A 121,896-nucleotide genomic window follows, 5' to 3' on the forward strand; every position below is an offset into this window, starting at 1 on the left:
TTCCTTCACGGTTTTCAGAGGAATGCTAGCACAGCACACTTGTCAAAGCCAGTTGCTGCCGCCTTATCAATGCTGCTATTGTACGGCTGACAGATAACAGCGAGCGTAGCCTGATGCTTGGCCGTCTTCACCGAGCTAACACTCTTAACGCAGCTAAGGTCACGCTTTTGAAGGTGTAGATCGGCAGATCTCTCCTGGAGCGGTGCACCGTAGCGGGGCGGGTGCCCGCGCTGCCGCCGCTCGCCGGCGCTGCGCTCCCCTCCCGCACACACGTGCTGCGCCGGGGCCGCCGGTGCGCGGCGAGCGGACAGCGTCTGCTGCGCTGCCTGCGGGTGGAGGTGCCTCCGGCTCTCATTAGATCCGGGGAAAACTGCGTGGTCGGCAGGGGGAAGGAATCCCGGCAGAGCACTCCCAAGGTCTTGATGCTTGAGCAGCGTGCAGCCTGGCTGGCGCTCAGCTGGGAGGCAAAGCAGGCTGTTTCGAAAGTGCATTTGAGATGTCTGTAAAGTTTGAAGACTCCTTTATAGAGACCTGGCTGGGCTTCTGGTGGTCGGTATAGACATGGCTTGGCTTACACATGGGCTTAAAGTTAAGAGAAAATCAGGAAAGTAGGGAAAGGCAGGGTGCAATATAATGCTTGCTCTTGCAGCTGCAGCAGAGCAGATGGATGTAATTCATTTGCAGATCTGTTTGTGAAAGTTTTACAAGTCATTGAAAACTAAGTAGCATCACTAGAATGGATCATTAAAGTCTCGCTACATTTATAGATTCTAAACTAGCGACCTGAAGTGTTAATTAAAAGTAAGCAAAAATGTTTAGGAAGGAAGGGGGGGGGGGGGGGGCAGAAATGTAGTTAGAAATTAGTTATGGAGGTACTCTGCTATCATTTTCATTTAATTCGACTGTTAAGTTCATTGATGTCTGGAGCGGGGGAAGCCCAGCAAATTAGCTAAGAATTCAGAAATGTTATCACTAATTACAGTATGTTAGCTTACCAGAGAATTAAGATGTTCTCGTTTTTCTCTAAATGATCTAGATGGAGAAACTAGCGGATGGGTTATTTTCCTTTTTTTTTTTTTTTTAAATTGAAGATTTACTGTATATATATACTGTCTTCCTGTGCAGAGTAACAACGTGATTTGTTTCTTTCGCACTATAACAGATCTTCACACTAACTCTCACATACCTGTGGTGCTTATGAATTATTGGCCTCCTACTTGTGAAAGAAATCTAACACTGTCCTCACCACTTACAGGTGAGATATTCTATAAATAATACTGTATATAATGTGTTCTGAAATAAAATCTGTTTAGTAGGCTGAGCAAGGGGATTTATAGCTGGTGCTTTGTGATTTTGGCATTCAACTGTGTAACGATGCCCATAAAACCATGTTTCAAGTTGCACATATATTTTTGCCTCAAACCAACTTTTTTGTTAACTTTTTGTTTTTGAGCAGGCTATTTGGCCCCTTTACAGGTTGTTCTCAGCTTGTATTTTCAAACACACTCTTCAGTAAGAACGTGTCCTCAGAAGTGACCCACAGCAATTTCAGACAGAGAATTAGCTAAATCCCTAATAGGACTGCATGACCAGACCAGGACATATGTGAATAAATGTGAATAAATTTTGATTTTTCTCTCAGTCCAGTCTTTCTCACTGTAAATAGTGATGTAAATTTTTACAAGCCTAAAAATGAAAAACAAACCCAAAGAAAAACCTCACTATGACCCTGTGATAAAGCCTTGTACACCTTGTGTGTTGGATTTCTCCTCCTCACTCTTCCCAGTCTGTCCTGTGAGAAGTCCAATAAGCCAGCTTTGGTGCACAGAGGTTTAGTCTTCCAGCAAAGCTAAGGTGCAGCAATGTGAGCTGCACAGCCTGCTGCTGTCACAGCTTAACTGAAACGCAGCCCTCTCTGTGGGTATCATCAGATCACAGATCAGACGATCTATAAGAAACTGTATTTTTCAAGAAAGTGCCTAGCTAACTACACATGCCCACTTTGTTATTGTTTTACTAGAAGAAACCCGAGTTTCTCTAGCACTGCCAGAAAATCTTGCCGAGAAACTAGGAACAGCAAATCATGTTTTTCCTTCCTTTATAATGATGGGGCTGTTTAAAAGACAATGCCCACGGGGCAGTCCGGCTTCTTGTCAAAACGTAATCTACTGTTCCAGATGGTAAACATTCAAAGACATATTTATGGTGACTTCTACATACCTTCCTTTGACATTGGCTTTTTTTTTCCCTGAGAGCACTTGTACTGGGTACACACATGAAGTTCCCATTAGCATCCTAGCAGCTGTAAAAGTGTTCAGAACTCACAAAGATGTTCCTCACAGTGAGATAAAAATAATCTGAGGAAAAGATCTGAGACCAGTACAAACCTCAGTAGATCCACAATACGCTCAAGGTAAAAAATTCCAGAGGTAAAAAAAAGTTCCATAAACTGCTGCATGAAAGCTGTAAGACATTTTTGTTGAGGCTAATTCATCTTTGCTTGATATGGAATGCTGAACATACCAGGCATGTCTGTACTATCAACTGTGTTTGTGATGTGAGGGAATCTGCAATGCACAAAAGCTGGTGGGTTTCTTTTTCCCCCAGCTAGTAAAGACTAGGTAGGATACTGATTGTCTTCATAGAGTTGTTTTCAAAGTGTCACCTTTTTTTTTTTCCTCACTGCTCCGAGCAGTGAGACAGAGCCCAAGAAAATCTTTTCCAGCCAGAATGTGTTCTGCCCTGAATTGTCTTAATTATGTGTCAGTTTATTGCTTGTCAGGGGCTTCCTCTTCTTAGCACTTTATAATCGAGGTGGGTGAGCTTGTTCCATCATAATCTGCAACTTCAATTTCTGCTGCTTGGCATGTCTCCTTGGCCTTTCATTGATTTTTGTCTCCGTTTCAGAGGAAAAAAAAAATTAATTATGATTGGTGTAATTTCACATTGAAAAAAAACCCTTGGTGAATTTCCAAATGGCATGTAAATACATCTTCAAAAAGTAGGCTAAATGAGAGGTCATTAGGGAAAAAAATGCATGTAAGAATCCAGAATTATCCTAGAGACAGCAAGTATCAGTGTGGAAATTATTGTAACAGCTCTCATTCCAGTCAGGAACTGATAAAAACAGTTTATTAAAAATGTTGTGATGCTGGGGACAGTGTTTCCAAATGTGGAAGCCATTATAAAACCCACACTCAGTGGAAGTTAGACAGCTATGGAAAAAAACATTTTGAAAGAATTGCAAATTCTGTTCTGGCTAGATCACTTTATCGCAGACTGCTTTGACAGTTTGCAGTTTATTATCTAGCTTTGTTTAACTTACATACTACACTCAATGTTCTATGTTTGTTCACACAGGATCAGGAGTTCGAGCCTTGTGTAATGGCAGGGCTCATTCTTACCCAGGCGAGGCTGGACACTTGTTGCAGATGTCATGGGAGTCGTGGGTTCCATGATTTCCTTAGCTTTAGAAAGGGCTTTGGGGGATTTGTGTTTGAGTGGGAAGGCGGACTGATGCAGTAACAATTGAGAAAGCTCCTTTCTGAGTGCCTTGAGAGCTGCAGTGTTCAACAGAGAACGAGGGTCCCGTGACAACTCTGCGGTGACACTGAAAGAATCCAATTAGTGGCCACTCCTGCTGTTGATACTAGATCTCTCCTAAAAAATTTCCATCTTTACCACCCTCATTGTAATCCCATCCACGATACTGATAATGGGATCAAGAGTGTGTTTTCAGAATGCCTGTTTAAATTTTAACTGCTGTCTTAGGAGCTTTTGAGGTTATTAAATTAGAAGGCGCTGAATAGCACAGCTAACAAGAGAGCTACGTGATGCACGTATCACCCACCGGCTGTCTTTCTCATACTAGGCTTTCCTAATACCTCCATCACAGGTAGAGCTGCTGTAAGGGGGCTACAGAGTAGGGGGGCTGTATGTACCTAGTGAATAGTCCATTGAGTTGTGGCTGTTGCTGTACTGCAATTACCTGTAGACCTTGTCCCTGCACAGTTACACGTGTGGAAAGCAGCAGGAGAAGGGAGTGGGAGGTGATACGATCCCCTTTGCTGTGCCCCAGTAGTGGCAGCAAGTCAGCCTGCTTCTCCCTTCAGCAAGTCCTAAATCATCACTCTGCCTTCCCAACTGGACCAGCAACATAATATTCCCCCTCGCCCCCCTCTTTTTTTTTTTGTCTTTCACTTTTCTTGCTCCAACACTAATTCACCATTTCCATATGATCAGAGCGCAGTAACTCTACTGTTGTTCTTCCCAAGTAGGGCGTGTTCAACACTGTCATGTGCTTGCAGAGGACACTCTAAAGTGGAGAGACTCAAGGCCTTCACCAGTGTCACCTCAGAATGCAACACAGTAATAAATGAATTGCCAAACCAGACACTTGTTAGCTGAATTATTTTAGCATATTTCAGTTATGTCAGTAGACTCCTTTTGAGACCGCCTGCAAGATCTTTGCTTTCCTATTGCTTGTTCATGCTCCAAAGTTATTGTTAACTGGTGAGAGTAAATCCTTTTTAATTTTTGTTGTCTTAAGACTTTTATTTTCAGAGAAAAGTAATACTTGTTTCATCTTCTTGTTTATGCATTGCACACAGCAGATTTGGTATCAGAGATTTCCCAGAACTTCGCACTTTCAGAATCTGCTTAAAAGGTTTGGTAAGCCTGTGTTACTGGGTGTGCTCTATTAGTCCTGGAGATCCTAGCCTTTGCAGCCTTAACCATCACTGGTGATTTGGTTACAGTGAAACATTTTTGTAGTAGATGACCTTTCCACCTAAGATTTTATCATGACTTTCATAAAATTTTGTTTTGAGTTATTTTATAGCAAAAATTAACTTACAGTTGACTATAATTAGACACTGTAATTTTTGTAGTTCCCTGCAAAGTTGCTAACGTTGCTGGAACTCCAAACAAAATTTCTCTTTTTCACCAATTTTATCACAGGCTAGACTGACCATACCACCATCATATTCTGGAAGACTGCTGGATGTGGTACCATGCTATAGAAATCCAGACTGTTTTGTAGATCAATGCTAGATTATCCACAGAATATTTCATAGAGTTTCTAAATGGAAGCAAAACACTGAAAGTCAATAATTCTATGTTCTAAAAATCAAAAAAATCTCTCCCGATACTGTCTGAGTGTAATTATGGCTTTGCATGTTGCCATTTCTCTATGATGTGACTAACACATCTTAGCAAGAAGAGGAGCTGCTCCGCAGCAGCTGTATTTTTGTGGTGCTTCACAGGAGGTGAACTCTGCTTGGAAAGCCCACAGAGAAGATAGGGAAGGCTTTGGCACTCAAATTCTGGAGAACAAATGTAACAGGGAGCTGAACATAGGGCTTGTTTTTCTCAAAAGCATCCATAAAAACAGAATAGTGGTCTGTTCCAGTATTGTAATTGCAATGTGCCAAGATGTTCATTATTCTAGCATGTGCACTGTTTTGTCTGTTTTCACTTAAAAACAGAAATATGTGTTACCAAGCCCATAAATGTCTGCAGAGCTGCCAAGTCTCCTGACTTTTATCAGTAGTCTCATGATATTTAGCCTCCTTCATAAAGCTTCAAGTGTTAGAGGCAAGATATAACGTGACAAGTTCAGATCTTTCCTTTCTGTTTTTTTAAACCTAATCCTCCTGGCTGCTGAGGAAGCTGCATTGCATGAAGCTCCAGAAACATGAAGGAAACTAACGGAAATCCCAAATCTCACTATGTAAATGTATGCAGACTTTGTGAATAATGTGGGTTTGTGCATGTTATGCCTGGCAATTAAAAAAAAAAACAACTTTTTTTCCGGAGGTTTACTGTAATCAACTCCCCCGTGAATTTCTGATTGTTTGTCTGATAACTCCCATTTTGTTAAAGAGGTTTTATTGCAATGGAGGCTGAGGCTCCTTGACTCCTTTCAGCTGGTGGAATAGCTTGCTGCCCTGGAGAAACCCACCTTTGATCCTCCCATCCTCTTTCTCGAGCAGTGTGTTCCCATCTCCTCCCTCGTGCCAGGTTTGGCTCTTGGCTCACCTCCTGGCAGGCTGACTGAGCGCACTGGAGCAGCAGGAAGCTGCATTTGCTGCCGGCCTAGTGAATTGGTTCAGCTCAGCAAGTGGACAGAAGCTCCACATGGTGCAAGGGAAGTGGTTGGAGCTGGTGGCTTGGGGTGAGGGGGAAAAATGTGGCCACCCCTTTAGGGGGATGTGAGCTGTAAGATCACCCAGCTACCTGCTGACACTTCACTCTGTGAACCAGGGCACTGTATGTGTCTACAGGAGAAGGTGTGGTAACAGATACGTGCGACTCTGCTGGCAGTGCCATGAGCAGAGGGCTAAATGTGTTCGCTTTTAATGAAAACGTACCTGTTTTTATGGAGAGGATTGCTGCAGTGTCACTCAGAATGTGGAAAGGCCCCGCTTACTGTTTCTGACTTTTTAAATAGACACATAAGAGAGGAGCTAATAGGAAGTGTGAGGAAAAAAGAGGAAAGAAACACAAGTGCCTGCTGAGCTTTGCTTTAGAAAAGGTGAATGAGATTCTGAGGGTGGGATCAAGTCTGCATAGCCAAGGCACTTGAGGTGCCCCTGGGTCTTAAATACTTATACAGCAGTTACCTAAAGGCATATTCTCTCTCTGATCAATGAAGAGAGTCCCTCTGAAGGCCTCTAGGCATTGCAGTTAGGCAGGCAGGACTTCCTCTTGGAAACCTTTAAAGGCACCTGCCTCTTTCAGTTGTACATGTAGGGATGGAGCTTACCCGCTTGCTTTACGAGGATTGCTAAGGAGCTTAAGGTGGAGGGACTTGATACAATCTTGAGTGTCTTGGTTGGCCCACAGATGAGCGACGCCATGGATAAACACTGTCTATATTTGAACAGCTGTAATGTAATTCCTACACAGCTCTTTGAAGTGTCTCCTATACTTTCCACAGAAGAAAGCATGAAGCAGGTCTTTCACTTGAACAGCAGGAGCTGCGATTCACTTGAAGAGACTAGGATGGTCATTTTAGATTAAATGTGATTGAGGTACTGACTGTAGAAATGGAACACTGTACTAATTCAGTGTTATCCGTTTCAGTGCTGGGTAATGCCAACAAGAAAAATGCATAGCCTTTTCTTTCTAAATCATTTAAGTTACAGGAAAATGTTTTAAAAATCACGCACTGTTGTTACTTGAAGAAATGTCTTGAAGGCCTGTGGGGGAGATAAAGCTTAGGGGGATCAGAGATGTTGTTGGTGCCTGCAAGGACTAAAGGTGTAGTGAAGAATAATGGATGATCTTACAGGGGTATGATGTTGGAAAAAGAATGGAAGAAAGACAGAATTGTAAAAGATTCAGTACCCGTGTTTCTGGATTTAGCTATGCTAAATCTTTTGAGGATTATCTCCCACTGACTTGGCTGCCTCAGGGTGTGCCAGTCACAAATTAGAGAACAGTAGTGCAATAATAAACTGAACATGCTGTAAATAATCATCACAGGATACCTTTTAACTGTCACTTTTTCCACGGACTGAAAAAATGCTAACAATAGTAGATTTTAGAATAATATTTGGGATTTGGTAACTTGATAGCAATAAAGAAGTACGCATTAAGCCAACCTTTTTAGTAATTTTTAGCAAAGATTCCCTTGGTGTCATTCCTCACTATTTTATTGAAAAGAATACCTGTAATAACTGAATTCCTGAATGTATGCCTAGTAAAGCACATGTGAATTTACCTTGTTGTGATCTATTTTACATCTAGAGCCAATTTATGAACTGAGACTGTAACACTATCTGCTTGGCCACTATTGTGTAGGATTTAGGGAAACCATTACCACAGTTAGACCAATTAAAATGTTCTGAAGTTAACCCAAGTTTATCTGCCAGGCATTCCTGTAGTTTCTTTTATCTCTATATCAGTAGAAGGTCGGCATTTCTTATCTCACTGTAAGCTTCAGTCCATTGCTGGTGTATAGGCTCACAGAGGAAGGCTTCCTGTGCACTACTGCTCTGCAATTCAGTTCCTAAGTGCAAAAGACTGCTAAGTTAGTTTTTTGGTTCCCTTTTGCTTGGTATGGATAATTCCTCTAAAGCATGGATCCTCTGAAGTGAGGAAGGGTAAAATGAAGAGTCTTTGAGGTACACATAGTCAGGGATCACCAGCTTCCTCAAAAAAATAACAAATAGTTCAACATAGGAAGATGAGCAGCCACAAGAGTGTTGAAACAGTTACATTCCCTTTTTAGGTCTTTTCCATCCAATGCAGCTCACATCCAATTTTCCCTTTCACTAAATTGCTCCACAAACTTTTCTTCCCCACAAATTTTGCACCTTTTTGCACCTCAGCGATTTCTGAAGGGTTTGAGACGCAGTACAACCATATGTTAAGAAATAGGTCTGTGTTACAGATGTTTGTTTTGATCTTGGGTGCCATGGGTACCTTTAACATAAAAAAGAAGTCTATCAGATCATGTGAACCCTTTAGAGCGGAGAATATGTGCCAGCATGGGCTGGAAAAGCCAGGTAAGAAATGGGCATGGTTAGCTAGAACTGAGGTCCATGCTGTCTTGGATAAGTGATGTTGTGCAACCCACGTTGTCCATTTTGAGGAACCCTGTCTGCCTTGTATGTAAGCTGGGAGGATTCGCTGTTCTTTCTGGCTGCTGGACAGCACAAGTAGTGTGAGAAGACCATGCGTGCTTTGTGTATTCCTCCCTTCATATGCCATGTAAGAATCCTTGACTGTTGTCAGAAACCCACAGGGTTATTAGAGAGAAACATGTGCTGAGGAGCTTGAACACATCACCGTGTTGAGTGAGTTCTGCGGTCATAGTCGGGAGTATACCTACCACACTGCTGACTTTCTGTTGGTTCTCCCTTTGGGTACTGGTTCAACGTTGCTTTGAATAAAGCTGTTTTCTACATACTCTGCACTGTTTACTGAGGTCATTGACACAAGCATCAGCAGCTCCAGCTGGGATGAATGATGTTACTGCTGTGACCTGTCTGCTTCACTCCTCTGCTACAGATTACTAATGGAGCGCATGCACACACCTCAGGAGCTCCAGTGCAAAGTCCAGTGTGAGCAAGTTTTTAATTTACGACAAGAATATTTGCCAGATAATGAGAAACAGTGATTCAGTCATTCCACATTTGCTGCACTAATACAGCTCTGTACTGAAGCCTGAACTGTGACACCAGTGCTACCGTGACATTGGGAAAGAGACAGACATGTGGAGCACCAGTGTGTTGAATCTGGTAGCTGCTTGAACTGTTCACTGTTTTTTCAGTCTCCAGCCACCTAGAGCTGCTGGAACTGCCACTTTTCCCTGCATGCAGTAGAAGAATATGCTGTGCTTTTCAGTTTGGAATTGATCTCAGTAATGCATGTATTTATGGGTCTGGGTTTTTTTTAAGTCATACCTTACTGTCAAACAACTCATCTTTAGAAAATTGTTGCAGTTAGTTTGGATGAGAGCCTAACACAAGGCAGAGCAGGTCTCCAAGAATGCCTCACCCCTTTTTTCCAGACAACTTGCTGAGTCACATCTGGTATGAAATGAGGAGCCTATGTCTCAGCCCTTATCTTCAAAGCTCTGCGTGGGCCACTCTCATTGTTTGAAGAAGCTCTTTGCCCGGCTCCATCATGAATCATCAACATCTACTATTAATAGGAACAATGTTACTAAACAATGGAGGATGAAAATTCAGGGGGGCAATAAACTGCCATGTGACACTATAGATACAGGCATCACAAATGATTCTGAGTGAATGAGCAACTTCTAAACCAGAATAGGAGTCTGAATCATGGCTGATTGATCTCCTGAAGGAATGTAGACCAGATCTGGTGAGTGGAGGATGGAAAGAAAACATTCTCTCCCTCTCTCACTGGTGTTTCAGTGTGCTTCTTGCACATATCTATTGATCCTTCCACATATCAGTCTGCTCAAAGGTATACTTATCTTTTCTTCCAGGAGAAATCCTCAGTGCAGTATTGCGCAATCAAATATTTCTAGGGCATTTGCCATGTATCATATTCTATTGTCCAATACCTGTAGTTGCTGTAATGGACATGGGGAGATGGTAGTGTCAAAGAGGAGCTAATCTGTTTTCTCAGCGGTTTGGAAATTACATACCTGGAGACCTTAGTTTCAGTCTTACTTTTTTGTAGTGCTGGAATAAAATTCTTTCTTCTTTAGAGGCCTCATGTAAAACAAAAATCTGCTACTTTGGTAAAGCCGCATATGCCCTGGGAACTGTTCAGCTTAAAGTACATGTACATGGCAGTACAAAGGATGAAAGATTACCTTGGGCACCACATATTATATAATTTGCAAAGGCTAAAGATATTATTTCTCTTTTGCTGTTTCTTAAGTGTCCTTCATATTTCCCCCCATTTTATATGCGCAGACTCTTTTCCATTTATTCTTATATCTTTTGATTCTCCCACTTTAAGGTCTTGTGTTCAATGCTGCCAGGAAACTGCTTTAAATGAAAGTGTGGGTCATGTGGAATAGTTTTAATGAAAGCCAAAAGAACATGAGCTTAATATTTTTCATAGGAAGTTTTGTTCTGTTCTGTCCTGTGCCCTGCTTAAACACATTGGCCTTTTTTGACCTTTTTCTTCATGAAGGTTAGGTGGAAATATCTTGGCTGCAGCCTTTCCAGCTTAACCAGAAAGACTTTCCATAATTCATGTTTACTTTCCCTGCTAGGGGCATTCATCTTTCCTGAATCAAAGTTGTTAAACTGGATTTTCAGAGAGAAATTAATAGCTTGTGGCAATGATGATGAAGTGTTAAGCCTTCCTCTCTCATGTTTCCAGCTCTATTTTGCTAGTGATGATTTTGCCGGTCCTCTTGCTAGAGATTAACAAATCTCAGGAGGAAATTTCAGTTTGGTTAATGGGTTCCTCCCAAGCATCTTCTTTATTAGCATTAAGAACAAATGTAAAGAATTGCTTCATTTGCAATTTATGAATACTGAGTGCATTGCTTCTACAAAAACCTGGAAATGTTGCCATGTTTTCCATTTCTGTCTGGGCATCTTTTGCGCCTACTGTAACATACACAGAGTGAGACAGAATGCTCTTGGCTACTGACGGGGCTATTCCTGGTCCTTGGTGTGCTCACTCCAAAATACTTTGGCAGTCTCCCTGTAAAAGAGTTTCAGAGAGATCCAGATCTATGTCTTCAGGACACTGCTGCTTTTAATGGAAAGGCTGTCATGTTCTTCAGTTGCCACACTCTTGAGAGAAGAGCTAGGTCTTGCCCTCAGTCCCAGTAGTAATCACTGCAGAATTTTGCATTTTGGGATGTCTCCATTTGTTATGCCACAGCGAATTGTGCTCCATGAAGCTTTGTTATGAGAGTCACCACAATGTGCAGAGACAGTGTGAGAGCTCACTCTGTAGTGCAGGGAAAGAACCAGCCATTCCTTAACCTCAAATTTCATTTTGGTTTAGTTCTCAATTTAATTGAGCCACTTCTTGCCCCCACAAAACACAATCGTATGATTAGCACTATGTTCTTCCATAAATAATCTGAATGGGGATGTTCAAGTAAATTCTTTATCCCTCTGTCAAGAGTAAGGGAAATCACCCTTTCCTGTGAAGAGAAGACACTCTCAGCCAGGCTCCTCCCAAACATACTGAACATTTCATATACTCACAGAATGATCACTGGAAAATTCAGGTTGGAAGGGACCTTGGGTCATCTCAGGTCCTGTGCAAATTAGGCTCAGCTATGAGATCAGATCCAGTTGCTCAGGGCTTTATCCGGCTGAATCTTGAAAACCCCAGAAGATGGAGAGTGCACAATGTCTTGGGCAACCTGTTCTGCTACTTGACTTTATCACAGGGAAGAAGCTTGCTTTTATTTATATCCAGTTTGACTCTCTTTTGTTTCAGTTTATGCCCATTATCTCTTGCACTCCTGCCATGCACTGCTGTCTCCTGACAGAGCGTGGCTCTGTCTCCTTTATAACCTCATTTCAGGTACTGGACAGCTGCTGTGAGGTCGCCCCAAAGCCAGCTCATCTCCAGGCGGAACAACCCCAGGTTCTCGCTGCAGGGCAAGTGCTCCATCCCTCAACTATCTTGAAGGCCCTCCACTGAACTTGTTCCAGTTTATCATTGCTGTTCTTGTACTGTGGGCCCCAAAATGGGCACAGTACTCTAGGTGCCATCTAATGAGCTCTGAGCAAAGGCAGTTAATCGCTTCTCTCAATCTATTTGATATGTGGCTGTTAATACAGCCCAGGATGCTGTTGGCCTGCTGTGCTCCCTGGGCACACTGCAGGCTCAGGTTCAGCTTGCTGTCTAACATGACCCCCAGGTCCTCAGGAGAACTGTTCCCCAGCCAGCCCATCCCCAGCCTGTACCATTGCATGGGGCTCTTGCTTCCCAGATGTAGGACTTCACATCTGTCCTTGCTGAATTCCATAAGGTTCCTGATAACCCATTGCTCCAGCCCACCTAGGTCGCTCTGAATGGCAACCCTGTCTCCAGGAGATCCACTGCTCCCCCTAATTTGGTGTCATCCTCAAACTTGATGACAGCTTCTTATTTTGCTTAAAACACTTGCCCTCAAGTTGTTGTTTTCATTATTTTACTTTAAATTAAGTTTTATTCTTGATTTTTGTCCTCAGTTTTTAGTGTGTCTGAGTAAACTGGATATTTATAACAGGCAGTCTCCATTCCAGCTTGTAATTTGTTCCTGATATATGCAGTTGTTCTAAACTCACTTAAATAGCTCTTCCAGTCACAGGCAGCTGCAGAACAAATATTTCTGCAAAATATATTCACACGGGATGGTCCTCTTCCTGTTTTTGGCCAGGTCTGTTACAACAGACATCTTTAAGAAGATCTCCTTCAAAGAATTTCTTTCAAATTCTACAGGTTTCTGAGCAGCCCAACTAAAGACAGTGTTGAAGACTACTATTTAAAACATATAAGGTAAAACCATGCAAGACTTTTATTTTGAGTTTAGGCTTTATTTTCAGTTATGGATTTTTATTGCCTTTTTCAGAAGTCTGAGAAGACTCTAAGTGAACTTTGTGAGTCCTGAAATAGATCCATTTCAATCAACTGCGGCCTGCAGTCTGGAGCCCTGAAACAGCCTTTAAAATTTTGCATCTCTTATCATCAGTGATTTTTTTTTCTTCTGAGTTCCTTGGCAGTACTGGCAATGCTGCCTTCCCTCATCTTCATGTTGCTTGAAGTTCGTCCTATAACTTCATTGTCAATTCTCAGTAGCGGTGGTTCTCATATGTCTCTGTAACTTTAGAACTGCTAATTAAAACAACCTAATTTTAGTCCAACATGCATATCTTATTGATGTGCGTATTGTCCTTATAAAGTTATTTTAAAATTCTGTTTGTTGCCAGATAAGGAGTTAACCAGCAGAGCTGAAATTTATAAACTTAAAACATACAAAGCCCAAAGCCACCCTAGTTTAGTGATTATTCTGGGTAATTTCATTTCCCAATCAGCCTGTCTGATTTCTACCTGAGTTTGCTCATATCTGCCCTCTTAAAAAGCTCCCTGCTGTCTGAGCTTAAGAACTTTGTGAATGGCACTCAACATTCAATTCATTCCATGCCAAGCATTTTATTAGGAACATGTCACTTCTACCAACCTCTGGTAGTATTCTGGGAAACATAATTTTGGGGCTAAATATCTGAATCACTTTTTTAGTGAGAAGGTTGTTTGGCATGTAAGAGGGGAGATCAACTGTTGACTCGTACATTATGCAAGTAATGTGACTACCTGCACCATTCAGCCAGTTCTTGACAGTTTAGAGTGGAATACGTATTTCCTGAAGCTCAGTCCACATCTGACCTATCTTTATCAGAATTTCACAGTGTGAGGGAATAAGGAGAGAGGAACTTTCATGGATTTTTATAGGGTTGGAACAAAGGGGAAAACTTGTTTCTGATACTTGTTTATAAGGTTTAGCATAGAAAATACTCAAAATAACCTAAAATTCAGTAACATTTACTTAAAACCTGGTTACTGTCCTGCTATTTTTGACCTTTTCACTGAATTGAGTTGCTAACAAACATAGTCTGATTCAGTTTTTATCCACCTGTCTTCACCCAGCCATCATCTTGTAGTTTCTCATAGGTAACCAATATGTGATAGAGGTCATCACCACAAACCTGTAAACGTCTCTGAAACTAAGGGCTTGTCTACAATGATATTTATTCACTTTTAAAATCAGTGCAAGCCAGCTTGTATAAATGCATTGAAACCAGCTCGGCATTGCTTAAATAAATGTAACATTGGACCCACACCAGCTTTGCAGCTGTAAGGTAAAGGTACTCCCATAGAACAGACGTGTGTGTGACCACCCTCCTCTGGAGAATGTCTCTAACTTCTTTGTCAGTACTCTTTCAACCACAAGAGCTTTGATTGGTTGAGCACCTCCTAGAACCTCCTCAAGAGAATGAGTTGTCTATTCCTGAGCAGGATAGTTTAGACACCCAAGCTCTGAGAAGGCAGAGGTTTCTTTCTTGGTTGCTAGCTAGGTCTACTCTTTGCTCAGCAGGGTGATGGGTCTGAAATGCCTCTTAGACTCCTCACTTGCAGCTTGGAGCCTCAACATGGATCTTTATTCTGCACTGATCTGTGTTCTCTGATGCCTCGGAGTGATTTCAGAATCACTCCTCCCACCTGTTGCTCCATTAATCTCCTGGAGATTAGAGGTCCCATTGCAAATAAAGCTGAATGTGCTCCACTGCATGTCCTCAACTAGTCCAATCCATAGCTCTGCACCTGGATGTAAATTGAAGTAGCCATTTTTAAATGGTAGTTAATATGCCAGGCTATAAACAAGAAGCACTGGGGAGCTCTCCCATTGGAACAGACCTCCCATTCTGCTGTCTCTGTTAGAGGGTCAGTTACCTTGGCCAGAGATGGGGGTATAGAAAATGGAACAGCTGGAAGAATTAACTTCCTAATTGAACAGAGTATGAATTTCCAAAATCATGCATCAGGGCCTTGAGTTTTACTGGTGTCTTGATACTGTGCTATCCTGTATACTGTGATATTAAGGCAAAACTGCTGATACCAATTGTCCAGCTTTTACGCTGCAGGAAAAGTTAACAATATACAATAAAAAAGCTGAATGAAAGAAAGTAGACCCAAGTGTTTTAAGATATAAAATAGCTTTTATAACTAAGAGCTTTCAGTCCTTAATATTACTGGAGAAACTCAAAAGATATATGTTTAAAAAAAGTCTCCTTGGAAGAGGAGACTTAATATAGCTGAAGCTTGACTCTAATCTAATTTAGATTTTGTGAGTAGGACATGGGAAAAAAATTGTGTTAGTAAGAACTAGTTCCACCATCATGTTTTAATAAGGGAAGTGAATGTTTGTTCTCTGTGTGTGTGTGTGTGTGCATGGGAGGCGCACAACAGAAGTAAATCCTTGTATCCCTAGTGTTAGAATATTTAACTTAGTTTTCCCTCTTTTGGACATATTTTACTTCAGGTATTGCCCATTATTTCAGTTGATGGAAAGGACAACCATTAGTACAACAAATTACACAGATATGAGAAAAGCAGTGCAAACCATAGATCTCAGCCAATCCACAAGTAGTTTTGCCTCCATCTTTGATCCAGCTATGTAGATATGGTAATATAATATTTCAACAAAAGAGGATTTTTTTTCCCTGAGAAACAAAATTTACTAGCATCCTGTATTATGTAATATATTGAGGATGCAAAATGTCTCTGGTTAGGCTGACAAGTCACCTTTTTGACTGATAAAAATATGTTCCAACTGATTACTAAAGCAATGTTGCTTAAGGATAATGGTGTAATAGATACAAATTCATCCCATAATTCTTTTAACCTCAGTAAATATATTGCAAATGTTTAGTGTCTATTGTGGTAACATAAAGCAGAAGTCTTAATTAATCTAAACAAAACAAATACATAGGAGAGTTTTTAAGTGTGTTTCCAATTCCAGAAAAATTTCTCATAGATTTGCCTTATTATTTTTTTTTTCCACATCTTGAATCAGACATGAGCAAATGCGTTTGTATGTGTGTGTTTTCCCCAAAGCACTGAGAAGAATGCTGTGTGAGAATTATCTTTTCCATTCACAGTCATGCTGCTATTTGGTCACATTTCAATCCACTGGAAGAAACAAAGAAGGTAGGGGGAACTGAAAGCACAGCAGAACTGCTTAAATGAGTTTAAACTTCAATGGTGCTGCAACCCTTAACAGAAGGCAGACCTCAGTTGTCTATGGAATGGTTCCACATTTCTGAAAAAAAAAAAAAAATTAAAAAAGCAATGACATTAGCAAGATAACACAAAAGATTTATTACTTATAATTATTTTCATTTCTTTTTGAAGTAAACTTGTGTGTTCTCAAAATCAGAAGGCAAAGTTTCCAGGAAGTACTCTTCCTTGCCTCCTTCCTTGCCTTCATGTGTTTCACTTTCCTAAATTGCTCCTTAAATATTTAAATTAAGGTCATCTTGCTTTTTGATTCATTGATTGTAGTGACATTGTTCTTTATGTTCAGAAGGCGATAAGGAGTAGTCAGGTTTCAAGTCACAGTGACTTTGTTATTTTAAGTGCTGAAATACAGGAAAAGTCTGCTTTATTAAACCCTTGAGTTATTTTTCTGTCTGAAGCAACATTGTCTCTAGTTTGTGTTTCTCACTAAACAAAAGGATGTATTTGGCTGCTGAAAAAACAAATCTGCCAGAACAGTAAGGTAAAGGGAGATGCTGATATTTTATCAACTAAGCAAGCACACAAATAAATGGGGGCTCATTAACCCTCATCAAGTCACATCTAACAAATTTTCTGGTCCACCTCCCCCTTCATGTATTTTGAGTACCAGTTAACATTTTAAGTCTATTTTGGGGCTGCTAGAATCTCCCACATACCTAAGCTGAGACAGATAGCCTTTTAAATGCAAATTATTTGTTTTCTTCTCCTGCAATTGCATAGCAGAAAAGCAGGAATACCTTACACTCTGAGAAGTTATAACAGTTTGTGTAAAAGTTGTTTTTGAAGAATAAGTACCTGTCGGGTTCAGTCTATTTCAAGAAGATTCTGCCACCTTTTTGCTGTTTCTAAGATCAGTCATATTTGCTTCCACTTTCCTCAGTGATTAATTCTACTGGAATAATGATAATGGGACTATCCCTGAGCCTATACATCTATTCAGTATTGGGACACTTACCAAATCAAACCTTTTGCTTAAATCAAAGTAGGAATAATTGCAAGTTAAATGTAAAGTGACTTGCTATGTCAGAGCTGAATTGAATCTTTTATCTTATTTTAGAATATTTATTATATTTTTATTGCCTACTACTTTGGCTTTATTGCATTTTTACTTCACTTAATGGTCAAATTTTTAGTTTGGCTTTCTACTTGTAATTTAGAAAGCAGAATTTGCCCTTTGTTTTTTTTGAAGTGTAAGAGTTGTGTCCAGTTTTGTCATTAGCTAGCTAACTAGGCACTTGGAAGCAGACTTGAATGCTATAGCCAGTGCCTTTTTACAATGTAGCAAAATAGATTCATGCGTCTGGCTAACACATTTTTTCCAAATGGAGGATCAAATACTATGGCAATTTTTTAGTCATATCCATCAAAATCATGATGAAAAATGAAATGAGCAGTCTGTTGTCTCAGGAAAAAAGATGTATATAGATTTGTTTTATTTAATTTAAGGGTTTTGCTCATGACTGTTAAAAACAGTATTTCACACTTCAAAAAGACGACACCAAGAAGTTTTCTTCTGCACTGTTTCACTCAGAATTGGGGGGCAGGGGTCATTTTATGACTGGTGCTGAATTGCCCCTTGCATGTCCAGTATACTGATGATGGAAGTTCTTTTAGTGAAGAATCTTTAGCAGTAAGTGTAGCTAAAGCCCTTTAGAAATTAGTCTACTGAGATAATCCCACTGAGTTACGAATATCTAGAAGCATATGAGACCAGTTTTAACCATCGCAGTTTTGCAAACAGAAATAGATGTTGTATTGATCTGCATATTGTTTTTTTAAACAATAGATGTTTCCATTGCTATGGCAATACTTCTGCATGAGTGTTGAAGTCAGTAATGTTCATAAGTTGCTGGCATTTGGTGCCTCTTTACTACTGTGTCTTCTGAATCTATTATGAGCAAGGCTAGATGGCATGATAACAGTGCCAGGCAATGGGAGAGCTCTGTGTATGCTGGAGCTCCCTTATGTGTCAATGATGGAGCTGCATTTCTGAGGAATATTAGGATATACCCTTACTCAGAAATACTTCGCACAGTGCCTACTGAAGGCAATGAGCAATAAAAGGCCAGAGGAGAATCAAACACTTACATAAATTGTCGTTGCTCGGACTGCTCTGCAATCATTCCTATAGATGATTCAGCAAAAAAGCAACTGGAATGGGATGATTTTGTCCATTTATTGGCATTTGTGAAGTCAGCCACCAAAATGTTTCCCAAGTCATTCTGTTTTCAGTGCGTTACAACTGCAATCATCTTGCACTTGTAACTTGTGTATAGACTATTTAAACCCTGGAAATGCAAAAGTACTTTATGCACACAGAAATCACTGGGTTCTCCACTGGAATAAAGTTGTTTCTGGGTCAAATGGGAAGTTGTGCATAAGGACATTCTTTACACAGCATTGGTCTGAGGAAGTAATGAACATGTCTCTGGCTGAGTTTGTAGAAAGATGTGGGTCTAGTATTTTCCTGTTTTCTGAAAGGCCTCCCTTCTGGCATGAAACTGAGCACATAAATTCAGACCTGACTCAGAGATGGAGTGAATCACACACAACAGTCCCCACAGTCCCTCGGGTCTTCCTTGGAGGCTTTGTGACTGGGTTTCTTTTGTGAGCTTAGATCATTGCAGCTCCAGGGCATGGTAACAGTCATGTATTACCACTTGTGGAATGATTCAGAGAACTCTTTATCACCAGTATGTCCCCGGTATGGAAAATGTCCTGCACATAGTAAACCCTCCTATGTTTTATTGGTTATCTGTATTATATAGGAAGGATTTCTCTCACTGTCACACATACACCTACACTCCCCAAAATTCCCAAACAATACGCCATGCAGCAGTATCTAAATACCTGCTGTTCAAAGGCAGAACTGTAAATACTAATCTTGCATTACAGCACGCTGTAAGCCTTTCTCATCGTGGGACGCTGTTAAGTCTCCATCTGTACCACAGGTTGGAAATGTGTTGTGGCGAGGTTCCTAACTAAGGCTGTATTCAGAATTTAGATAGTAAATGGTGCACAGAAACCTGAGGAAGAAAAGTAAAAGAAAGAAGAAAAATGAAAATGCTGCTGCAATTTCTTTAAACACAGCAACATTTAAAGAAAATAATGGGTCCTTTTTCCATAGAATAAAATTATGGCATAACATCCTCTCTAATGTTAAGTCATAATGAACTCATTTGTGCACCTACTGGGAAGTATTATATTTTCATATGCTCATGAATGTGGAAAACAGGCATCTGAAAACTTTGACAATGGTAGCTACCATCTCTGTGTATCTTTTTCTGCTCTGTAATGGACTAGTTCAATGCCCACTAAAGTAAATGGAAAGATTCCTGTTGATTCCAGTGCTATTGGATTCATTCTTCTGTATGACATCCAATGGCTCATTTCATCATCACTCTGCTCCATCATCCGATATTTTTACCCTTTCATATGTGTAGATAAAGAGGTTCCTAAAGCAAATGTTTCACTTCTGTTGGTACTGTTAGGTGATTCTTGATTTCACCTTATCACAAGTACTTGAAACTAGCATCTTAGTGCAGTGGTGAGCAAGACAGAAGAGGTAAAAAAATCATGGCTCTCTTGTGATGAAAAGAGATATTTTAAACAGGGAAAAAAAGAGCTTTCATTGTACACATGCAGTCATCTTATTGATTGTGAACAGGGATGATTTGAGGATTGTTTTTTAAGCATCTGTTTAATTTGCTGTTCTAACCATTGTTTTCTTCATTAGCTTATTTTCATCTTGATAATTTGTTTTCTTTATTTTCTTTGCTATTACATTCTTGGCCATTAGAGAACACTTTCCTTCCAAAAGTTCTTTGCCCAATTTGTTTCCCATAACAACAACAATAATAGAAAAAAAACCCTCTTTTTTGTAGCAAGTTAAGGGCCAAAATCCACCCTTTGGTACTTATGTGCAGTTACCCTTTTAGTGGGATTTGCACTCACATAACTAAGGCTAAAAAGCTGGCCTGTGCATCACAGCCCACCCCTCCACATAACTACAAGTACCTGTAACAAAACATAGTAAGACTTCATTTATGTTTCAAAATTGAGGGAATAATTTGATTAATCATCTTCTAGTGTTTGCATACCTATCCCTCCTTCACATCCTCTCATGCTGTGGCTGATAGCTAATCTTGCATTGCATCATGTGCTTGAGACTTGGTCTAGTTAATACAGTAAGTGGAAAAAACATGTCAGTTGTGACTTCTTGGCCTTTCATTATATCACAGATTTTGCTGGAGGAAAAAAAATTGCTGTAACACTACTGTACATTCAACCAGCTCCTGTGGGAAGGGGCCTGGTGCACTCACCCATCCCTAGTGCTGGTCACCTAGGAGTTACTGCACTCAGAAGGTCGGCAGGGCATTGCTGGCTCTTGTGATGTGGAGGGCTTATGTGACCATTGGGACAGATAAGTTGTGTTGAGTGTGATTGACTGTGAGAGTGCTTTTTTTAATTCCTAGCCTCTTGGTCCAAGCAATATACATGCCCAAGAGTGCTGAGCATATCCAGAGAGAAAGGAAAGTCTTCATTAGTTGCCCATAACTTTTAGTGACATTAATGGTGAGCAAAAAGGTTCAATGGTAGCTAGTGAGAATCACAAAGAAACCCTTCAGTCTGATTATTGTAGCTATTACAGCATTGCTAAAAAATTGGAATCTGATCAACAAAAAATAAATTATTAAAAGCTGGAGAGACCAATCTCTCAAAGAAAGAGAGCCAAAAATGTGTATTAGGTAATACAATCATAACATTATTTTTCACGTCTCAATTTATTTGATACCTATGTATTTTTGTTGTACATTAAGAGTGGTCAATCTAGATTCTGGGCTTAAATTTTCAAGGTGAAATCCCAGAAGACCTATTGGTTTTCACAGCCACTACCAACTTGAAAACCTAACAGCACATTGGTTTGTTTTTTGATTTATTAGGAAGTAGGCTTAACTGACTTACTGGCCAGAATCTAAATAAGTCTTGCTGGATTTCTGCTTTGCACCTGCAGAAGCAGCTTTAGAGAGCTACTGCCCTCTGTAGATACTGTGCACTATTGGTATAACCTTCTTAAGAAAAGAATGTAAGAAGAAAGAGAATTGTGATAAATAAAGAAAATTACAGTAGCAATGTACTTTGCTGTAACCCTTCCCTGCTGAAATTAGAGGCAATGATCCCAGTGAGGCTTATGGGACAGCTCAAAAAACTATTACTCTATGTAGTATCTGTCTTATTGTGCTGGGATATATTCCTAAAAAATGTATAGATAAATGCAAGTGATTTGTTGGGTTTTTTTCTTTAAAAATATTATTAAATTTATTGCTTAGAAATTGTTGTAACTTTCTATTGGTTTGTTTATTACAGGAAAAAAAAGGCTGAACTGAGGAAGAGTGGAAAAATAATGAAAATATTTCTTTCTTGCATAAGAAAAAGGTAAGATTTAGAGTACTGAAATATTGCAAGTACTTACTTATAGCATAATAATAACTATGAGGTAACTTGTTAAGTTCCCAAATACTAGCAGCTTTTTATTTAAACTTATTCAAATCTTCACAGTCTTTGCTGCCTAAAAGCCAGTGATTTAAAATTCACAATCCTTTCTGATAAACTGAGACAATAAGTCCACTGCCAGGCACTGTATATGCCACTGTATTGACCTGATCTGCATTAGAGAAGCAAAGGTTACATTTCACTTTGTAGCAGCATATTAGGGGTGTATGTATTTCAGGTTCTTTGATTTACACTATTTCCATTTCAGGTTTGTTGAAGGGAGCGTTCATTCTTTCTTTTTTTTTTTTTTTTCCCCCCTCCCACTCCATTCCCTGGAAGCTATAAATGCCCCAATTTTTCCTGGGATTTTTTTTTTTTTTTGGTCCCAGGTACCCAGCTGTGCATGAAATAATGCTCCCCATGTGTGTTCATTGTTCCCGTTGCTGGTGTCTGCAAGTCACCAGAGTTTTCCTAATAAGGTTGGGTTTGACCTTTCAGAAGTTCTCAAATGAAGAATCTAACTGCATTCATTCCTCAGAACAGATAGACTTCCTTGCCACTGCCCTTATAAAACAGCTGTAAGGAACAGTAAAGCATGCCTGTTCCAAAACCTAAGTCAAACCCCAGAGCTGTTCAAGAGTGCGTAAGCATTAGGCAGCCAGGCTTTGGCTGGCCCTTCCAGAAGGGTGGTGCACCAGATGGAGAACGATCCCGAAGAAGGGGAGCAGACAGACTGACAGAGAAAGAGACTTCACAACAGAGGAAACTAAAGCCTGGAGAAAGGCCTTTTTGACTGCCAGGTTGGGTTACTTAGGAGAACCCTGTCTGGTGGTTTTAGTGCCCCCGTGTCCAAGGTGAGGGTTTCATGATGCATGTGGTGACTGCTGGGGTGGTGGCCCCAGTTCTGCCCCTTTCTTGTGACAGCACCGGCAGCGGTGTGACAACATGGGGAGCCTGATGACAGAGCTGACCCATCTGAAAACTAACCTGCTTGCTGGTATGCTTTTGGCTGGCAGGATTAAGACTCGGTCAGATTGGTTCTTTCACCCGGCTCCCCTCAAGGCCGGGAGTGTGCATGCTGGCACACGCTGGAGAGACGTGCCGCCAGGGCAGGAGGGGAAGATGATGTCTCTTCTGTCAGAAGCTTGTGACTAGTCGAGGCTAAGGGAATGTGAAACTGCAGCTCATGTCAACAAAATATTTCCTGTGTTCGTGAAAATAAAAGAAACAGAGCCCTCTTTCTGTCAGTGAAACTTTTTCCTGACTCTAGTCACCTGTGAGATCTTGTATCTTAATAGTAGCTCAGATCAGAAGAAGAGAAAGTAGATATGAACCGACTGGTTCTTGTCGAAGGAAGAAGATGAATCAGACATTTAGATTAGTATAGTAGATACTGGTAGTCACATTTCAGTTGTCTAAAGACAAAATGGACTCATTTGTGCTAATTTATACATTATTTTAATATTACCTCATTTTAGAAAAGAACAAATAAATGAATGAACAATTACAAAAGCCAAGACAAGTATCTCCAAAACTGAAAATTCTATTAAAATATTACAAATATTCTCAGAAAATATCCTGCCAAGTTACAGAACTTAGTGATGGATATCTAGCTATTTGAAACATCCACTAGACTCTGAGGCTGGAGATGTAAAAATTTTGTTAGCCAAACAGTTAAGACTACGCTTAACTTGAAGATATACATTTCTGTTAAATTTGATAGAGCTTTCCCACTGGGAATACAAAAGGAAAGCACTTTAATTTGACTTTGACAGCTACATAAAATATAGCTTATCATTTCTGTACAGTTATTTTAGAATAGTAGAAATTATTCTTTTTTTTTTTTTTCCTCATGTAGAAGAATATCTGCCATAAGTTTTCTTGGCACTGAAAAAGCAGGTACACATTTATAGGTGCTTTAATAATGAACAAAACACAAGGAAGTCAGGATCTTTGAAAATTAATGTATGGTCTGTAATGTTTTAATTATTTTAACTTATGGCAGCTTGCTGATTTGTAAGCAAGGTAATTAGACATGGATAAACTTGGATCTGCAGGATGATTCAGCAAAGTAAATAGGAATGAATAAGTTTAGTTCTGCGAACAAATTCTAAATCCAGTATGAAAAGAGCTTGTGTTACAACTAAAATGCATGATTCCTAGCAGCTATAAGTATTAATGTGTTTTTCCCTTTTTTCAGGTTTTGCCTATAATAAATTCACTGTGCAAGACATACAGACTTCTGTCCAATGCTATGAAAATTAACCAAGGCACATTAACTGCAGGAAATCTTCAAAGGTACAAAAATAAAATGCTTATTCAGTAATTAATTAAACCAAACAAGCCATCAGCATGTGCTATATAGCCTAAGTATTATGTCAGGTCAATAATTAAGCTGCAGTAAATCTTCTGGAGGTTCTATCCTGCCAAAGTTTAAAGGCTCAAGACTAACCCAAGGACCCTTAACATTTTAGTGAGCCAGTAAATGATTACACAGATAGCTTCTCAAACCAAAGTTTGCTACTATTAACTTTCTATTTTTTAAGACATCCAGAAATTGTATGTTTTGTGGTTGTGGGGTAATATCCTGTGGACAAAATGTATGCCTTTCTTGAGCCTAGGAAAAGGAATATTTTATAGGCTGGAGTTATGTCAAGATAAAAGTGCACTTTTCCTGCAAGGAAAGATATACATTAAGAAAAAAGTAATGGTTTGGAATTTTCCCTTGTTTATGTGAACATGACGATTATGAAAACTTGAAGCTAATCTCACTGTATGCAGCTGGTCATGGTAAGAAAAGCTGTATGCAAGCTGTCTTATGTGACTCTGCCAAAACAATTCCAAAAGATCTGCACTAGTTATGTGCTTTCAAAGCCTGGCTGACTTTTAGGTGGAATTGGGAGGTCACAGCAAGTTGTGTGGTGACCTTGTGATGTGGGAATTATGGCACTGGGCTGAGTATCAAATCATATGTCTCAGCAAATAAAAATATAAAGCCACATGACAGAGCACAGAGCAGGAAGCTTGAAATGCTCTGAGATTCATTTTTTCCCTCACCTATATTATATTCTGTCACCTCATTTACATAAAATATTTCTGGTTAAACAATTTGCAAATGCATGTGGTTTAATAGCAGGTTTATATGTGGCAGAGGTAAATTTGGATTTAAAACTAAGACATTACTAGCAATGAAAGACAGCTGGTATACATCAAGTTTATTTCACATGCGACTCTGTATGGAATTTTGTTTGGAACCAGTTACAATTTGACATGTTAGCTCATAGATTATTTTAGTTATAGAATATTTAAATTACCAGATCTTCAGATAACGTTTCATAACAATTAGAATGACCATAAGATTATTCAATCTGCTTTATTTTCCCTCCAGATGTGTGGCTATATATTGGTCCCATATAAAGCACATATTATTTGCTTGCATACAGTATATCAGGATATCCAGGATGTCCTATACCATCAGTCTAGTGATTAACTCCAGTTCCATCTTAATGTTCTCTCTCAACTTTATCTAAATTTTTCCTAGGTTTATCTATAGGTTTATCTATATTTTTCCTAGGTTGCTCTTAAAGAGGTTAACTAGAGTAGGGCCAAGAAAATACATGCCTTAGATTTCCACAGAAGTGGAAGTTATGAAATAACATGATTCATATGAATGATCTTGCTTTTTTTGAAGAGAATGTATTGGATTATTATTTGCAGTACCTTCCAGTTCTATTCAATGAAATGACAAGTGATCATTTTGGTGATGTTTCTAGTCTACCAAAGGCAGGAAGCACAAATAATCTTATGAAGGACTTTATATTGGAAGATTTCCAAGCAATTTTTGCAGATCCAAAGGTTAATATTTTTTTAAAAAAGCCTGGACATTGTTTATCTAACCTGAAACTTTAGAGTTTCACTCTTCATTGACTACATCATCTGCTGTTGTAGAGAGATTTCTCAAGAAAGATTTATAAACATACTTTTTCTCTACAGATTTAGGTTCATGGTATCTCATACAATGAAACTATAACTGTGAAGTATGCATAAATGTAATTCATATTTGTCAGTATTGGGAATGCCTTCAGAATATTTATTATAAAATAAAGTGTTAACACTTGCACCATGGATAAAATAGTTGGAAAGTTTGAAGAAAAATGAAAAGGTGGCTTTTTGACCTGAAGCTTAAAAATCATGTCTCTTACGTATATAATCTATTAATGACACCCTCAGTGCAAAGGCTTTCCTGGCACATTACCCGCTGACATTCCAAAAGCCAACTTCAGTTAATTAAGTTGAATACAACTTAACCCTTGGGGTCAGGTTTTTTTAGAAATGTAGTTTCATTGCCACACACACACACATGTATCACAGTCCCAGTTCCAAACAGGCTTTTGGATCCCAGTATATTTTTGGGAATTGTAAGAGCTTGAAAAAACTGATTTCACTTCATCTGAAATGAGCATGATCTTGAAATAAGAACCAGAGAGGCTTGCATTATGGCATTTCGTTCTAGGTTACAGGGCTTAGGAGAGTGAATCTGCACGAAGGATCTATAGGTCAAGAGTACTGGGCTGACCAGTGGTGTCTCTAAGCAAGAAACTTGTGTAGATGGTCAGATGGGTCTCACAGAATAACTTGGAAAATCCCAGCAGGCAGGAGATTGTTTGGAGAGGCTGGGAAGCTGAAGAACAGAGACATACAGTGAGTGCAAGTAACATTTTTTTACAGTTCACTACATCACCCTGCATTTTATTGTATGCACAATGAGGGCACAGTCACTGGTCTATCAGCAGAAGGTATTGCTGAATGTCCTGCTAGAAGGCGTACAGCAGAACTACGATCTTTTTGTAGGGTTCCTCTTTCTGTGCCGTGATATTTCATTGTTGTTATGTGTCTACGCAGGATGCAGCCGAATCATGCTGAATCTGTAATCCCTAGCCAGGATCTTAAGCATTTTCATCTCCTCATCTAGAGGCTTTTTCTTTCTCTCCTGCTAAAAGGTCACAAGGAAATACCTACCAAAAATAGGGAAGTCCCATGGGAAAAATCTCTAACACAGAGGTACATGTCTGTGTTGCATACACATACACGTTCTGATACGCACCTGCCCAAAGATTATCTGCTAAGAAGCATGTGCTAAACTATTTGCTTCTGCATCCCTCCCAAGTGATCTCTGCCATCAGTGACCTTAGTTCTATCTCATTAGTATATTCCACTTTTGGAAACAAAACTGATTCATTCTCAACTCTTTTTTCCTCTCATGCTGTCAAGTTTCTCAGTTTCGAAAAGAGGATTACATGGAAGGGGATTATTAGCTAAAAGATAAGGGGGTTTCCCCCTAAATGCATTAGGGTAAATGGCTTTTAACTACAACAGATATAGCTGATAAAATGAGATATTCCAAGGACACACAACTTTGCCCCTTCATTTCCTTTCCATTTTGTGACTTTCCTGCCCACAGTACATTTCTGATCTGACCTGGTAAACGAGTGCCCTTTCCATTTGTTTTTCTTTTCCATCACCCTCTCTCACATAAACCTTTTCCATGTTTTTCTATATACATTGCTGATTAAGATCCAGAGGGAGTTTTTTACAGCCTGTCAATACAGTAGGAAGTCTGTGATCTTGGAGTTTTCCCTTCAGAAGCTGTGAAAGTGAAGATTCTGGGATTCACTTTTAGTATATCCATAACCTACCACATGTCACTTATACGAAGCACCAGGCACTTGTTTGCCTTTGTGGCTGCTCATCCCTATTAAATTAGTTCACACCAGTAGAGCTCCAAAGAGGAAGTATGAGGTTTTTCTCATTCGTTTCCTCCTGTTACTTAGTGGAAGGGGTTCTCAGCTGCTGATTAGGTTGCTTCATTGGTTTTCTTACCAGTGTGTTTCTCTGCACTGCATGCCTTAATGAGGAACAGGCGGTCAGCAGTTTGGTGGGCAGTATGCTGAGAGTATGCTCAGGAAAAGAGAGACAGGCAAGAGAAAAATAGATGCAAAAAACTTCCTCCCCAGCCTCCACCAAACTGAAGGCAGGAACTTCTGTATAAGTGTACTCTTAAGATTTCAAGATCAAGCTTTCAAAATGCCAGTCTCTGGAAGTATTTATGAACATTTTCCCACATCTAGGTGGTGTTTTTTTCCTGTAAGAGCCAAGTCACTTCCTTCCTATCCAGGATCACTCATATTACCATGCCTTAGTGGAGAATTGGTACTATGCAAGGGCATCAAAATAAGACACGCATAGTCTGATAAAAATACTTCTAATATTTCAGGAAGGCATGCTTTTAAAGTGGATTTAGTAAAAGAATTGTATGTGTCATTATTTCCTCTACCCCTTCCAAATATTTCCATTCAGATGGATGTTTAAGAAGAATGGAGATTTTTTTCAGCCACACACTTCTACTGCCAGTAACTTGATCCAGAAGTATCTCACTGGTTTTTTTTGCAAAAATGCAAAATGTCTTTATTAGGAAGTAGACCTATAGCATCATTAAGATTGTAATGATATAGTCAGGGAATGGAAAAAAAAGAATACTAGGAAGAAAACTCTTTTCTGGCTTTATATATTAAGACCAGAATAACAAAAGAAAACAGCTAAAGCGAAACCATACAATCAGAACTGCTTAATGTGACATCAGTGGTGAGACATAGTAATATTAAAACTGTAAATGCTTTTTGAGTGAAGAATATGGATAAGATTAACATTTCTTCACGGAGGACTTTTTTGGTCATCCAGAAAAAAATGACATATCTGCAACTGCTTAAATTTAGTTGCAGTGAGAAAACTACTTGGACATATGTTTATGTATGTATATGTGCTATTGACATAGCAATGAAGCAGCTTACTGTCTCAGGGCCAAGAAACCCTAATGGGAAAACTGTCCTGCATTTGTTGTTGCCTTGCAGATTTAAAGATCTAAGACAACATTTCTTTGCTCATTGTTGCCTCAAGTTGTAATCATTTTCCCTACCGCCTCCTCAATCTGTTCCCAGAAGGAAGAAGAAAATGGCCTATTACCTGTGTCACATGAAGGCCTGGTAGGTTTTGGTCTTGACAAGCAACCAGATTATGTACTAGTGAAGTGCAGGCTGTCACCTAAAGAAATGTTTAGAGTGAGGGTATTACTTCTGGGGAAGAATTCAACCGTGTTTTACACTTTATTCCTCATGTGGAAGAAAAATGCACGGGTTTCCAGCTGGTTTTGCAGTTCTTAATATACAGGAGTGTGTACAGATGAGAGGTGAGGTATACATGAGAAATTCCCTAAGTCATCGCCCCCTTCTCAGCTCCTTTGGTGCTACACTGCAGTGAGAAAGCTGGTGCACTAGTTAGTTGATTAACCTGGTATTTAGAGGAATTTAGTCTCACCTCCTTGCTCCAGTCAAGACTTCCTGTACAACAGCCCGACAGTCAGTGCTGCAGGGAAAATATTGGTTCACCATCTCACAGGAGAGCTGCGGAAACAGTTATATTTAAGATTACGGAGTGCCTGGATAATGCAGTAATGGGATGCTCATAAATGCCATAGAGAACTCCCAGGCTTCACGGCTCAGCAGCTGTGTATCGCACAGTGGGCATGTTTATCTCTAGGAACTGATCCTGGAAGCTACAGGCCACGCCGGTTCCCACTGAAGGCGTTCTCAGACCCCTCGGTGATCAGGTCCAGAGCTTCTATGGGATTTTGAAATCCTGAGAGATGTAAATTAAGATGACTAAGGCAATAAAATATAACCACTGATTAACAAAGCAGGTCTTTATAGCCATTAATTCTATATTTATAAATAGCTGGAGACATGACTGAGTGACGATGTTCAACCATGCAACTAATTGAAAGCAAATAAGATACGATGACACAGTAATTGTAACTGAAATGAAAACATTCTTCACCAGCATTTTTAGATTGTTATACACACATTAACTTTTTCTTTTAGGTAGGAGGCCTTCCCCACAACTTTTCATAATTTAAATAGTACCAAATTAAACCATCATGTACACTGTGCGTTCCTGAATATTTAAAACTATCCATAGCTATTGAAATCATCAAGAATACCATAAATACAGCAAAAGAATACAGTTTTTCTATGGAAACTTGGACTTTGCATTTAGGTTGTGATTTAGATAAATTTGTAAATATCCCAACTAGCGGACATGATGCCATGGAAGTGGTGAACTGTGTTTGCAGGGCCTCATGCTTAGGTTACACTTAATATTCTAGAAGGATTATATTCTGTGATGCTTAGAACAAACATAGTGGATGGCCTTTACAACTCAAGGTACTCAGATGGATCATGATTAACTTTTAACCTTATGAAAGAAGTATTTTGAGAATATTTTGGGGTGGTAGTGGTGATTTTTATCTTTTCCTCATGATTTTCCTTCTAGTCGCTACCAAGCACTGTTGTACCACCTTCTGAATGCATGGTCTGATTCTCGGGTGCACTGAAATTTTCTACTGAGTCTCTGCTGAGAGGCTTTTCTCCCAGTCTGAATATTGTATCACACACATGGCATGGGCTGGGATAAAAACAAAGAGAGGTGATACAGAGGTGAAGGTGAAGCATCATGCTGAAATACAACAGCAACAAAGATCTAACTATTACCTTGAAGGGTATTCCAGTTAATACTGGAATAGTTGGCACAGGGGTGCTTATAGGTGTTTGCTGGGAAAAAAGGCGATGAGAGAGAGCTGAGTGGATCTGTCTCATTCCAGGAAAATTTCAAAGGTAGAGCTGTTCTGTTTGGGCTTCCAGACTTCTGAAAAATTTGTGGTGATTTTTACCAATGTGCAGCTCTGTTGTAAGACCAGTATCATGAGGTCCACCTGTCTTCTGTGGTTCATGATGGTTGCAGTGAATGTGTTAAAGTTATACAGCTTCTGCTGTCTAGCAAGCAATTTTACAAACATAACTTCTATCTTATAAATCAGTAGTACTAAAGGTATATAGGCTACATTAGACATACTCCTTTAGCAAAGATTTGCTGGCTACAAACTTTAGATGCCCTATATAGTGTTACTGATTAGATTATCACCATTATAACATCTGAACAAGCCATTTACCTCAGGAGGACTTGCCCCACTGTATCTGACAGGAATGTAATTAACTATTGAGTTAATACACAAGGTGACATAAAAGACTGTTTACTTTTTTAACATTATTGGCCAGAAAGAGATAAAAGGGAAAAAAAGACTAAACTTTTCTTCTTTTTTTGCTGTTGGATTAGTTCTTAAGTTTGTTATTTACTAAGAAATATTGCTGAATAAGAAGGTGTCACTTTGCAAGCTGAATTTTCAGTGCAGGACAACAGTTTATGTGCATTTTTGATCAGTACATTAAATACAACAGAATACTTCCATAGATAAGAGTTTTAAAATACAAACTTAAAATGTGTGTGCCTTCTATCTAAATAACAATAGAAAAGATTTTGGGCTCTTATGTTTCGCTGACATTTTTTTTCCTTTTGCAGACTTATGTATTTTCTATAAGTATAAATAAAGAAATACATTTTCAAGTAGCACTGTTACTTCACTATATGAAGAAAATAAGAGGGTTCCTTTCACCCATCATTGAAATGCAGCCATTTCAGGGATGGGGAATTTTATCAGTGCTAGCAAACTGAACAAGAGTTTAGGAAGGAGTAGAATGATATGTGCTGTTAAAACTGCAGAGAAAAAGTAAGCAGGATAGAATGCAGCTACTTAATTAAAATATTTCGTATACGTCTTAGTGGTGTTTATTTTAAATAATGGGTATTTTCTTTAGCTGTGTGAACTCAAATGCTGTTTCTATAAAGGGAGATATTTGACCTGCTTCAAGTTATAAAATAAGATTTGTGATTCTCCTAAGTCCACATGCCCTAGATTAATGTTATTGTCAAACTGATTCTACGTTAAGCTCATTTAATGTACCTCTGGGCTATAAGATGTTACTTTGCCAGCAGCAAAGGTCACATGTTTTCAGGTATCGACAGTGCAAGTAATGACAAGTTGTTTCTGTGTTTGAGTGGATCAGGGTCTTTTTAGCATTCATTCAATGAATTTGGCAAACTGTAGCCTCTGCCCAAGAGGGCTCTGCCTTTGAGCATACAGCAGAGGAAATTATTAAACCTCCAGCTCTGAAATCTATAGCTTCATTTAGTTCAGACCTCCCGAAGGAATTTTTATCCCTTTAGCTAAATAGCAAACAATTTTGAAACTGACTTTACCTAGGTAGCAAATTTCTTCTAGATCATATAAAGAAATGGAAAGAATAATTCATATATTTATTGGGTTTTTAAGCACATTTTTTGTTTGAAAATATTTAGGTACGGTAGGTCAAACTAGCCTTACAACTGCAGTTATAAAAAACAGTGGTGAAACTTCACAAGCATTGGTCCTAAGGAAGGAAGACTGATCAAATAGCTGAAATTCAGGAGCAGAGCTAAAGTTCCTGGCTCCTTCCCAGGTTGTTGAGTGACATAAACAAGTTGTGTGACAATACCAAGATTTACACAATGTTGTGAGTCATCTCAAACAGGTAATCAGAAAATGCATTAAGCAGCTCAGATGGGAGCCTGACATTTCCCAAACATTCATAGACTATACATGGCTTCTCCTGTACATTTTAGCAGCAAAAAACACATGGAAAAAAGTTTTGTTCTTTAAGGCAAAAGGCAACAAAGGGAGTTAATGTTATGATGCACTGGGAACAGAATTTTCTATGTATTATCATACTTCTACAATCTGTGTGGTAGATTTTTTTCTCCTAGACTGGGACCTCAGCAAGGGGAAATGGAAACAGCTTATATGGGGTGGCAAAGGGATGGGTACCCTAGATATTTTTCTTGCACAAACGCAGAAACCTAGGTCAGGGCTACAGTCAGGCTTCTCTGGGAAGCAGATACTTGGAGCCTGAAATCATGTCCTCAGTCTCAGTGCTTGCTCCTAGACTGTTTATATATTATCCCAAAATTGTCATTTGTTAAAGAGCAGAAAGGTCTTAAGAATGCCAGCACTCTGTCCTCACATCAAGTGACCTAACCTGCAGAACCAAGGCCCCCTCTTCCTCCTCCTCCTCAGCATATGGATCTTGCCTGGAGCAGCTTTCCCAGGAGAGGTAGACTGAACCTTTTGCCACCATTACCTGCTGACTGTGGAACTCCCCTGGGACTGGAGCCGGACCTCCAGACAGAGCTCCAGATGTCACCAGGAGGAGAAGGGCTTGAATCTCAGACTTCCAGTTTCCTGGTGGATCCTCAACATCCTGTGAATTTTCCATGGCCGATGTGTGCCTCACAAATTGGGCTCCTTTGGAGATTTATGCCTGTTTTGCATCTCCCAAACAGCTTTAGCTAAAAGGCAGGATCTTATGCAATTAGTGCAACAAAGACAGGGTGACAACTGAGCAGACCCAGAAGCCTAGCATTAGGTCTCCAAGGAACTTTAGGTATCTTAAGCTGTGCAGCACGATAGGTATGGATTATTTTAATTGCTCTTCTGAAGTTAAGCTCCTAAGTTTCTCTGAAAGGGCACTGACGTGATTTGTTGCATGCTTGCTGAAAAGCACATTGGTTCATGCTATAGTGACACAAGTATTTTTAGAGATTGTTCATTTGTTCACATATATATCACAGTTCCCAGAGTTGTCCATACAGGGGTTTAACTGAACTTGATTAGCTTAATCAGCACAGACTTGTGCATGGACATGCCTTTCTCACATCCGTTCCATTTGTTTCACTGCCTCTCTTCTCCCTTTCCTCTTGTCAGATTTTTCCTTGTCAAAGTTTCCCTAACTTTAAACACTTCCCCGAACCTTTTCCTTTTTATTCTCTACCCAGTTGCCTTTCTATCTTTGTAGAAAACTGTGGAAGATGTAAAAATGCCAGACGGAGGATGAGACTAAATATGATCTGAAAATGCAATATCTTTTCCCCCAGAGCTCTTTGCAGCAAAATTTGGGATCTGGACAGCTTCCTTAGCATGCTTAGCACAGCTGAGCAGAGGAAGGAGAACAGGGAAGTGTGCAGTATGGTGGTATATTAGGATTCAGGAGAAAGTAAAAAGACATTAGAGAGCAAAATTGTGCCAGGCTTTCCCTCACAGTAGCACTCGGTACAGCTTCCCTAAAGCATAAGGAAAAGCAGTAAGCGAATACTTTTAGTGTTGCAAGTGAAGTATTATGTCAGTGTCACTCTTCCAAAGGCAACAGTATTATATTGGCTTATATTGTTAAAATTCAGGATTACAATTGATGCTTCTGAACACAAGTTTATTTTTTTCCTCCCAACTGCAGATTATAGGACAGTAATATGATTTTTCTATCCTTATGAGGAAATAAGTGTACTGAGTTTTAAATGCATGTATAAGAAAGGAAAATAATGCATATGTGTGTGTGTGTGTGCCTGTAGGTAGATATGTATTCAAAAAATGGGTAGATGTGGCACTTTGGGATGTGGTTTAGTGGGCATGTTGGTGTGGTGGTGATGGGTTGAAGGTTGGACTGACAATCTTAGAGATCCTTTCCAACCTTAATGATTCCTAGTTTTTACTTTCATTAAAAAATAATCCAGCCACCAAGCCAGGAAACATGAAATTACTACTCTACCCTTAGTTGGTTTAGTGGTGGACTTGGTAGTGTTAGGTTAATGGTTGGACTGGGTGATCTTAAAGGTCTTTTCCAACCTAAACGATTCTGTGATTCTATGATTCTATAGCCTTGTTTTGTTGTGGTGATCATTGACTCCCCAGACACAAGCTGGGAAATCATGAAAATTTAAGAAACCCTCCCCAGTGTGACTCTTTCATCCTCTTCTTCTTTCTCTGTACCTTTGGGAGTTGTACAGTTGTACCTGTAAGTACAACTTGAAGGAGCATCTCCAGGGAGATTTTAGTCCATGTGTGTGCAGTAAGTTGATTATATCCTAAAACTCTTTCAAATTTGTGCTTTTCAATATATTTTCAGTAAAAGGGGCTAGGCAATAACTCAGAAATGACACCAACTACCTGAACTACTGGGTGGGATTCAGACACCTAGATGTAGGTGTTAGCATGTGAATATTTGGTCTCCCATTATAGGCAAGAGCATTTGAGTCAATATAGCCAGTAGGGCTTGGAGAGCTGCATCTGGACAGACAAGTAGTTTCCAGGTTCTCCTAACTGTACAGGCTAGATTCCCCTCTGACTGTCATGGGAGCTTAGACACCTACCTCATGTAGTGACACGGACATTTTGAGAATTAAATCTAGGTGTCAACAACATGAAGGTGAATCCCACCCAGTGTAATTCTTTAAGTAGATGCAGATGTATATGTGAAGTAAAGACAGTGATTGGATTAAAACTCCTGTGATTTTAACATGAATAAATTCCAACCTATTCTGTTATGTGGCCCTCAGGGATAATTAAAATCCAGTGTGTGGCTAACTTTTATGTGCACATACATATCACAAATGGGATATATATGCCTGTATTCATGAGGCAAGCAACTCTAGAGTATCTTTCTCATGATTAAGATATTCAGGGTGCTCAGTAAGCATTTAGTAATGCTAACTCCCATTAAGCATTACATAAGTCAATTACACTTATTCATTTCCAATGAAAATATTAAAACCAGAAGTTAGAGAGCTAGTCCTGTAGAACCTGAACAATTCCAAATAATGATTAGTACCATGAAGTAAGAGCACTTACCACCTTCAGAATTTGTTTAGCAATAATCAGGGTGGAGTCCTCAGGGGCATGTTCATACCTCCGGAGATGCTCAGCCTAAGACCTAAAAAGCACTGACCAGTCACCAAAACAGACCTGAAGTGATTCATAGGTTTTTGTGCTCAATCCTGTGCATGAAGGTGAATCTGACTGTAAGTAATAAAATTCCTTCCTTTAAATAATAAGATTCAGTCTTGTTTTTCTGTGCAAAACAAGTTGCTGACAGTCTAGAAATAAAGAAGGCTTTGAATTTCTTTTAGACTCAGAGCTCCTAAATTCTTCTGTCTCAGCACTGCCTCACTAGATATGTTGGTTTTGCACCCATTCAGAAGCAGGATGCAGTCAGCACTTGATTGTCCATGTGTTGCAGATTATTCATGCCACAGATATTAGTTGAAGCTCAGAGCCGCATGAATGTGGCTGCACTGCTTCCAGGAGCATCTCAACTCCATAATCGGTACAGCTGCTTTTGCATTACACAGAGCTGGAGTTAATAAGCCCATATGAATCTTATCTGGCTCCATAGTAAGCCAGTTCCCTGGGAAACACAGAGGCTCTTGATGGTGTCAACCTGTATCCAGCTGGGCTTTATTAATTTGGGCTCAATGCTGCTCTGCCAAGCCCATTGTGGAGCTGGCATTGATGGCAATCCTGAGGCTGGCAGGTGACAAAGGGTGGGGGAAGTGAAGCAGTTGCATCTGCACCATGGTCCATTTTTCTAGAAAAGGAGTTTACGGTTTATTAGTGGAGGCACAGTGCCACAAGATTTCAGACAGTTTGTTCAGTTTTGGTTTGGTTTTTTTGTTTTTTTTTTTTTTAACTAACGTGTCTTTCTAAAGTGCCAGGAGGAGTTGCATGGACCTGTGTTCAGTCAGAGCAGTCCATGTGTTCCAAAACCCACTCTGGATATCTATAGATTGAGGATTTTTTAGTGCTTACTTAGGTTTAGTAGGATAGATGTTTTTAAGTTGTCAATAAGAGATTGATTTTAAGGTTGTGTATTCATCTCGAAACTGTACTTCACATCAGGAGACTCTATGCATCAATTAGACTGACACTGGCACTATGACCTGGGCAGCTCTTGAAAGCCTGTGGCATGAAATAGTGTTCCAGCACTGATTCTTTCAGTTTCTCCAAACTTTTAACATTCATACACATGTACTTTCTTCATATGACAGTAAGACTAATCTTGAAAGCCTAGCCTCAGATTTATTAAAACTTAGTGCTTTATGATGTCTGTGAAAGTTGCTGCAGTTGAAGCATGCTGTTGCCATACCTGATGGAGGCACTTCCAAATGAAGTTGTTCTTAGCTGCCCTTGATTTTGCCTTGCCAAAAGCAGAGAATTCTGGACAATAAACTTCTGGGATATTCCCCCAGCTTCTTTATGATTGTATATTAATTTCTTCATTTTTACTTTTCTTTTCAAAAATCCTATTTCAAGTAGTGGAGGTTCTGAAACTATAATGTTAGCTTGTGTATAAATGAAAACCAGAAACCTCAAACATGCTGTTAGACAATGGAAAACTAAGATCCATGGACAAGACTGAAACATAATTAGAGAAAATGTAACAAGAAAAACATCTTAATTGTTCTGAAACAAAGGTTTCTATGGGCTGCAAATATTTTTAATTTCTATAGCAACTTATCATCAAGAACTTTCTAAAAAATATTAACTAATTAAGCCTCACAATTTGAAAGGTAAGTAAGAGTTATATTGGGATTGTTCTGTTTATCATTAGAATACAATCTGATACATTTGTGATGTTTGACAGCATATACCCCTGTTGACCCAGATGGTAACAATCACATACAGAAAGTATTTCTAGAGTGTAACTGTAGACAAGATTATGACCAAATCTTCCTAGACATTTAATGTAAACAGTGGCAAAATTAAGCCACTACCTAAAGTGAGAAAGACTAGTGTCAGTATTGTCTGTTAAATGCACTGGGAACTCCCATAAATACAGGTAGTTCCAACCATGTCTTGGTATTTGCCTGGGCAAGTCCCTTAATCTTTTCTAATCAAAACAAGGACCAAAGACATGCTATGTGGAACAGATTCTGAAAGCTTTGTGGAGCCAAAAACATCCATTGCTTGTGACCCCAGAGAAAACTTCATTAAGGACATTTGGTAAGCCTTCAGTGTGCTTGTATTTCTTTGAGCCTTTCTGCTGGAAGTGCTGAATCATGTGAACTATGTCAATAATCGCCCAAGTTTGTCTACATGAGCTAAGTCATTTAAGAAATTACTTATGAAAGTAGTGAATTTGATGAGACTATAAGTTGAGCTAATTAATAATCAGTTAGTCACAGCCTTGTATCTAGACAAGCAGCAGTCTTGCAACATGCAGCACCTGGGGGCAATAAGTAAGAATACTGTATCTCACATGAAGCCTTGGGGGCGTTTCTTTTTTAGCTCACTGTGATTGTGCTAGCTTATAGACATACTATAAATTCATTACAATGCAAAACCCAATGTATTTTGTACAACCTCTGCCCTTCCAGTGGTGTAATCCAGGTACTGTATTCTTCAATTTAATTTCCTCAGCCTGTTGGAAAAAGAAAGCCCAGACTGCAGAAGTCCTGTGCCACAACCACACTGCCTATTCTGTTTCATTAAATTCATATCTTTCCGTAAAGCTTCAGAAACTTCAAGTGTATCTAGCAGGTAAACTGTCTTCAAGGTGTCCCCATTGCAGAACAGTAATTCAGGAAAAGAGGTGATCTGGTGGATACAATGCTCAGAACCATTTCTTTGTAGATGAAGATCAGTGCTTATCACACCATCCAGAAACAGCTAACCAGAGCAGCTTTTGTCAGTGCATCATTTCTGTCCGGTAACTCTCCTAGAGTCAAATGTTCTGCAGCAGCTTGGCAACCTTAGTGTATTTCTAACAACTCATGGCCATGCATACTATAGTACTCTAGCTGAGTGTTGATGGGACAAAGGTTTTGATATTGGTAGTGGGGTTTTATCCAAGAGGAATGGTGTCACTGTTTTTATAACAGAAAGCTTAAAAAAAAGCCTTTGTGGTCTCTGCTGTTATTTTCACCTAGGATCTAATTTAAGGACAGTTCAGTGTATTTGGCTTTCACATGGCAGACCTGTGACATGTCCTTTGTCTGCTACCAATGCTTCCCTACCCAGGGAGTTCCTTTTGGCTCACCTGTGTGGACTTTCAGTGCACCTGAGTGAAACTCTTTCAGCTGCTTCTGTGGCTGCTTTCTGCTGTGCTTGCCAAATCTAACTGAATTGTAACAAAATTAACAGGGCTAAAAACAGAGCAGTAACTAGGAATTAATAAGCTGATAATATCACTGTGGACAAATGTACTAATCATAAAACAAACCAGTAAAATTTCACTGCTTGAATGGCAGCTTGTTTGCTATACTATACCAGTTCCTGTATTTTACATGCTCAGTTGAAGATTGGATAAATGTCTCTTTTTCAGGGGATGATTCAGTTCATTCATACCATAGCCATAGGCAAAATTCCTCAACATGCTGTTATTTTGCTGTGAGAATATTCATGTTCTGAAGTCGAGCTCAATGTTAGTCACGTCAGCTATTTGAACAAACCAATTGTTTAACATTTCAAGTCACTTTTTAACAAAGGCCGGTTCTATACAAAAATGTTCCTAGTTAATTCTTGAGTTTACTTTGCTAGACCAACCATACTGAACTCTTGAACACCCCAGGAGTAGGTGCAGTAATATGAAAGTACAGTAAAAACACATTATTTATCTTAAGCCAATGAACTGTATAGGAGGCCCTGCATTAGCAGGGCATCCAAGGGACTTAAGGCAATTATGCGATGCAAAGCTGTAGTAGCAATACCAATGTTCCCAGCTTTGCCAGCATAGTAAGAAGACAGCAGGTCTTTCTGTTGTCTGTGAGAAGAAACCACTCTTCTTCCTGTCTCTCTCTTCTCCTCTTCTGCCCTATCAACATGAGTACAAGAACAGGATCCTCACCAAAACTGTTACATGATGTAGTGCATGGTGAGGGAAGTCTCTTGTGCAAGAGGGACGTACCAGCTCATGTCTTGGTAAGGAGGGCTGAAGAGCTGGGAAGGGCTGAAATTTCAGCTCCGTATGGTTCTGTGGCTTCTTAGATGGGTCCCCACCCTTATAGACGTGAGATCAGTTTATTGTAAAGAAGAGGAACATAGAATTACAAACTCGTAATTCTATCAAATTTAAAACCGTGCTTCAGAAACATATAGCTGGCTTGGCTCAGTACATAGGATTGTTCCCTCCTACTCTATCTTTAAAGGAGGCACTTGGGAGCATGGATTAAATGATTAAATTGAATCAACCAACTAATTACATTAAAGCAGTAAGTTGGATAAAATTATTCGGTTTTGCTTTACAATATTGTGAAGGCAAATTCCCTGCACAGCTTCACACATAAAGTAGGAAAGACTCTTATTTAATAGGATTTGGCCACAGGAGTTGTGCAAAGGATCAGAGCCAGAAACAGCAGTGAGAAAGAAATGATATTTCAGACAAAGTGGAGCAGTATTCCCTGACAGTTCTGCCAAATTTGTTAATTTATTTTAATGATTTTTTAAAGCACTGAATGATACTTTGTTCCAGTGGAGGTAAACTGCCCAAGCTAGCAGGCTGCATGACACTGAAGTCATGTTTTCATTAGCATCAAGATTTCTACATGCCTAAATCAATTCATTGTGCAAAGGTACAAGAGCCAAAAAAAGTAATACTCAGAATTAATGATTGGTCATCTGTTCTCCAGTGAGGCTGGAAACACAGATGAGTGTGGTGCCCTTCCTACTGCGTGTCATCAGAACTGTCTTCTTCAGCCCTGAAGAAAACACATTCTTCTTCAGCCCTGAAGAAAACACATTTTTTAACATTGGCAACTCTCTTTGCTTTATCAGACATCTTTTTTTTTTGGCATCACATGATTCTAGGAAAACTTATCTCTCATTTGGAAGAAAAGAGAATGTTCTTTAGGACCTAGGATTGCCAAAAAAACTTTCAAAATGCACAACCATAAATGCTACGAAGCCAAAAGATAAGTAACACGAACACAGCATTTATTATTTTTTAAAATATCATTATTTTGAAACCATATTCTTGTTTTATCTTGGGGGTTTGACTCATATCTTCTTTATTTAATGCTTGCTGTTGGCAGCAGTAGAGTCTCTTCATTTTTCAGTGGTTCTCCTGATTTCTGCTGTTCAGTAACTTGAACATCTCTGTCATTTTCATCTGCATGGATCACCTTCGTTCTTCAATGCTACTGCTACTATTGAAGTAAGTGAGAGTGTTGCAAATAACTTCAGAATGGAGCTTAACAAAAATATCTTTGGGGAAATTTAAGCAGGGTCCTTCAGACTGTTTCAGACTGGACTTATTGTGTAGCATGCTTAAATCATTGTTATTCTTTTATTCCCTCTGTATAAATATAACAGCAGTATAAAAATCTTTTTGATGTCTAGGATAGTGCATGGCATCACAGGAAAACTAAGGAGGTCTTCTAAGCTGATTAAATAAAACTAACAAGAGTCAGGGGAGGGAAGGGAGGAGGGAAAACACTTGCTCACCTGATCCGAGATGTTTGCAAAAGCTGCAGCAATTCTCCATCAGTTAAGGACTGAAGTTTCCCTGGTAGACTGATGACCTTTGAAGTGATAATTGCTGGTTTTCCTGAAACTCCAAAAGAGAGCATGTATAGTAGGGTTAGAAGAAAAAGGGATAAATATTAATGAAGCATTGGATTTTCGTTCAAGAAGAGCAGGAGCCAAGCAATTAAATGCTCCTTTTCATCCCATGAAGCAGGATAGAAACTATGACCCCTATAATATTTACCACATACCTTACATACCTTAATCTCTGATCAGTTTTAGAGAGTGTTGTGTATGTCTATGGGTAAGAGCTGTTGTAGAAAAGAGTATTCCTCCTGCTAGGCTTTCCTACTTTTGAAACTGTCATATAACATTTCATTAAAAATGTTATTTTAAGTACTATTAAGTTTTTACCTCCAATGTAACACATACATATGTGTAAGGGTACTATTTTTCCATTATGGTGGCCTTAGAAATTTTATTCTTCAGGTCAGGCTGGGTAAGGTACCACAGGACAGGAAAAAGGTGAAAGTATTATCCTTCTTTTGTTGTGATCCATGTGAAAGTTTCACAAGCTGGGTGAAAAGAAAAATGTTTGAGAGCAAAACAGGGACAACATAGCCCACTGCTTACAGCAAAGACTTTTTCTTTTTCTTTTTTTTTTTTTTTTTTTTGAACAGAGATGCAAGTGTCTTATTTACCTGGTGAAGTTACTTTCTTCTGGAGTTATTTGTTACTTCGGTTACTAGGTGAAAAGATACTTAGAGTTTGCCAAAAGGCTTACCACCTCAAGTTAGATGTTAATTTGCATGTCTGTCATGGCTTGGAAAAGATTAAGTATTAGCCTTTCTTCTAGCATGTCAGCCGTATTGTGCTGTTATCTGGAAGTATTTTAAAGCCAAATAAAATTGAGATTTTCAGACTGATTAGCTGGTGTGACTGCAAAGGCATTTTTGTATTCAACAAATGTCTTTGTTACAGCAGCCATCATATCTGACCTGCTCCCTAGGTCAATAAAGATGAAGGGCTCTTGGTCTGTTGCAGAAGGACCTCATTGTGGTCCACAACTGGGCCTGCTTTCATATGCATACACTTACTGCCAACCTAGCAACATGCATGTTCTCTTCAAATGATTAATATAGCATCAAATGAGACATACTGTTTCTCTGGAAAACATCCTTGTAAAGCTGACTGAAATGGGAGGTTAAATATCAAAGCGCTAACACAAAGAAAAGGAATGATCAAACAAGTAGACTATTTTGTGATTTACATGGGTTATTTTGCTGATGATGAAGTAAAGAAAAACCTGCTGAGTTGAAGATGTCCCTACTCATTGCAGGGGGTTGGACTAGATGACCTTTACAAGTCCCTTCCAACCCAAACTATTCTACAATTCTATGCTTCTATGAGGAGTAAGCAATTACACATTGAGGAAACTCTCATACTTATTGCCTTATTAGTAGTATTCATAGACTGAGAGACCCTCCACAGGGTGAACACTTGCTAATTCCTTATAGCCAACAGCTTTGATGTGCTTACATTATATGATTTTTCTTGGAGGAAGGGAAAAGGCAGGAAATATTCACTGAATGCATAACCACTGAGCATCAGAGAAAAATTGCAGAATTCAGGAAACATTTCTTAATAAAGGAGTCTTATTAATAGTTGTATCCCATCTTCAACTGTCAACATCCTTTCCTAGAAGACCAGTTAATAAGAATAATATGTTAATCATAACCACTGGTTATTGCAAGATACAGAATAACTCCCAAAAGTGATAGGGAGATACTTCATTGTCAGCACAGATGACAACAGCAGTAATAGTTGGCTGCGGAAGTAGAGAAAACTTTGATTACTAGATCATAAAAGTTTCTTTTTACTGAATGTTATGTGTATAGAAAAGACTTGGGAAAATTACACTTAACAATCTTTTCTCACTACAATAGTAATTCCTGGTTCCTCCCATCTTGGCTTCCACACCTACACTATGGCTTCCTTTCTGTTAAGGAACCTTGCCTTTATGCTGACAGTCGTTTTAAGCTCCTTTTCTGCTGCTTTATGCTCAAGCATAAATTAGGTTCAGATGCCATTTGATATTGCTAGATTCAAAAACAATTCTAGTAATGGTGAAGAGAGGAGAACATCTTACATGTGTCTGGCCTGTGCCAGTAATGAACTAAAATATTAACAGATGGTCACTACTGTTAAATCCTTCAAATGCCAGCAAGTGCTGTTTCTTGAGGCACAAGCATATTGTGAGGACTTTTCTGCTGTGAGAGTCTGTAGTCCAGGGACCTGTGAACGAAGTATCAGGATAATAACAACAGCCTGACCATGGGATCAGCAAGTTCATCTGCTGGCACAACTGTGCTAACATACAGTTGTTCAAGATGTGCTGTACTTGCCCAGTTAACAGATGATGCATCTGCCACAATAGTCCACAACACCACGTCAAGTAATACGTCATATTTTAGTACCTGCTGGTATTGTTATTACCGAAGTCTGAATGTTCTGCAGGTTATGCAATTTAAATGCCCTCTGTCTTCAAAGAGAGAAAAAGCATGCTATTGAGGAGTATTTAAATGTAGAATGTCTGACAGTTGTGTATTTATCTGTGGCAAGGAACCATAACACAGATGAATACGGTATCATGAACCAATCTGAAAATTTTGTATTAGTAAATAAGTAAATACCAGCAAATCTTTGCCAGTTCCCTTACTTAGCTCCTAAGGTAACACTCACCATACATGACTGAATAAATACAGTATGTCTTATATTCCTACAGTATAAACCAGTAAGTGAAACCATGGTTTTACTTTGAGCATTGACCCAAATAAGGCACTGTTGGCTTATCATTTCCCTTAATAATATCTGAATAGTGTGTGATCAGTTTACAGGTAAAGAGATGAATTAGTGTAAGACAGTCATAGCTCAAATGCAAGGCTGATGAATAGAAACAAGTCAAGAATACATCTTTGAGGAGGCTTACCTGGGTGATCATTCAGGATCCAAGCTCATGGTCCAGTCTAGCTTGACATGTCATCATCCATAATAAATTGCAGAATGGTGTTAGTTTTGGACAGTCCTTCTGGCATAACATCCTCTGTAGTAATATCATTGGGTTTTAAGGGAAGCGTCATACTTAAGACTGTTGTCATTTAATATCTTAGGGATGTATGATCTGCACTGTGTCTTTCATTAAAGGTAGAGCTGGCCAGAGGATGACAGTTCAGCATTCAAGGATTCAGATCTTTTCATTTCACACTGCAATGAAAACAAACCCCTTCCAATGTTTTTTGTTTTTCTTTCCACAACATGAAATTGTATTGAAATTTATTTTCAGATTGAAAAGTTAAGGTTTTCCATCTGAGCTTCAAGTCTGGGAGTAAGCAGAAAGCTTAGTCTAGACTCAGAGTAGTTGAGGTGATCCTTCTCTGTTTTAGTTTCAATGTTTTTTTGTTGATACCAGTGAGATTCAATTAGCTAATTGTTTGCACAGTAAATCAAGGAACTTAGATAAACGATGTAAGAAAACATGCAAAAATATTGGAAGTGTTATACCCAACATATAGTTTACAAACAGAGAATGACACATGAAAAATTCATCCAAAAGTCCTATTCAACAGGATATTTCCATAACATATGGCATAAGGAGTAGTTTTTCAGCCATAAGCCTTAGGCAGGTATTAGATGCTAACCTGTGACATTCATCACACTGTCTAGGAGGTGCATATGATTCACACTAGTCAATCAGCTGCCTTGGTTTTAAGCAATTTCACGCTAAAAAGAAAATGTATTAGCAAAATCTCTTTGCTATTTGGTTATGGTTATTTGCTTCCCAAAATTGCCTTCCCACTGTGTCCTCACCTGTAAGCTAAAACCTGTATCATTTGACTGTGAACAGTTGAGATATATTTTGTATAGACTGCTGAAGTGAATGCTAAACCATAGAAGATAGGATAATTTAAAATTAAAAATTTAGAGAGACCACTTTTTATCATACTAGTAAAGGTGATGATTTGTGACATGCTCCGTTCCGCTGTATCACAATTTTTGTTTGGTTGTTGTTGTTTACACCCTATGATTCCACACAGAATAGCCGATTCTGTAGATTTATCCATAACAATTTCATGGCGAAAGGTACTTGTCCATTGCAGCTTTTAGGGAAACTAAATTATAGATAATCTAAAGTTTAGATCTAATCTAAATCTAAGTTATAGATAATGGGTTTTGATTCTCATTCAGCTGGATAGATGTTTTTTCACTTGTTTACGACTGCTGCTGTTGCTGCCCGTGCGTGTCACGGCCATGAAGCACCACCAGCCCTGCCTGCCCATGGCCCAGGAGCCTTTTCCAGCCCCCCTGGAGCTGCCTGCACCTGCCCATAGCACACAACCCCATTTTGGCCCCCTGGGCTCCCCCCAGCCCTGCCAGGCCATGGCCCCATGTCCCAGCCTGGCCTGGGCCTGTCCCCATCCCCAGGGAGGTGCCCAATGCCTGGGGCTGGGGCTGCCCCGGTGCCCCCCACCTGGTGCTCTGCTCCTGGTTTTGGGGGGTGGGACAGGACAGGCTGCCAGACCCTGCCCACGCACTCCTGGCCATGGCCCACAGGGCCCGCACTGTGCCCTGAAAATGTGGTTATAGGTGTTACTTGAAACACAGGAGGATTTCATTTGTGGATACATAAAAATTACATTGATGAATGTAGGAAACACATGCCAACGCTCAGACTGTATCTCTTTCCCAGCTCTGTTCCGTGAAAAGCTGAATATGTAACACAATAGCGTAATAAAGGCCTAGTTTTGGGAGAGAAAGTCATGCAAGGAAATGTGGAGGAGTCTTACAAATAGTTGCAATGTTAAGATAAATGCCTCTGACCAGGGGTCAACGGAGTTTTAAATGCAGGAGATAATGGAAACATAATCTGGTGCCATATGACACTTTATCATCATGCAGATCCTTTCTCTTTATACCAAAAATGTTTGGTATATATTTGTCCAGATTTTAACATTCCTCTAATCTAAAGACACTTTACCAGCTGGGGAAGAAGTAAGTTTCTAGGAGCTTTCAGTAAAATGGAAAAACAAGAAGGTGGGGTAACCCGAGCAGGCAAACCAAGTGGTAGATTATGCTATGTGCTATATGGGTGCTGTCATCTCCATCCTGCAGGTCTGGGGAGGGGATTTAGGGTACGTCGTCTGCTTGAAACCACTCTGCTTTTAAAGGAGATGCTAAGGAAAGCTAGGAATTTTATAAAAGCACATTATAAAATTGAATAAAAGAACAGAGATAGGAAAATATTGTATTTTCAGGGTATCCTCCTTTTTGTAGCTTGGAAGTCTTTTGCACTGCCTCTCCGTTTAACACCACCACCACAATAAGTGGTTTTTCCAAACAGTGTTCATGCTTTTCTTTAGGTGCAAGTTACAGTTTCCAGATATGCATCAGGACACTACACATGAATAACAGAGCTTTTTCAGTCTGGAAGTTTTTCTGTGTTAATGTTCAGTGTTGAATTCTTCTGCCAGAAAGGAAAATGTTTGGGCAGAAAATGGGGGGGATTATGCCACGACCTCCTTGTAGTTTTTCTGAATCTTCTGTCCAAGAGGGGTTGTTTCCTCTTCACTGTAAGCCATGGAAAACACCTCTAATTTTGGAAGGAAGTTATCTGGAGGCTGTGTTAGTCTAAGAAACCTGTCTCAGAGTATCTATTACTAAGAGGTTATGATCAGAGCTGCCTACACGAATAACCCTTACTATGGGGAAGATTCTGCAGGAACAAATGCAAGTTAATAACTTCATTCTTATTATAGAAAAACTCTGGGAAATACATTAATCATTGTGATGGTAATAGATCATAATGATATCTTCAAGAATAATATGCTTTTGATAGATTTTAAGGTATTAAGAAATAAAAAGGATTTGTAAAATTTAATGCATGCAGAGCTGGTTATGATTAGCCTTTTTTTCCAGGAGGCTTTTCCTGTAAAACTGTTTTATTGTGTTTATAAACCTTCTGTCAAAATTTCTTAAATTAAATCTAGAAATAAACACATTTTGCACATGCAATGCCATTGTAAATAGAGGCTTTGGAAAATTATCATTATTGACTGTCTGCAGCCCTGTGTTTAGAGTTTTGCAGTCTTCTAAGAAACTAATAAGCAGCCTGAATGATGTTTTCAGGAACAATTGGAACTTGTTGATAGTGCTAAAAATTTGAAATTCCATACTTTAAAGCAATAACTGTTTCACATAGTGAGACAGAGGATGTAGCATTTAAGATGCCTGCATTTAGACTTTAAACTCAGCCATATGGGACAGAAGGGGTCCCTCTGGAAAAATATTCGTTTAACTCCTGATAAATTACTCATTTTTGCTTGTTTATTTTAAAGGACAACGTACACAGGAATGTATTCATGGCAGATGAATTAGCTCCTATATTATGAGTGTGCAGTGTGGTTAGTGTGAAACATTTACACCACCCAGCTCATCAGAAACCAGTCAGATCATTTGTTTCATTCCAGCTGTGCTCTTTACATTTACATGAGGCCTGGGACAGAGGGGATTTCAAATCTCTCTTTTCTCATTTATAAAGTTACACTTCTTTTCCAAATCCTGACTGCTTTAAACACTCTGGTTTATTTAAAAAAAAAAAAAAGTTGTCTAAATCAGTTTTCATTTCTGCTGAAGCAATGACCGCTGAAATAATTGGAAGACTTCTCCCCAATTCAAAGGACTTAGGTCATCCTGTAACTATAGCAAAACCAGCTTTTTAAATGGCAGTAGTCATTTCTGCCCCTGACAATAACACAAAAAATTCAGAAATAATCAGAAATAGAAAAATCATGTTTTCAGTCAATCCAACTATTTGAAAATCTTCACTGATTCATTCACTTTACAAGTGAAATGCTCTGTGAAATTTTTGTTTCACTTAGTTCAGCTCACTTCTCCCTCTTTAAATAATAGCAATACTTCTTTAGACAAATATTAAAATGTGTTTGACTCAGCACTTGTTAGCATCCAACAGTTCTGGGTCCCAAATACGGGAAAGACGTCAATAAACTGCAGTGATTTCACCAGAGGGCCATCAAGATGGTTGGGGTTGGAGCCCTTGCCCTCTGTGAAGAGGCTGTGGGAGCTGAGTTCAGCATGGAGCAGAGACAGCTTCAACCTAACAGCAGCCCCCAAGTGCTTACAGGAAGGTCACTGAGAAGACAGAGCCCCATTCCATGCATGGCAGGAGGACAAGAGACAATGGACATAAACTGAAACAAAAGAGGTTCAGACTGGATATAAGGAAAAATAAATTTCACCCTCAGGACAGTCAAGGAGTGGAACAGGGCCCCAGAGCATTTAGGCAGTGTCCATCCTTGGGGGTTTGCAAGGCTTGACTTGGTAAAGCACTGAGCAGCCTGGTCTGACCTCACAGCTGAGCCTGCTAAGGACAAAGAAGTGGATTCTCTATATGTTGGTCTAAGCATTCCTGAATTGGGTCATTGATGCAGTTTATGAGACACCTTTCATATAAGAACATCTCATCTACATTTAGGAAAAAAACATCCAGTAAAGCAAACATTGATGGTTTTTCCACAATAATCACTGTAAACTGGAATGCCTCCCAAATACCTTCCTACACAAAATGAAGAAAAGCACTACAGTTCTGTCCTTTGCCTTTCTATCTCCTCTCCGTTATCTGGGAGTGATTTCTGATACATCCTGGTCCTTCCCATTCCTGATCCATTCTGTATTATTCAGAAGTTTCTATCTAATGATTACCAATTTCCATTCCTGTCTTCCCTCTCTGTGCATAATGCACAGTCAGGTGCTGGGACATAAGGCTGACTGCTCCACCAGTGCTAGAGAAAATAATTCAGTATGTGCTGTGTCAGACATCTTAGTACAAACTTGGCTCATGAGCAGGCTTACAATTAACTATCTATAAAGATACAAGATATATATATCATTTATAAAGATGATATAAAATCACGTCTCTTCATTGTTAAATAGGAACTTTGCTTGATAAGTGCATTGGAAATAAAAATATGTGTGCTTGAATGTATTCAGCCTCGGCTTCCATGCTTTAAAACTACTCTCTCCTCTACGGAAGCCAGGACTGTGAAATTGAAGTACCTGTATGTGCACTTGAAAGATGAAGAAAGTCTTTCTGCAGGCATTTTCACTTGGAAAATGAAGGCGCATTTATATGTGCTACCCTTTCGAAATGTCTTCTGAGATAAAGTTATTCACAGAATAATTTCAACAAGTCATTCTTGAGTCTCTTAGATCTCAGATTGAAGATTATTTTCAAACAGCTCTTTGAGAACAGATTTCCAGAACTCGGGCTGTATATGGTATATCCTGTCCTTGAACAGGGAAGTGTGAGCCTAATTTCAGGCCATTTTGATAGGAATATTAATTTTCAGATGAAATTCAGTATCCAGATGCTTTGTACATTTTGGCCTTTCCTCATGTACCAGTGATGGTTACCTTATTTTGAAATATTCAGCAAAGATCTTAAAGCATCCTTGCACCAGGGATTTATTGACGAGCCTGCAGGAGGTTCTTTTCAGGAGGTGAGGACTCCTGCTGCATCCAGCAGACATATTTATTTTGCACAGCAGAACACATGTATCTGGGTGTAAGTAAGGACTCGGACACCTGATTTGGCAGTAAACTCCATCAGTCGTGTTCCTTGCTCATATTTGCTGCCGTTCCTGTGCAAAACTTTTTTCACCTGGTAAGACATGGCTCCTGTAATGCTCCTGGCATGGGGCTGAGGCCACGTGAAGATGACTTACCGAGTTTCCCCATGGTGGGTCAGTCACCGGTCACCCCAGGAATCCCCCCCAGCGTACGTGTGCTTGAGTGGGGACTGTGGGACAGCAAGGTGATGGGTGGCGAGGGGACTGGAAGGATTACTGTTGTAGAGACACAAGTCCCCCACATTCCAGGGCTGGGGCTGTACCTTGTGCCCCCCAGGTAACGCAGCTTGGGGAACAGCAGGGGCCTCCTGATTTCCAAGGCGATTAGAAGTAAGATGGATAGCAGGTGTGATGTGCTTCTCAGCAGTGCCTCGAGTCAGTGCAACTTCCTCGCCGAGTAGTCTTTATGGTAAAGGATATGAAGCATCTGGTTTTTGTAACAGATTGTTTTGTTTGGTCTGACTGTCTGTTTACTATTATTAGTAGGCTGGTTTCTCTATAGTACAGGTTTGTCAGGGAGGAACTTATTTTAAAACACATTTCTTGGTCTGTCAAGGAGCTTTTACATGTATATCAGTGAAGATAAAACTTTTACTGTGCCAGGACTGGAAAAGCTGCTTGACAAAGAGAAGCAAACTAGTAAGGAAGACCTGGCTTAAAAAATGGTACTCAGGACCTGATCCATTGAGTCTATCTTAGTTGTCCTATTAAATTCAGTTTGAACTTACTGAGAGTAAAACTCATTTGAATATAATAGGACTACTCAAAAAAAAAAAAAAATTAGGTTTGGTCTCCAGACCTGGAAGTGAAAGAGAAAGTCAGCAAATACCCTATGCAGTCTGTAGTGTATCTACGTGCATATAAGCACACTCACTGTTCATGCAAACACACAAAGTACTGATGCTACGAATAAGTTCGCTTTCTGCACTGTAGTATAGCAGAGTAAGTTTTTCAAAAGCACTTACAGGAACTGTCTGACTGCCCTGGTTAGCCAGGGGATGGCACCTATCTAAATCCCTGTGCTGTTTGTGAGAAGTCCATTCTTCTGTGTTACAGCTAAAAGTACATCTGAGATCCTCTCGTAGGAGTAGAGGTGCTCTATCTGTTTACATACATACGCTTATATAGATTCATACTGCCAGTTCCTCATGCTTCAGTCCTTACATAGACTGTTCTGGTCCCCATGAGCTCCCGCTGCTTCCCCTGTGCTATCAGCAAGAAGAGCGGCCGGAGCAGCCATGCATTAGGCTCAGCTTCCACCCAAGACCCCCCACCCAAGTGGCTGCACAAGCTACCTTAACCTCTCCCTGTGATAATGGAGGTGTGTACATTACCATGAGGAAATGGGCATGTTCTCTGTCTTCTCCTACATATGTAGATCCATACATATTCTGTGCTAAAGATGCTGTATTCATATTCAAGCTAATCGTGTCCATTTATTTAGAAAAACAAACTGTTTACCAAATAAAAAGCCAAAAATCCCTCTTTCAAAGAGAGTTTCATATCTTTAAGGGGAAGTAAACATATCCAGGAAGGAAGCTTTTTAAATTGAAAGGGCTCTCTATCTAAAGGAGATGTGAAAAGCTATGCTCTTGCACCATTTCTAAAGCCAGTGGACTTAAATAGGAACTTAAAGAAATGTGCAAACTGTGTTGCTGTTGTTCACCTCTGTGATATGATCTCCCAACTCAAGATCACTTACTGGATCACTGAACCGTCAGTGTGTTATCGTACGGTATGTTTTCTTAATGCCCCACACTGCTGAAATGAGCAGGGATATAGCAAAGATATGTGGGTTTAAAATGGAATTTTTAAATTACCTTAAATTCCTTCATACACAGAGGTTACTCTTTATATTTGAAAAATACTTGGAGTCTTTTAGCAATTATATTACCTGGTAGCTGGAAAGCCGCTTTCTTTAAGGATTTAAAAAAAATCTGATATCAGAAGCCTGTTTGGAGCCTAGTACACATCTAATTATCTTTCTCAGTCTTAATTATTTAGCAAGTGCTAATAAACAGCATGTATCATGACACTCATGTTTAATAAGCATATAAATTTAATTGATTTTTTTCCCTCTCTTTGAAGACTGACAGACATGGAATTCAATCACAAGGCAATGGCATTATAACTTCCAATATAACATCAGGTTTTAATAAGCCTCCTGTTTGCTGCACACATGTGCTTAAGACTGCCTGGAAACCAAATCAGTAGAGAAAAGGGATTACTTTAGATTACTTTGAAATGTGCATTGTTTGAAATGGCCTCTGGTGACCAGCTTTCATGAATGGCTGATTTTACTTGTGGGGCACGTCATCTGGCTCAATTATACCAGGCTCTTTTGTATGACAAGTGCGCTTCTTGGCTGTGTTGAAATATGAAATTCTAAAACAAAGTAAATCAGATGGTGAGAAACAAATTTAAGTAACTGTATATTATTAGAAGTTTGTAACTTAGCAGCAGGCACTCTTCTTACTGAAAAATATGCAGGAATTTTCTTTTAAAACTTTCACGGATTTGAAGTTAATATAAAAATATTATTTTTAATTTTCTTCAACGTTTTGTTCAACTGTATTAACAGCATTAAAATCAAAGACATGTTTTCCTTTTCTCAAAGACAGATTATTTCTTCTACAGTTATGTATTTTTACAGTGTTATTGGAGTTTGTTGTTTTATTCTGGCATATGAAGTTTTGGAAACTTTTACCTACCAAGAATATCCCTTAACCTGTACAAAGTTATAAAAGTGGGTTAGCAAGTGTGTATTATACTTTCAAGTCACTGCAGGTTTTTTCCTTTCCTGTCTGTAACTTTTTGTGAAATTACAATGTAAAAACCTAATATAAGGTTATGATTCTCCCTGCCTGCAATTACTTTAAATTATAGTTACTTTAAATTAATCTAGCCAGAGGCACTGATGATACATCATTATAATACACAGATTATATTTGGAAGGTGAGCAGATAAACTGATTGATTAGTAAAGTGTGTTAGAAATCCAATAGGTAACGATTAGATTAGACCCAGATAGGAACAGCATTCTTTGTGTTCGCTGTAAATCCTATACTTTACAACTAAGATTAGGGGATTAACCTTTGAGAAAAGATGGTAGGTCTTGCTTTCTCCTGACTTCTGCTGTACTGTAAATGTGTTTCCCATGGCTGCAGGCGCAATATTCCCACAGGAAACTGACCTGCAGATTTACACGGTCGTGCCTGGTAGTCTGAGATTGCAGTGTTTGCCTTTTAAATACAAGACAGAAGTGTAAGATGTGACAAGAGCATTAACATTACTACACTTAAAACGGTCATCTGTCAACAGCTTTTTCCACTTAAATGCTTCTCTGTATTAGTGAAATTGAGAGTTGTTATTGTTGTTGCAGGGTGTTACAGCCCTCTAGTCATCAAGGCAATATGATTTAAGGAGAGATTTAAGACTTCTGAGCTGCTAGGTTGCTTTAGTGCAGATGAACATCTCGCCTCCCTGACCTTTTATTATGTAATTTCAATCTGTCTGCACAATCTTAATGAAATTACTAATCTCATGAAATTGCTAATGTTGTTGGGTCTCTAGGCTGAGAAAACGCCTTCCATTCCCTTTCACCTTGGAGTTTCCAAGTATGCAAAACATTCATGAGTACAGCAGCATTGCTAAATGGAAACATTTCACTGTAAAGCAAAGAACTGAAAATGGTAGGTGTAGACCACTGAATCTGACCTTTGCAGGGGCACTGGTGGGTGAAGCCACCTCCAGTTAACATGATGCCAATGACAGTGATTTTTGGCACTACGAGCAGACTGTCAGGTTTTTGAAATGCCACTGACCAAGTGCCCACCAATGTGACCAACCGCCAAGGTCGTATTGGAAATGACAAAACGCTGTCAATAGCAGAATCCCTACTCTGCTTTTTATAAATAATAAGAATTCTTGTTGTTGTCCTTTACCTCTCTACTTTTCTTATGGAGAGTCTGATTTTAAGGAAACAGTGAACACTGAGGTCATATTCCTGTGAAAAACATTCATCAAAGCTAAAACTGTCAAGTCAGCAGGTCATAGGTAAAATACATAGGAAGATAATGCTCCTCTGCTTGGGGTGAGGAAGGAAATCTCATTTTCTTGTGGTGATTTATATCTGAGGTTTTGTTTGTTTGAGAGGTTTCATCCATTTATTTATCATGAGAAACCTGTAAGAAGAAATTATCCAAGGCGGTCTTTTGCATAAATGAAATGAAACAACTTATCACTTGCAATGACAAGGCCTTCTGATTCTTTTCCATGCTTTTGATATATTTTTGTGCAAGTTCCTAGCACTTGTCAGCAAATCGCAAAATGTCCTAAGTTGCAAAACGTTCGTTTGTGGACTGTATCTTAATTATATACAACTATGTCAATTTTTGGAGGCAGGGAAATCTAAGTACAGATAAATAATCAGTACAATACTGGATAGTAATGAGGAACAAAACAAACACAAAATTGCTACTGCATTAGGAGTTTCTTGATTTAGGATTCCTGTGGTACCTTATGTTGTCAATTCTCTGGCCACATTTATTGCTAATATCAGGGGAAAAGAAACCAGAATTCTGGTTCTCAAGTTCCACAATCACAATTCACATTATTATTATTATTACTACTACTACTGCTGTTTCCTTTATCAGCCAGATTTGATCCATTTTTGTTTCTAAGGAAAGACCACTAGAACAGCAGGGCATAGCCTACGACTTTGGATAATGTGATGTCCTCAATGTTCATGCTCAGAAGAAAACACCAACACTGTGGTGCAGAGAAGACAAAGTTGTCTGCCCTTTGTTACCACTTAGTCATGAATTACTGATGTGGGGAATTGCGTAGCCCATTGTATTGGGGATGAACATATGGCCAGTACCTTTACTCATAATCCCCACATTTGATTTCATATTTACAAACAAGAAAGAAATCTGTTCATGTAAGCCAGATTCCCTGTGCGAGGATATGTGGGAGCCACATTTGTAGAATATTAAATATGAAGAAGTCCATACATATTTAAAGCTTATTATAGAGTATACTTCTGGATACTCAGTACCCTGTTTCATAAACAAAGTGTATGATTCTGGGCAGATTTTTATTGGCCAAACACAAAATGGCACTTCAAGTGAACACAGTAAAAAATGTGGACATGAAAACAAAGTGGATTTTCAAAAGGAAAATGGTCTTTTTTGAAAACTGTCTGTCTTCTGTTGTGTTCCAAATTAAGCACTTTCAACCAGTGCACTGAAAAATCTTAAACACTTCTTGGCCAAAATGAGTATAAAATCTAAAAATAGTTTCAAAAGATACAATTCTACCTTTTGCTTTTCTTCCTAGTCACTGAAAGATATTCTCTTAAGAGACCTAGAAATAAAGTCCTCCCAGCTTTTATGCCACATCACATGAAGTGGGACTGTAGCCCTTCTTTGCAGTGCCCTGCCAATGTAATTCAAGTTTCATGGGTAATTAGTTCTCCATACCAATGAGTCCTTGAACTGCCTGTTATAATACTAGCAGCATAGAACCAACTGAAGATCCAAGTTTTCAGATTTTATCCCATGAAAGGTGAGTGCAAACTATGAATTTGTACTCCTGTGAAAAAAAAACAAAAGAATGACTGAAGGAAAAAATTACATCCAGATGAGGAAAAATAGTTTCTTTGAATTTCTCTGGTTTCATTTATTTACTGACTAGGTTTCAGTTGTCATGGGTATGTTCTATAGGAAAATATAATTTAAATTTTCCAAATAACATGTATAGAAGTTACGATCAGCACTTGTTTACTTGCCTAGAGAAAAGCATTTTATAGTACTGTCTTGATTTCTGAACACTGCACAAAAAATTTTAACTTTCCTTCCCCATATGAATTTTAAAAGGTCCCTTTTAGAATTTCCCCTCTTTCCGTCTATTTCTTATGACAAATTACAGTGTCTGTAAGGGCACTTGTAGACTACCAGCCAGTATCCAACACAAACATTGCAGCCTTTTCTTCCCTATCAAGCCCGTATTTTGACAGTTTTCTTTACTTCATTTCCTTCTAGGACTGGGAAAAAGGCTGTGAGAGGACAAGTTGTCAAATAACACCTTTTAATAAAGATTTGTCGTATGCAAAACTGAAATAGTTATGAGCAACAAAAGGTGGCATTGCTGTGCTCTTGTGCAAGAACCATTCAATTATTAATTGTTGTATGTGTAGATCAGTCCTGATATTTTCCTTTATCCATCAAGGGGAAAAAATTAGAGTTAGAAAAGAAATGCTTCATGCTGTCTTTCCTAGAAAAGAATTGCCTTAAGTGGCCCTAACTTGCTAAAGCAAAAGGATTTTTTAAAAACTAACTAATATAGCCGAAAGAGAGTGAAATGAAGAATACTTGTTAATGTTCATTTGGATTAGCGTAAATTTTATTAGCACTGAGGTGTAATTGTCAGGAACTTGCAGTTTCGTACTGTGGGGGATTATTCAAACATGTTGGTGCCAATGTTTGCTCAGTGCAGTCAGGATGACTGCACTTTCTGGGTCAACATTGTCTGAAAAAGTTTGCTGTACGGTACAACTGAGGTAAGAAACTAAACATTGAGTCTCACTTCATGTAGCCTTTCATGCTTTGTGAGGTGAGTCAAAGTTTTGCTATTTAAAGATCAGACATTTAGAGAAATTGTATTTCTGCTTTTGCACCAAGAGCATGAGGTGTCTGGTGTCTGTCAGAAGAAGGCTGACTTCTCCGGTAACCTTGTTCTTTGGGGCTTTTGTCAGCTTTTATGTGACTTAGAACAAATACATGGAAATTGAAGTATTTTTAAAAGTCATTCCAGACTAATTACAGACTTCCAGTCTACTTATATGAAAGTTGTGTAATGACCGAAATGGTGTTTAACGTTAAATGCTGATCTCCTGTATTGGCTTTGCAGTGCTCTAATGTTAGTCGGAGGCTGGACTGCTTGTTGGTACAGAGACAATGAAAGACAGGATTTCTCTGCAACAGACACTTGGGTTTTCCTTTTAAAGACGTTCACACTCTTCTGGTGTAATTACAGCCTGCCAGAGTGAGGAGCATGAAACTGTTTAGCTTGCGAAGCTTAAAATAAAAGGTGTATGTGAAAACAAGAACACGATCCTTTTTCTAGCAGTCCAGCACCAAGTCCTATCCCCTCCCTCTCCTGTGGCTTCTTCCCCTGAAATTTAGAGCACCTTCCTATTAATGCATTTTTAGGTGAGTGATGGGGCCCTTTTTGTCTTCTGTGTTGCTCTCATTAAATCATTTCTGCTTATTAATCTGCTTGTAGTTAATGTTGCATGTCTGAATATGAAGTCTCAGGTGTGGGTGCACAGATCTCCTCGTGAATTATGCTCCAGTCTAATTATATAATGTGCACCCCAGTTCCCATGCAGGCTTCCCCTTGGGCAGACCTCTTGAATGCTCTTGGTCTTGGCTGGTTTTGGGGTCGGGGGGGAGGTTATTGACCGATGTCACCATGCTTTATCCATAGTCCCAGAATAAAAACAGAAGGAATGTAAGTGGCAGGTCAATACCCTGAAGGGAGCAGGCATGACTCCGCGGTTTCTTTCCCACCCCCTTCCTTTTTGCCCCCAGATATCCCCTCCCTTCCCTTGTGTAACAGGATGGTTTTGCAGTGCTTCAGTCAGTAATGCCAAAAATGTTAAAGTGTAAGTGGCTACCCATTCCTCCCCGGGCCAATCAGTCATTTTCAGTCGCAGGTTTAAATCTGCTGCAGCAAAGCCAAGCCTTTGTGCTTGCATCAGGTCTTACAAAAGCAAGGCTGGCTGACTGACAGGCACGGAGAGGGGGTTCTGATAATGTACTGAGCCGAGTCTGGAAGCGCAGTGTCGAGGACAAGGCTGTGCCAGAGGTACTGTGCATTATGGATGAGGCACTCAGGTCCATCGTTGATTGATTGAGGGACAGGTACGCTCTTTCACAATGCTGGGTAAGATCATCGGGACTGTCACTTAATATGAGCTTTCTTGTCAGGGGGAAGACGACTTTTCACATAGTGATCCAATGTAGATTGCAAATGACAGCCATGCTTTCCCTTCTGCTTTGTAAGGGTTTAGTTGCTCATGCAGGTGAGTTAACCTAAAATAGCTTTACCACTTGCCAGGTGCCATATGCTGGAATTAGCTCTTATTCTCAGAATCTCAGGCTGACTATAACTGTTGGAAAAGCACCTGCATTGATATATGTCCTTTATCTCTAGCAGCCAAGGTGCCACCTAACCGCTGCTAGGTATGGTATTAAATTAAGGAGGTGAGCTGAGGGGAATGCAAAATTTTTCTACTTTTTTTCTTTCAGGACAGAGAAAGAAGCTGTAACGAACAGTTCTGGAGACTTTGAAGCACAGCCACAGTGCTGAAGTCTTTGACTCACAAGGCTTCTGCTTTCTTCTTCTTCTTACAGGGCTCCTCCTACAGATGTTCTGAACACGTCTACATCCCAGCAATTTTTTACTACGCCCAGGTACTGAATATAAGGAACAAGCTGCATAAAAAGAAGCGTGGGGTGTAGGAGAAGGAGCACTGTGAGGAGTATACCAGACGTCATGCCTAAGCAAAATGCAGGCAGTGGCATGACTTCAAGCAAAAATTGTTTGAGAAAGCGTAGTTGCAGAATGACCGAGTTTATTCTTAGAAAATGAGAGAATAATGTGGGTAATATGGGTAATATGGGTAATAATCATGTTAAATGGTATGTGTCAGGCTTGACTTCCCTAAGTGTCATCCTTTTACTGTGTGACTGTTATTGCTTGAACAGAATTTCTTTTCTTCCCTACAGGTCTTGAAAACTAGAGCTCAGGCACTTCTGGATCAGTCTTTTCATTGAAATACTGGAACTACTATGAAGTCTTCTTGGTTTGCACTCATCTTGGCAGTGCTCAGTACTGAACTGCTAACAAGTCACTGTTCCACTGTCAAGTCCCCGAGGTTCAGAGGACGTGTGCAGCAAGAGCGAAAAAATATCAGACCAAATATCATCCTTGTACTCACAGATGATCAAGACGTGGAGCTGGGTGAGAAATAATTGTTATTTGCTACTTCATTTCATCATGTGTCCTTCAGTAATTTCTGCCAAGCAGAAAGTACTTAAATTCAGAGAAGGTACTGGTCCTGGAACAATATCAGAATGTGGGACAAGTTTGGAAAATGAGTTAACAAATATTGTTTAATAACATTCATCACATTTAATTACAGACTTTAGGAAATATATGCTTATCAAAATATGTCATGGAAGGCTTTAATCACCACCATAAAAGTATTTAATAATACATGCAAGGACGTACAGGTAAAAAACTTGCATCAAAAGCCCTTTTTCACTTTGCAACTTTCTGCAGCATTTAAAAATTTGAGCCTTATGAGGTTAACCTTTCCCTCAGTGCTGTATAGGTGAGTATCTATTCTCCACATATTTGTCACAGGCATGCATGTCATCTGACATGTTATGCACACAGACAAACTGGTCTGGTTTCAGGACATAAGCTTAATATTCCTTTGCATTATTAAAGTGTTTAAAAATTCATCTGCTTTAAAACTATGCTATATGTATAAAAATAGGATAGTTTTGTCTTCACAAGTATACTAAATATCTAAGCACAACCTGGATATACTGGACAGAAGTGATTTTGACATATTTTTCTTAAATATGTTTAAAATTCATCTGCTTTAAAACTATGCTATATGTATAAAAATAGGATAGTTTTGTCTTCACAAGTATACTAAATATCTAAGCACAACCTGGATATACCGGACAGAAGTGATTTTGACATATTTTTGTTAGGGTGGAAAAAGTTAAAACACTTGAATGATGTTCCAGGATGCCTTTGTATGTTTTCCATTAAGCAAGTTAGAAAGATATTAATAGTAGTTATATATATAACTGATTTTTTGGTTCACTGCCCAAAGCGAAAAATCAAGGAGAGAAAAAGGATCATTTTAGGTTACCCCCAAGCAAATATTTTAGTTTTGGGGGTGGGAGGTAAGATCAAAAAGGTGAAAAAATGGCAAATCAATTTGAAATGAAATCTTGCATTCTTAGTGGCTTTTAATGAAAGACATGTTTTTAATAAAACTATAGTGAATTTCTAAACAAAATGCCATATGACACTAAGAAGTCAAAATGCTTCATTCCAGAAAACTTATAACAAAACTGTTAATTTGTTCTAAAATCACATACTTTCAGACAGAAAGTTGTAGAGAAAAAGTGGTCTAGATCTAAAAGCAATTCTTTAGCTGCAAGCATTTTTGTATTTGTCATGATGCAATAATAATTTACACAGTCCTTCAGGGTTGTGAGAATGTAATTAATAAACTGTGTTTCATGACTGATAGTGCTTTTATGCAGCAGAGCTCCAAGCCCAGTCCTTTAGATCTGAGCACATCTTATCTTTTTTATTTCTCACTCTTTCAAATGTCTGTTCTGTTTAGCTGAGCTGCATAATGAATGGCTGTTCCCAGCTCTATTTTTGGCCTAAAATATAGCTATTGCAATAGGAATACATTTCTTCTCGATAGAGTTGTTCTGAAATTTTCGTTAAAAGTGTCAAGTCATGCCTTCCTTTTTGTGGTCCAAAAGAGCCTACTTTCTCCAGGACACTGGGGAAGGTAGGTCAGCAGACACATGTCTCTGAACAATGTTACCGACTTGCTGTCTTCAGTCTTGCAAGAGGGTTTGCAAGTGGTGAAAGAGCAGGAAGGATGTGGCAAGCCACTTTGTTCATATTGTGGAGCTCCTCGCTTTGAAAGCTGCTCTGGATGTTCGCAGGGCACTCTGGCTCCTATTAGCAAGCAGTTGAGCAATAGCCTGGATGTGTATGCATTCCCACTGCATTGAATGAAGACACAGGTTTCCCTTTTCATAGATCATTTCACAGGAAACAGGATTCAACCCCAAGACTTACTGTACTGCATTATTCGCACTTCTACTAATAAATCATTCTGCTTATCTGAAAAGTAAAGCCATACTGTTTTCCATGTGTGAATTATCCCCTCGCCCTTCAGTGATTCCCGAGAAAAATCTTAAGTTTCCCAAAGGTCAATGGGAAGTAACACTTTCTGCCACAAACAGAAAAAACTTAGGCATTGCTATCCAAAATATCACAAGACTGAAAGTCTCTCAATATGGATTATTTGCTATTGTATTCCCAGCATGAACATTTCTAAAAGCTCTTCTAAATGAATGCTTGAACATAAAGGCATATAAGGCACTTTACAGACTTCAGTAGGAGGAATTTGTCTCCAGAGCATGTATAAGCATTGAACCAAAATATTCAGCTGCCTGAGTACAAATGATATACAGGGGAGTTATCCAAAGTAAAATTTGCAAGAGGCAGGGAGCTTGCATTTAGTGAGTGTTCAAAGCACAGGAGTATGCGCATCTTCCTATTGATCTGCACCATCCCTCTGAGTTTTGCATTCTGAATGCAAAGAAGTTCAGCAGAGCTGCTGTCTCATTCAACTTATCAGATAAAACCCACAAATTGCTCCACAACTCCAGTCAGTTCCTATCTATGCTGGGAGGAATGTCGCACAGAGGAAAGATATTACTGATCAGCTGGTGGATGGCAACTTTAGTGGTATAAAGCAGCCTGGCCCACAGCTCTTGAAGAAACTTGGGCCCAGAAGTTGGGGAATGACTGGTTGAATTGTGCCTCTGTGCCCTTTCTTTTCCCCACCAAGATCCTGAGGGTAGAGAAATAACTGCCCACCACTGAGGCAAATGGGCATCTTGCTCCAGGCAAAGCACCAGCTCCCAGAAGCCAGAACTGCCCAGAACTGCTGCCACCCTGCAGACAACCTACTGCAGCTCCTCAGGGCAGTGGCCCCAGCTCCCACTGGGGTCAGGTCTGTACTCTGTTCAGACCTTAGTGCAGGTATTTCCAACTTCTTCCTCACTCTTTAGTCTCTTCCCCTGTCCTCCAGAGTCTCTATCACTTGCGTACATCAGTACCTCAAACCATGACACCCCCCATCATTCTCATAATCCTCACTGTAAATAATATCTTGCATAATGTCAGAAAGGAGTCAAAGCTAATGAATACGCTGGTAGTTCCAGTGTTTCTAACCCAGAGCCCTTTGAGATGACAGAGAAGTGGGAAAAGATTAAAAAAAAAAAAAAGAGGAAAAATCCATCAGTGACAATTACTTTTTTCTGTACCCTTGTTTACAGCCTAATGCACCACTCAGTGAAAGCTGTATAAACCAATCACTGAGTACTGCAGCGGGTGAAGAGATCACAGCATCATCTAGATACATCATACCAGGCATAACTTGCCTGGTTTACTTTCCATCTTCACTAGAACTTTCAAAGGACCTAACAACACAAGCTGAAAAAATGGGGATATGTGCTCAGATCTGAGAAAGTCCATCACCTTCGTGGGGCCTCTCATATAACCCAAATAAAGACAAGGTGGCTCTAGCTGCCCCTTTGTAGAAATGTCCACCTGTGCTACACCGGGATGAAAATCCACAACAACTTTAAGACTTGTTATGAAACCTTGGTTACCAAACATATTTCTTGATATACGAGAATAGACTGAGAGGTGACACTGAATTTCTCACCTGGCAAAACTTGCTAACTTCTGTGTCCAAAGTGGCTGTTCTGGGTTATCTGGTTCCCCTCAGGTGCTCCCCAATCGGTCATGTAGGGCATGAGTGTCCTGCTGTCAGACAGCGCCTGAGCACGTGTGCCCTGAAGACTGTAAGCCAGATGGTAAAGAGCACAAGCTGCGAGGAGAGCTACAGACGGCAAAGGATTATAACTTATATCAGCAAGTTTTATCTCCTACTTATGTTTTGTTTTCTAATGAGGAAGTCTCACCTGCTTTGAAGTGCCTATTCCAGAATTTCCAGAGGGGCTAAATCTATTATCAGTGTCAGTAAGTGCATACCTGGAGGAAAAACTTACTCATAAACAGCAAGTTTGCAAGAGCAGAGGGCTGACCAAGCAGAGGAATGAGGAAGCGCTCTAACAGCTACTCATTTATAATGCATAGAGGCATGAAAGTGCACATCACTCTGCTGCTGTTACCGTGCATTAGTGTACCTGAACAGAGCACTTTCCATCTGAGGACCTACAAGCACTTTACAGCTGAGCTCTCAGTAATAAACTGTGACATTTCAAAAATGAGAGCGCTATGGCAAAACCAAAACAAAACGACGCAAAAACTAAAAAGAAAAAGCCAGCCTGGGGGCCGAGATAAAGACATGTAGAGTGAGGATGATCTCTCATTTGACTTTCACTCAACAACTCAGTGAAATGCTCCCACTCATACAAATGGAGACTTTTTGTGTTCAGGGACCTCTCAGTTACTCTCTTACTTCTCTATATCTCTGAACACATGGGTTTTGTCTGTATTGAGTTCAGGAAAGCACGAATGCAGATGCTCTGCATTTAGAAAAGAGGGGCTGTGAAAGAGGAAGAGTGACTTATATGCAGGGTATTAAATATATCCTTAATGACACAGACATCAGCACTGCACCAGGAAATACCGAAGACCTAACTGCCTCTTCCTTTTTTTAATCAAACAATTTTGATGCAAAAGATTTCATAGTCAGCACTGACTCCTTAACCCCAAAACAAAACAGAGCATGCTTAACTTTAACTAGTAAAATAATTTGTAAGTTTTTACTGCTTACACTTGAAGTTGAGCCTCCTTGGCAATTCTGTGGTTTTACAGACATGTCTTTCATGTTTAAAAAAAAATATTTTTTTAAATTTGGTTTTCAAGTGACCCAGACAAAACCACCAAGACAAACTCTTGTATCAGTGGAATCAATGAATTTATATTTAATCCCACTGCTGTCAACTGTGCAAAATTAATTGTAAAAACAAAGGAAAAAAAAAAAAAGTAAAATTCCAGAAACCTCTTTTTACCATCAAAATTGTGCAAAGCAATTCACAAACTTGTTTCCTGGACACATACTGCCATATCCATGGTTCACCCTTACCCTTCAATCTCTGCTCTGCTGGATAACAGAAAGAGCAAAGTTTGACAGCTGTCAGCAAATACTGACTGACCCTATTAGGAGCTGCTCAGTCTTTTCACAATCCGAGATCTGCAAGGCCCACCTGTCTCACCTTGTTATTCATGAATATGTTCTGAAGGATGAAAAAATGTCTTTGTTCTTTAAACTGGTTCAATATAGTTTCTTGAGAAAGGTGCTGAATTTTGTCAATATTTTTTTGCATACAGGTTCATCCCCAAAAGCTGATTTTGAGCATAGTGTTTCAGTATCAGAGCCAGACATGCTGATCCTGTGTGAAACTTTCCTCTAGAAAAGTTGTTACCAATTGTCTCTCTCTCCTCCCCATCACTCCCTCCCTCCCTCCCTCACTGCCATCTTCTCTCTCGTTCTCTCTCTCTGATTATCTGATAAAATTGAAAGAATTGTAACAGATATTGGTAATCTCAGAATTGTAGATATTTTACTGGCACATTGACTAATGATGTAGTCTGTGTAACATACTGTTTTCCTACAACAGTGTTTGAAGAACTATTGATCTATAAATTTGATACAGCTCTAAAGCTTTAACATTGTATTTCTAGATCAGTCTGTAATTTAATTTTGTTTTGAAGCCTGAAAAAAATGTATTTCTGGAATGCTGAAAAATATTTTTGGTGATATAATAAAAAATCTTATTTTTTTCTTCCAAAATTACTACACAGCAGTACAGACTAACGTCTAAAGGCAAGCTAATCACTGATACTTTACTTTTAACAGCATAGTAGCAGCCAATATATTCTAACTATTTTTTGCATCACAGTGATGATCAATACCTCTTATTGCAGGGTCCTTACAAGTGATGAATAAAACCAGAAGGATTATGGAGAATGGAGGGGCTTCTTTTATCAATGCATTTGTAACCACCCCGATGTGCTGCCCATCTCGTTCCTCCATGCTGACTGGGAAGTATGTGCACAACCACAACATATACACCAACAATGAAAACTGCTCTTCTCCCTCGTGGCAGGCTACTCATGAGCCACGTACCTTCGCCGTGTATCTCAATAACACTGGGTATAGAACAGGTAAGAGACAAATCAACAGTAGTTCTTTGTTTAAAGTGAAGATGATGGATATTCAGCAATGGGTCTCGAATCACTGGCTAAAATGATGAGACTGTTGTCCCAAACTGGGTTTACAGAGCAGAGGTTTAGTGTTATGGAGAGGGAAGGTAGTTCTGCCTGCTCGTCCAGATCCACAGCTAACGGCCATGTAAAGAAACTCACTTGTAATGGAGCAGCATATTTTCACGTTTGGATGTCCCAGGTGGGAAATAAGCTGTTGGGCAGTTACACCTAGTGCGAAAGAGGTGCATTTTAGTGGCATTGTGGGTCTGAACTGGCAGCTCCAGCCGTGATTATGGTCAGTATTATGGCCTGCTTGTGGACAGCTGCTAACAGTTATGGAAGAAGATGTCAGGGCCAGGCTGGGGACTGGTGCCAAAGACCTCACAGGAGCAAAGTGCCTGTCATGGGAGTGAAACAAGGTGAATGGTATAATTTAAACTTTGCCATGGGGCGATATTTCATTTGCATTTTCTGAAAAGGGATAGAAACATGCCTTTAAGAAGGATTGTTCTGCTGTGCACCAATAAGATTTGATAGTTTTCTTGTAAATTCCTAGTGGTTTTCCGTAGTCAGGAGATCCCTTTCCTGTCTACAAAGAACTCTTCTTATTCCTTTCGTCTGCATTTCAGCTTGATGTAAAACCTGATTCATTTCTGCATCACCTATCCCCTAAGATTCAATCTGTAGACACGTTAGGCTCCAGCCTGACTTCCCCTTCGCAAGGTACAGGAGTTGTGCGAGGTCATCAGGGTGCAATTTGTCCAGAAGCGTTGCTCGACTACAAAGACTCCCCTTTACAGGACCAACGAGACCCAGATCTCGGTGCCAACTGCGTTCCTTACAATGTAATTGGCAGCAAAGAAATTTGTCTCTATCAGCTGCTTAGGCACAAGAACAGATCGCTTTCAAAACATTTAGCAGGCGAATGTCTCCATGCTGTCTGCTTGTCCTAATTCTCTTAATGCTGCTATATCCAATGCCTTAAATTTATCTGCCCTGTTTGCCATCTTTCTTCACCACACAGAAAGCTCGCTCTTTTTTCTTCTGTCTCTCTGTATCTGTAGTTCTGGAGAGCTTCTGCATCCTGTTTAAAAAGGAAAAACAGACAAATATTTAACTTCTTTGGACGCGGTGTTGGCTCTGACACACATGCTGAATAGTACTTCAGTCTCTATTAAGCTGGTTTCAGTGAAGTTGCCATCCGAATACAGTGCTGCTAAACCTGAGTAAGGGTCAGCATCAAGGCTTTGGATGAGAAAAAGAGGGGCAAGAAAATGGACAATCACTGCTAGAAAAGGTGCTGAATTCACCCTAAAATATAAGCTTTGCCTCATGGCTTATGTCTCAGAAATCCTTTCTCCTTGATCTATGGCTGCTTCACATGGGACCTGGCTTTCCTGTTCCTAAAAAAAATTAGTATCTTACTGATTTGTAATGAAATGCCTTGTGTGTAAACTGGATAGCTCTATCACTAGCCCTCTCTGCCCTTCTGGGGATAAACACTCTGCTTTGGGTATATCTTCTGCACTGCATTGTATTATGAAGGCATGTGGAGACATCTACTAAATGCAGACTTGGCCCTGTTAAATGGAAAGGAAAAAGGGGTCAAAAGAAAAAGAAAAAGAAAAAACACCCTTTCCAAAAGCAGGCAGAGAGAACATCAGTCCTAAAACTGTCAGGTTAGATGAGTTTTAACAAGGGGCAGGAAGGAGAAAAAGGAAATTGAAACAAATGAAAATACTTGTATGAAACTCCGATTCTGACCAAGGTACACTGTTTGACCCTATAATGATATGGCCCCAAAGAATTTACCCATTTACTCCTTGTAAGATGAGCCTACCTTCTAATTACCCTACAATTATTTTTTGAAGTGGCAGCTTAATTAACAGCAGACCTTATAATACATTTTTCAAGGACAGTGTTGCCTCATTAAAAAGTCATCAAAAGTCCACTAACCAACTAATAATCTACACTTCACAGCTAGAAAGTTTAGTAAAATTGTAATGACTCAAAAATACCTGGGAGTCAAGAATAATTGGGAGTGAAAAAGAGGGAACTGGGGAGAGGGGGTGGCTACATGCCACATAGACGAGTCGTGACTCTGTGCTGATATTGTAGTCTCTGTGGGTATTTACTTTGTGCATTTCTAAGTGTTTTGAGAGGAAGTCAGTATCCTCCTCAATGGGAAACTGAGGCAGAGAAAGAGAAGTGAGTGACCCAAGGCCACTACAGTTTGGTGACAGTTCTGGTAAGGCACTGATCCAGAGAGTTCCAGTCCAGATGAGAAAATGTGCAATACTTCCAACCTGGTTCTCTGCTTGAAATGATGAGGATTTACCTCTCACTTGTTGCATAGGATCAAATTATTATGTCATTTAGTGGAAATAAAGGGGTTGGGGAGTGTTTATTTAATGTCCTTACTTCTGTTCACTCCAAATAGTTTCCAACGTCTATAAAGCATCTGCTGTCTAAACCTGCTGCAGCCTTAACTAAACCCTTTATACTGCAATTGATCACGTGGGCAGACTGCTGATGAGGGGAGCCGTGCTGAAGCCACGAGGACTCCACGCAAGCACAGCAGGCCATTTAAATGGAGGTCTGAAATGTGCTCTAAGAAACTGTGGTCATAATTAGAGCCCACTGGGAAAACCTGGCAAAGAACAGAATGGTTTTTTCTTCCCTTTTTCTATTTTACTCTTCTGTTCTGCTGTGATGTGACCTAATGGAGATGTTGCATTTCATGGAAACATCCCTTTTTGAAGATTATATGTTAGTGCTAAATCATAGGCAGGGGCTATGCTGGGTGTTAGCAGGGCAGACAATATTCAGAAACAACACTGCCAAACCAAAATCACTTTTGCTTCTAATTATCCTTAAAAAAAAAATCCCAAAACAATTAAGGATGTTTCAATGTTTAGTTTCCCTTACTCACAAGCTATATGCTAATGCAGCGATGAGTCAACTGCACAGCTTCCTGATTATTGAAAGTCCATAAAATTGGTAATATTAAACTAGAGTTTGTAGAAAATAGAAGAGAAGACACAGTAAATAGAAAGAGAAAACAAAGCAACTTTGGAGAGCTTCAGAGAGATGAGACATTTGTTTTAATTACACGGGCTCCAGCTGCTGATACTGGGGAGGAAAAAGGGTCAGTTTGTAATCACTTTGAAATTTTGTGGAAATTGTGAGAAAAGCTTGAGAAGCTTTCTTTCATCTCATAGTTTTTAATGTCAGTAGACATCCCGTCAGCTATTTAGATTCAGAAACTTTATTTGTAAGATTATTAGATGCAGGAATTAGAGATTTTGCTTTGAGTTTTATGAAGTATTGGCTGGTTATTTGCTGTTCTTTCAATCCTCCCTGCGGTACTGTTGAAGTCCCCTACTTTCTTTACCTTCTGCTGTTCTGTCCCAGCCCTACAGCACGTAGCCTTGCCTCTCAGATGTGCTCTTTGGTGTTGTCAGTTCATACTGCCGTTCACCTACACAACCACAAAGGAAAACTCCAGGAGTGACCTGCCTCAACCTTGGCTTTCTCAAGTAGGAAAGGATTGTGCTACATCTTAATAACCAAGCAGTAGCCTAGCATTATCTTAGTATTTTAGAATAGAGAGCCATGACAGCAGCACAGCCAATATCCAGGAGACATAAATTCAACAATCATTATTAAATAGTGTGTTACACTTTGTATATTGAAGGATTTTACATTTTTACCAGCTGAATTTTCAGCTCTTTCCAAATACAAAGAGAAATGTAAGTTTAAATTCTCACCTTGACTTAACATGCATATGCACTCAGAGCCCTCTCTGCTTAGTAGTCACTTTATAAAATTATTACCCTGTAATCCTCACCCCTCTTAGCCTTCACAGCCAGCGTAACTGTGCAGGAAACAACAGGAGTCTGTCCTGGCTCAGCGACCGCTGACAGCCTCACAGCAACACACCAAGCTCAGGACCAGGCTCTTCCCTTATGGAGTCCCACATGAAGGAATAGAAATTAGGCAATTATTTGCTTACATTTTTTAGAATTGTCTTTGGGAAGATGTATCAGATGTATTACTTGCTCAGAAGTATCAACCGGTCAGAATAATATTCAGGATTCATGCATGCAAGTGTCCTGACAGCATCCTCAGCCTTTTGTGGGACAAAAATGGCAACATAGCAGTTAAGCAACTTGAACGTTAGTTTCTAAATGCTTGCATTTGTAAAACTCAAAACTCAGGCAGTGACTGAACATCAAGATGTCACTATCTGGCATGTTTTGACATTAGTCACAGACTTCTGTGTAGTGATGAACAGAAATGGTCACTTGCTTGACATCTAGTTAATATGTTCAACAGTTCACGTCAGCTTCTGATGCGTGCCAGTTGACATCTGTCACTTTTGGGTACATTTCTTAGTGTGGTGACCAAAGAACTAATAAAATGCCGAGATGACAAGAGACTGAAGGCTAAGGAGTATTTAAACTGTGCATCATTCCCTTCTGACACACAGGGGCAAGTTAATCTTTCATAAAGGGAGCAAAAGCTATGCCTCCTGAGGGTGTGGGCAGACAATACATTTCCTCTGGAGGCAAAGCCAGTGTGTTTCCTGTTCACAGCCTCACAGTACAATTCACTGCCAGCACACACTATTTTTAATCTGCATCGTTTCAGTGACCTAATTTGTATCCTGCCTCATGCACCCTTTCAAAACAGAGAGGGTGACAGAATATGATGGGTGGGAACGAATGAGCAGGGAATGAGTCCTGGTTTTCAGAATATTTCTAAATTGAAAATAAATAGAGAGAGGGAGAGAACTCCATGCATTCAGGTTCTTTCTTAATTGGTATAAAAGAGGCTGGGGAGCATCAAACATAATTTAACTTGTAAATATTTTAAATAATTAAAAATATGCCTCACTTCTCAGAATAAAATTACACTTTCAGTCAAACTAAGAAATGTATAAATAAAAGTGAAATATGCTGAATATATTCAAATAGTCCACAAAAAGTGAAATGTAGAAGAAGGAAAAGTCTGAAAAGGATAACATGCAGGATTTTCTAGTTCTATGGTATCATGTGAAGTGAAACTTTTTTTGGTTTCTGTCCAAGACCTCGTCAAAAACCACAGCATGTTTGCCTACTTACGCTTAAAACAGAATTCTGTGCTATTAAATACTGCATAGAAAACTGTACACTAAAAGATTTTTAGCAAGTTTATGCATTCAAGTCCTTAATTTAGGAAAATCTGGGTAGAACATTGTCTGCGCAAATATTTCACCTCCCTTGTTCATGTGTCCAAATGACAGTCTTTACATAATAGCATATTGCTTTTTGGAGGGTGAAATTTCCTTGGTTTAAAAAGACAGACCCGTTCTATCAAGTGGCATGATGCCCGCATCTGCATCAGCAAGGACGGGGGGGCTCAGATACCCTCTGCAAAACTCTACTGCTTTCTTACTGAGTCACTAAGCAGAGTGGGGTTTTATCACATACAGGGGGGCTGGGGGTGGCAGCTATAGTTTTCAGATGTCTGCTGAAAGGAAGGTACCAGTGAGACCCAGAAGTCCTTTCAGGCATTGTTGTGTCCTCCCCACTGCCCCAAACCACTTCTGGCTCCCTTCATCCTACCCCGTTAGGTGGAACAGTCTCTACTCTTCAGTTTTCTCATCCTAGTTTTCTGGCCCTGCAAGATCTCACCTTGGACTCTGTTCTGAGCCGTGTCCCCCAGCCTGTCTGTCCTCAAGTCGTTCCCACCCTCCTGCTCCTCCTGGGTCCAGTCAGTCCTTGACAGACACGTCCTGTTCCCACCGCTTGCTGTTACTGATCTCCTTTCCCAGCCTGACCAGCAAATCTGCTTCTCCCACCCCCCTTGCCTTGTCAGTCAGCTTCTTTCTCCTTTCTGCACTCACTGTCCATTTTTTTGGCTGACATTGCCAGTCCTGGGCCCCCAAGCCCCCACTGTTTTCCCCCTGCCCCCCAGCTCCTTTGCTGGACATCCTGCCATTCCCCAAAATGCTCGTCCTTATCTGGTCACCTCCTGCCCTCTGCATTTCAATCAACTTTCTCCCACTAACTGACACCACTCACAGGTGGGCAGGGAATAAAGTCCTGAGGTGCCCAGCACATGCAAACTGCAGGATTTTTTTCAAAACTGAGCAAACTTTGGAGAGATTTTCACCAGGATGATAAAAGATGCCTCCTTGACAGAGAGTCCATCATGTCTTTGACAGAGTCTGTGCTCTCAGTGTAGAGCATGGAAGTGCTATCAGATGAAAGCCCGCGTAATTTTTTTCAGATGTTAAACATAATTCCTTTTCCATTACTGCGGTTCTCAAAGATGGCTACTGTTCGGGCTAAGAAGTTTCAAAAAATTCAGCCTGAGGCAGACATCCAGTGTGGAAAATTTCAGTCCAAGTATAAGAAAGTTAGAAGCAACTGAAAACAGGGTCTTATAATGAGAAGTGTCAGACAACATCAGTACTGGAAAGTGCTACCAGCTTGGCCCATAATACAGGCTTTGTTAAAGACATCACCCAGCCTAACGATTGCTATATCAATTTATAGACTAATGCCTTTTGCAACTGCTGAGTTATAAAATCTTTAATGCTCTTTTTGGTTACAATGGTAAACCTGGCAGCAACTGGGAAAGACCCACAAAACTGGAGAAAAAGTAGAAAACCTGAGGTTTTCTACCACGGTTAAGTTACAAGACTGGGAACTGCAAAATCTGAATAATATTCTTGGCAATGCCACAGGCTTCCTGCGTGACTCAGGTCCAGCTGAAGGTTAACCTCTTGGTGCCTCAGTTTCCTCACTGCATTTTTGGGACAGTGCTTATTTCATTTCCTAGGCAGTGCTGGCATACTGACCTGGCTTTCTGCACTTTAATGACGTGATACACTAATCCTCTGTAATTTTTCAACAGAAGGGAAAAATCATACTTCTTGGGTTTGAATCTGTCGCTTGCATAATGGGAAGAAAGCAAGGAGGAATTTACTGGAATAATCCGGAAGCTGTAGTTTTGTTGGGCTCTGTCCCCAGAAGCACAGAATCGTTGTGTGTCAGCCCTGAAATGTCATATAAACAGTGCTTTGCAACTCCTGTAAATGGTTTCCTGACTTTGTTAAAGGAAGTGGGCTGTCTACTTAAAGCTCTTGTCTGGGTCACGGTGACTAAACCTTACTGCAGCATGCCTTTTTAAAGGTTTGGGTTTGTTTTAAGTGGGAAACATTCCCATAAGCCTCAACAAATAACAAGGGCGTAGAACATGATCTACGTCCTTTGATCTGTGGAAGTGCAGAGATGTCTGCCCAGTAGATGTGGCCCAGTTCACCTGTACGCTAATCCACTAATGCTGACAGGAGTTAGGGGACTAATTCTATTGTGTAATACTGTAAACGTTAGTCATAAATGCTTGTAGAAAATACTGGGGAAAAAAGTACTGGGAATTATGAGAGTCTGAATCACATTCAAATGTAAATATCCTGGCTTCCAACTCCAGATATCCCCTGGGTCAAATTCTCCTTGTCTTACACCCATTGCAACCCCCTGGGTTTCTTGGTCCAGTTTAGGACTCATTAGCTAATTGCTAAAGGGAAAACAAAACCCTGTATTAAGGCATCTATTCATATTAGGTACCAAACATGCATATTCTACAGCCACTACTGAGACACATAGATGTCTGTATAACTGTTCACCGTGTCATGTGGTGTTGTTTGCATAAACTTAATTGAACATACTCACACAGAATACAATTATTCTGATATACTAAGCTACTCCACATGTGATTAAAAAATAACAATGTGTCCTGGGAACAGTTAGCAAAACTGCCAGAATGCAGATAAACACTGTCTTATTAAAATGCAAAAATCGGCATTTATCTTTCCTGTCATCCCTGTGGGGGCCATTACACGCAATAATGAAAAGATGTCCCTTGAAATGGCATTACTTTTTAATGAGGCTTTTACCCATTGAGTCATAATCTCAGTTTTATTAATTACAAGCAGAAATGGCTTCCTAAACCCTGTAACTGCTGAGTGCAAGCAGCTTCTAAAGCTGAGCATTCCCGGTCAGTACTCAGACTTGGGCAATTCAGCAAGTGTCAGGCTACAGCTAAGTTAAGGATGTGGTTTGACTCTACAAGCCAAGCATGTGAAGATCCAGCAAGGACATTTGCACATCACGGTGTTGTCAGCTCCTGAGCAGTTCCATGACATATTCCATAGTGCTTTAATTGTTTACAATACTCTGGGTGGCAAAAAACAGCTAGGACACCCGTCGTGATTACTTGCTGATTATTATTTGGCCCCATGGACGCTACTGTGCTTTCCTTTTACTCTGGCACTTGTCTTCATTCAGAGCGTGAAGAGCCAGACACCAACTGCTGGCGCTGGGCTCCAGCTCTGGCTCGCTTGCCCTATCCTATACTCAGAGGTACTCAGAAAATCCCACGGTGAAGGCACTGAACTCTTGTGTTTCAGTAAAAGCCTGGCTTTTCCCTTCATCTGTCTAATTACTCATATCCTCCTGAGCTTTTGACCAACAAACCACTCTTGGTTAAAGCAATTTGGCAAATGTGATCCATTATCACAGCTACCGCTGCTTCTGCTAGTATTCAGGGCTTTGCTGTATGTTTGTCATGGGAACTGCTTTATTCTACAAGGGGGAAACATCTATTTCTACAAACTGTCACTCAAGGAGCTGCTTAAAACTTGACAGCTCTGAGATTATTTTTATGATAAAATACTAAATCATTGCCAACACAAAGGTGAATGGTTCAGGCTGTCAATCTGAAGTCTCATAACATGCACCAAAATATGGGGTTCAGGGGACTAAAGAGGAGCTAACAAAACATTATTAAAATTGGAAAATTAAGTAATCTAAAGCAAGGAAATTCCAAGATTAATTGGCCCCCACCAGCTCCAAGCCTTCCTTTCATTTTCTAAATTCAGTTTATCTTTTATCGTCCTTATGCCCCAGGTAATTTCATCTCTGCATTTTATGGTGGTAGCTTTGTCTCAGGTAATGCCTGAATATCAAAAGAGGGAGGAGAGGAGGAGAGAAAGAAGCTGACTCTTCCTTGTTTTACTGCCAAAACTGAAACTGTAGGGACTTTCTCAGGTCCATAAAGGAACACCCTATGGTGACATTAAAGTAAGAAGCTGTAGTAAGCCCTGATCATCTCTGTGCTACAGTTTTTCAGAGCTTGACCATTTTGAGACAGATTTTCATAGCCACCTCTGTTATTTACAAAGGCACTACATCAAAACCTACAGACACTAGAACTTCTTAGAGAAAAGCTTGCCAATGATTTTTAAATGGGCAAACCCATTTATTTATTTTTCCCTATCCTTTTTCTTGGAAATTGCTGAACTGTTTGGCTAAAATGTTCCGTAGATCAAAATGCAGCCTGAGTCAGATAGCATGGAAGCTATCATCACCAATGATTGAAGTTTGGCAAGACAGTAAATAGTAGAGGTCAGGTCTCAGTATTAGTCAATCTTAATTATAGGTGGGGCTATCAAACCATCGTACATGATAAATTGCCATAACTTCCATTTCACAGCTTTAAAGCCTCTGATCTTTGTGGGAGGCAGGTTTGCAGTAGAGTCCCTTATAGATGAGCGCAGCACATGGAGGTTCCCCAAGGTCATGCAGTAGCTGCGGACGGATCTGGGTTGGCATTCAGGAGGGCTGACCTCAGATCTCCCCTGTAACCACAGGCTGTCCTTGAGTTTGCTTGGCTCAGTAATGCTTCCTCTTTCTCGGTCATGTCACTCCCCCATATTTTTTTCACTGTTGTCTCTCTCTGAATTCAATTCCCCTTCTTCTCTTTCCTTGGCTTCCCTTCCCACAGTATTTCAGCCTTTACCCTTACACTTTCCCTAGACATCTGACTCCCTGAGAGTTTAACCCAATTTGGCTGCCTTAGAGGGGAGGTATGGTTTCCATTCCGGGAGCCAACGGTGCTGGGCACATATTCCCTCCCACGGTCACCCTCTTCACCTCAAGCGTCTTGACTTCTGGTTGGCCTCAGAAGAAAAAAGGAGAGCAGCTGGGTTGCTTTCTGAGTGGCTGTGGGAGGAAGCCCTGGAAGCCTGGTCTAGTGTCTGTAGGACTTGTTTATATGTCACATTCCACATGGTATAGGAAAGTAACATTATGTATGACTGTAACCTCTGGTTAGTGACAGTCGGCAGTTATATGATCCGATTGCACCATATTTATGTTGCCTCAGGCAAGTTTTAATTATGAACATTTTGATTTTTCCACCAGTTTTCCCAGGAAGTTCACCATGCCCACATCAATCAGATCTGAATTATTTAAGGCCTTCCACAAATGTGCTTTTTTGGTTAGATTGAATGTGTCTAAGTTGAATGTGAGGTTTACCAAAGTGATTTCATTTCCTAGTAGGAAACAAGTTCAGGGGTTTGACGTGTGTCCTGAAGCCCAGCTGAGGAAGTGACGCTGGGCAGCAGCTCTCCACGGGCAGGCCTGGCTGGCCAAGCCAGGGCCGGCAACAAGGGCAGGGGCTGTGCACCACGAGGGATGCAGTGGGGTGGGCAGCTATTGCCCAGAGGAGCTCTGTCCCTGGGAAGGGAGAGGTCCCTGTCATTCCCTCCTCTTCAGGGGTGTCCTATTTTACGTAGGTGTACCTACACAAGGGTGTATCTTTGTGCTGACTGCTGGGGACACGGGTGACAGAACTGCTGGCACAGGTCACCCTCCAGGGGCTTGTAAACCTCAAGAAAATTAAAAATGCAAACAATGAAGTTACTCAGACATCCCAGGAACTTGCTGGGACTGAGCCGGAGCTAAAAAATCCCTAAAAACCCAAGTTGCAGGCCCAGTCAGGTGTTTTGTCACCACACTTCCCAGGCAGTGCCATCCAAACTGACTTTTTTATCCAGGCCAAAGACCATACACAAGCAGCTAAAGAGCTTCCATACCCATCTGTCCCTAGAAGCAACACAGCTACATTTGCCAGGGTGCCGTGCCAGCATTAATCTGCCCTCCCAAAGCTAGTTGGCCAGCTTTTGGTGTCTGTGTATCTTTGGCACAAGCGATTCACAACTCCCAGATAGCTGGGAGCCCGCTGCATTGTGAGGTTGTTTTCCTTCCAGAGGAACTGGCAGGAGCACCTGCAAACTCTCCTGGACCCAACAGCAAAGGCTGAAAGTTTCAGTCTGAGTGGGTTCTGACTTGTCACCTGGAGCTAATGGGAAAAAATACACTTAGTTTGGCAGGCCAGGCAGAGGTAGTTGACCTCCAAGTCTTTTGTCTCTTTGTTAGTTTTGCCCTAGAGAAGCTGTGGTTGCAAAGCAGGGTGGGGATTCCCTCTAAGTCTACCCAAACGTGGCCCAGTGAGATGGAGATCTGGACTTCCCAGACCTTTTATCAAAAACGAGCAGACGTAGCCAGGTTGCTACGCCCAAACTTTCAAAAGTCAGAAGCCGAGCTCCAAAACATCGCAGGACTTGCTTAAAACCACAAGGTCTTTCTCAGATGTTTCCTCTGGGCATTGAGTTTTTATTCCATTTTCAAGTGGAAACCAAGAGAAACATACTAATTCTTAAAAAAAAAAAAACCTGAAAATATTTCACGTGAGCACTAGATTTCAAAAGATTAAGAAGAAAACCTGAAGTCACAAAGGCTTTCAACTCTCATAAAAACTCTGGAAAAAACTTATTTTCATTTCAAAACCCTCTAAGGTATAAAAGGAACATTTTTGATAAAGCAGCTCTGACTCATTCTAACACATTTTATCTTCATTCATGCATGCTTTTGACTCAGACTAAAAGACTTGGATTGCAAAGCCTCATATATGTGTGCGTGTGTTTTTTTTTTTTTTACCTTCACAGCTTTTTTTGGGAAATACCTCAATGAATACAATGGCAGCTACATCCCTCCTGGGTGGAGAGAGTGGGTTGGATTAGTGAAGAACTCTCGCTTCTATAATTACACCATTTCTCGCAATGGTAACAAAGAGAAGCATGGATTTGATTATGCAAAGGTATTTTCCAGACACATAAATTCTACGTCATTAATCCATATAAAAATCACTTTCAGATAATTAATTAACCAGATAATTAATTAATTAACCAACTACAACCAAGAAATTGAGATGTCATTTTCTCTCCAGGGCATTGCAGATCAATTTCCATGTGAGAACATTAATCACATAAAGAAAGAAAATTTCCAAGGGCTCTTCAGTGCAGCCTGGTCACCCCTCCCTCCCTCCCTCTCTCTGCTAGAAAGTGATGGTTCTGTGGCAGAAGCAAACAGTAAATAAAGGCCCTTCCCAAAAATAATTGTGCCCCTTACACTACCGAACTTTAAAGTTAGCTGAGTGTTGTCGGTTGTTGCCGGCATAAGAAACCTTAGTTAATGCTGTTTTCCATTATACAGTTCACACACACAAAAAAAGGCTGTGTGCCTGTGGTGTCAGACTCCGGATATGACTATGAGAATAGATAAGCACGAGAACACGGCCGTTGGAAAACTTCAGAGCTTGTTTGTGCTCTTGACAAAGTTTGGAAAGTATGCCAAGGTGACCTGCCCACTGCTGTGAAGTTTCTCAGAAAGGCTTAGGAGCGCAGATCGCAGACTTTCCAGCCTGTAGAAAGCAATCTGGAATTTCCTCAGACTGTAGCTCACGGAAGATGATACAGATGTTGCAGCTGTGGTTTCTGACCCATGTAATGAGATTTTATTGGAAGCTCACGATGCCTGTTTCTGATTTCCCCACCCGTAGAAATTACATGATACTAATTATATATTTATATAGAGTAAAAAAAAGAAAATAAAGGCTATCGGTTAGTTATACATTCCTTATACACTCTGTGTATGTAGCTAGAATAAATAGGCAAATAGGAGGGGAGTGGATGCTTTGGGAAAGCAGTCATACAGGCATTTCACTTTGAACAGGCCACAAAACCAGAACTTAGCGCAACACCAGTGCCTCGCGCTTATTACCCATTTTGTACACCAAAAGGTCGCTTGCTGTTTCTTCAATATCCCTGCAAGGATTGTAGCAGCCAGGGCTACCGTGTGTGCTCCGGGCGTGCTACAGGAGAGGGGAAGGGGCAGTGGGGACAGGGAGCGGGCAGGCGAGGAGGTCACAGCTGGTTGGCTTGTCCTAGCACCGACATGCGACACAGACCTTGTCCCTCAGGCTCTGCTTTTGCAGCTGTTCGGGGCCTCGAATCCACAACATATGATTAGTCATGCCTGGAAGTGCTTGAAATTACAAACATTGTCTCAGCACTTTCTCAATGAAGCTCGCACTAGACCTCCAGGCCAACAGTGAATGCTCCAAGGTGGCAGGTGGTTTAATTTAAGTTTTCATCTTTTTTTCTTAGTTCCGTTTCCTCCCTTCCCCTTGTAGGCTTCCATTTGCCACCTTGGCTGTGGGATAAGCTGGTTTATTAGCGAGTCACAACCTTAATCTCAGCAGCTGCACTGCTTAAAGTTGCACAATTAAATGAACAGAGCCTGCAGGAATTCAACTGCTCCCTGCATTCACATTTGCAATTTCTTTGATAAAGATTTTTGCAATCTGTTGCCTGTTGTAGCTTTCTTCCACTTTGTACATATGCAGAAGTATACTCTGAACAAAGAGCACGCAAGAAGTGTTAATGTAAACAAAAAAGCAGCATGAGAGTCAATGATTTCTTGCAGTTAGGAGCCATTACCTTGTGAGTGTTTTATCAGTGAAATTCAAGGAACGTATCTTTGTCAGTATAGTCTGTCATTTTAAATGTTACTTAGCTTTATATTACAAAATCTGGTAATCATATTTACTTAATGCCTTCTGTTGTATGTGATTTGCAAAATACTGTCTCATTTTATGTGGCCCCGCCTGTTTAAGAAAGTAATTACTGCTCAGTCTCCCCTATGCTCCCTCGAATCATACATCTCTTTGATGGTATGTTTTTACTTCCTGATCTGAGCTTTAACGAGGACTTGAAAATAACATAATAACATGATAGTATGTGATCTAATTAATCATGCACTTTGTAACTTTTTCTTTGTGTTAATCGTATATTCCAGGACTACTTCACAGACCTAATCACTAATGAGAGCATTAATTACTTCAGAATGTCTAAGAGGATATATCCCCATAGGCCCATAATGATGGTCATCAGCCATGCTGCGCCCCATGGCCCTGAGGATTCGGCACCACAGTTCTCAGAGCTCTACCCCAACGCTTCACAGCATATGTAAGTCAAAATCACACGCTGTCAGACCCACTCCTTGTATCTACTTCTTGTGCGGTATTTCTTTATGGAGATGTTGCAGGGACAGAGAACTCAAATATAAGAAACCCACAGCAAGTGGTGAATGTTTACTTGTTTCTTTTGCCATGCTTACCCCTTTCGGGGAGGAGAGTGACAGCTCTGACCATTATTAAAACAGAGAGAAGCTCTTTTCCTCCTGGGAAGTTGTGGGAGATTAAAAGGTCAGTATTTGGCTTTGTAAGGGCAGCTTCTTACAATACCCTGAAAATATGTAGACACAGGTCAGGATCTGTTGGAAAGATATTACTTCCTTCGTCTTCCTCTAAGATATGTGTTTCCTGGGCTCTAACTAACTGAATGCACTGAGAGGAAAAAATACCCTTTTGTACCTTTCGAGTGCACCAGATCTGTTTATAGACTAGATACTGGCCGATTCCCAAAGCAGCCTATTAGACTGCATTTTTAAATAACATGCTTAATCTTTTCTGGTGATTATACTATCATAAAAAAAATAACTTTTCATTTTGTTTCTAGAACTGAGGCCAACTCCAGGTAAAAATCTGAGGATAGTCCTGGATTTAACAGCTTGCTTTATAACGTCAATATTCTGGGTCCTTTTCCTCCTAGTGAGGTGATAGGGAAGCTTTCCATTGCCCTTCTGTCTACTGTGGGCATGTTGACCACTCTTCCTATTTGTGCTTAAACAATGTCTTTGCACCTCCTTCTACACAGGAAAAAAAAAAAGCAATGAAATATTTTAGCTGGATTGTGCATTGATTTGTCCTCTGAAAATGAGGAGGAATCAGCTCACACTATGGAAAAGCTCTGTGGTCTACAGATTTCATTTTGGACACTCTGCAGTAGCTCACACACAGGCATATTTTTTGTAGTTACATTAACCAGTTTAAAATTGCAAGGAGTAGCAGTTACTGCATAAACTGAACGCATAAACTGATCACTAGTTGGGGCGAGAAAGCGGTTTGCTGTTCATGGCACATGGTTAACTATTTGTTTGTAATTTTTTATCCTCTTATTGACGGCTACTTTCTAGATATGCCACTTTCCCTGACCTTACATTCTTAACTATATTTTTCTTATCCTATATTCTCAATGATCCCACATTCCTGAGACTAGCCTTTGCAAGTAATGCAAACCAGTCAGCAATGTTTCATAGTTATTTAGATATTCAGGGTAATTCCTACCTGCATACAGAAGTGATGAGATTGATACTTCAGTTTGCAAATATTCGCTTGAAAATGGTTCTCAAGTAATCATCCTGAAGAATTATTGTAACCTTTTTATGTCCTAAAGGTAAAATAAGATAGACACAAACACATAGAACCTGTCATATTGGCTTGTGGGAAAGATCTTTCTAACTCAGTATCTGGAATTACGTGCTCCAGCAGAAAGCAGCAGGGACTGCTTAGGGGAAAAAAAACCAAGAGAGATTCCTTTTCTTTGTTTTTCCAGCTTCTGAAAATCGCCAGTTTAGGTGAAGGGTCCAGGCCACTGTGCCCCATTCTCTTTGCATCAGTCTGATCTCTTTTTGAATGGCAGCGGCAGCCCCACCATCTTGTGGCAACAAGTTCCACAGTGTCACCCCGTGCGTCAGGGACAAAGGACCGCCTTTTCTTTCCTTCGAAACCTGGAGCTTGCCTATGCCACCAGAGTCCCCTACTTCCTGTCCTGTGAGGAATAATGAATAGTCACTACATCAAATTTAATGGACCTCTCCCATGTCTTCCTTCAATCACCCCTTTTCATAGCAAGAGAGTTATATCTATTTGTTCTCGCTCTGTTCAGCAGATTGCTTCCCATTTAGTGGCACAGATTGCTTGGCCTCAGGCAAGCCATCCTGTTTGCTGGGGGACTATCCATCATACAGGAGGATGGGATTCAAACTGTTTCCCTTAGCTGTGGGGACCGTGTCCGGAAGAAAAGCACTGAATCATTGTATCTCACCCTACCTCTCCCCAGGCCAAAGCAACTCATTTTGAGCCCCATGCTCACTGTCTTCTGATAAAAGAGTGCCTGTAGGAACTTGCATTGGTTTATCATGCTCCTGACACTTTCTACTGCTTGGTGTTTTCAGCCTACTTGTTTTCTAACTTGGTCTGCTAGAACCAATGAGCTTAGTTAGTCTCCAAAATTTTAACCTCCTCTCCACCTTACAGAGGTTACATGTCATCTGCAAAGATCAAGTGAAGATCCTAGTTACCTGTTTGTAGGCTTAGTTTCATTTGAGTACTTATGTAAATTAATTTTTATTTGCGTGGATTCCTGGGGTCTAAATAGAATCACAGAATCATAGAATCATAGAATGGTTTGGGTTGGAAGGGACCTTAAAACTCCTCTAGTTCCAATCCCCCTGCCATGGGCAGGGACACCTTCCACTAGACTACGTGGCTAAAAGCCCCATCTAACCTGGCCTTGAACGCTTCCAGGAATGGGACATCCATAACTTCTCTGGGCAACCTGTTCCAGTGCCTCACCACCCTCTTAGTGAGGAATTTCTTCCTTATATCTAATCTAAACCTACCCTCTTTCAGTTTAAAGATATTACCCCTTGTCCTATCACTACATACCCTTGAAAGAAGTCCCTCTCCAGCTTTCTTGTAGGCCCCCTTCAGGTACTGGAAGGCTGCTATAAGATCTCCTTCTCTTCTCCAAGCTGAACAACCCCAACTTTCTCAGCCTGTCTTCACAGGAGAGGTGCTCAGGCCCTCTGATCATCTTTGGGGCCCTCCTCTGGATTTGCTGCAACATGTCCATTTCCTTCTTATGTTGGGGGCCCCAGATCTGAACACGGCACTCCAGATGGGGTCTCACAAGAGAGGAGTAGAGGGAAAGAATCACCTCCTTCAACATGTTGGCCACGGTTCTTTTGATGCAGCCCAGGATACGGTTGGCTTTCTGGGCTGCAAGTGCACATTGCCGGGTCATGTTGAGATTCTCATCAACCAACACCTTGCTCTGCTAGGCTACTTGTGAAATAGCCCAGAATATGAGACTCAGCTGTGCTGCTTCTTCTCTTCTGGTGTTGTTGATTTCTTGGCAACCTTCTTCCAAAGAGTTTTTTCTCTAGTGACCTCAAGAGATCCTTGCTGGGTTGTTTTGTGTTTTTTATTGCACTGACTGACTGCATGTGTTACAGTTCAGTCTTCAGACTAAGAAATGAGACAAACTGAAGATAAACTGCCAATTTGGGTGGTTGAAGCCTCTAAATAACTGATTTCTCTAGCAAAAATATTAGCAACATGCTCTAAAAGATATAAGTACATTTCTCACAGAAATATTTGGTGAACCCTGTGAAAACAGCACAAGAACAATAAAATCCCTCCTGCCAAGGTTTGTGTAATTTGAACGTTTAACCCTTAGGTTTTCTTCCTTGGTGGTCAAGCACCATTTGAATCTCTTTCTTTCTGACCTTGGGTGACAGCCATCTGACCTTGGATTTTGTTTTTAAAAATGTAGTTGCTATATCATGTTACTGTAACGCCTACCTCCAACAAAGAAGGGAAACCAGGTCAAAAGCTGCTTGCTGGCTTTACAAACTGAGATGCAAGGTTATACCTACAAACCAAGGATTAAGACAGCCTGTCAACCACATGTGAGGGGAAGTTTTGCTTAAAAGGACAGTAGCTGAAGGAGGCCCTTAAATTATGTGACATGTCTTTGCTGGTAAAGTGCCTACCATTTGACTGAAATACTGCCTTTATGAATTTTAAAAAAAACACAAACCAGACGTTTGTTTAGAAGAAGTTTTCCACTTGCACATATGCAGAGGGGAGTGGCTACGGCAGGAAATTTTCCAGTTCAGGGAGAGTTCTGCCCTCAAATGTTGGTGTGCGTTGGTCTCATTTCCCCACTTAACAACAAGGAAAGAGGAAAATCAAATGAATGCAGCAGCAAAGTCCATAAGATTTATGAAAAACCCACCAAAGCCAAAAAGAAAAGGAAGACTTACATACCATCGTTACCTTACAATCCTGTCCTCCTCAGCACAAGCAGCCTTCTGGAGTGGCATGAAAAGTCTTACAAGGACAAGAAAGGTAATGATGTGTACACTGTTTAATCATTAATTTTAAGTGATCCCGGTTAATTGTCATTAGCTCCAATTTAACAGACTATATCATACTGGAAGCAGCAGGCACTCTCTATTGTTTTTAAATGTCCATTCTTCCCCCACTCTCCCACCTCTCCTCTCCTTAAAACATGTCCTGTTTCTGACACCTAAAAATATTTCTGAAAGTTTATGCTGGCTGCTATCACCATAATGAGTGATATATTTTCTGAAAATAAATCATACTAATGCATGTACTCTACCTATGCCCAGAAGTTATTTCTGTGGAAGAAAATGGGACTGCAGAAGATGTACTAGATGAAAGCAACACATAGATTTTTGCTGTGGTAATGAACATCACCTGTTGGGGAGCGGTGTTGCTAGAACTTTGGAAATGCTGTTGTTAAATATGAAGTTATGACACAAGAGGTGGTTCTCTGGGTGTCCCTGGCAGCCATTACAGGGGAATCTTTTTCCATCACACAGCTAGGCAGGAAAGCTCTGACTCAAAGGATGCTCTAATGAAAACCTGTATTCTTAGTTATGCTCAAGGCCTCTGGCATTTTAACTTCCCTTTACCTTCCAGTGTGAACCAGTCTTAGGGGAACTGTGAATCAGACCTAAGCTGTTTATAAGCTGTGAAGTAAACAAACATTAGAAGCAAAAATCTGCGGGAGGCAGGTTTACTGAAGAATGTAAAAAAATGGAAATCCGAAACACTACTGGCTGTGCTGAGTTAAAGATCCTTGGGCTAGCAGGAGGACTGACAACCAGATTTTATGCTACCTGGAAGCAATCCTATTGCCAGGCTAAACATGTTAGGAGGATCAGCTAGAAATGGTACCTGGAAAGAGATCGGAAAGCTTCTCCAGGTAATGTGAGAAAAGGTAAATGATATGAAAGGCAGAGCTTTAAATTTCCATTTAAAGATAGTATGAAAGGTGCTGAATGACCAGGTCTGGCGGTAGTGGTGTGTTTGCAGTAGTGAAGCATGAAGAGCAATGCTGTTGCACCTCCGAATCCCCAGAGCAGTCTCAAGTGCGATTTTGGGGTATGAGATGGCTGCATTCAGGGTGCCTTCTAGTCACTGAGGCCAAGTCCCAAACATCTGCCAGTTACAGTGGTATTTCTTGTAATGTGGACACTTACCCATTAGAGTAGGAACACACATTTGCATCAGTAATAAATCTTGACATGTCAGCTGGCCTGAGGCCCACTTGGACTCCTGACTTAGAGATGAATGATCAAAATCATCACACATATCATCGAGAGTGTGACTTTAAACAGGATGAGAAGGAATAGTGTGATATAGAAGTGTGGTAAGATTCTAGTTACACAATTAACTTCTGCAGCAGCAACAAATAATTTTCCCTAAAATAAAAAGGTGTGATGTTTAACAGATAACAGCTTTTTTTTCTTCTTTATTCCAAAATATAGCAGTTGTGTTAGACTTCAGGAGTGAAACTTTCATACCTCACATCCCCAGATATATAAATATCCCTGGGTTTAAAAGATTCCCCTTTTAAAAGTCAACAAAAGTAGACCCAGAATGGTGAAATTCAACTTCACATTAATACTGACCATGCCACTGGTCATGTTTTCTTTACGTTTAATTTTGTCCAGAACCTAGGCTTCCTGCTTTCCAAGAACAGTGTCTAAACCTGGAAATCTACTTTCCCTGGGAACAAAGGATTTGCTTCCTTTGTTTATTTACTCTTTTTCTGAAGAAACATAACCACTTATGCAATGTTTGCTAATGATATTTCAAGGCATAATATAGGTGTTAATTTTGTACAGAAACAATTCATTTTTCACAATGAGTTTTACCATAGGTATTATTTTAAAATGTTGTTGACTTTTATTTTTATGAAACGAAAACATTCCTGGGGCATATAAGTACTGTATTATTTTCACTAACTGGAGGACTCCCAATCCAAATAGAAGATTAGCCAAACACTTTTGGGATAAACCCCCCCCGAGAACTCCATGGAATTATTCACAATCAACATTTTAGGTAGTATTTTTGTGAACATAATTTTCTTTCATTGGATAAAACCAGGAGGGAATTAGGAGATTGTAAATAGAGGCAAATGCAGATTTTTAGTATGAGCAATTGAACAAATGTTTGTAAACGTGCTTGTTTCTTTCCATGTTAACCCATCTGAAACAGAAATGTATATATTTAGATCGAACTTTTAGGATACAAATGTTAATTTAAAGTCACACTGAATTCTGGGAGCTCTTAAAACATTTTGTACTCTGCTTGCTTTCTTTTCCACACAGATACTGCAACTGTGTAAACAGCATTAGCCAAGCTGAATCTCCCACTCTTTTCTTAACCTGTAAAGTATCTTTTTGCAGTAATGATTTGCAGAAGGGCTTTATTCCATTTGTTCCATTGAATATCACACAAAAAGTGTTCAGTTACTAGTAGAAGATAGTATAATTCATTTCTGAATAATTTGCTATTTGAGGACCCCATTTCAATAGGTCCTCAAGTACAAGCATCCATTGTTTTGGGCTGCTGGGTTTTTTTTTTTTATTTCTTGTCTAACTTAAAGTTATTGTAGTATCTTAGAAGCCAAATAAGATGCATTCTCTATTTTAAACTTCAAATTTAAATATACAAATATAATAAATATGTTGTCAGTAAGAGTAATTAAAATGTGTGATATAAAATGCTGATTGTTCATGTAACTGAAGGTTGTTCAGGCCTTTTGGATGCAGGCCACAAAGCTGAACGGTAATATAATTCCTTTCCTCTCAGCATAACTTTAAGTATCTATTTGAACCAGTGCTTACAGATAAATAAATGATAGATTTCATGGTGAATCTTTCTTTAAAGACAAAAGTGTACTAGTGCTTATAGATATTTACTCCTTCCATAACCTATATAACACTTTGTTATCACCACTGTGGGCTTTTCTGCTGCAGTTTAACAGGTGGTAAATAGACAGTGAATGCAATTTCCATGATGTAGCATGAACAAAACAATGCGCGTTGATGCAGAGACATTAAGTGCTAACAGAACTCAAACCACGCAAGTAATTCCTTTCCTGAAGAGACTGTAGTCTAAGGATACAGAAGGCTAATACTAATTTACTTATTTGGTTTTTGCAAATGTGCACATAAAACAGTATGATTTCTCTGTAAATTTATTCACATAAATGAATGATTACGAAATCTCAGGGTGATTTTTTTTTTTCTCATTCTGAGAATGCGTTTATGGGAAAGTGCCTGACTGGGTTCAACATTTGTTATTGTTAAGTATTTGGGATTTTTTTGTTAGTTAAACTGGGCGTATCAGTTTGAAACTTGATGAACCTGGCACCTTCCAGTGCCCTGCCCAGTCCCAGAACAGACCTGCCATGGAGTGCCAAGTGAGGAACAGAACAATATAGATTTGCCCAAGCTAGTATAGCCTACAAGAATGACAAATACTATACCTTTTTAGTAGAGTCATTATTTACTCTCTCAATCCTTACCATCTCTACAGATTTAATATTCATGTAGTATGTTGCTGGTCATTTTAGAACAACCTACATGAAAGGGAGCACTTTTTCATGTTATCTATTTTTGTAACATGTAAAATGAACTCTCAGTTAGTCTCCGGGCACACATTCAGAAGTTTAAGTGCTTTACTATTTGCTGATCAACTAGCAAGAATGACCTTGAAATCAGAAACTGCTCCTTACTGCACTCTGGGGCAGCATCTGAGCTGTTCAAGGGCAGCCTGGCAAAGACCGACAGGCAGTAGCTCCTTGCCAGACTTAGAGGCCATGGACAACCTGAAAATAATGGGGTACCTGGCACTGTCTGCTGATCACAGATCAACAAATATGCTCAAGATAAGATAGCCTCCATGACTGAGAAGAGGCAATAGAAGACACAGTACATATCTTCAGCCTTATATTCCCAGTGCTAAGAGGAATCAAGGAAATGTAGATGGTGGTGTTACTTTACAGCAGTAATACAGAGCAAAGCTGTTCCCAAAAATGGAAGAATAGAAACAGTGGCAGACTCTGCCATGATGACTTTCAAGGGTTTATAACAGTTGAACATTTAGTTGATATCTCCGACTGCTTCAAGAAAAAAATTTTGTGATAAACAGCTATCACTGACAGGGAAGAGGTCTGTCTACTTGGGAAGATTTTCAGAAATCAGCAATATAATCCCCAGAATTCACCTCTGTTGTGTGTGTGTGTTTGTTTGTTTGTTTGTTTGTTTTACACAAAAAAAAGGTAGACAGATCTGAGGGCAATGTCAGATCATGTGCCTGGCAAGCAGTGCCGTTCTGGTGGATTTCTGCAAGGCACAACGAACAGGGGTATGCAGGGAACATAGACGAGCCATGGGGTTTTTGGATTCCTTTCTGTCTCTTACTTAGTACTCTTTCTCCTCCACTTTGGACCCTGGTTTCACATTTCTCCATCAGCCACTGGCACTGGATATTTCACAGAAGGTCCTGTTCCTTGAATTGTCTGGGAGGAAAAATCTGCTCGCTCTCTGCCTACTGCATTTCTCACCCAGAAAATTCAAAATGCATTTGGAAAGTGTCTGTGAAAGGTTTTAACCACCCTGCTAAACCCTTGAGTGCTGCTTTTAAAGACTATCCATTATGTGGAGGAGGCTTCTGACAGTGGCCTGGGAACGTGAGACCTGAGCCTGCTTCAGCAGCTGGCTCTCCTTCCTGGCACAGCGGCAGGCTGTCATGGCACTGCCGGCTGAGCGCGACTCACAGCCACCTCATCTCTCCATGGCGGGGGCACTCAGGAGTCTGCTGAAAAAAAGCAGGGTTTTGCTGGAAAATGCTGATTAATCAAAACTGAGCTCTTTCATGGGAAAACATCTCGTTTGACAAACTTCCAAAGAAACAGAGGAAAGTTTGCACTGGGAGTATCCTTCTTTTCTGTCACTGTGCCTAATACCTCATAGGTGACCAAAGCTCCTAAGACTTGTTTCTTCAAGGTCTAGGGCTCCATCAGTCCATCTGCTAGGGCTGCTGGCTAGCCAACAACCTAGAGGACTGTGCTCCTGGGCTCAGTTTCATTAATTTTGTGGTAGTATAAATATTCCTTTAAAAAATCAGACCTCTACCATGGGAAATGTCAAAATTTTAACTTTTCAACCTGAAACAAAAGAATTTCCAGAAGAAAAGGAATTTCACTTCATAAACATGAAGTCTTTGATAACCTTTCCATACTTCTTAGGAAGAAAGTACTCAAGGAAATGTTCACAAATCCTGTGATACCGCTGGCTCATTTCTGTTCTCCCTTGATGCTAATGGTTAAGTAAGTTAGTCAAAACTAGCTGTATGTACTAGAGACATAAGTACTTCTCAAATTCTACCTAAATTCTCAAAAATAGTCTCCAATTAAAATGTAGACTCCATTAATTTATTGCAGTTGACTATCAATCTACTACATTGTCCATTCAGCCAATTTTTGTCCTCAGAATATACAGTTATAGGTGTTATATATATATATATATATCTCCTTCCTTTGATGTTTGTGCGAACTCCTAAAGCATCATTCTTTGCTTCAGTAGACTCTGTGCCATACTACTTCTTAGTACTAATATTGACAGCAGTATTGTTGAATACTGTTGTCATAATTCATGTTATGCTGGTAATGCACTGTGCTTTGTATTCACATAAAAAAAAAAACAAACTACCTCAACTGTATTTAGTGTATAAATAAATGCTATCTTGCTATGGGCAGAATTTGCACATCACTGGGCATCACTGGGATGTAGCTCAGGTAAGGGCCAAGGGCAAGTGATGGAGACTCAACATGGGTCTGGAGTCAATGGCACTGGTTGCAGCACTTTCTCAGCTCTCTCCTTCAAGGCCACAGCATGGCTTCATATCAGAGCTGACCCTGCGCCCAGGCAGCCAGCCCCAGGGCGGGTGTACTCAGGGTCCTGGCAATGCCTGCACTCGCCTTTGGGGATGGGGAGGGGAAAAAGTCAGTGCTTTCGCTCTTTGGGGCATCTTGAAAACTGATAACACTGGTGTTACTGTGCTTGTCTTAGTACTGGCTGCTAAATTTTTTTATGCCACAGGAAAATATCTTTCTTGTGAGTTTTGTGGAACTTGTGCTAATATAAATGTAATTTCCCCACTGCAAGCATCAGGGCAATTTACATTAATACTAAAGGGAAGCAGTCATCTTTCATCTCTGACTTTCTTCATTTTTCTACTTATGTTTATGGGATGCCTCATTCAGCTGAGCATTTTTAAGGATTATGGGTTCTTTTGAGAAATACGTTTTGGCATATCCCAAATATTAACGTGGATCTGGTAGTGGTCTTTAAGCCTGAATGAAAGCTCAGAAAGCAAGTGGTTAAAAACTGTTGAGGAAGTAATATATGAACCAATGAAGCTTGGAAGCCACTGAAGTGATGTTTGTGATATTTTACATTAGGAATACCAGCTACAACATGGAATATGTGATTTAACTGTTTGTTGGCTATTCCTGTGTTAGAGGAGTTCCTACCTTCCTCTGATGCCTGTTGATGCTGCACAACTTTTCAGATCCTTTCTTTTCCTCCCAGCACTCCCAGCTATAACTATGCACCAAACATGGATAAGCACTGGATCATGCAGTACACGGGGCCCATGCTGCCTATCCACATGGAGTTTACAAACGTCTTGCAGCGCAAAAGACTTCAGACCCTGATGTCAGTTGATGACTCCATGGAAAGAGTGAGTTCAAGAAACTACTGTGAATACAATCTTGTTAGTCAATTACAAAACTAAATGAATTATTTCTTTACCTTCACCAACCACAGCCTGGGGAAAGCCCCTGGGCTACAAAGAACTACTCCACATATCCTCAGTAGAAATGAATTCTGTTTATGCTCTTTGCAACACAGTACCAAGCTCCTTGCTTGCTTCTTTCAATAGCTGGGTGAATAAACTGATGTTTTTTTTAAAAGGGAAAAGTCACTGGGCCTTATATAAAGCCTGGTATTAACAGAAGATGCATCACCTGCATGTACACATGGATAGACACAGGTGCACACATGACAACTTCTATTCATTTCACACACTCCCTTCACAGTTCATCCTTCAGCTGAAATCTGGGAATTGGCAAATCACAGCAACTCAGGTGTCAGTCTGCTAGTGTTTGCAGAAGTTAGGCAATGCAGTGTACAGCTAATTATAGGTAACATGATACATGAACTATTAGGTGTACTTTGCATGACTTTTTGTTCAAAAATCAAGCACCATGACCAAAGATCTTCCCCCAGAGAGATTTCTTTAAACTTTAATAAAAATTTACAGCTTTTTCCCAAGCCCACAACTGTAAAGAATGAGAAAGTTGTAGACTAGCACAGTAAATCGAATCTGAGTACCATTTGCCCTAAAGCTGTAGCAGACTTTTTTCCCAAGCTGTGTTTAAGTACACAATGACTTTTGGACATACTAATGCAACTATATTAGTATTAACATATTTTGCTATTTTAATTTTCTGGACCTGTTTAATTTTCCCCTCTGTCAAATGTGAGATTGAATGTGTAACTTGAATTTTTTAACAGAACAGTAAAGACAAGATGTAAAAATGTCCATCCGCAGAATGTCTGTTTCGACAACCTCATTGATGTCATGTTTGGCTTTGTGTATTTAAGGGAGTAAAATGGTGGGTTTACATGATTATGCACAAAACATGTTTTTCTACATTTAATTCAGAGTTTTTCCAATGCTGTGTTGCAGTTATACCAAATGCTTGCAGAGATGGGAGAACTGGAGAATACCTACATTATTTACACTGCTGACCATGGTTACCATATTGGGCAGTTTGGACTGGTCAAGGGGAAGTCAATGCCGTACGACTTTGATATTCGAGTTCCTTTCTTTATTCGTGGTCCAAGCGTAGAGCCGGGATCAGTGTACGTTCTCTTATGTCTCTGGCACAGCTGTTGAACCTAATGTAAAGTGTTTCTAAGAGCATGTAATTGTCACTCTGTCTAGTTTCATTTCATAAAGGATGTCCTATAATAACAGTCTTATAAAGAGGCACATCTTCCATTTTGCATATTAATAAGTTATAATGCAGAAGAGAAAGTTGTATAATGTGTAGTCCTGTAGGGTTAGACTTTGGGTTTTGCATTTAAACAGTAGGTGCTCCTCTTTAGTGCTCACCACCTGGTTTAGCAGAATGGATGGTGTCATGTCCTTATTGTCAATGAGATAAGAGTAGTGGCTACTGCACCTCTTTGTTTTATTGTGCTTAGCTTTTTCTTTGTGATGACAGTCTGCAGTACTGGCTTGTCGTTCTCAGGATTGTAGCCTTCAAAGGGGATTTTCTAAACTTAGCACTTCTGTAGAGCTTTACATCTTCAAAGCCCTAATAAACTTTAATTACCATTCTGTTTCCAAGAGAATGTGAAGACTTGCATATTGAACACGACAACTATGACCTTTTCTGTTGATTTGCAGAGTGCCTCAGATAGTTCTCAATATTGATCTCGCTCCAACAATTCTGGATATAGCAGGACTTGACACACCTCCAGATATGGATGGCAAATCTGTCCTAAAGCTTCTGGACTTGGAGAGACCAGGAAACAGGTGGGTCCCAGCATTTTTTTTTAGCCAGTTCAGAAGCAAACACCTAAGTAAATCAACAGCCGAGTGGAAAAAGATTCTGTGAAAATGAGCTGTGTCATGCCAACAATCACAGCTTTCACATTTGAAGAGTCTCTTAAATAGCACATCTATAAAATCGCAGGTATATATAAGTGGAGAGGTGTTTTTTCAAAAATAAATTGTTAAGACTAGCAGTGCTATACATAGGTGCCAGCAGTAAATATTATTATTTTGCTTTCAGGTTTCGAACAAACAAGAAGACCAAAATTTGGCGTGACACATTTCTGGTGGAAAGAGGGTAATTATTAGGGGTGAGAGAGTTTTGGGAGAGCCTGTGCCTGCTGGGAGCACTCTCTTGTACATGCTTTCCTTTCTGCTCCCTCCTCTTCCTTTTTATGGTCAGCGAAGTAGTAAATTTTGCAAGCAAACTTACAGGCCTGACTTGTTTCCTAGTTTCCCACCACTGGCTTTGCAAGCTACTGTGCTCCCAAATCCCTACCTCTGAAGAAATTTGAAAGCATGCTGTTCTGGCAACTCTCCTAGCCTGTACCTCCTCCTTCTCCAACATTGTACTTGTGACCGCTTATGTCATCATCTGACTCATTTTCTTTCCAAATCTCTGTTTCAAATCCAGCTGTGCAGAATCCTCTTTATCATTGTATTTTCCATCACATATTGGAAGCATTCTTTATTTTTGTTCTAACTAAGAAAAGGCTTATGTGTAAATGAGATTTCTGACTATAACTGCTCCTCTTTTCACTGATACCTCTTTACACCCTCTCACCTTGACAATTACTGCTGTGAAAATTTTCTCTGAGTAAAAATTTTACAGCAATTTCCTTGTGGGACTTTATGGCTTTTCAGATTATGGAAATCTTGTATGATGTAGTACAAAACAGTGCCTGTAAGACACATTGTAATATATAAGATACAGCCAAGCTAGTGCCGAATGAGTGTGGAAGCCCTTTAGCCTCTTCAGCTGGGCTTTTCAGCCAGGCAAGTACTGCTTCAGCATGTTTTGCTTTGTGAAAGAACATGGATTTATGTATGAATGGTGCTGAACTGTATCAGTTAGACATATTTCAGCAGCCCTTATTTCTCTTTGGGTAATTTCCAGCAAATCACTTGAGCCTTTTTTTTCACTACACGACCTACATTGAAGGTCAGTAACAGAAATGTGGGGATTTTTTTTCCCTGAGAAGACATTAAGTCTTCAAGTAGCTTTGCTTTTCCAGCTACATTCACCATCTCCAGTGTTTAGAAGTATGTATCTAAAATATTTAACTTTATTTTTTTTAAAGCAAATTTCTACGCAAGAAGGAGGAACCCAACAAAAACACTCAGCAGTCTAATCAACTACCAAAATATGAGAGAGTAAAAGAATTATGCCAACAGGCAAGATACCAGACAGCCTGTGAACAACCAGGACAGGTAAGCCATGAACCTGAAGCCAGTCTTCTATGTGCTACACGAAATACCTATTTTTCACTATGGGTCAAAAGAATTTGAAGAATATGGCATTTGGTAGATAGCTAAAAGACCATTATTCTGAATATCTTCAGAACAAAGAAAACCAGACACAAATTGCTCTAAGCGATGGTCCAGTTTAAGGTGTTGGAGGGCTGGTCCTTAGTTTGCCATCTCAGTACAGGGCTTATGGTAAAACTCCTGTGCTCAAATATAGCCTTAGATGACTATTCTTTCTTTGATTCAGTGCATTGCTAAATATGCAAGATAATTCTATTATAATTATGAATAAGGGCGAGAACCTTTTTGAGCATTGAAAGCTTGTACTCACTGGGCTAATTCAGAATTACTGAAGCGAAGTACTTAGTCCTACAGTTCCACACGATTTCATTTGCTGGGATGAACAACTAGACAACACACTTGGTAATCATCATGCTTTATTATTTATTGAAACACCTTTAATAGAAGGGTCCCCTTGCTCAGAAATACTTGCTGTTTAAGGTCACTGTAAGGACAGTGACACCCATACACAAGCATTACTTTTTCTTCTCGTAGCCTTAATGATTTCAGTATAATGCCTGACTGATACAAAGATCTAATTGCTTGCTCACAAAACCAGAAGTTACCGCACCCCTGACTAGCATGCTTACACCTGCAGCTCTGTAGTGTGTATACAGGGAAGGAGCTAAATTAAGAAAAAGTGAATCTGACCCCAAATTTTCTTCAATCCATTCTGAATCAATGCTACACCTACGGTAACTTATGAAGATGAATTTACTGGGGAGACGTGGAAGGGAGCTGTATGCCTTCCCACCGCCACCACCTCCGACCAGGCGCACGCTGGGGCCCCCAGGCAGCGGCTTGCACCCTCCCTGCCATCCTCCCCCTCCGTCCCCGTCCCCACGCACCTCCCCAGAGGAGCGTGAGGCCATTTCTCCCGGGCAGGCGCTTGCGCCTTTCCCTCAGATGTTTGCTCAGACTGCCGCAGCCAGCTGTAGGCCTGGCGCTGGAATATCGGTAAGCTGTTTTGAACGGGAGCATAAAGCCTCACTGTCCTCCGCTTCCATCTGCAGCCACCCATGGTGCTTCACCCAGGGCAGGTATACCGCCACACAACAAACCGGAGGGCGCTGGGGAGAGCTCGCTCACTTAAAGAAATGCTCCGTCCCTACCTTTCCCCTTCTTGTTCATTAGAGCGTAGTGTTACAGTAAATCTCGGTTAATCCCCGATTGGATGGGAATATGTTTTGGCTGGCACATCCTCCGTCATGTCCTCTGCCACAGCTCTCACCTCACACATACTCCTTAAACGTTGCCACTTTTGAAGGGATATACACAATATCGCAGTCTCACCCAAGAGCAAAGTTTTCAGGAGTTCAAACACTGCCATTGTAAACAGAGATTAAATTTGAAAAACTGAACATTTTTATAAAAACTAAAGGAAATCAATGGAGTCATTTAGACTGTTAGACGCTAAAATGTTTGGGTTTAAAATACCAAAATATTTTCTTTGCAATTATTTCTTATATTTATTACCTCTTATGCCAAAATCCAGGCCTGGAATAGCTTTACTTTTCCATGTGTGAATAGAAAATGTTAAGTATCCTGACCAGATATCACACCTGAAGGAGTGGGAAACACTGCTCACGTGTTCCCAGCCCACTGCGGTAGACTTGTCTTTCCATCCCATATTGGTGAATCCCGTTTGATCAAAGGGCAGAGGGAGAAGGCCTTGAGTCAGCAAGGAGCTTACAAGAGCAATGGTGGTTGAGAGAAGCTCTCCCACCTATGAACTCCCATCAAGGTCTAAATGCAGAAGATACGTTGGGTCCACAGAGCCCAGCAGTGATCCCTCACGGCTGAATGGAAGACAGGGCTGAACTGCCCTTTTTAAGACCAATTTTCAGACCTAGCCATCGGTGTATATAAATTATTTTCTTAAACAAAGAGACCAAAGTTGTCCCTCATACTTCTAGCATCCTGAAGGCTTCTTGCAGGGATGCCAGTGTTAAACGTGCCTACAGAGACCTCCCGTCAGACAGAGCAAGGGCAGTTTCTCTCTCAGGGATGGCCTATATACAGTGTTCCCAGGAAAGCCAACATAGAATAGGAAGGGTATGAATTTAAAGAGCAACACTGGAAATAACAAGAACATCAGCAAAGCATTGCAGTGTGAAATAAGTGTCTGCAGGATTTTTTCCATGTAGAAAAGTTCTTAAAGAAAATTAAAAGTTAATAAGCCAAATAATTTTACTTTAGCCCAGATGGTTTCCAATGTGCAGTATGAGGCATCTTAGTTTAATATGAGGTTCTTCCAGCTGATTTCCCCTGGTCATTTTGCACCTCTTGGAAAAGAGAAAGTGGAAATATTGTTATGTGGGTCTTAACTTTGTTTTATCTTCTGAGATTAGTATCTTTAATTTAAATTACATAGGTGCATATAGAGAAAAAAATCTTCATTTTAATTATGATGGTTTACAATACTTCCTACATTTACTCAAACCGGTTGCAGTTAACATCACTTAAATTAAAATCGCTTTCACAGAATGAGTGATTGCTGACAGATTTTTAAATAATGAAATTACTGGTCTGTGGGAAGTTGCTGCTAAATGTCTGGAACTAAGAAGCAGCATTTGGTGAATTAATACACCAATGTACTGTCTAATACATTTAGAGCTTGTTCTTCATTTTAATTTACTTTAGTCAATATGTAGTTCATTTGAAATGGAGAACACAACTGGGAGCTGAAAAAGAAGAAAATTTGGTTTTCCTGTATTAAAATGAGGTGTGATCCTGAGACCTGCTAGTTCCAAAATCTCCAAGGATGTGGTACTCAGGAAAATAATTGCTTTTCCTTATTTTCTATTTAATAAGTAACATCTAAACAACAACAACAAAAAAAAAGAACCTGGCATAGTAAAGACACTTTTTTTAAATTGAAAGTTTCAAAATTTCAACTTTTCTATGCTCAATGTCTATCCAAAATTAAATAAACATAAAAAATGGAAAAAAAGAGAAAATATTAAACATCTGTATAATTGCTAAATTACTGTTTGCCAATAAGAGATAGGAAATTTAGATTACAGATTACATTTAGCTGCAAATCAGTAAGCCTTATGGGTTACAAAAGAAAAAAAGTTTTATTAAGAAAAAATAGCTATAAATATATAAATAAATATAAATATATGCAAAATTAAGTTAAACTACTTTCACCATGATTTTTTTAATTTAAATTTCTTAGCACCATGGACAGACTGCATCAGTTTCATTGTAGAGCACTCTCCCCTTGCTATTTTTTCATAATCCCCTTTACGGGAGGACAGTTTCCAAAAGTTCACTCACCTCCTTGAGAACATATCAGATACGAGATGTGCACAACTGCATGGATATGTTCGCTTTTGAGTTATGTACAGCCAGTCATTAACTCGGGTCAGCACTTGTGGAGGAGAGGACCGTGCCTGCTGAGCTGCATTAGCAAGAGCACAGCTAGCAGGTCATGGGAAGCGATTACTCACCTCTCCTTGGTGCTTGTGGGCTGCAGCTGGAGTGCTGCATTTGGGTTGGGACCTCCATTAGCAGAGGGACATCGGTAAGCTGGAGCAAGTCCAGTGGAGGACCCCAGAGATGGTCAGGAAGCACTGAGGAGGGGCAGAGGCTGTTTAGCCAGCAGAACAGAAGGCAAAGGGGGAACCTAATTGCTTCCTTCAACTAACTAATGGCTAATTAGAGAGAAGACAGACCCAGGCACTTCTTGGAGGTGCGCAGCAAAACAGTTATCGGCAACAGACAGGTTTCAGCAAGGGAAAGTCTGACTAGATGTGTGGAAAAAAATGTTACCATAAGGGTGATTAAGCACTGGAGCCCAAAGAGGCTGTGGAAGGCCCATCCAGGAATACTTTCAAAACCTAATAATGTTGTTGCTACTTTGAGGAGGAGGTTGGACTAAATGACCTCCAGATGCTCCTTCCAGCAATTGCACATGCTCTTAATTTTTTGCTTGCTTAATACCTGGACTTAAGGATTTCATGTTTTCTTCCTCCTCCTCAGCTTCATACCTTGGGAAGTGCTGTTAATTTTGTCCATCTTGTAAGTTGGTTATGGGTCACCTGCCCATATCAATCCCTGCTCACTGCAGGGAGGTTGGGCTAGATGATCTCTCAAGGTCCCTTCCAATCCAAAGCATTCTATGATTCTATGATTCTATGATCATGTTTGGATACAGACTAGATTTCGGCTCCCACCCTGACCCAGCTGTTGACCTGCGCTCACCTGCAGCACAGCCTGTCCCATCACACTCAGGCCAGGTTCACTTCCCCTGCAAAGGGAGCATCAGCGGGGTGGGCTCTCTGCTCAGCTTTGGGGCTTGGGGCAGCGTAGAAGTTTCCTTTGCAGACCCTCCTTCACATCCCAGAACGCGCTCAAGAAATTGTGATGGGAACCAGAGGTTTCCTTTGTATGCCAAATTTGTCACCAGTTTACATGGTGTAACTTACTGAGGTCACCTGCTTGAGCCCCGTTGGTTTGGTGGTGACTATTGATGGGTTTTAGCACTTAAATGGTTTGCAGGGAGGTTTTTTGTATCTCATTGATACATATTTCCCTCTCAGCTTTACTGTAATAAGGTACACAGTATAGAAATATCTATTCATCTGCAACGAACGGGAAACAATCAGTGCAAACTTTTCACTAAAACTTTGTTAATTTTCCAATAGAGCAGAAATAATAGCATGTGAACAAATGTTTCTCTGGGTTAATACAACCTTATCACGGCACAAATCTCTTCTCAGATTTCCACTGAAATAACCTGAGATGAGAATATATGTTAGTTCAGGAGGTTTAGAGGCAAGCTGCTCTTAAATCTTCTGGCAGGTTATTTTTGTTGAACTCACTCCACCTTCCCATCCATGAAATACTAATGGATACTTAGCAAATATCAAATAAAAGCATGTTAACTGTTTTCATTTATACTTTTTCTTTCTCTCTTCCCTTACCTAAACATGTAATTAATGAGTTAGTTAATTCATAAGTATTTATTCTTTTTCTCTCCACCAGTCTGAGTCACAGGAATTTTCTTGAGGCATAATTTTGACTTCTGGGACTTAACACTGTTTTCCAGATAGCAGTTACCTTTTGAGGTCTTGTGACTGATAGGCCGGGTGTCTCCGGTGTACTGTTCAATCCATTAATTACAATCAGTATCAAATCCACAGCCAAACATGCGGTTTTATCCTCTTACAAAAATTACACAAACAACCACCTTATTTTAAAATTTTCCCAACAGGGGAAAAAAAACCCCAACCCACCCTCCCAAAATGAGGACTGTGCAACTTTGTGTTTAAAATTTCAGCTCTTAGGTTGGATGACTCGGCAACCAAACCCAGAAGTAGGTCTGTTTATTTTATGGGCATACATCTCCTACCATCTGCTCTGCAATACCTGCCAGTTTGTGAACACCGAAGGCCTGAAACTCCAACGAGCACTGACAGTGGGCAGAACAGAAAAATGTGTCCTGCTGCCCGTGTTCGTATGACATGTATGACCATGAACTCAAACTGAGCTGGACAAGTATAATGCCATAGCTGCTAACCTTCCTTGTGCCCTTTTTTCGTGCACCTCAGCTTTAGAGATGCAGAATATTGTGTTTCCTCCTGACGAGTGCATCCCAAAACCGCCCTAAAGAAATAATGTTCTGTTTGGACAATACACCTGAAGACTGTACAGTGAGATTTTAGGTGATTAGGTCTCAAAGTATTTTACAGTGATTTAGGGGTTTATAGGTAGTCACTGGAGACATGTTGCTGAATCCAAGCATCAGCTCTGTGGTAAAATGTGCAAGATTCTTCTGGCTCTGATCCAAAGAGCATGTTATGTAGTCTGTACATACCTCTTATTTCTTACGTATCGTTCGCCATTTAAAAATCTAGTGTAAGAATTTAATTTTATTTTGTTCATATTCATATTTATCACATCATATCAACATTCAGTTGAAATGTAATGCTATTTGTAATGCTAAAAGAACACTTGCTATCAATCAGCTTACAGATAATATTGTAGGGGAAATTAGAAGGGGGCTTATTAGGTGTAGTCTGGTTTGGCTCAAGTATCTGTGTTCTCATAAAATAAATATCACAGATCATACATTTGTAAAGGTCAGCTTTATGACCAGCTGTGGAGTATGAATAAAAACACGTAAGCCGGTAAGAGCTGGCCAGAAGTGTCAGATGGCTGGCCAGCAACTGACAGCCAGACCCCGAGCACCCACTAAAACCCAACTAAAATTATGATATGTCATATAAACATCACTCGTGGATCCTCCTGGTTTCCGAACAACCTCCTGATGTTTGCAGGAGTCAAAAGGCACCAGTGATGAGCATGCAAAAGTGCATTAACATATTGCTATTCCATATGCTGCCTCCAGCCTCAGCTTGTCTTTCTCCATTTTCTATCATGTTGCACCTATTCAGACAGAGCTTCTTACGGCATTCCTAAAGCAAGGTATTACCAGCCCAGTCAGTGTAGATTACTGCAAGAAAGAAAATATTTTTTTTCTTCATAGTAGCAACATTTGCTTGTGTTTAAAGCAGTGACGACTAATCCCATCAACCTGTTTTACCAGAACATTGGTTTGAAGCTGGCTCTTCTTTGCCATCTGCCCATTGATACTACCTTTTCTTAGTCATAATTCAGCAGAGCATCTATACACAGGCTTAACTGGAAGCATATGTGTTTGGGACCAGTTATGTGCTTAAAACTAAGTACATACTTCAGTGCTTTCGTGAACAACTCTTGCAGCTATTGCTCTGTTTAGACCTGTCGGAGTCATCCCTCATAGCTGACAGAAACATGCCAGCAACATAGTTGCTCAAGAATTCACAGGAATTGCCAGAAATTATGTTATTCCTTGTTAAAATACCACCCTGTTCATGAGTTCAATCCAAATATGAAGATAAGTTCCTTTATCTCTGAAAATAATCCTTCAAAGCATGGTATTTCATATTTCAGCCTAAATATTTCACATTTCAGCCTAAATATTTAAGTTTCCTACTAAACAGGGGGCAGCTCTTTCTAGATTTGACAATTCTTCAAATTTAAGCAATTCTTAATCTGAACTACCAGCTCTATTCTGGATAAAATCCAGAGATATTCTAGTCTGGGAACGTCACTGGTTTCACTGGTTTCATCTCTTTCAATGCAGAACTGTGTCCAGCATTTTTACCACCATCTTATCAGTGTTCTCTAAGAGAAAGACTTTTTGGTAGAATGGCACCTTAAAAAGCAATTTTATGTACCAGAAATATTTAGACAGAAAACATAGATTATGCAAGAATCATGTTTAGCACTTTCTGTAGTACTCCTTTGAGCTTCCTTTTTTGCAGAGTTTCCATTTTAAAGTATCCAGTAAAATACAGTATAAATTAGGTCCTCTGCAAATTAAGTGTATATGACCCAGTAGTAACTCATTATTACCGGTATTGCTATTATAACTGAAAGGCTAAAATTATCCTCTTCATTGGCTCCTATTTGTTTGCACCTGAGAGCGGACATTTATTGGATAATAACAGAAGTCTCTTGATGTTGAGTTGTAACTACAGACAAGCTAATAGATTTCGTAGAGAATGCTCTGGAGGTGAAATATTTGATGTCTCAATCTAAGTGCCTACACTTCTAGAGCTGACAATGCAGTCCATGCATTTTTTTATGAACTAGAGAACTGCTATAGCTATGACACTTAAAATCAATCTTGTCTGTATGTCAAGAATACGAAATTGTATAGTCTGTAGACTTCCTGGGCTATTTTCTCTTTCTTCCATTTCTTAAACACTGTGAAGTAGCTCAAAATTGGCAATTTTCATGAAGTTATTTCTGTTATACAGTGATTAATTTCTTCGTTCTTTTTTTCCTCCAGTTCTGTCCCTGTGTATTTAACTGAATATATTTCTGAAGTCTGTAATACGTTTCCCCCTATATTACACCAGTTCTTACAGGACAAATTGTTTCCCTATCTGTTGAACCACTGACCATTGCACTTTTCAAGAATGCTTCCTCAGGGTGTTAAGCGGTATATACATAACCAGTTTTGAGTATATTAACGTCAGTAGACTCTGGAGCTGTGTGTGATTCAATAGAAGGTGGTCCAGTTATGAGGGAGTGGTGCAAAAATTGGGACCTGCCCTTATGGGCAGCGTCAACCCAGTTCTAAACTCAAGGAGGAGATTTTTGTTCCACAAAAATTCAGCAATTCCAAATTCCCTGAGTGAACCTGGCACACCATCCTTGTGAAACAGCTGCACTCATATGCAATGTTCAAATACTGCTGAGATGTAACAACAGAGATTAGTATTTCCAGGAGCACTTAGGAGCCTCAGTCAGGACCAGGGTTCATGACTGCTCTGCGGGAATGCGTAGAGGACATGGCCTTAGCCCGTAAACATTTCTCAGTATTCAGATCCAGTTCAGCAGAAATAAACTGTTGCTGCTCCATACTATTTACCATAGCCAACTAATTACAGGGCACTTTGCAATATGCTGTGTGACATGGCCTTTTTGAGTGGCGCAGAGAAAGCAAAAACAGCACTCCGTTCTCATTGCAGTAGCACAGCCCTAAACCAGACTCCCTTACCGGTATTATCACATCAGGTCCCCTGACAGTCACCCATATCTGGTTGCTGCTAATAGAGGAAAGGGGTACACACATACACAGCCCACGATGGTATTTTCATCTAAACTGTTTTCAAATTTAGGTTATACCTTTTGAAACAGGAAAAAAGGGAAATGCGATCGTGATGGCATGTTTAAAATCATGAAGTCTTCCTTTTCACGCCTTATCTTAACATTCCCTAGGCTGAGCAATAATACTCAAAGTCAGTCATACATTACCAAAATGAAAAAGCACCTGTAAAAATATTGTTGCAGTGTTATATTTCCGGTTGCATGTTTTTCAGGGTTTCAGCTTTGTGATAAAATCTGACAAGATATTTAACACTGAAGTGTCTACTACAAATACCGGGTAATTACATTTCATAGAAAACCTTAGCTTGCCTACTCATAAGACACCTTTCAGGAACTGTCTAATTAATTTCCCCTCTCTATAAGGGGGCAGGAACTCTCTCAAAGCTGTCACAGTCTATTAACTAAACAAAGTTGACTTGAAATCCTGCTTAAGTGGGTATTTACAGTGCAGCACATCACAATAATTCATGCTGAATGTATATTTTTATGCCTTAATTATATTCAGTAATGAAATAGACTTGCTTAATTTTAAGGCAGTGGCACAAACTGATTAATACCAGGAAACTGAGTCCCAAGGGGGTTATCAAGTCATTTGCTGTTGTCTTGCTCGTGTAGTCACAACTGGAGCCGTGCCAGCAGCAGCGCAAAGCAAAGCCACCAAGTACAAACAATACCCTTTTAACCAGACCATTTGCTCCCCTTTGCCTTTGAAATGACTTTATAAGGGCAAACTTCTACCCCCAGATGAAAATGCATCATACCAATGACATCACCCGCGGAAAAGCTCCTGCCGCAGTCCTGCTGCAGTCTGGTGCTTGCCTCCCCACCGAGGAGCAGGCACGTGTACTTGTGAGTTTAAGCTTCACGTTTGGCAGAGATTAAAGCAGCTGAAGCCCCAAACGATGCTCAGTCCTTCTACCTATCCTAAGCTGCCTCTGCAAGTTGCTGCCAAGGGCAGGGAGGGCTCACGTGGAGCCGGCCAGGGCCTCGAGCGCCCTTGCAGAACAGACCCTGCTTTGGTTCGGGGTGGCTGTAAACCAGCAAAGCCCCTCACAGCAGGATAGTCCCACCAGCATTCAAGTGGGGGTTTCAGCACTCCATTGGTGTGGGGGTATTAAGGATCCTCTTCCATGTTTGCTTCCCCTCTGAAGTTAAATTGAGGCAGAAGGAAAACTGGAGGTGGGGAGCTGAGGTGAGAGGGAAATAATTGCTGGAGGGTAGGTGATGAAATGAGATGAAAGAAGGAAAAGGTGAGTCATTGACAGGGAAAAAGGCTGACACGGGTTGAGTTTCACAACATAACTGAAAGGATATATCAGCTTGTTGCAGCCAAATGGCAGGGTCCTGCTTTTCCTCTCCTGTTAGTTGGGGTTTTTTTTAATTCTGAGTTAGTCCTATTTTCTCCTACTGAGGGAGAGAATAAATCAGCGCAGGGGTCCTTAAGTCAGCATGCAGCCAGAAGCCGGAACTATCCGATATTCCTATGGCAACAGTGAATTGTTAGATTGGCTTAGGTGTCTTGTGAAACATCACCATGAGAAGGAAGATAAACACGGGGAAAATAAGAAAACATCTACAAATTAAAATTTAATGAAGACATATTTAGGTTTTGTATGTGCCGATATTTTTTTATTGATGGAGAGATGGGGACCCAGAAACTGAACCTCATAGTCCTGAATTTCAAAGAATAGTTTGGTATTCATAGCAGGAAGGAAGGTAGAAAACAGAGGAGGGAAAGGGGCAGCACATCATTCAGAATCTTCTTTTATGTGCATTAATGCATTTTATAGATCTAAAGATGAGCAGAAGGACCATTATGACTTACTGCATAATGCATGCTCAGTGCCTGATTATACTGGCATGGGCAGGGATTCAGGAAAGTTAGTCTAAAAATTCCATCTCAGAACTCTGAAGCATCTTTATAATGACACTTTTTAAAGTAAATTTAAAAAAAAAAAAAAAAAAAAGAACTGAATCCCATTTAATCCCTCTTTTAAATACAGAACTATTATTGGCTTGTACTAGACACAGAGGGTCTTGTTTCAATGTTAGTCATAATACTGTTAAAAGTGATCTATTGAAGCCACTCCTGGAACCTCTTGCTATAATTAATGTTAGACAAAGAGAATACTTATTTTCCTTTAAAATGGTGCTTTTGAGACTCATTAAAAACTAGTGCCATGTGTTTATAAATGTAACATGTACCCAATAAACACAGGAAATACAGTGGTGCAGTCAGTTCTTATCCTGTCACAATCACCTCTTGCTGCGGTAGGAAGAGTGCACAAGCTATTGCAGAATAAAATCCAGCAAAGCGTTGTAGCTCTCAGACACCTTCGCTTGTAGAAAGTCACCTTGTCACTTGTAGGTGTGGGTTTACACTGAAAGTCTGGGCACGAGTGTAATTTCTCAGGCAGCCATCAGATGTACATAGGCTTATGGCCCTTTTACAGATGGTTTACTGTTCTGGGATCAGAGTCATGCCAATCCACAGGCAAGGTCTCTGAGCATGGGATCGATCCATCTTTTAGCTCAGCCCACACATTAGGCCAGAGAGTGCTCCCATGCTGCTGCGGTTCAGAGCCGCATCAGCTCACTCCTCAGGTTATCAGGTCAGCAAATCTACCTGAGGCTTAGTTTTCTTTCTTCATTCTTCAGTCAGTTTGACAGCACCCCTAAAACAGTCCAGAGCAGCCATTAGTTAATGGAAGAGACTTACCGAAATGTGTGTGCTCTGATATTAGTGTCCATTTCAAAAATTAAGCTGGGGACTCCATTAGGACCAGCATTTAGCTGTTTTGCTATTATTAATGAGGCAAGAAAAGGTTATGCTATTCAGTGAAGAGAACCAAAAAAGGATGCATTATAGGGAAACTTAGCTGAAACTGCAATTAAAAGGTTCCAGTTATCAATAGCATTACTGGGTTTTGTTCTCTACACTATCCAGCCAAACTTAATTGCTTTGTATGGAAGGTCTGGTCATTGTGGCTTAAAATGCACAAGTGAACAAACTCATTGGGTAATAGTCATTTATAGTTGTGTTCCAATTATAAACAAACATAGCTATTTCTGGTTCTCCCTATTGTTATTCAGACTACAACTGACTTAAGATCTTCACAGGCTTCTTAGCTTGGGTAGGGTGTTACGAGTGCCAGCTATAACCCAGCAGCCATATATGGCAAGCTTTGGGCATGGGCAAAGGAGCTCTGATCCGTCAGCACGTATCCATGCTAAAAAAAAAAAAAAAAACATTACATTTAGGTGTTTTAAGACAGTTCGGTGTGGAGAGGAAATTAAAGTCCCAGTTGCTTTTTAATTTGAAATGTGAAGACAGTGGGATCCACTGGAAAAATCCACCTGGAATCCTCCATCTGTTTCAGTGATGTTGATAATCAAGTCAGGCAGATATTGTGCAGACAAGCTGGAAAAACTCTGTTTCCTCTCATTCTCCCGCACTTGCTCTGATATTCAGCACGCGTACAATGCCTTTTACAGTTAATTCTTCCAGGCTGCACTTTTTTCTCCCAGTTCTGATACAAATCTCAAGACTTAGGTATCCAAAGGAGTTTATCCAAGCTAATTTCTTTGTTTACTGTCCCTAAGGTTCTTCCCTTGCTTGCACCTGCTGGGTGTTGGGAGGGTGGCCGGGGGTATCGCGCTTTCAGGCTTCTTCCTTCTCATGTAAAATATAAAGAGCTAGAAGTGTTTTCAGGTCTGAGTGGCATAGTTTGCGGGGGCACATCTTAGGGTGCAGGTCCTAACTCTGACCACTGGTAAGGAAATAAATTATATGTTGCTAGTGGTTTATGTATTTTTCTATAAATCACAGCCACATTTTGTCCTTCCCTTCTCCAAGGAACCCTACAACTGAACCAGTTCTTCATCTGTGGGGATTTTTTATTTTCCCCTGAATCATGTTAGAAATTCTGAGCCACAGAACAAAGAAACAAAGTTTATTTTTTCAAAGAAAAAAAAGAGTTGGTGAAAACAGCCCTGACAGCTGTACTCTGTGGCTCAGTAAATTAAGACTTTTTACTTGCTCCTTTCAAGGATGTGTTTAGTCTAGATACTCTTGATTTATATATCTTTTTTTGGCTGGGTTGTATTTTTTTTATGCAGATTTGCAGTGATTTCATTCAAGCTTATGTTTGCCTAGCATGAGAGAGATATTGAGGAGAATGTGAGTCAATTTAGTCCCTTAAAATGTTTCCCTTCTCAGTTTGTTATTTAAGGGACTGCTTAATTTTTAAAGAAATTTGCCTGTCTTGTTTTACGATGCACCTGAAAGTACCAGGGGTTTGGAAAGCTGCTGAGAAATTGTCTTAATTTCTCTCTCTCACAGAAGTGGCAGTGCACGGAGGATGCCTCCGGCAAACTTCGAATTCACAAGTGTAAGGTATCTAGTGACATACTTGCCATCAGAAAAAGGACCCGCAGCATACACTCCCGGGGATACGGCGGTAAAGACAAAGACTGCAACTGTGGAGACACTGATTACCGAAACAGCAGGACCCAAAGAAAAAATCAAAGACAGTTCTTGAGAAACCCTAATGCGCAGAGTAAGTGTTATCTGATCTCTTGAAAGCAAAAAGCAAAAAAGGAGAGGGAAATGGCTAGCAGTGTTGGCTTACCAGTAAACTCTTGTTTTCACCTCCGTGTATAATGAATACATCCGTCATTGGCAGTCAGGTTCTACATAATTGCCTCTGTAATAACAATAACAATAATAATAATAATAACAACAACAATATTTATCCTTTGGATCACAGTGAAGAATAGTCTTTAGGCTGGTGGTGGTGGTGATGCTCTGGGGCCACCTATCGCGCTGCTCAGACACGGCAACCCGGTGGCATCTGCGGACAAATTGGTGCCGTTATTTGCTAACGTGGGCAAGCGCAAGCGTTTTCTTGCATGGTTAGCACTGAATTCACATGCTGTTTGGTGATATTCTCAAAGACGTCTTTTACATGAGGCACTGCAGTGCTGTGACTGCTGTCGGATTGAAATTCTGCTCGGCTGTAACTTTCCGGCAAGTCAGTACTGGGATCCCCGTGGGGACACGAGTGAGATTGCAGTGTCCTCTAGCGGAGTGTGGGCTGAAGGGAACGTACAAGAGGGTTTTAGGACAGCGGTACTTGGATGTGTTTCTGCTGATGATATCTACAAAAGAAGCCTATTTAATGAAACCATTATTTTAAATGGAACAAGTAGCTTCATCTACCTGCCCAGCGATGAAAGTGAAGTTCTGCAGCTATAGCAGTACAAGTAGACCTGGATTTCAGACTTTATTCAAGAGCAGGCCGTATTCTCCTGCTCTCTATCTAGAATACTAGACTGGGGAATGAAATAAAGATGGGTCTTTAAAACAGGAAGATAGTGAATTCATATGAGAAACGCAAAAGTTAGAAGATGCTGCACACATGTCTATGAAATAAGAAAATAATGTCAGTATAATTCAAAATATTTCCTGATTTAAAGCCTCCCCAACTCTGGATATGAACAAGAATCCCTGGTATTCTTTGTACATTCAACCACAATATTGTCTGTCTTGAGTTGTCTCATTGTTCAGACTAAATGCTGCCTTGATATAATTTCTTCCATTTGTTTAGTATGATCTAAGGAACTTCACAGGGTGTACAGGCAGACCTCTGCTGAAAAGTCTACATGTCACAGACTGCCAGGGTGATTCTCAAATTGGGAATGTTTCCCTAAGTGATATTTTCAAGGGGAGATAGCTATCGTGTACCTTGGAAAGAGAAGCATACCAGCAAGGGCTGAACAGGGATTGCAGCTGGGGGGGGAAGTGACATGGGGAGAGAAAAAGGGGAAGTATGGAAAACATCTGAAGGGGGCATCCGAAAAAGTCCATTGGTTATGCTTTTCTCCTTTAAAACATTCTTATTGCTCTATGTATATACATATAGATACATATACACTGATATATGATGGATTCTTGCCCTTTTAATGCCTGCCTTTAAAAAGGAAAGGTGCTATCCTTTTAAAAAGTCATTTTTATTCTAAAGCATGTCAAACTTATGTCACATGCCAGTTTACAGGTGGTGACCTTGTTTCACACCGTACTGAATGGTTTAAATTTCTAAAGTGGTTTCTAATCCTGCGGTCTCTGATTTTTTGTGTCTCTCTGTCTAGATATCTGATTTCTAAGATACTGATTTTATTTGGAGATATAGATGCTAACTGTGGCATAAGGTCAGACAAGTATGAAATGCAAATTTTGAAGCAATCAAAATTTCATGCTACTCATGAAAGTGTGGGCCCTGACGTATCAAAAAATCATTAAATAAGTTTCTGTAAAGCCACAGAAAAAATAAGCTGGTTTTACTGAGCAGCATTCTTGCTCTTTGGAGTATGCTTTGTGTTTGTGGCATGGGTCATGTAGATATGTATATGCAACCAGGAATATTTCTTTCTTCTGCTTCAGAATACAAACCCCGATTTGTTCACACTCGCCAAACCCGGTCCTTGTCTGTGGAATTTGAAGGCGAAATATATGACATAAATCTGGAAGAGGAAGAACTGCAGGTGTTAAAGACCAAAAGTATCGCCAAGCGTCACAATGCTGAAAATGAGGAAGAAACAGAGGAAGCCAATGGTGGTCCTGGTGACACAATGATAGCTGACAGCTCTGATCCCATAGGTCAACCCAACTCTGTCAGAGTGACGCACAAGTACAATTGCTTTTTCTGTGGTTTTGTTTCTTAAAATGAAATTTTCATTTTCTAGTTGCATTCTCCCTCTTTCCATTTTTACAATTTTATGATTACAATATTTAAGAACTTAAAACTATCCTTGTAGATTTTAGATAAACCTGAGTTGTACTTGTTAGCAGGTGGAATCATTTAACTTTAGTATGTGTATTTTAAAGGGAGGCATCTAGTATAGGTTTTATTTCTGAGGAGGAGTAGGCATCTCTAGAGGGAGATTCATCTGCCATATCGAAACACACATCTTATGATGGATTAATCACCGTGTGCAGCTGACACTCCTGCTGTTCTTTATATCTAGGCTACCAGCTTAGCACAGAGGCGTAAATTTGAGAGGACTGGAATCCCACTCTAAATGAGGACAGATTAGATCAGTTACATCAATCTTTCTTAATCTTGGTTGTTTGCAGCCAGTAACATTAGCTTTAGACCTGTTTATCCCTGAAGAGACCTGCAATCATTTTCCATCCTGGAAGATGCTTAGATTCCAATTTTTAGCCCTACACTAAATCTGAATGAAAAGGCAAAAAAAAATCTTAAATTATTTTTCAGTTTAAAAAAGCTAATATGATTGATCTGAAAAGCCAGGCAGATGCAGGCAACAAAAATCTTCTGGTTTATCCTTTTTATTGTGTTTAAAATATAAATAGCATTTCTCTCTTTTCTTCATTTTTTTAAAAAACATCAAGGAAAACATAAAAGTTATTTCTGAATAAATAAAAATTACTCTTTTTTTTTACATTGATAATTTCCAGCCGTGGCATTAATAAAGCCTTAAATAGATTTCTGGAAAAGTTATTCTTTCTTCATAAAGTGTTTTGACTTTTACTGAATACAGTATTGTTTTCAGAATTCTTTGAGTGAAGAAAAAACATAATGGGATAACATGGGAAGAGATGAACATCTAAATCTTCCTTTCTGCTATTCTGAAAAATTAAAAGAAGGGTTCTGATGAAGCAGGACCCAAGAAAGGTTGTGTCTATAAAACTGGAATATTTCTGTAATTAAGGAATTCCTGTTTGGCAGCATGGAGACTTTGAAAGCCCAGCCTGTGGTCTGCTGGATTTCCTATCTCGGTCCACTTCCTTGGCCTTCCATGTGCTTTTTTTGTCTTGGTAGAACTGTTTTTTCAAACACTGGTATGAATGTTTTTGTCATTGTATCACTTTTTAACTTGAGGGTTCTGTTGGCTTTTTTGAACCACTTGTTTGAACTCTTTGCTCTAACTTTGATTCTTATTTATCTTTATTGATTATATTGATCTTAGCCCATTGACTGTATGTTCAGTTCTTGACTATTGTACATACTTGGAAGATGAATCACATTCATGTGGCAAGAAGAATATATCTCTCAGCAGCTGCTGGTTAAATAAGCAATGGCACATTTGGTTAAGAGACTCTAAATTCTGAACAGATTTTTATTTCAGTTTCAATTTCCTTTCTGATTGGATTAAGAATCTCCAGGATGGCTGTGCCATTGCATTTTTGCTTAGCAGGAACAAAGCATCTGTCATGGATAAGGATATTTTTTTATTATTATTTTGCAGAAAAAAACAGATTGAAGCAATTATTAATATTATTAAGTCAACATGAGAAGACCTTGTAGAGTTTATTTATTTCTTAACAGAGTATAACAAAGAATTTATTAGGAATGTTGGAAAAAAGAGAAGAAATAGGTCAGCAATTGGGAAACCACTGACTTTCTTCTTCCTATTTGTTAAACTCATGTCTACAGATGTTTTATTCTTCCAAATGACACTATTCACTGTGAGAGGGAGCTGTACCAATCCGCCAGAGCCTGGAAGGACCACAAAGCTTACATTGATAAGGAGGTAAGAGGTGTTTTAAAATCTGAGTGAAGTCTTTGCACTGCTACCTTTTCAAAGAACAATTCTGACTTGGAAACATTCTCTGCAGATTGAAGCTCTCCAAGACAAAATTAAGAACTTGAGGGAAGTTAGAGGACATCTAAAAAGAAGAAAACCAGATGAATGTGACTGTAGTAAACAGAGGTAAGAGAGGTGACATTCAACATCAAAAGCTACACCGATTGCTAAGGCTTACACTTTTTCCAAGTTTTTTTGAGATGGAAAAGAAAGAACATAAGCTTTATTAATGTTCATAACCACTGTAGGTACTCATTTTAGTTAGATTGCTTTTAAGAGTAGAAACTACTGTGAATCAAAAGAAGATAAATGTAAAGATTAAATATGTTTGTATTAACACATTTTGAACCCAGCTGTAGTTTTGCTATAATCTAGCATAGGATCACTCACACAGACGTAACTTCTTTAAATGAACTAAAAATTGTAAGTCATTCTGTGTAGTTCTTTAAGAAAATGTCAGTGATGGTATGTTTCTGATTTGTTTTTGAGTTGAAAATGGTTTCATGACTTGATAATTCCTAATAATTTTCCTTGTAGTTATTACAACAAGGAGAAAGGGGTAAAGGCCCAAGAGAAACTCAAGAGCCATCTTCATCCCTTCAAGTAAGATTGTTACTATCCTCTCACTCTCTCAGGTGGATTTTTGGTGACTGGAGAAATATAATTTTGGGGGGTTGGTGGTTTTTTTGCGGAGAGGGGAAGGGAGGAAGCGAGGGAAAGAAAAACTCACATATAGCAAGCTCTCACAAGAAACCTTCAGTAGTTTTGGACAAACTTGTGAAAGTTTATGGATAATATTTTTAAAACCTAATGATAGAAAATGGATGAAATTAATCATTTCAGAAGCTGATTGACCTCATGATTGTTATAAAGATCCAGTTAAACCTAAATGCAACAGTGCATCATTTCTCCTGCTTACTGAAGAGAACACTTTGCCATAACACCTGGGGTGGAAGCTGAGCTAGAAGAAGGGCATATTCTCATCTTCTCACCTTTAAAAAAGCCAGAAAGATGTAAAAATTGCTAATGCTGTTGTTATCCAAATAGAGACTGTTCTCTGTCAGCCATGCCCAACTTTCTCTCTGAGCAGAGAAGCAGCACAGGAAGTGGATGGCAAACTGCAACTGTTCAAAGAGAACCGGAGAAGGAAGAAGGAAAGGAAGGGGAAAAAGCGCCAGAAGAAAGGAGATGAGTGTAGCCTTCCTGGACTGACATGTTTTACCCACGACAACAATCACTGGCAAACAGCACCGTTCTGGAACTGTAAGTCTTGCCTCCGTGTGCAGACATGATCTAAGTTATCCTCTGCTGTGTTACAGAGTTTCCACTTCATGCAATCAAAGCATTATTTTGAAGAACTGGCACTTAGTAATGCTGCTGCCACTGTTATTCTGAAGCATGAAGGAAGAATGTCACTTGAGTATGCTTGTAATTTTTGCATTACTTATTTATATGAAATTATCACAAGAGGCTTGATGCTAAACACTGCAGAAACAAAAAGGAGAGTTGGCCTCTAAAACATAGACTTTCATAACCAGCGACTGAAGTCATCTCTTGGAGATCAAGATGACCAAATATTTCACAGGAATTTTAATTGGGTTTCCGATTACTAATAACAAACATTCTTCCAATTGTCACAAATCCTTTCTGGGACTTGACCTTTAATGTTGTCACAAACTTCAGCATGTAAAAGGTCTAGTTTAATTTTACCATTTTGATTTCAAAGTGCATCATGAACAACTGACCTTATTGTGAAGAAAATAGAGATATTATTCCTTATGAATTCTTCCCATTATTCCCATTTTTTTCATATTCTAAAAGAATTTAAAAATCACAACTGTGGAACACTCACCTGGTGTATAAGAACAAAATATTAGAGCTAGGGAATATTTTCTGTTCCTTTAAACTTCAGGGTATATAGATAACCATTGAGGCATGCTTCAACATTTCTCAGTCTTCAGCATTAATGAAACAATACCTTTCTCATCTTTGGTGACGGAGGAAAAAAGTGATTGAAAACTTTACTTTCAAAAACTTCAAGATCAAATGATGATTAAGTTACAACATATATGACTCCAAGAAGAAAACTGTCTAAGAACAATTTTTCACTTGGAGAAAGAAGTTGTCTCCTAGTGATAATCTGTTCTAGTTGCACTAGGACTTCTTCTAATATGCTTTGTACATTTTAAGATATTCCTAAAGTGGTCATATGCATGATTTTTGTTTTAAAGACAGCAATTAAATTGGCTTATTACTTCTGGAGTAACAGACAGTTATGAAAAGCTTTCTCATATTGCTGTGCATTCTGGCAATGCTCCAGCAACAGTCATGGTGTAAAAAAAAGTCCCTTTTTATGCAGCCCATACCTTAAAGAAGAGCTAATATGTTGATTTACACAGATAAAAAGGTCCAATACCATTACTATTTTTATGAAGTTTGTTCAAAACATTGATACTGTGGCAGCTAGTCACAGTACTAAAACCAAATCTAAATAAATGTAAATAAGTATCTAAGGCAATATTAATATTTTATTATTGGAATTAAAGAGACATTCTTCTACAACAAAACTTTGTTAGCAGTTTGAAAATTGAGAGAGATACCTTGCTTACAGCCTTTTCTACTGGCAGAACAAGATTATAGACAAGATATACCCAGGTCTCCTCTATGGCTGCTCCCATCACTGTGACACCTGGACCCAGGTGTCTTCATTCTGGAGTGGAAACCCGCTCTAGGTTTCCCCAGGTTGAAAAGTGAAAACAAGACATAATCCAGTTACACTGCTTGGGAATGTCCTACAAAGGCCTGACTGAGCGCTTCAATTTCCCTCTTATTTGTGTATCAAATAAACGAAATGAGGGATTGCAGTTCAAATTAATAATTAAGTGGAAAATTCAAGCCAATAAGGGAGAGCTGCTATGAGGCATATGATTATCCATTGGTCTTCCTTCCCACCTTGCTTCTTCCATCTTGCCCGCATTCAAGGTGCCAGGCAAGCTCCCTGCTTGCAAACCCATCTCTTCATTCCTAACCTCTCTCACTTGCCTCATTCCCATACACTGCCTCGCGCTTTCTTGACTGCTGTGTCATTTCCACCTCACTTATGATATCAACTAGCAATTTGGCCTCCCTCTGTAGTGCTTACAATCCTGTAATTTTCTGTTGTACTTGCATCTCAGAGGCTCTGCTAGGTTAAGGTTACTTGCTTTGGGGGGGAATGGTATCCTTATATATAGTAAGCAATTCCAAGGAATCCTGTATACAAATCTTAAGGATCAGAATTTGTGTTGTTTTTTGGTAAAGTCTGGATTCTGCTCAATCCCAATAAACTATATATAACTCAGAACAGAATATGCCTCATTAACTATAGGATTCACTATCTTCTGCTTTCATTAACTGTATGTTTGCGAAAATTACGATAGCAACATTTATTCTGCTTTAGATGAGAACCTAAGATTATTCAAATAGAAGATTTTTTAAAATTGATTTGGAATTTAAGTACATGAAAAACCTATAGGAGTTTCACTAGTAGAAGAAACAAGCATGTTATTTTTCACTGAAAATTAATAACTTGTTTCCTAATTACAGTGGGCTCTTTCTGTGCTTGCACAAGCTCAAATAACAACACCTACTGGTGTTTGCGAACAGTTAATGGCACCCACAATTTTCTCTTTTGTGAGTTTGCGACTGGCTTCTTGGAATATTTTGATATGAACACGGATCCCTACCAGGTAAATCCCTTTCCCTGTTACAAAATTTTGTTCACCAGACTCTTCTAGGGTTTTTTATTTCTGTTAACAAGTATTTTTTCCCTCCATTCCTCTTTTTTCTCAGCTGACAAATACAGTACACACAGTGGAAAGAGGCATTTTGAATCAATTACACATACAGCTAATGGAACTGCGAAGTTGTCAAGGCTATAAGCAGTGCAATCCGAGGCCAAAGGGACTTGAAACAGGTACAAGAAAAATAGAAGTGTTTATTTCCATTTTATTCCAGTTTTTTAATCTGCTTAAGTACTAATTGTATCCATGAATTGTCACTCTCCTAAGTATTGCTCTGAATAGTTTGGAATGATCCACATACACCATCCTGCACAAATGCATGAGCAGGAAGCTTCTTTGCAAGTTTGCCCAGGTTATTCTAGACAGGTATTGATGGCCACCAACAAGATTTGACAGAAATGCTGCTGGAATGTTATCGTGTTATTTGAGCTAATCAATTACAAGCATATGCAGATCTTCATAGTCTTAATTCTTTTCTCTGTTGCAGGGTTTATTTGGTTAGTTTTTGCCTCCCAGTAGTAGGTGAGGTATTAAATCCTGTGTTTATTCCAATTGCTGTCTGTCTGTATGAACAACCTCAGGCTCTACACCACAACTGAGACTTAACATTGCAAACTTCTAATCAGCAGTAGTCCTCTCCATTTTTGAGGAAAACAGTATTTCTTTGCAAGAGTGTCTGAGTACAAAAACAGCTGGTATTTATACTTCATTACTCTGGAATTCATTGCACTTAAATTTAGTTGATTGAATATTGTGATTTTTTTACAGGAATATTTCCTTCTACATATTTTGTGTTGTTGCATCTTTGTATCTCTTTTTTCACCTACAAATGTTTCTCTTTTTTACAATATCTAATGGTTTGGGGGTTTTATTACTTTTGAAAAACTGTGGTTTTTCAGTTCTTTTATATAAAACTTCCAGGAAATCTTTGTTGGACTGCAGCTCTGCCTTTATTTAACACAGTACATTTCTTTTTAGGAATTAGATGCTGTGCATGGAAAACTACATTGTGAATGGTTTTACAAGTTCTAAACACTAACAAAAGTTACTCTTGTATTTTCCTATATCAGGAAATAAAGATGGAGGAAGCTATGATCCACACAGGTATCCACACTTTTTTATTCTCCTCAGCAGCTTCTTTCCAAATAATTGCATGACTCCAGTCCATTTCAACTAATGTCTGTATCCTGCCATGTTGCATACAGCATAGTTTTTGATGCATGCGTTTTCTAACTACTCTACACTGAACTTGGCCATTGTTTTTTAGATCTACCATTCTGCATTTAATGTAGCTCATTGTCATAGCAAGACTTCATACAGCTCATATTCCATGCCTGTATTTCTTAGATGTTTCCACAGGGAAAATGACACAAAAAGAGTCACCTCTTTTGGGTTATTTTCCTGTTGTTGCATTGATTCTGAATGGGTTGGGGATTTTTTCTGGTTTTATTTAGGAAGTCTGTACAGCTGCTTTTTAAATGTAAAATAAACGCGCTTAAAAAGCTTTCTGAGATATATGCATCCAAAGAGCCTAATCAAACTATGGAAGCAAAGTAAAATCTTCTCACTGGCTTTAGAAAATGTTGGCAGATGCTGCTTTAAGCAAAAGCAGTGCTCAAAGTGAGCAGCGTGTGCTCAGAAGCCAGCAGAAGACAGGTCAATATAAGTATGGCAGAAAGATAAGGCTCCTTTGGGTAGGGGGGCTAACGCTTTCAGACCAGATCACACACGCATGAAATGAAATTTCTTAAAAAGATTGTAATATTTGAACTGAGGAAGGGCACCGGGTGTGGTTTTTTATACCTAAGGCTTGAACCTGAGGAATACATGAAAGACTGATGTTTGCAAGTATATTTCTCTGTCTGCAAGTATACTATCATACCTACGTGTTTATCATGCAGAGCCCAGTTCCTCCTGGTGCAGGAACCAGTCAAACATAAAGCAAAAACCTGAAGAGACTGAAAAACCTCAGGTCTTAACAGTAATGTGCTTGCTATTTATTGAGCAATACTTGTACTCAGGGGAAAATACAGATTAAAGTTTGTCAAGTGTCATATTTAGACTTAATACCTTTTCATGGAATATCGGTTTTATACATTTTCTTTTCCATCCGCTTTGGTGGATTAGCTCCTGATATACACTTTTTACCTGAGATGTAACCTGGATCCACGGAGTATACAAGTCTACATAAGACTTTTTTTCACGAGGTCTTCTGAAAAGAACCTTGTCATTAGCTCCCAGCAGCCAGGGAACAATTAAGATAATGTATTTCAATGTTTTATAGATTTCAAATTTAAGCAGCTAATTTTTCCTGGCAGCTAATTTTGTATTTTCTCACTTGAGTAGTTTTGGGATCAAGGAAAATTATAAGCTTTTGTTTGGTTATATCCCAGTTGTTTGCATTGCTCATTAAAGCCTTGTGGGAACTGGTTACTACAATGATAGAAAGTAATCCCTGTAATTATTCTTTTAAGTCTTTCATTAGAGGACATCCTTGTAAGCATTCCTCATTTTAACTACAGATCTAAGAAAAATGGCATTTTTTAATTGTAGGATTGCATGAAATAGTAGAGCACACAGGATTAATCTTGAAATTATAACTTGCTATGCTGTTTAGTATGAAAACATTTTAACTTCTGATACCGAGTCAATAACATTATGCTACTGGGATAAATAGCACATATAGTATAACACAAGTGATATTGCTCTGTGCCATTAGATTCCAGCCACCCAGTTTCTCAATATACACAGATGCCTGGGTTCAACATTTTGCTTCAAGCCCCATCTTGGTGGAAATTGGTTTTCTTTTCTAAAACAAAAAAATTTTTAAATGAACAAAAACCGTTTATCAGGAATCATTAAAATGATCTTTTAGAGGATCTTTTTCTTGATGCCTGCAGAGAAACCAGCAGAACAAGAAAGGGAAAGCCCTGTGCTGCTCAGTCACCTGAATTACCCCTTAGGCTTCCTTCAGATGCTGTAGTTTATCCACTCAGACCTGTTCCAGTCCAAAATGTCCTGAGTCAGTAGAGCACTACAGATGTTACAAGTACAATATTGAGACAACAGGCCTGTATGGAAACAGCCAGTACAGTGCTGGAAAGAGCACAGGGAGAGAGTTTCCACAGGGAAGAACTAATGTCAGCCCTGTCCTTTGATGGACAGAACCGCCCTGCAGACATGGTTGATAGCAGGATGTGGGAATTGCACACTCCTCTCTCCTCTCCTGCTTGTCTGAGGTTTTTCAAAGCCACCAAGGAAATGATTGTAACTACTTGTGTTTAGCCTCAGTGGAGATATACCCAGATCCCTTATTAGTTTTGAGACAACGCAGTCACGGACGGCATCGTGGGACTCCATGGTATGATAATTGGAGAGTGAAGCATAGCTGATGCTTGATTTTTAAAAATCGGAAGATGTTTTACTGTGAACAGTTAGCAACAATTTTTCTCTCTTTTGGGTCTGTGACATAGCTGAGCGATTCCAAAATATTGATCGAGGAAATTACTGCCATGCTGTTACTCAGATGCAACTCATCTGCACTTTCCCGTTTCACACCTATTTGTAATGAGCTTTCTTACAGGGGAAAACCTTTTCTTTCCTCTCTCCTGTATGCTTTGATTTCAGCGGGAAACTTTTCATGCTTACTGCTAAGTTGTGGAATTAAGCTGTGAGGTGACTCGTTCGGTCATCCAACGTACAGCCAGCTCTAGGACCTTAAGACTTTGCTTTCCTATTTGTTTAACATGTATGAATACAAGTTACTTCTATCCCATGTGTTTAAACAAGGGGTTTTTTGTTGTTGTTGCTTGACATGAACATGATGGAACAATTCCCAGTGCCTTCCCAGCCTTGAAAGCCCTCTGAGACTGCAGAAACAGTGCCACATTTAGAGGGAAAAATATAGATCCAGCACAAAGGACCGTGTAGCTCTGACATTCTTTGAGCTGTTTTGTAGGAACACAGCAAACCCCTTGCTGATTTTACTTCTCTGCAGCACAGCCCTATTGCCCTGCTGCTGAGGCTGATGAGAAACCCTGCTCCTCTTCGCTGGTCCCCAGACCTCCCCACTGCCCACCACAGCTTGCCCAGCTCGCCCAGCTCAACCCTCTGTCCCGCTACCTGGGACAGGCAGGAGAGGCTCCTCTGGGCCCACAGGCACCTTTCTGGCACCTGCTTTGCCCCCACCGCCCTGGTCCATCCCCAAACCTGTTACTGGTCAAACTGCAGCACTCCAAAGTTTCGGTTTCTGCCATCACATACCAAACCGCTTTGGCCACTGACTGTTCCTACAGCAGTTTGTTTTCCTATACAGGCTCTGATTTGGCAAAGAAACAAAATATGAAACTATCAGTACAAGTAATAACAGAGCAAAATTTAAATATTTTCACATTTGCAGTGTGGTTAATATCTTAGAGGGTTTGGTGACTAAATTCCTCAAAAATGCATCCCTTCCTATGATGTTTTCTAGGGCCCTTTATGCCTCTAAGCAGTGGAATAGTAAGACTTCTTTCCTGAAACCTCTGCAGTTTTTAATTAGGTTTTTTTTTTCAGGAAACTAATTATCCATAATTTGACTGACAAATATGGCTCTCTTGTGGCCACGCTATGATTTCATTTCTCTTGTCTACTTCAGGAAAAGAAAGAAGGAAGACACTCTGTCATAGCTGTCCTACCAAATCAAAAATGCTTTTGTTGCTTCCTGTAACAGAGAGTTTGCCAAGTGTTTGCAAAAAAATTATTTCTAGAACTTGTTTTAAAAAAAAAAGATATTTAAATTTTATATTGTAAAATATTTACAGCTGTTGTATTAAGTGAAGAATTATCAATTAAGAACAAAGATTCAGATGTTTCCAGGTAAGGAAAGTGGTCTTCCTTTAGTGCAGAATAAGGCCCATTGTCATAAGAAAATCTCAAGGTTTTTTTCTGACCATAATGGTATTTTTCTGACTTTGCATATGATGGACTAATTATTGGAGAAATTCTTTCCGTTATGAAATCCAAGCTATTAAAGAAGCAAAGAATATATGCTATGATAGATACAAGTTCTATCTTCTGTTCTACTTGAACAATGAGAAAGGCCAAGTTAAAATGCAAACAAATTAATGGAGACACCAAGAATCCACTGGAGGGATGAAGGGTTCAATACAGATAAATGTCTGTGCTCAGTTCACACTGTTGGACTATAGCCACTTGAACTTCCAAGGTAATTGCTACTAGCCTACCTGCCTGTACAACTTTCAGAAAGAGACTAAGTCATCTCAGTGAACTAATTACTAAATATTACCTCCAACATCATTTGTAAGCACAAATTTGCCACTTTCCCTGACAGACTTTTGCATTACCTGGTTAGTTTTTCCTTGTAGTCCACTTTGTTGATAAAATCTTTGGACTGAACACAGTCTGCACAGTGCATTAAATGAAATAGTGGTGTTCAGTGCTATTTGTCAGCATAAAATTTCACACATTTGATAATCTGGGTCACTATAGTCACTGCAGTGGCTTTTAAAAATCTTTTGGAAATGGGTTTCCTTCACATCTTTGCTTTTTCTGGCTGTGATCAATCTAAAATACATGCTATTTATAGGCTCACATGTATGCCCTTTATTCAAACCTATTATTTGATAAAGCTGTTAGACATTTTCTTTGAATTTTTTTTTTTAATTTTGAAAAAAGAAAACCTTTAGGTTCTATATCTATGTATATTTTAACACTACTTTACAGAGTGGTGCAATCCTGTAAATTAATTCATACCAAGTTTTTACAGCTTTTATTTCTCCTAATTGCTCCATGTAAATTAAAATGAATGTTTACAAAGTAAATAAAATGCTAACTTTGGCTATCATTTATTAAATAAAATGTGGCTGGTTGTTTTGTAGACCATATGTCTCAAGCTACCCAGACACCAAATTGCAGTGGGCATTGTTGAATTTCAGATCACTAAGGCTTTCAGAGTTAGTCCCATCTTTTATACTTAATCATAGAATCATAGAATCATAGAATCGTCTAGGTTGGAAAAGACCTTTAAGATCATCCCGTCCAACCATTAACCTACACTACCAAGCCCACCTAAGCCAATCAAGGGTAGACTAGACTAAACCATATCCCGAAGTGCCACATCTACCTGTTTTTTGAACATGGTTCATTTGTTCTATATTTTGGTGGAGGGTTAGGAAAGGCAAATGGATTATTCGTGTATTGAAGCACCTTTCCTGCCTTGAAATATCAGAGGAAAGATTTATCTCTGACTGCCGTCACAAAGCCCTGTTAGACCAGATCTTGCTCTTTTTTACTCAGTCCAAGGATGTAGCAGAAGACAGGGAGTTTCTTGCTGTGTGTTCTGCAGGAGCTGTGAACACACCTGAGCCCAGAATCATTAATATGATGACAGAACATGTGGAGCGTCTCACATTTTGAGCTACATACGTTACGAATGGTGGTGCTTGAGCAAATTGGAGTAGAAATACACGTGGAAGATTTGCTTGCACTTTTAAGCTGGTGTTCACCATTAGGCTTTATTCTTTTTTTCAACAGAGGACAGTTATGGGATGGATGGGAAGGCTAACCTCCCCAGTTTCACTGGCGACATCAACTGGCAAGGACTGGAAGACTTGTACAGTGTGAATGAAAGTGTATATGAATACAGATACAACTATAGACTTAGTCTGGCTGACTGGACTAATTACTTGAAGGATGTAGATAGAATGTTTGCACTGCTGAACAGTTACTACCAGCAAAATAAAACAGACAAGGCTAACACTGCTCGAAGCAACGGGGACGGGGACGAATCATCCACGCCGTTTACCTTGGTGGAAATGACTTCTGCTGAAGAATCAAGCGGCCTGCCTGCAGAAGAGTCGCAGCTTATTGTGCCAACAGACTTTGCAGCCCTTGCTTTGAGCACAGTGAATTTAAGTGAGGAGAGGAAACTTGAATTAAACAATAATATTCCTGAGAAAAGTAGTTTGAATGACGCACACTGGAGAAATAAACATCAAGCTGAAAAATGGATGGAGGATAAAGAATCGGACCGTTTCGATATGGATTTCAGCGGAAACGGTTTGATAGAGTTGGAGTCCCGGCATAGCTTCATGTTACAACCCATCAGCATTCCTCAAAAAGTCACTCATCAGGACAGTGACACTGTGGAAGATGTATTTGAAGATCAGCTATATCTTCCCGTGAAGTCTGATGAACGCCTTGCTCATCAGGCTGTAAACGTATCTGTTAGGGATTCATCTATCGGTATCCAGAAAACAGGAACTTTCTTAAAAAAACCAGAACAGAGTCTTGCAGGGGAAACTTCGCAAATCCTAAGTGTAGAAGGCAGTGCCTCAGCTCCACTCTCCTTGGATTAGATCAAGTTGTAAACCATTAAATAAGTTCTCCTTTTTCTTATTAGCAAACTAATAAAGGTAATCATGACAACTGACATTCCATGTTTATTGTAGATACGTTTTGCAGCTAAATTGAGCCCAGTTCAGTGTTTGTCTGTGTGCATTTGTTCTATTCACACGCACATATTATCACTGTAATTCTCCCCACTGGCAAGCAAAATTTCCAGTTTTTAATGAAAAGAAACAGTGTTAACTTTCAAATGCAGTAGCACATTCTCTGAAAGCTAAAAAATATTTCTT

General features: G+C 39.7%; 1 protein-coding gene across 6 annotated transcripts; it reads left to right on the forward strand.

The window, feature by feature from the left end:
* Positions 1-58,546: 58,546 nt before the first annotated feature.
* On the forward strand, positions 58,547-121,694 carry SULF1 (sulfatase 1). Of its 6 annotated transcripts, XM_075704817.1 has the most exons (19): positions 58,568-58,739; positions 64,515-64,754; positions 76,639-76,790; positions 78,830-78,999; positions 89,636-89,786; positions 90,798-90,973; positions 91,524-91,652; positions 91,912-91,968; positions 92,972-93,101; positions 106,210-106,426; positions 108,310-108,556; positions 110,327-110,423; positions 110,509-110,603; positions 111,015-111,080; positions 111,568-111,740; positions 114,063-114,205; positions 114,309-114,432; positions 115,330-115,363; positions 120,794-120,824. In XM_075704817.1, the coding sequence occupies exons 1-19, from the start codon at positions 58,568-58,570 to the stop codon at positions 120,822-120,824; spliced, it is 2,604 nt and encodes an 867-aa protein (XP_075560932.1). The 6 variants fall into 6 exon arrangements, with proteins under 6 accessions (XP_075560930.1, XP_075560932.1, XP_075560933.1 ...); XM_075704815.1 differs by lacking the exon at positions 115,330-115,363 and having other exon boundaries at positions 58,547-58,739; positions 120,794-121,694; XM_075704818.1 differs by lacking the exon at positions 91,912-91,968.
* Positions 121,695-121,896: the final 202 nt, after the last annotated feature.

The sequence above is a fragment of the Pelecanus crispus genome, chromosome 2, assembly GCF_030463565.1.
Source record: "Pelecanus crispus isolate bPelCri1 chromosome 2, bPelCri1.pri, whole genome shotgun sequence".
Taxonomy (NCBI): domain Eukaryota; kingdom Metazoa; phylum Chordata; class Aves; order Pelecaniformes; family Pelecanidae; genus Pelecanus; species Pelecanus crispus.

Bases quoted from the DNA above. Each gene is read 5' to 3' on its own strand.
- SULF1 (XM_075704815.1), top strand. From the start codon at position 58,568: ATGAAGTCTTCTTGGTTTGCACTCATCTTGGCAGTGCTCAGTACTGAA. The intron at 111,741-114,062 runs GTAAGTCTTGCC...TCCTAATTACAG, and splicing joins AACAGCACCGTTCTGGAACT to TGGGCTCTTTCTGTGCTTGC. The intron at 114,206-114,308 runs GTAAATCCCTTT...CTTTTTTCTCAG, and splicing joins TGAACACGGATCCCTACCAG to CTGACAAATACAGTACACAC.